Consider the following 138,276-nt stretch of genomic DNA (forward strand, 5'->3'; position numbering starts at 1 on the left):
CAAAAACATGTTTTTCACTAAGGCTTGCTACATGCCAAATTTCAGCTCTCTACGATGTCGGAAACCTACCGTTTGAATCAAGCTTAAATGCCTAGGCAATCGTTGATTTTTACCATAAATGGCCATAATAAAAAACTGTCCTTCTTAAGATCTAAAAGGATTTAGATTAAAAGTGACCCAATTTTTGAACACTACTCATCAAGAGCTATTATAACTTGTCATACTTTAAAGACCATTCTAACTTTAATTTTTCTTTGAAATTCGATGACGTCGTAGGCTGTCACGTGATAATTTTTTTATAAAGAAAAATAACAACTTCTTTGGAAAATCATATGCAGGTTGTTGATGAACACAAAAATTGTCTTATTATAATCAATATGCTTGTCAAAAAAACAAGAAAATTGATTGGGTGGGTGATAGCGGCTGACGTTTGAAAAATTGAGAAAGTGACCTTTATTGGACCGACATTCAATATCTCAACCAAACTTCTACCACCAAAAGACCCTACAAGAGAGTTTTCAACATTTGGGACTTGGACGGTGGTGAAAAAAGGTCTCCTGTAAAGCGGCATACACCTTACCTCTTTTCGCCTGAGTACCCCACCCTGACCAATAAGAGGGAGTAGCCCTCACACATTGTTATCTAAACTTCCTATCAACGAACACTTGACCGTTCCGCCTATAGGGCATTATTCAAAGAATCAATGACAATAAAAGTATTGAAGAGATCAGTTCTAGAAAAGCTAGAAAGCGTATTACTTTCTTTCAAGTCAATTAAATTGATAAATACCTAATTTGTTATCTCTCTAATATAATGTTTTATAAACTTTAAAGTAATATTATATATATTTTAAATACTATATAAATAAAATGAATGCACTTGTGGGTTTTTTATACAAAAAATCTAACAACTAAAAAAATGTATTGATATTAAAGAATCTAGGGAGCGAAACGTAAAAATCTACGTAAGGGCCGTCCACATAATACGTACGCACTAAAATGTCAAAAATCGAGTACCCCTCCCCCCTGTACGCAAGCATACGCAAATGCCAGTACCCCCTTTGGTAAGTACATCTTTTTTTATAAGCATAACGCTTATAAGCATACGAAGGCTCAGATTTGCAGAATTCCTAAGCATAGCATGAGCATATATGTCAGCCTGAAATAATTTTCAAGTTTTCATTTTTTATCTGTTTAAAAAGGTTTGGTAGAGGTCAAGTAAAAAAAAAAGACGTTCCACGGCTAGCTACATTCCACTACTTCCAAAATCTGAACAAAATTTCTGAAATTGCACTAAAACTTGGCTCGAGGTGAATTATAAGCATAATTCATAAGCATATAATAAGCATAAGCTATGCCTGGATGCTTTGAAAGCTTAAGCGTACACGAGCCTGACCAAGGGGCATACACTTGCTTATAAAAAAAAGCAAGTGATACTTTTATGAACCTACCTGGTTATGCATTTAACATATTTATGGTAGTTGATATCTACGTGACGTGACCATTAAACAATCATTCAGAACACAAATAGTGACGATCTATTTTTAATAAGTCGTTTGTTTCTTATTAAAAAAACGTTTAGAAACCAAAATTTCATGCTCTTGAAATATTCTTTCATATTCAAGACTTCGTGAGCAAAAAAAAAATCTATCTCATTAAAAAATTGAGTAATTCGGCTAAGAACATTGATGTATGCTTATTAATAGTGATTCTTATAGATAAAGATGCGTTTTTTGAGCCGAAAAATTCTTTCTTTACAAAAATCTGCTTCAGCCATCTTTTACCCGTTTTTTAGCCGTTTTTTTTGCCCAAATTTGCCCAATAACATTTTTATTTGAAAATCGGACTCCGTCACATTCGAAGGTTTATAGTTATATGCATCTTTGTGCAAAATATCATAAAGAATTTAAAAGCCAATCTCGAGAAAAGCTAATACCTAAGTAATTGATAATGTGCTTGTAAAAAATATCTAATTTGGCCAGTTTTTCTATAAGAATACGCTAAGCAACTAAAATTTCCTGTCTTAAACACACATATTCTTCAAAAGTAAGCCCTCATGAGCAAAAAAAACATCTATCTCATAAAAAAATTGAGTAATTTGACTAAGAACATTGATGTATGCTTATTAATAGTAATTCTTATAGATAAACATGCGTTTTTTTGAGCCAACAATTCTTTTTTGCAAAATTCTGCATGAGCCATCTTTTACCTATGATGGTACCCTACTTTCATGCAAAAAATAAAAAAAACCCGTTTTTTAGCCGTTTTTTGGCCCAAATTTGCCCAAAATTTTTTTTTTTCGAAAATCGGGCTCCGTCACATTTTGGCTACCACCATTTTACACCTTTGTACCAAAAATCAAAAGATTCCTATGATTCAATCCTGAGAAAAGTTGGTAACAGACGAACGAACGGACGGACGAACAAACACAGGTTAATTTATAGGACCTCCACCGGGGTAGGTCCAAAAACATGTACGTACTTTTTCATTCACCACCCCCCCCTCGGTTGAAGAAATTTCGAATTCAAATCGTCTGGTTCGGACCTTTGTTTCATACATGAAACTTAATTTTTTTCAAGAGACTTTTTCTTTTCTTTCATGCGTATACCAAGCGTAAAAGTCGACAAAAAAACCCAGCGAAAAAGGGCTATGAAAATTTTTTTTCTGCGTACGTACATTTTCCTTTGACCCCTCCCCTCCCCCTGTACACAAGCATACGCTTTTGAGAAGACTCCCCCTCTCCCCCTTAGTGCGTACGTACTATGTGGACGGCCCCTAACCTTAATAAATGAATTTTTAAGTCGAATAAGCATCGGCAAATAATAACGTAGCTCAGAATAGACCAAAATAGTTTTGATTTTTATATGCAAACTACCTATGGCCTAACATGTTTGTACTGAAATAATTTGGTTTTGGTGTGTAAAGCTTCAAGAATTTAGAGGAAAGCTGAATATGACATATAACATTTATAGTAACTGGCTAGTTTTTGAGCAGTTTTGCTTTAGATCAATTAAATTCCTAGGCTACGGACACACGTTTAGTGTCACAAACATTCCTTAATCTCGCTACTATGTAATTTGATCATCCCAAAAGTTCAGAAATTCGATACAGCAATGGCGTAAGTATCCAAGTGATGGCACCAAATTGCCACGCTTTGGCATAGTAATACCGCCCTGTTTCAGTAGCTAAAGTGACGCCCAGTAAAGCAGAATAGAAAAAGGCATACGGATATACTTGGTGTTGCTTCAAAGGAACTTCTCGCTGTTCACCGGGGAACGTCCCACCAGATTGAAGGTTGTAAAAATGGTCCAGCAGCCTATGGTATAGAAAGATATCAAAACAAATTCTTTTTTTATTTGAAGAGTTCCAGTTACAGATCTTTAGTAAACTTACGCATGATTTTAAATGATTTGCATTTGGAAACTTTTTAAAATAACAGTTTATACCTGTCTTTTTCCTTGAAGGTATCATAGAGCCATTTTTTCCTTTGTTCCGCACTCTGAAAGAAAAACGAGAAAAATGATTTACATTTTTTTTGGGATATAATCTCAAGTCCATTTTGCTTTCGAATTTGATAACGTTGATGAAAGACAGATTAAACAAATTGATTTTGACTAGAAGTATAATTAGAATTAAATAAAACTTTAAGATTTTAAAATTTTCTAAGCACACTTACTCCGTCTATTTGTTTTGCTGGTATTCTTCGAAAATGCATGTGAACTTCCCTCCCAAAAATTGACACAAACTCTAAGATATTAAACCAATGAACAGTTACATACAGAATAATTTAAGAATTGATAAAGATTACAAAGGGCGAGATTTTATGCCCGCAACCTCGAAATTTCATCAAAGTTAAAATATTTCGTTCTTGAAACGCTAATTTCACTGAAACTTAATTTGACTCAGGTAAGTGAGTCAAGTTTGAGCCTTAAAACTGTTTCGAAAGCTTGTAATATTTTGATTTCAAAAAATTCAAACATAAAATGTATTTTAACGGCAAAAATTGCCAGAAAAAACGGAATCCTTGAGTCTCCTTAGCTTAGTCTTTTTGCAAGAAACAGACCCATTTTAAAAGATTTTCAGCAAAAGCCCCACATAAGGGAAAATTGGAGCCTTTAAAAACATGCGAAGTCTATTTTTCTACGAATAAAAATATTGAATCATATCTATTTACCATTTAATAGGGAGTTTTATTTGGTTTTCAAAATAAATGTAGGGTCGTGCAGCAAAAGGGATTGCTGAGCCGAGCATTATTGATATTTTACCTAGCAAACTAGGTCCAAGTTGTTTCGACTTCAAAGGTAACCATGGGATTTTAAAAGCGATTGTTAAATCGTACACTGCGTCCAAGTCCCCCAAGTACTCGAGTGATAACTTAAACAGAAAAAAATGAATCATAAAACAGTTTTTCTGCATTAATAAGAATTGTTAAAAAGATATACATCTGCATTAAAAGTTTTGAGAAATCTCGAAATACTAAAGACAAGTACAACAAATCTTTGCAGTGGCAGAAGTAGTTTATATATAATTTAAAAGGAAACCCTTTTTGTACAGTGATACAATTTCAACTTACCTCAAAGGCTTTAGTTCTAGGAAATAGTACATTTTGAAATGGTTCATAACCTGAAAGAAATGTTGTAACAAATTACTTTGTATAGATTTCTATACAAGGATCAAGATGTCCTGAAGATATTTTGAAATATTGTTGAAAATGGTTTCTTTTTTAATCAATAAAACCCTTACCTGCAGCTAGTGCAGCTTGTTCGCTCTTTTCAATCAAAGCTTTCTTCTTTGAAGTATATCGAGTACCCTCAGGAAATATCACAATCCAATACTAAAAGACAAAGGACCAAAGATTACGATCGTAGAGTTTGAGATGCCAAAAGTCCAACAAATCTCATGTTTAATTCAAACCATCAATAGTTATTTTTCAAAGCCCTTGGACCTCATATAGAACTATTTTTATTAAATTTTCAGCATATTTACCCCTCTTACTCTGTCATCATGGAATCGTATCCATCTCCTTTAATGAGAAAAATAAAGAAAAGTTAATGATTCCATGCAGTTCCAAATTTCTTTTGCTAAAGATCTTACTTGGAATTGACTAAAATTCGACAAACCTTCTCAGCTCTGTGTCTTGTTTTCCATCACGTCGAACAAATATGCAACCGTGCTAAAGGAAATAGACGTAACTCAATAACATAAAAGAATTTTTTTCAAGAAGAATGAAGATGTGGCCTGGAGAGGTATAGATAGATCTTGCTTAGAAAACTAGAATATGTCATTAAAAAGAAAGAATATCAAACTTAGCAACTAAAAGTTATAAGAATAATTTTACTGTAGGGAACAAATTCTTAAGATAAAAACATACCTGCATGAAATAAGGACCAAAGAAAGGTAAATATTTCAGCAGTTCTTTCATTACATATCTGATTTGACCAATTGAGTTCTGACGAATACCAACAAAATTTGCCAAAGACCAATCAACTAAAATTCAAAAGAAAAATAGAAAAGACTTATTAAGCCTTGAACTAATCTATACAAACCTTCTTTTTATACAAAAAATTGATTTAAAAAAAATAGTACTTATTTTTGTTAAACTGTATTCCCTTATAGAGTAAAGTGAAAATATTAAGCATATTTTCAAAATTCTGAATCAAATTACTTGCAGATTGATGGTTGCAGATATATAAAACATTCTCAGTAGTGTCTGTAGGAAGATCTTCGCCATAAAAGTATACCTGCAAAAGAAATTGAATGTGTTGAACGGTGAAAAAGAATGCGGCTATTATATTTTGATTTTCCCCGACAATATTACAAAAGAAATTGAATTATTACTTACATTAAACACTTACTTTAGCTGTTATGATATACCTTATTACACAAATATTACTAGTCATTTTATTAACACGAATTGAAAAATTTTGTGTTAATAAAAACCCCCTTAATTAAAACCAGCCGCTGTCTCCTTAAAAACGCAGAAAAATTTGTGTTAATTTCAGATTGTGTCATATTCAAGGCCGTTAAATACTTTCCTAGTAATATTTGTGTAATAAGGTAAATAATTTCTATCAAGGGAGATTCATTCTTCATTTTGACATCAAAGATATAGGGTTAATAATAATGTAATGTATTCTCTACTTAAAATTAAATAAAAACAATAATAGTTTGAACTTATTCAACAATCATCTTCAATTCAAATTTCTTTTTTCATTCAGGATTTTGAAACTCTTTCACCAATATTGTATCTCTTGGTTTTATTTAGTTTTGAAAACTTGAAAATTTAGTCTTGTTTTGAATCTTTGAAATCTACTTACCTTTGTTCCAGTGTAGGTCTCAAAAAAGTAAGTTACTAATGATTGATAACTGTGATACATCATGTGATCAATCTTCTCATAAGTGTCTTGTGGTAAAGCAAATTTCATCAGTCGTAGGCATGTGCTACTGATGTAATAGTGGGGTGTGACACCAAATATGACAAAAGGTGGTAGAAGAGATCTTGCAGATGCAAGTGGCATTAGAAGTGTAGTCATTTTTCCTTTCTTATAATTTTTAGACAATTATATTGTTCAATCTGAAATTATAAATGAAATTGCACTATGAGTGAAGGTAGAGAGTCTAGATATATCTTTTTTTGAAAAAAGAAGACATTGAATTGGGCTCTGTTGGGCTTTACCAGAAAAAATTTGAATATTGGGGGGGGTATGAGGATACAACGATTTTCAGCAATTTACCCCCGGACACTGCAGGACAAAGTGACTTTTGGCCCCCCGGACAACGGGTTTTACCCCCCCCCCCCGGACAAGCATCAGTTGACCCCCCGGACAACCCAAATTACCCCTGGACAGAGCAAATTTACCGCCCAAATTTTGATGATTTTTCGCTACCCCCGGACAATATATCCTCCATACCCCATGTACGGACATTTTCTGGAAGAGCCCTTTGTTTTATTTTTGTAAATAGCTTGGAAAAAATTGAAAAAGGTGGTAGGATCCATTTTCAAAGAGTCTCTGGAAATGGAGAAACAAAAAGTTACAAGTAAAGGAAAAACTACTAGTGGAGGCCACTACTGTATGTCTTCCAGTGTGCAGCAGCTTATGCGAAGGGATTTTATGATTTAATATTACTCCTTAAATGTATAAGATCTAAATTTGAGAGGTGAGGCCGGGTGTGACCACCCATTGCCATGGAAACTGACGTCATTGGTCAGGGGTCGGTAGTAAAATCTCAGAAATAATGACGTTTACTACGATGGTGGTGTGAAGAAAAATCGAAAAAAAATTTTACTACCCAGGGTAGTTAAATACTAAAATGGGTGGTATCTATGTGTTAAATGTTGAACAAATTTTACTACCTGGGTAGTTAAACCTTGGAAAATTAGCAAATTTTTAGCTATTTTTTGTAATTCTTTTAATTTTCTGGATGACTTTTCTGAAAAAATCTGAAAATTTTTATAATTTGAAAAAATTCTCTGCTGGAAAGTTGTTTGCTGCAAACAAAAAATTCTCGAAATTTTTTGTCAATATAAAAAGGCTTTAATTCTAAGGGAAAAACATTAATTTTTGCACTACGTGAAAAATGTGTCACAGAAATAATCATTTTTTAGCTTTTTTTGCAAAATCAGTCCGAAAAGCAACCAAAAAATAGGTGGTCTCCATGACAAATTGTCCCAAAAGCTTTTACTACCAGGGTAGTAAAATACCTCTTCCAAGAGTCTGGGTGGTGGTATGTAAAAATACGTAAAAATCCTTTTACTACTCATATTTATGTCTGAGATTTTACTACCGACCCCCCCCCTGCATTGGTTACAATGGTAACCAAAGTAAAATGTCACCAAAATTGAAAAATTTTTATTCCATTTGAAAGAGCATGAAAAACTAATAAAGAAAAAGGTCACAACCTATATTTGAAAATGAATATATCAGGAAATATCAAGGAAATAAGGCAACAACTTTTAAAAATTCGTTAAAAAAAGTATATTGGCCAAAATTGGTATTTTGAATTTTTGCCTGTCGAAGTTTGGAGCTTGGGGTATGTCCAGCCAGCACATTACAGGCAAAATTTAAAGATATCAATTTTGGCTATAATAGACTTCTTAAAAAGGATTTTCAGACTTTTTTGTAATAAAATTTTATGTTTACTGGAAGGTTTTCTTTCCAAAAAACCAAAATATGTTTGAATTTATTTTTCGATGACGTCATCGTTTACAGTCGATGTTTGTTTATCTTTGTCGACCAGCACTATATGTAGCCGTTATAAGCCTTTGTAGGCTAACCACGAATGAAAACTACTGCAATTGCAGTATACCGCAATTGAGGGATTTCCCTGACTGGAAGTGACTTGTCGCGTGCGTTTGGTTTGGGAACGAAACGCAAACGCAAACACGAACTACCGATGTCTAAACTTTTTCTTTTCTTTTTTTTCTGAAGGACAAAAGGTATAGAAAGCTTTACTGAAGGAGGGATAAGGCTGGGACTATCTATTTAAAAGATATGGACAAAAATAGGCACTTTTTTGGTTGATAATTATAATATTATACTTAGAAACTTTAATTCTCTTACCCCGTCTCGCCCCCCCCTGATATGAGCAAGGTAACCATGTTGGCCACCCCTACTGAAAATTTCAGATCAAAACAAACAAGAAATTAATTCCTGTAACTCAATGAAGATTGGAAAAAGCTGGTTTTTGACTGTTTCTGATCCTAAAGTGCTATATTTTGGTAAAAGCTATGCAATTTATGTTTGGATTTCTAGAAAGCTTACCCATTCATTGTCAATATATTTTTTATTTGAAAGTAATTGCTTCATGGAATAAAAAGATATAGTCAAATCTTGTAGGGTCATTTTTCAAAAAATTTTTACCAAAATCGATTTTCCTATTTCGCCATTTTACCCTACGCAAACGCAAGTGGCGACACCATCGAAACAAAAAATATTATGAAAAAGCGAAGGAGCTGGTTTTTGCCTACGCAGGTAGGATAAGTTGTCAACCAGCTATAAAACAAGCTAGATGCTGAATGGACCTACCTGATGATGAAAGTTAGATAGCAATGCGAGGAGAAAAAAATCAGTCAGAAAATATATCGTTTAGCGAAAATGCATAACGCAATAAATTCATCATTGATTGTTGATGGGGGGAGAGGGAAGGGTTGTAGGGAAAAATTAATAGAAAGTTCTGGTCGCAAAAATCAGTTTTATTGACAATTGAATCATGCTTGATGGTGAGCATTGTTATCAATAATGTTTTTGTGTGAAGAACATAGAAATACAAGGAAGGCATATAATGAAAATCTGCAAAGACGGCGATTTCCGGCATTTTCAACCGGAAAAAATTTTTTCCCAAAAATCGAACTCGGCCATGTTTTGAGCATTGCAAATACGCATCTTTCTGCAAAAAATCAGAAAAAACTAAAGATGAAAATTCGAGAAAATGTAAAAAAAAACGGTTTTCCGGCATATTTCTGGCATTTTCGGCCGGGAAAAAATATTTTTCAAAAATTGGGCTCCGTCACATTTTAGGTATTGTCATTTTGCATCAGTGTGCAAAATTTCATGAAAAAATATAAAGTACAGCTCGAGAAATTCAAGAAATACCGTTTTTCCGTCCGGCGAAATAGCTGTTCCGGCGATTTTTAGAAAGTTTCCGGCTTCAAAAATCACTTTTATTGACAATTAAACTATGCTTGATGGTGGGAATTGCTATCAATAATGTTTTTGTGTGAAAAAAAAAAAAAACGAATATAAGGAAAAAGTCCGATGAAAATCTGCAAAAACGGCAATTTCCGGGATATTTCCGGCATTTTTCAGCCGGAATAGAATTTTTCTCAAAAATCGGACTAGGCCATGTTTTAGACATTGTTAATACGCATCTTTGTGCAAAAAATCAGAAAAAACTAATGATGAAATCTCGAGAAAATGCCAAAAAAACCGGTTTTTCCGGCATTTTCCGGCATTTTCGGCCGGAAAAGTACGTTAATTGAAAATCAGGCTCTGTCATATTTTAGGTATTGCCATTTTGCATCAGTGTGCAAAATTTCATGAAAAAAAAATAAAATTACAGCTCGAGAAATTCAAGAAATACCGTTTTTTTTTTTCCGGCGAAAATAGGCTGTTCCGACGATCTTTAGAAAGTTCCGGCTTCAAAAATCACTTTTATTGACAATTAAACCATGCTTGATGGTGGGCATTGCTACAAATAATGTTTTTGTGTGAAAAAACAACGAAATATAAGGAAAAAGTCCAATGAAAATCTGCAAAAACGGCGATTTCCGGGATATTTCCGGCATTTTCAGCCGGAATAGAATTTTTCTCAAAAATCGGACTAATCCATGTTTTAGGCATTGCTAATACGCATCTTTGTGCAAAAAATCAGAAAAAACTAATGATGAAATCTCGGGAAAATGCCAAAAAACCGGTTTTTCCGGCATATTTCCGGCATTTTCGGCCGGAAATGAATTTTTTTCGAAAATCGGGCTCCGTCACATTTTGGGCATTACTATTTTGCATCTTTGTGCCAAAAATTAGGAAAAACTAATGAGCCAATCCCGAGAAAAGCTAGTAACGAACGGACGAACGGACGAACAGAGGTTAATTTATAGGACCTACAGCCCACCGGGGTAGGTCCAAAAATTAGATTTCCCAAGGAGCAGTTGATGATATGAAAAAAATAATTTTTTAGCAAGTAAGAAGAAGCTTTCAGCTTTCTTTTGATTACTGGCTGAGTTAGAGATTTTCAATGATTCCCTGAGAAAATCTGGATTTAAATCTTTAATTTGTTGTACCTTGGCGGTCACAGGAGAGGTAAAAGAGAGCCAGGGATATAAAGAAAGAGAAACTACAGTAGTCTACTTCATGATGTAAAAAACAGTTGTCACACTAGGAAATCGAGCTTTCAGAAAAAACAACATCCAGTTACTAGTCTGGGGTTGAGACAAATAATGAAAGATTTACTGTTGTTAATTTTGTACACAATTGTTAACTTTTGTTAAAAATCTCTTTGCGTTAGGAAAATTCATTGTGACATCACTTTTTCAAAAGAAGATGAACAATGCGTGGACATCATTTCTCTCATTTTTTATTTCTGACGTCAGAAATTATAACAATTTTTTATCTCTTTTCGCTTGTTTTTTTCGCCTTATTACCCTATTTTTCCTGGACAAAGCGCTAAAAATCAATCGAAGCTGAAGGAAACGGTTAACAAATACAATAATGACCGGTTATTTCGGGCTGTACTGAAAATAATATTGCCCTTGGTCAAGTAACAACCTCGCAAGCTCGGTCGTTACTTGACCTCGGGCAATATTTCTCAGTACAGCCCTCACTAACCGGTCATTATTGTATTAAGGGAAAACTCTGTATTTGTAAGGGAAAACTCTGTATTTGTAAGGGAAAACTCTGTATTTGTAAGGGAAAACTCTGTATTTGTAAGGGAAAACTCTGTATATTTTGTAAGGGAAAACTCTGTATATTTTGTAAGGGAAGACTCTGTATATTTTGTAAGGGAAAACTCTGTATTTGTAAGGGAAAACTCTGTATTTGTAAGGGAAAACTCTGTATATTTGTAAGGGAAAACTCTGTATATTTTGTAAGGGAAAACTCTGTATTTGTTAGGGAAAACTCTGTATTTGTTGGGGAAAACTCTGTATTTGTAAGGGAAAACTCTGTATTTGTAAGGGAAAACTCTGTATTTGTAAGGGAAAACTCTGTATTTGTAAGGGAAAACTCTGTATTTTAAAACGTCCCTGTTTAGAAAACCAACTTTTCTTTTTTAGAATATACCTTACAATCTTTCATATTTATAGAAACTAGACGTGTGAAAAGGAATTTCGGCATGACTGATCCTTTTGTTTCGATAATAACATCAAAGCGGGAATTAATTTTCTTCTCATTTCTTTCCTTCCTTTTTCTTTCTTATCAGTTCACGCTTTCCCTCACTACTTCCAAAGCGTGATTAGCTCAAGCGGTTAGATCGTCTGTCTCATATGCATGGGGCTCCGAATTCGATTCCAATGGATGTTCAATTTTTCAATTCTTCAATTTTCTTTTTTTAATTCTCCTTCTGTTATAATGAAGGTCAATCAAACAAGTAGCTAGTGTAGATGCCGTTCAGGTCGAGATAGGGGCAAAATAGGTAGCGAACAACATAAAAGTTAACACGAAGCCAAAGGTTTTCTTGAACGCATCTTCACGATAGAAAATGGCTAAAAACGAATAAAATAACACATTTAGCTAACGAAATATAAATACAGTACAAGTCAAAATATAAAGATACATCAGTTAGATTACAAAGACAATGAAAAGATATAACATATAAAAGAAGAAATAGAAACTTACTAAAAACACTGTGGCTGAACATACACGTACACGTCAACAGATACTTTCAACAGACACTCCCAATTCCAACACGCAGATTTATAACACATCACAACAACTCATACAACAAGTAGACGATCCTCAAGGGACGAACACATAACTATACACACAATACAACACTATATAATACAATACACAACTCCCTAGACACATAATATAAGCAATACACATGGGACTAATACAAATTATATAGTAATCGTTTACAGTTTCACTACGAAAGTCCTATTAAACAATAAATCTAAGTACAAAGGAATCGATGAAAACAAACGTAAAACTAAAAGACAAATTAGCTGCATTTTGGCAGTTACAGCTAGCATATATATTACCTTTTTTATTCTTCTTGTGTTTCTCTGTACAATTAAGAGTGCTCAATACATAAATAGAGCTTGATACATAAAGATTAAGAAACATTGTATTTCTTCTCAATACTTAAAGTTCCTTGCTTACGCATTCATCAGTTGATTAGAAATAACTATCGAAACAAAATTCTACGTTTATTTAAAAAATTCAATACAGCGTCTTCATATAAAAAAATTGATGTCAATCATTAGAATCGAAGTTTTCAAGTAAGGCTTTGTTTATGTGCCGGGATTTTGAGATAAGTTCAGATCTAGAGTTCAGTAAATTGTCTTTACACAAAGAGATTTCAAATTTTTCGTTCAAACAAAGATCACATTTCAGGCTACTTCTGTTGAACGGTTTGCACTTTCTTACAATTCGCCACGTAACTTTAGGGTTGGTCTGGTTACGAGAATGCCGCCAAAATTTGTTCGAGAGCTCAGTTTTATTTTTGTATTTGGCATGGTTGAACGATTTCTTGTGGTTCGCATATCGCTTTTTAAAGGTTGTTTCTGCGAGACCGATGTAAATTTTTGGTGGTAAAACTTTAGCTTATCGCTAATGAGCTGGAAATGATAGCTAAAAACAAAATTCACCACTAGAAAGCTGAAATCCTCAGCTTTCAGATGGTGTATATATAGCTCAATAGCGACAGCCATTTGTTTCCATGTGGGTCGAGAATTTTCCTGTGCGTGGTCAGCACTAAGTCGTGTTTTCACCTTGACGTCGAAAAACATCAATATCTTTGGAAAGAAAATAGATACCTGGATGCAGTTTTTTTTACTTGTTTCCCTGATAATTCCTGATTGATTTAAAAAAAAGAATGAACAGATTTGGATGATTTAAAGGTAAGTACTAATGCATTGAAGTTCATTTTTGTAAATTCTTCCTCGTTCCGCGCAAAAAATCCCGACGAGTGCGCACCCTACCATCAGTGTAGCTGGAACCTCGATATTCCAGGATTAGAAAAAGCTATACCTGTTATCTTTTTTCTTTAAAGAATCAACAAACCATCAACATCGATAAATTACACACATTTACTCAGAAACTTTTAAAATTATCTGCCATTATGACTTTCTTGAAGCCGTTTCAAAATGAACCAATCGGGTTATGTATCGGAATTCCTATGGGAGTTCTTTTCTGAAATTTGTAAAATAGCTAAGTGGGCAAAAAAACTTTTCACGGGGGTTTGAGGAACAACAGAGTTAATAATATTAAATATACTATTTGTATCTCTCAGAAAATAAACACTTACAAAACGACATCGTTTATCATTTGGAATACCCCCGTATTTGGACCATTCTATTGTTGGCGCAAAATAGGGCGGAAACTAAGTAGCACCCTCAGTGCAAGATTGCCGCCTCATCTTTATTCGCCCGCGCGAGAATGCGAGCTAATCATTTTTTTCTCGCGCACTCAAGGGGAAAAGGAAAGTGATCGATATTCTTTGAAGGAAAAACGTCAGAAACAAACCCAAAGACCAAATAATGTATTTTTTTGTTGAGAATCGATCCTGTGAAGATGAAAAAATTTCTGCTTTGCGTTTTTTCGGAACGCTGAAAAACTCTAAAACTTCGATCTTCCTTTAAGGTAAAGAGGTTGCGAGATTTGGGTTAGCAAGGCAAAAATTGCTAAAAAGCTGGTAAAATCGTAATCCTCAAAAATCGAAGTTCCAGCCTCACTGACCATTGGAATCAAACTCGGAGCCCCATGCATATGAGACAGGACGATCTAACCGCTTGAGCTAACCACGCTTTAAAAGTAAGGAGAGAAAGGGTGAACTGATAAGAAAGAAAAAGGCGAGAAAGAAACGAGAAGAATATTAATTCCCGCTTTGATCAGTCAGGCACATCCTGGCAAATGAACGGGGTCACAAGTGTTCGACGTAAGACAAATTGCGTATTACGAACAGCCTCTAAATTGCCGAGTACAGGAGAAAAAAAATCGAAATTCAAAATGGCGGTCAAGCCCACGCTGATAACTATCAAAAATCTTCGTTTTTCAATCAGCTATTGCAGCTCAATAAATCAATGAAATAATTGGAAATAAAAAGTAAGCAAACCTTGAACCTTTCATGAATCCAAGTAAATAAAAGTATTCATCTGAAGTGAAGATTACATTTTAAAATAAAACGATTTCCAAACCATCCTAAAATCAGTGTCTGCCAACTAAAAATTTTTCTACGGGGTCACTGGCAAGGAGTTACGACTTCAGACTTTAGATTCCAATTCTTGTATAGGCTGCAACTACACTGCCAAATGATCTGTATTACAAATACTTCCAAATGGGTCCATAAGTTAAGAAAATGAGATTATCATCTAGCTTGGGGGTTTTGTTTTTAAAAACAAACTTCAAAATAAAATTGTTAATGAACTTGTTACTTAAAATATCACTTACTTACATAATTTATTTATGATATAACACCTCTTTCTTAAATAAATGGCCTCTTAAAGTCTTTTATGTTTGCCGCAAGAAGGGAGAAAAATTTAATTTGACCCCCGGTTTTTTCTCTCTTTTTCTAGCCATTTCCCGCATGTTAGTGTAGACACAACTTTAATCCGGGGAAATGAAGCGTTTTCATTGGTCTAAAATCACGGATGGTCACGTGACCAGAATTTTTATCCAGGGAAATGCCGTGGCCGCAATGTTTTGCTTTAGTGAGATTGACCATTTTGTTGTTTAGATTTGAGCGGGCAAAATTTCTGTACAAACCAAAATATGGCTTCGTTGGAATACCGGTTGAAACACTTGTGGGGTATTTTTCACTTGTGATTGGTGGCAAATGCAAGGGGTCGAAAACAAAAGTGATGTAATAGCGCTGAATACCCCACGCAATTGAACCGGGTTTGAAATATTTTGCTTCATTTTGAAGAACTGCATAGATGAAAAAAATAAAATTGCTACTTCCCAAAGCTGGAGACCAAAACAAATTATCTTTCAAGATTATGGCGCCCTTTTGGATCTATTGTTATGGCCATCTAAAATGGTGGAAAGAGTTGCGGAAAGACAGGGGCGCCCGCTAGCTTCGAGGGTGGTAACGCCAAAACGCCCAATATGATCTTCCAACATAAAGCGAGTTAATTACCGCGCGAGTTACGTCATACACTCCACCGCAGCGCACAAAGAACGGTGTTTTAGTGAATATCAATAATTATAAGAATATCTTATGTGCTTAAATTCAGTAAACATTGAGTGCTTAGTTGAGTATTAAAAAGATAAGAAGATAAAAAATGCGCTGGATAATTTTCATTGTAACAGTTTGGTCAATCATTGCTGAAAGTTTGAAAAAAAATTTCCGACGCAAAAAAAAACTTCAGCCAATTAAAGGCACAGTGTGCTTATATTTACTATGTCTAGGCTAAAAAAAGTGCGAAAAGACACGAACGTCATTTTTTAATGAGTGTTGTTATGATTTTATACATCGCGGTCGCGTACAGGAACTCGCCAAATGTTCCTAACTGAAGGTATATTCTAAAAAAGAAAAGTTGGTTTTCTAAACAGGGACGTTTAAGGAACCTGCCGACGCACCGGACTGTCCGGTGTATTTGTCCGGTGGCAAAAAGTATCCTTTCATTACACATACAAAGAATTTTGGACGCCGGACATTTATGAAACAAAAAATTAAGAAACACCGGACGCACCGGACTGGTCATGTCCGGTGTTTTGATTGTCCGGTGGGAAAAAATATTCTTTTCTGACACCGGACATCCGACTTCCTTAAGTCCAGTGTAGAAATTGTCCAGTGGTAAAAAAAATTCTCATTTTACACCGGACTTTCGTGTGTCTGGTGTTCGTTAAGTCCGGTGCGCCGGAAGGGTCCTGGACGTTAAAAGTAAAGTAAATGAAACAAATCAAAAAAGCTCATTCCTTGTCTATTCTATGGCTACATGAAAAAGAAAAATTGTAATATACTTCCAAATAGAAAGGTTCTCTTGTGCTTTAAAGTTTAATCTGTCATTGATGGTGTTTTTTAAAGTACTGTCATATCCATGATTCCACATTCCATCAAACATTGGCCATTCAACTGGTTGGCAGACGATATCATACTCCAGGATGCAAGTGAAATTTTTCAATCCGCGGACCTAGACGGGGGTTCGGTTATTATCAGTTAGGGTTAGGGTTGGAGCTCGAGAGTCACAATATAAGGCCGAAGGCCTTCTTAGGGGCATTCGTACCCTGTGACTTAACTGAGGATCCCGTAGGGATCCTTGTAGGGGCACCGGTAGGGTTGGGAGCTTTCTTAATTAAGGTCTGTAAATTACACGCTATAAGTATTTGTGAATGACAACTTTCCGCCGTGTCTCGTTGGCGTAAGCGGTTAGGCGTTGGGTTTGTGAACCAAGGTTGCTTGCATTTGGTGGTTCGAGCCGGGGTCGGAGACCTGTTTCACCGGTACGGGCAAATTTCAGAAAAATACTTAGAAAACAGTTAGAAACACTTGAGAAAGACAGAAAATCAGGATAGTAGATAGGAAAGTAGAAAATAGGGGGAAAATAATAGACCATGCATCCTGGAGTATGATATCGTTTGCCAACCCATTCAACTGCAGGTCAAAATCACACTCTTGCAGCATGGTTTGTTTATTTTTCCGTGGTCATTTTGTCTAGTAATATCTATAATAAATTTATTCCAAAATATGTCTAAGTAAAAGTGACCACTTACTTAATGTTCCACAAACGATTTGATTTTCTTAAACCCAAAATAAAACACTATGGAGCTAATATTTGTACTTTTTTTCTATCTATATTACCTCCGTAGTATTATTATTTATAATATTTCCATGGTTCCCTCTTTATTTACGTGGTATGAACAAAGTACGGTCTCATTAAGCTACGTCTAAAGTTCACGTATCGAACCTTGGCTAGATCAAGAAACGTTACTCGATTAAAAGACGTTGTCCATTTGAAGGACCGAATTAAAACCAGTCAAAACACTTCAACTCCCAAGACCACTAACTGACCAACCAACAAGAGAACACAGACCAAGAGCAGCCGCCGGCAAATATTTTTGAAATATCTGTTCTTTTTTTCCAGGAGAGTAGATTTTATGGATAAATCTAGGAGAGACTTTTCTTCAGAACACCCAGGTAAAATCCAGGGGTCGCCTTAAAGACATCTGTTCTTAAAATCCAGGAGTACATTTTAAGGAAAAACACATTTTCCAGATTTTCCAGCGGACAATCTGTTCAAAAAATCCAGGAGCTAAATTGTGAAAAACACAACCAGATGCCAGATTTTTCCAGGGAACTTCATAATTTTCTTAAAAGCTCTCATTTTCTAGGAGCATTTTAATTTTCTTAGAGAATAGCTGTTATAGTTTTCCAGGAGCATTATATTTCTAGAGAACAGATAAATTTTCTCCAGGAGTCCCATTTTTCCCCAGAACAGATGATATAATATCCAGGAGAGCCCAGGATACAGAACAGATAGTTTTTTCCAGGAGAAAGGGACCTCAAGAACAGATATTTCATACTTCCTAGCCGGTGGCTGCTCTTGACAGACTAAAGAAGAGAAAACAGACTAAAATGTTTCTTCCCAGAGTTTATTAGCTAGTCCATCCATGATTCTCCTTCTCATTTCAGGTAGTATACATTTGCCTGCTGGTATATCATGCACAATTTTGAGATTCTTTTTTTATGGCTAGCGCTACACAGCTGCTACCGTTCCGTTGGCTACCGTGGTGAAGCTGAAGGCGAAGGGGGCAGGGGCCATCGACAAACAAAAATCCTTTTTTTAATGGCCTCAGACTGTTAAGACTCTGACAGTCTGACCCCTCCCCCTTCTTCTTGTTCTTAACGGCCAAAAAATTCTTGAAAAAAAAAAACTACCGTGAAGTTACTTACTTCGTGATACTTCGTTATTGATTATGTACTTTATGGTACTCATCCAATTCGTTGAATCCGATGATTGACCATTACTGTTGTACTGTTAGAGTCAGCTCTCCTGAAGTTGAAATAATTAGGAAGCAGCGGTTCGTCTGGCAGTGTACTGAGGAATTGGTCAAGATGCTGTTTAAATGTTTGTTTGGTACAGTTTGTGAGGTTTCTAAGGGATTTTGGCAGAGCATTGAAGAGACTTGGTCCTTCTTGTGAGAGACAACCTCTCCAGATATTTTTATGTTTGACATTTATAGCTTTCAAATTGCATTTTCTACCCAGTCTCTGATTTGTGTAAGAATGTACGCCGCCTGCCTCGTCATTGTAGTTGAAATTGGGGGCAATGTCTTCTAGTATGCACCACGTGTAAATGATTCTGTACCTGTCTCTTCTTCTTTCAAGACTGTAGATTTTCAGCTGGTTCAATTTTTCCCAATAGTTTAAGTGGCTCAACGAGGGGATACCGTTCAGGAATGATTTTTGTAGCAGCTCTAGTTCTTGAATGAGACATCTCTTTGATGGAGACCATACCGTAAGTTGGTCTAATGTCGACATCCGTCTTCTAATTCCGACACCCTTCTTTAGAGATAGGAACAATAGAAACTGAGGAAGGTCGGAATCGCTGATTGACTTTGATTAGCGCGCTGAGAGGAAAAATCTTTAGCCTATCAGTGATTTCAACCTTTTTCTTATTTCTATCTATAAAGAAGGATGTCGGAATTAGAAGACGGATGTCGACATTAGACCAACTTACGGTAGTTGAGAGCAGTAGTCAAGGTGTGGAATGGCAAGTGACTTCCAAAGGGTTAACATGACATCTTTGTCCCTTGTCTTGAAAGTACGAAATATCCAAGAGCTGATAGATTTTACTTTGTTGATTTGGTTTTTGATGTGTTGATTGTAGCTCATATCTACATCTAGAGTAACTCCAAGGTCTTTGACTTGGCTTTTTGTTTCAATTTGATCTCGAGTATCAGAATAATATACTGAATAGGGTTTCAGCTCTTCATTTTTTCCATATTGCATATGTTCGAATTTGAGTCCATTCAGTTGCATATTATTGATCTCTGACCATTTGTATACTGAGTTGAGATCGTTTTGGAGAAGTTGGACATCATTTTGACTGGCCAGTGCTTTCATCAGCCTGGTGTCATCTGCAAATGAAGACAGGACAGTGTTGTATATATCTTCATCAATATCCTGTATCATTACAAGAAACAGAAGGGGACCTAGCACAGAACCCTGAGGCACCCCGGATATGATATCTGCATTTTTGGATAGCGTTGTGTTGACAGAGACTCTCTGTGTTCTCCCTGTAAGAAATGACTTTATCCAGGATAGAAGTTTTCCACAAATGCCATTTCTTTCAAGTTTCTGTAGCAGTATCGAGTGATCAACACGGTCAAATGCTTTACTGAAATCAAGATAGATGACATCTACATTGTAGCCATTTTCAATATAGCGAAGTTGTGTAGGTAACTTGTGCATCAGTCAGTCTAAACTCAGTCAGGACGTCCTTTCACTTTATCGATATTAGGCAAACGGCAGTGTGCGCTAAATTATTTTGGTTTTACTTTGGATTTCAAGCAAAGGTCTTAGCAAATGTCTGCAACAGGCAGTTAGTCACACTAGCGTCCCACCAAAATCAGTCAGGCACATCCTGGCAAATGAACGGGGTATTTTTCACTTGCGATTGGTGGCAAATGCAAGGGGTCGAAAACAAAAGTGATGTAATACCGTGAGATTGGGTAACTTGCATCAGTGGAGGCTAACATGCATAGCCCTCAAATGAAAGACTTGGCTGGTCATTAAAATGAAAAGTTAAATCAAAACAAAATGGTAGAGTAGAGCTGCGAGCGGAGCTGCGTAGTTGTATTTTAATGACCAGACAGGTCATTCATTAGAGGGCTATGCATGTTAGCCTCCGCTGATGCAAGTTACCCAATCTCACGGTAGCAACTGAATACCCCACGCGATTGAACCGGGTTGGAAATATTTTGCTTCATTTCAAAGAACTGTATAGATGAAATTTTTTTTCCACGGGTCAATTTTGTCTTTGTTTGAAGATTGAAGAAACTTTTAACGAAAAAATAAAGTTCCCAGTTTTCTTCCTTTTTTCCCATTTTCAGTTTGAAGTTCATTTTTATTCATTTTCACGCTTTTAGCCTGAGCATCCTATCTCATTTACACTGGGTGACAAATATCCCATGCAAATGCTCACCCCGTTCATTTGCCAGGATGTGCCTGGCTGAAAATGTGTATCAAAGATTAATGCTGCAAAAGCGCTATATCTATACTCTCAAGCAAAAAAAAGCGCCGCAAAACTTTTAAAAGGATTCATGAAAAAATGGGATATGCTTTTAAATGAAACTAACATTCTCAAAAACTATGAGAATTTGCCTAAAATTTGAGCCATAGATGAAAAAATTTGAGCCAAGCCAACCTTGAGAACTAATTTGAAGATCAACTTCCCAAGAAAAAAATCTACGGGGGAGGTTGAACCCGTACCTAGATCCGCACACTGCCGGATAGGCTATTTCCCGGAAATTTTGCCGGACCTCAAACACTACTGACCCATTTTACATGTGCGGAATTGTTCTTACTTTAGCGAGCGTATAAACAAGGCCTTAAAAATCAATGCGCTGTCTCGGGAATTGAATGACAAATTTTGGTTGGTTGATTTTGGCTGCTGCACGTTTTATTTTGTTTCAAACTTTCAAGTTTTAATCAATTGTCTTGTGAACTTGATTCAGGTAACTCTCATTCTTGTTGTTGCAAATACATCCTGTACTCTCCGGTGCCTAATAAACGTACATGTACGTTTATTTTTTTTGTGTCAAATTTCCCGCCTGTACGCACCTTATTAGGAACTGTACGTTTATTCATTCTGAAGAATTTTCCCGCCTGTACGTTTATTCCCTCCTGTACGTTTATTTATTTTCACCCAATATCGCCCAATTCATACTGGAAAAATTGGTTATTGTTTGTTCAAGTAAGATATGCGGAAAGGCCGTTAATTACACTCGAACGTATTGTGGGAGATTTCAAGTGTTACACGAGTAAATTCGAACGTTTTGCTTATTTAGTACTTGTCATTGATCTATAAGAGATATACTTATACTTAAGTCAGTCGTTTCGACCTGGATGTTCTACTTTTGAAAAATTGGTAGATTATTCCCTGTACGTTTATTTTAGCATGTACGTTTATTCATTTTAGCTCTGATTGCTCGCCTGTACGTTTATTTCAGCCTGTACGTTTATTTCAGCCTGTACGTTTATTAATTCCAATTTTATTCTCTCCCCTGTACGTTTATTTTGGTCTGTACGTTTATTAGGCACCCGAGAGTAGATGACTGATGTTGTTTTTTCTGAAAGCTTGATTTCCTAGTGTGACTAACTGACAGGGCGCGCGTAAATAGCAACAGGGCTAGGTAGAAAAATCTAAACATAGAATTAAAAAAAAAAAACAATTATCGTATAGAGCACTAAAAAATGCCCCCTTTCTATGTTTAGTTTGTTCTACCTTGGATTATAACTGAAAATACCTTCAAATAACCTTTGTCTGCTATCAGCCCGCGTGGTAATCTTTGCCTGTTCCAATTCTTAGATAATGAATAAGAGAGGTGCGCCTAGCTAAGCCGTGCCCGCGGGCGATAAATTTATGTTTACTTCTCTTGTAATATTTTAGTGGTATTTATCCAATGAAAAGGATGTTGACAAAATATACACGCGCTGACAAAATATGCACGGCATTGATTATGACATCATTAAATATGTCATTGTTGATTCAACGCCTGTTGAAGAAAATAATTTGTAAATAGTTCTTTTTATCGTAAAATTTAAAAATACAAACAAAAAAATCTTGAATCAAATTTAATATTTGTTTCCTATCTAGATTATATTAGCGTTAGAATACGGTAAATTTTCACGAAAAATATTTCGCGATGACGGTACGCCCAATCGCGCCCACGGGAAAGTTCCAATTTTTAATTGTGGGGAAATCGGGGAAACTGTTTCACCACGTGGATAAAAAACGTACGGAATGAAACCTGACAGAAGGTTTTCAACCAGATTTATTCAGATAAAGCTATAAGAGGTTCATTACTTGTGGATTTGAAAACCTACATAAGCAAAAACGAAAGTTGTTGGGAAGGAAAGAGTAAACGTAAGACAGAAGGTTTGGTTGTGTTGATCAGGTATGTTTTTATTCTATCCGAACTAATATTAAAAAAGACCAAGGAGGCCCTGACTGAAACTTAAACTCCTATATCAGAGATTAGAAACTAGGCTAGTCTTACCTCTTTTATCTTTTCCGTTACAACAATACAATGCTGACAAATTGACACAGCACATGTGTATCTACATGTACATTGACAAGTAATCCCTGAGAGAAATTTTTATAGAAATCTGCAACAAAAAGGAGTGGTCTCTTCTACTGATTGCTTCCCAGCGATCCTTCGCAGCTGTTTTAGCAAATTTCTTCCAATGAGGTTGCTGCATTTTAAACAGCACTTCTAAAATCTCACCCTTCATTTGTTTCAATCCGCAATCCGTGGCTTAGGTTTTTTCTTATTTTTAATTTACTGAAGAAAGCGGGAATTTGATGTGAGAGTTAGATTATCAACGAAAGTGCCGTAAAAAATCATTGAATAAAAGAAGAACTTAAAATCTTAAATATTTTCATTTTGAAGAATAGGTGCAAAAAAGTGAAACATAGAAAAGTTTCATTTTTCATTGCATTAATCGAAATGGGAGATTTGGAAAATTTTCTATGTTTAGTTTTTTGCACAAACCCCTGTAACTATTGGCAAGCACCCCGTTGCTAAGACGTTGGCTTAGAATCTAAAATGAAACCACTCAAAACAAAGGAAAATCGGCCCGTACGCGAAATCCCGTAATCTTGATATACGAGTTTAAGTCTATACTGTCAGTGGAGGCTAACATGCATAGCCCTCAAATGAATGACCTGTCTGGTCCTTAAAATACAAAGTTAAATCAAAACAAAAATAGTACAATAGAGCTATGAGCGGAGCTGCGTAGTTCATTTGTTTTGAAATTTTGCTGCTTTGATTGGTCATTCATTTGAGGGCTATGCATGTTAGCCTCCACTGACGCAAGTTACCCAACTTCACGGTATTATATACCCTAACTTTGGTCTAATGTCGACATCCCTCCTCTAATCCCTACACCCTTTTTATCAGCTGAAATTGAAAGAAAGTTTGAAACTGTTTTTCTTTGCTTAGTGGTCAGGGAAGAATAATCGTTTTTCAATTAGTGATTCAAGCTTTCATGTTATTCCTGACTCTAAAGAAGGGTGTCGGGATTAAACGAGGGATGTCGATATTAGACCAACTTACGGTACAGCCTAAATTTACCTTTCCCCTACATGTTCTTTCGCGTTCTTTTTCTTCGCTGACATTTGAGCCATTCCAGAATTTGTCTGTAACAGGGGGACGGATGACACAGGATTTCTGAGGGCAAAAGTTTTACCAAAATGCAAAATTTCCATGGCAAAAGAAGATGTATGAATTTCCAAGGCAATTGAATTAAAAATGGTAAAAAAGAGTGAAATTTCCGACACATTTTGCAAAAGTACATGGATTTTTATCGGAATTTCCGACCACCACTGGAAAAATAAATTGTTTCTGAGGCTAGAAAAAATTTTAAAATGTACCTCGTCCGACAGGGGTAACGAAAATTTTCTGGAATCGCACATTAAAATGCCCCCCCTTACGGCCTGAAGTCGTTAAAAAAAGGATTGTCGATTGTCGCTGGCCCCGAAGCTGGGTAACTTGCATCAGTCAGTTAGTGGAAGTTAGTGTGAAGCGTCTTAACGTCACATAGAACAAAAGAAAATAGCAAAAGAACAAAGGAATTACCCATAGCTACCATTTTACAACCATGGGGAATTGCGATTTAACGGAAATTGGAATCCTCATATTGAATAAAGCATCTTCTGGAAATTTCATTCTTCCCCATAAATAGACCAGCGGCCGAGGTAGTGAATTGTGTCACTTCGTAGGGCACCCCTTAGATCAGGGCAAATTTTTGATATTATGCTCCTAATAGGGTGTAGAATTGACAAAAAAAATTTGCCCTTCGAATCTCCTGCAGTTTTCAAGTGAATCGATTTTTAGTTAATCGATAGAACTTATCAAGGGTCCCCCCTTTACTAACGGTTTTTTCGAAGTCTTAAAATCAAATATCTGATGGTACCAACTGATTCAGCTTGAGAAGTAGATAAAGAAAATGGGGTTATTTTTTAAGTTTCGACCACCTGGTGCCGAGAAATGTCATTTTTAAGGCGAAAAATCGACGTTTTGGGCATTTTCCGATGACGTCAGCATTTTCCTAGAAGCATTTTCAGAAAAAATCATTCCCTTGGCTGGATAGCCCTGAATTAATAGTATCCAAAAATGGTATCGTTTGTTAACTTTCTATGTCTAAATCTCGAGATAATTCATTTTTAAGGTGGGTAAATATGCTGGAAAACTGCTGACTCAGCAAAAAATATCGATAATTTTCAATATTTAAACCAAAATATCTCGTGTTATGAAATTCCTTAAAGAAAGACACATTCTCCTATGAAGAGGCTTCAAAAAAATGACGTAAAAAAAGTTGTTGAAAAGTATGTCATTTTATCTTAACAATTTTGTAAATTACACGCTTTTTCTTTTATAAGAATAACTTCTATAAGAATATCAGGGTAAGATTTGGGATTTAAAACAATAGGCCTATTGTTTAGAACAATAGAAAAATAAGAATAATGCTCACCCTCAACCAAAGTACACTATTCTTATAAAAGAAAAAGCGTGTACGTCACAACCACAGAGCGCTGACTTTAAGTTTTATAACCTCTTCTCACTCGTTTGGTTTCCGTAATAAAAAGAAAGTCGGTATTGTGAACTTTGAACATGTTTAAAATCGAGGTACTTCCACTAACTGTCAGTGGAGGGAAACTTGCATAGCCATCAAATGACTGACCAATCAAAGCAGCAAAATTTCAAAACAAATGAACTACCAGCTCTGCTTGCAGCTCTACTCTACCATTTTTGTTTTGATTTAACTTTGTATTTTAATGACCAGCCAGGTCATTCATTTAAGGGCTATGTATGTTAGCCTCCGCTGATGCAAGTTACCCAATCTCACAGTAGCTAGCTAGTCAGCGAATGCAAAGAAAGGTTTACTGCCTGGTCTGAATTTACAAAAGCTTCCAGTGAGGAGTTTTAAACATCTGTTTCCCAGGTTTAGTCTTTCTGGAATATTCAATCTGAAGTTGGCCAAAGCAAAAGTTTAACAAATCTTATTCCTAGTGAAGTGAAGGTCTGTTTCTCCCCAAAAACCATAGTATAGTTTTAAATCTCAAAAACAGTCTTTTCTAGAAAATCTGATCTGTCTCTAACAATTTCAAGAGTTAAAATTTTGATCCGTCCTCTGAAGATTTTAAGAAATTGGATATTTGTTTCCCTCTCCTAGAATTATCTTTATCTTTTTTCCTGCAGTTGTTTTTGTGATATTGACAGATTGATGATATCTGCTTCCCCCCTAGTTTAGCAATTTATCTTTTTGGAAACAGGTCCTGTTTCCCAATTTATTATGTTATATGTCTCTTAAAAATACAGATCTGTATCCCATTGATGATGACTTGATCAGTCTGAAACAGATGGTTGTTATGAAATTGTACTTCCTAAAAATTCTAGGACCCTCCCGGCGCTCCGGAAACGTCCGGAGCAAAAAGTGCCGTTTTTTTGTTCTCCGGAACACCAGAAGATTTCAGAGCACTTCCATTGTTCCGGAGCACGATTTTCGGCAATTGGTCTGCTCCGGAACGTTCTGCTGCATTTTTGGAGCAAGATATTCGCGATATATAACAAACCTTATAACAGTGTGCAAGAATTCTGCCGTTTTACAATCAATGTAATGATATTTGACACAAAAGGTAATTCCCTCAAAATTTATTAACCCCTCCCAAATCGCAAAATCCAACAAAAGAAAGTGGAAATACTGAAATCATAACTCTCACCCAAGCTTTAAAATTCTTAAAAACATTAAAATACCCACCAAAAATCTGTTTAAGATCACTGTGGAATAGCTCTTATGATTGTTTTGACTTAAATTTTAAATTGAAGAATGAATTTTACTAGTCATTTACTGACCCTTAAAAGACCGTCCAAAGACCGGTATTTAAAATCGCTTGGGAGTCACGTTTTTAAAAATGTACCTTTTTGTTGCCGAATTTTGGACCCTTCAACTAAAATGATAAGCACCTCCTAAATGAATACCAAGAATAAATTTTTGCACTTTAGGGAGTTTTATGTTTTCTAATTCAGATGTCCTTTTTAAGAGCCAACCAAGTTAAAAACAAGCTTAGAATTGGACCTAAATAAGGTTTTTGAAATTAAAATCAGTCCTAGAACTCACCATTTCAAAAAATTTTGGAACAATTAAAACACATTAGGCTAATAGCTTTTATATTAAAATTTTTAATACCTTTGAAATGCATTACACAGTACATTTTTTTCAGAATTCAGAAAATTGAAAAAATTATTCAAAAATAGAATGGCATACAGATTTAAGGTCTCCAAATACAAGAATGCTAATGCCCAAATGCCAAAGAAAGAGGTCAGTATCATTTTTCACTTTTCTTTCTGTTTGAGCATTTATTGATCCTAAACAAATGAAATTGTTATCTATATCCTTACACATAGACTATTTTCTTGATTTCAATTCTTTGCTTGTTTTAATACACTGTTTTATTTTGTTTTTGTTTTTCAATTTAGCAATGCATTTCAGAAATTCCAATTGGGCGAATCATGTCTTCTTGTGGCAACTTTGTGACATGTAGTGCAAAGCATATTGCTTTCAATATTGAGTCAGGGGGTATTTTAAAATTTTGTAAAAATTGTAAATTTTCAAACTGTTTAGTGCTTGCAATGCTAGAAGTTCTCAAGTGGATTTGAGTGTTAAAAATCTAAAGTCTTAAATGACACAGCTCCTTCTCAATATCAGCCTTTCTGATTCAAGATTTATTTTTCTGTACTCAAGCAATGTGATTAGAATTAATCTTTCCTTCTGCAATAATTACAATACTATTTGAAATCAGTCAGTGTAATTAATTCGACAAAAGCAAAAACACTAAAAAAAGTTCTTTATTGTTTTACAGGCGGTGGATGTGCTGGTGTGCTTCCATTGAATTATGCGGGTCGCAGAAACACTAAAGTTCCTACTATATTTGCACATGGAGGTACACTATTATTAATGATTGTGGAAATGATATGGAATAAGACTAAACTTTGAGCTCTCTCAAGTTTCCTCTGTGGTATTTATCTTGCAAGTTTTCATTATGTACTTCTCCGTGAAATTGAATCCTCCCAGTTGAAATAATTGTTGCAATCGGTGGCCTATTTTATGAAAAGCTGTTGCCTTGCATGGAAGAAATTGCCTGAATTTTTCATCAACTTTTTGTTGATTTTACCCCCTTTCACCTGCTAACCCTAAATACCTAAATACTGAAAAAACTACCAAAATATTGAAAAAATATATATTTAATAAAGTATCGATAAAATAAAGGCCTTCCTTAATCTGTTGTCATACCTTGATCTCCTCCCTCCAGGCTTTCATAAAGACTTTCAGATATTGTGATACTCTCTGTGATTTGATATTGGAGGTAGTAGAAAAGAGATTTTTCAAAAATTGTTTTAGAATCTTTTGATCAAAATAAAGTAAAAATTAAAGTAATTCACAAAATTTTAGGTTTAGCTTTCCACTGAACTATTCTGGAGCAATCTCTTTTACTATCTACAATATCAAATCAAAGAGAGTAACTTATTTTTTGGCACATCGGTATCTTCATAAAAAAAAACTACATATTTTAGCTTTACTATGTTGGCCATAGATAATTTGAGATGGCAGCAGTGCTGTCAGACGTGTGCTTGCTGTTGGATTTTATTTTGTTATTTCTTGTTTTGGTTTGCAATTCCTGCACAAAGACTATCAGGAAGAATCAAGCTTCAGAGTTTTGTTTTACTTGTGGAAATGTTTCTCATCTGAAATGTTTAAATGAAAGATTTGTTGAAAATGAAGAGAGACATTTTTGTTTGGATTGCTCTCCAGCTGAGCCAAAGTTTGTCTTAAATGCTCTGGATCCTACAGTATCGGGATTTTTGAACAAGAGAGGCTTCAAAATTCTACATCAAAATGTCAATGGGATATTTGAAAAATTTTAATCTATCAAAAATTTTATGTTAGGTGACTTTAATTGCAACTATAAAGTCCCTGGAGATCATGTTGACTTGAAAGCTCTCATCAAAACATACGGTTACAGTCAATTAATAAAAGGATATACACGAATAACAAAAGACAGTCGAACATGCATTGATCTTTGTTTCACTACAAATAAAACTAATGTTGCTGACACATTGAACTACAAAAATTCGCTCAGTGATCACAATTTAATTGGTATAATCCGAAAAATGAACTGTAAACGGTATCTTTCGCAAACCATCAAAGCTCGCGATTACTCCAAGTACAATAAGAAGGACCTGAAAAACGAAATTCGTAATTTACCTTTGGAGAACTGCTTAATAACGACCGATTTTAACCAAGGTTGGAATCTGTTTAAACACTATATCTCATCAACTCTTAACAAAAACTGTCCAATTAAAGAAAAACGTACTCGTGGAAAACCTGACCCATGGCTTACTCAAGAAATCCGTCAACTTCAGGATGCTCGTGATTACCACCAAAAACAACACAAACGCACTAACTCTCAGCTCCATTGGGATCGCTATAAAAACCTTTGTAATACCGTAAATAACAAAATCCGCTCTGCAAAACCTAACCATATCAGATCTGTCTTTAGAGAAACTTGCAACCAACCTAAAGATTTTTGGACCCAAATCAAAAAATGCTACCCTAAGGATAATGGAAGTATACAAAAATCTTTTAAGATCAATGGCAAGCTTACGTCTGACACAACATCGATAGCGAATACATTTTGTTCTTTCTTTGCTAAAGTTGGATCTAGTCTCATGACATCTCCAATAATAAACTTTACTTGGAAAGTGTTTAACCAACGTAAATACCTGCATAATGTGAACAATACAAACTCAGCTTTTACGTTCAGCCCAGTTTGCACGCACGATACGTTAAAAATTCTCCTTGCAACCAAGGCATCAAAAGCAACTGGTCCTGACCAGATACCTGCAAGGATAATCAGAGACATTGCGCATGAAATAGCGGCACCTCTCACATTCCTGGTTAATCGAAGCCTCCAAATGGGAATTTTTCCAACCACCGAGAAAATTGCAAAAATCAATCCTGTATACAAAAGTGGGGAACACTCTGACGTAGATAACTATCGACCGATTTCAGTGTTGAACATTCTTTCAAAAGTTGTCGAGCGTATTGCGTATAACCAACTAACAAACTACCTTGAAACGAACAATTTCTTAAACGAGAATCAATTTGGATTTCGTTATAAACGATCTACACATCATGCCGTGACAAAGTTTACCGATCACATCAGGGAAAACATGGACAAATCGAAATTCACTGGAGCCCTTTTCATGGACTTACGCAAGGCTTTTGATACTGTTAATCACAGCTGTCTTCTCAGTAAACTCCCATACTACGGTATTACTGGTAAGGAAGTAAATTGGTTTGCAAGCTATTTATTTCATCGTAGCCAAGTTGTTTCAATTGATGGAGTAACATCGAAATCTGAATTTGTTACCCACGGTGTACCTCAAGGATCTATCTTCGGTCCGTTACTCTTTGTTATTCTGATTAATGATCTTCCATTACAATCGTTGAACTGCCAAGTTTTAATGTATGCGGACGATACAGTAATTTATTTCTCACATAAATCCATCTCTGAGATTGAGAAGTGCATAAATGCTGATGCCCATCGAATAAATCTTTGGATGAACGAAAACTGTTTAATCCTCAATCCTAAGAAGGGCAAAACGGAGTTCATAATTTTTGCTTCACAAGTACGTGACCAAACCGCCAACATAGTGATAAACAACAACGCTATCAACCAGCCTGATCTTTATGAATACCTTGTAGTTAAACTCGACTCGCATCTCAATCTAAACACTCATCTGCAAACCATGTACAAATGTATCAGTTCCCGTCTAAACATGCTCAGGAAGATATGTCATCAAATCTCACCAACTGTTGCTGAAACTATATTCAACTCGATGATCCAACCACTCATATTCTACTGTTATCCAGTTTTCAGTTGTATGAGCAATACTTGGATAGATAAATTTGAATCGTTCTACACTAGAGCAAAATTTATTGTCAACAGCCGTAAGGGATGGCCGACATTCCGTACACGTCTACAAAGGAATATTGCTCTTGATGTTTTCAAAGAAATTAATTCTGGCAATGAAAAGTATTCATTCATTTCACATGATGGTATAAAAACTCGAAACAAACGAATGCTTCGTCTACCTAGGATAAAATTAGAGGCAGGTAGGAAAACCACCTACTACCAGGGAGCCTCAATATTCAATAAGCTTACTACTGACATTCGTGAGCAAAAAAGTATAGTTTTATTTAAAAATATGGTCAATAAATTTAATTTGATAAGTAAAATCTTTATAATAGTTTTCTTAGATACACTTTTTGAACCTCTCGCAACCCAAAATTCAATCAATTTTAAGCCTATTAATCTTGCGTCTTACATACTAATCTTGAGTTACCACGAGGTTCGATATATTTCTATTTTTACCTATAGTTTATAATATATAAAACATTTAGAATTTCATTGCTATATTAGACTCAATAATCCTTGTCTAATCTCGATCACAAATACCCAGTCTCAAATCTGAGTTTGTTTTTTAGCTTTTTCGTCTTTGTTTTAGCCCCTTGACTTATCTCTTTTTGTTTCTTTCGTTTTTCACACAGGTCTCTCATTGATAACAGTATCTATTATACTTGTATATAATTAATTTGTATATATTGTATATTTACTGACGCAGACTAACCTGTATAAATATGAATAATAATAATGAACAAGAAAATAAAAAGTATCAAATTTATACAATAGATGATCTAAGGGAGGGCCTGGAAGTCTTTAGATATGCTTTGCCTTGCAAGAAATAACTTCTCCTAAGATTCCTTTAGTAGACTTTGCCAATCCTTATAAATGAATAAATTATGAAATACTCATGTTTCACTAGGTATTACAGTTTCTCAATTGCTTTGTTTTTATAGAATTTCTGAACGATATGTGTTTTAGTCCTTATGATGATGACCTTTTGGTGACTTGCTCATATGATGGGAATGTTAGTAAAATGTTATTATCATAAAGATTTACTGTATGTTGTACTATGATCATAAAACTATTCTTCAATTAGCTCCTTTTGAATTGTAGGATGTATTTAAAAGCATACAAAATACCATACAAAAGTGGGCAGTGTTGACAAAATTTCAAAAATAATCTACCAATGCAAGATAAAAAAAACGTTAGTAATGGCTGTACTGGGTATGTTGCCTGAGGCTCAGCTCGTTACTGGCACAAGGATTCATTTTTAGTACCACTTTGAAACAATCACACATAATTGTATCCATCATTGATTTTTGTTAGCCTCAGTTGATTTATTTAAGCTTAATTGTGAGAAAGATATTAAAATTATTGACATTAGAAAAGAAAGTATTTCTTATTATGAAATTATCCTTGTTTTACTTGCAGGTCAAACTATGGGATATACCAGATGATTTGGAAGATATTCATGACCAACCTTTATCTGTGATTACTCCTGATGAAACTACCGTGAGAAATAGCCTTTGTTTTGTCAGTACACTAACATGTTAACTTTTATAAGGCGTTCAAAATATAGCCGGGAGATAAAAATGTCCTTGGGTGAAGAAGAACTGGAGAAAAGAAGAAGAATTAACATAGACCAGCATAGACTAAGAATATCTTGGACATAAAAGGTTAATTAGCAAAGGGGTTGTATTGGATACCTGTGTACTTACCCAATAGTTGTTGATTATTTTTTACCCAACCAAATCTAATGGTTTATTTTTAATTTCAGAAAAAATTGGAGATGATCAATTTTCATCCTCTTGCAGATGAGGTTAGTTGTATTCAATTTCATTTTCAAATTTCATTTAGTATTTTAAGTACTTCGTTATTTAACTACAACTGTGTGCTTACAAAAAATTACATCTACATACACATAACTGAAGTAATCGATATGATATATAACAACAGTATGTGGTAATAATTTTTGATTTTCTAATTGCACCTTTCTTTTTGTCTAGGTTTTGGCATGTTCAGCCTTTGATGCAATACATTTTCTTGATTTAAACAGTGGAGAAACTCAAACCTGTAAGCCTTGATATTTCCTTTTCTCTTAGTGTTAAAAACTTTTTATGCCCTAAATAAAAGGAAAATGAAATTGTTGTTGATTATTTTGGCTTTTCTATTTTCTATAGCAATCAAAAGCAACCTCATCTACAGTAAGGCATACCTTTTGGATGATCTTTCCAAAAAAGCACATCTTTTGAAATTGTAAAAAGCTGAAAAACATCACATCAGAATTGCTTTTCAAAATGTTTGAATTTTATTTTAACCTACAGGTGTTGAAAATGGAACACAGTCACTCTTTCAAAGTATGAGTTGGAGGTGGGATGGAAAAGTTATGGTTGCAAGCTCAAAGGTAAAATACGTTTGAATAGAATACTTTAAAGGAGAAGTTTCTTGTCTTTTTATTTACAATAGAATAGTATTTCTTTTATTTCGCTATCAAACATTATTTTATACATTTTTAGGATTGCATAAATCGAATTATAGATCCCAGAGCTGGTAATGTCACAAGTGTGAGTTTATTTTTGTATTATGTACCTCTTTACAAGTAACAAATTTATGATACAACAATAAAGAAACTAAACAAATTTTACCAAAATGCATTTGTCCCTTTATTGTCAAACATACTGCTGATTAAACTGTAAAAACTCGCTGGAAACAGTTGAATGGAACTATTTAATTAAAATGAACCTTGTGTTTTAGTCATTCCCTGGTACACAAGGAAACAAAGACTCAAGATTGGTTTGGCTTGGCAATACTGACTACATACTCGGTAGTGGATTTGATAAGGTGTGTTGTATTTATTGATTTGTTAACTTTAAGCCAGAGTCTAAACATACCTGTCAATTCAACTATCATGTAAGTTGACTTGACTGAGTTTAAGTTTACTTCAGCAATTTTGATATCAACTTTCATAACACGAAACAGTTTATGTTGTAAGTGTTTGTGTCAAGGGGTGACTTTTTTATCATCATTTTATGGGTTCTTCATTTTAGATGCGAAATCGAATGGTTGTTATATATGATATTAGAAATCCATCTTCATTCGTTGACGACCATGAAGCAACCAGTGGGTCTGGGTAAGCATCTACCCGTTTCATTAGTGATAGCCTTTGCTCGTTAACCAAATGATACCAAAATTTCTGGTACCAAAAAATAAGTCATCAAATGGGAACAAAACTAGAATTTAAACTAAAATGTTTGTTTCTGTTTTTGTTTTACAGTGTGTTGATGCCCTTTCATGATATTGATACGAACATGGTATTCTTAGCTGGAAAGGTAAAGCTTTTATTATATTTTCCCTGTATCAGTATTTTCTGTGCTTTCGAGCTATAAGGTATTTGCTTCCTGACTCAAGGCTAATACAATTATTATGATGTTGTCTTATGTTTGATTTTAAGTTAATCGTAAGTTATACCTTCCCATCATTTTTCAGGGTGACCAAAACATACAATTGTACGAATTTGACAATGCAAAGTTACAATTTTGTAAGTTTGCATGATTAGATTCTTTTTTTCCAATATTTAAAATGTTCTTAAAATCGCATAAATTAATAAATTACCTTTGAGAAAAGATACAAATAAAAAGTTACCTCGTGGGAAAGAAAATTTAACTTAATAATGTAAATTCAAAAATGAAGGTTCAAAATTAAGAATGGACCTGGTTTCACTATTTAACTTTTATTTACTATTATTTTTAATTGTTTTTTAAGTCTCAACTGCATCTCTTCAACAACAAACATTTGGAATGGGTTTGGCACCAAAGAGGAGTCTCAATGTCATGCAAGGAGAAGTCAATAAAGTTTACCAACTTTCTAAGAACACAATAACACCAATCCCTTATATTGTACCCAGAAAGGTTAGTATATGGTGAAGATCAGAGATCTGACCTCTCAAGGAAAAGAAGCGTTGAAAGTACTAAAAAAATAAAAATGAAACATAAAAAGAGACCAATGTTTTTATGATATTTGTTTTATTTATACAGAACTTTTCAGGTCTCTATAAGTTTTATATTGGCACATTTTAAGTTAGTTTAGTAAATTTTGAACCATTCTTATACATTTTTTGAAAAAAAATGGATTTATTTTTATTTTCCAGTCATATCGAGATTTCCACGCAGACCTGTTTCCAGATACTGTTTATTCTGGTCGAGCATCGATGGATGCAGTAGAATGGTTCGGCGGACAGAGCAAAGAGGTAAACATTTTCAGCATGAAAATGATGTAATCTGTGTTTAGCTTCTCTAATAATCAAGAATCAATATTTCTAATTAGACTTGATAAATGATAAGCAAGGTCTACAAGAAGTTTTCAGAAGATCTATCTACTTTAGAACTTCATTATTCGAATTAATCTAATCATATTGATCATTACTGCTTTTCGTGTACACTCGTTGCCGATTCAAGAAAATACCCATCCTAACAAATTTTACTTGTGTTTTTTTTTCAGGGAATTACAATGAGTTTGAACCCACAAAGTTCGTCACAAAAAGTAATATCAAGTGGATTGAAGACCAGAAAATTGTCAGTCAGAACAGACGGCCAGGTCAAAAGCACAACACAAGCACCACAAGTAGAAGCTTCACCAAAGCCATCACCAGCAAATATTGAAGAAACTGAAACAAAAGAGATTGCTCAACAACCTAGCGAAGCACCATCAGAAACGACAAAAGATGCACCTAAGAAGAAGTTCAAAGGGCTGAAAGGTTTAAAGAAAGCAAAGACGAAAGGTAAATAATTATGTTTCTCAATCAATTCTTCATATAATATTATCTTCACTTTTATCAGAATCACCTTTAATTTATACATTCTCAATCTACCAAATTATAAATTGATTTAAGTATAACGTTTAGGAAGAATTTAGTTTGTTGAATTTTACTGGAATTTGCTTCCTTTTTATCCCGTTTTTAGGGCCACATGTCTTCTAAATTAGTTTGTAAGGCATGTTTTTAAACATGATTGATTTTGCTCATAGAAAAGACTGTTGAAGAAAAAACAGAGGTCATTGAGAAGCCAAAACCTAGTACCGGTGGCTTCAAAGCAGCTTATCAATCAAAATATAAACATCTTCTCGGCAAACTGATGCATAAAGACAACAATATCGAGAACATTACAAAATTAGCAGAGAATTTACCTTCTGAAAGTGATGCTTTTCAAGGGAGCAATGATTATTTGGTTTATCCTATAAGTGGTGTTGGTGGAAGGTTAAATGTTGTACAGGTATTGCTGAAAATGATATAGATTTTTTTTAAATCATCTTCGAAATACACCCATCAATAGTTTTTATTTCTACAGCAGAGACGGTTAGTGAGCCCCCCCCCTCACCTTTCAAGTCTCGCAATCACGCAAAAAAATTCCAAATCACATTATTACACGAGTTAAATTTTCTTTCTATCACGATGGCGTTGACCACATTGGTTCCTCCGATCCCGCACTTTAAAATCTTAAATCACGAAATCACGAACTTGAAAAAACACCAATCACGCCATCACAAAAACCGCTGGGGGTGGGGGCTCGTTAGTTGTTCAATTAGATAGATCCTAGAAACCACTTTTTATAACGTCCTTAATTTTTTCGGGTCAGAATTTTAAATCTTTCCAAATTGTTTAATTAATCATCCACCCTTAAAAGACAAGATACATGAAGTCTTGGTGTGCACCGACCCTCCCTTACACATTATTAATTACAGGTCATCGTTATAAAGCTGACTAGCGAGAAGAAGGGCCGGATTCCTTTCTTTCTTTATTGTATCACCTTAAAGGAAGAAATTTGGCGGGAATTTAATTTGAGGGATGGCCGAAAAAGTTTTTTGTGAGGGAATTTAATTTGGCGGGTGGCTGCAAAAGTTTAAATTTGGTGGTTAAAGGATATTTTTGGCCAAATATCGTTATTGAATGACCAAAAACCGTTTTTAAGGCCTGAAATAGCACGAATTTTGGGAATGCGTGAAATAAATTAAATTTGGCGGATGGCGCAAAAAATAAATTTTGGCGGGAACTTAATTTGGCGGATTTTAGCTAAACCAGCCAAATCCGCCAATTTTTCTTTCTGCCAAAATTTCTTTCTTTAAAGGTATTTGCTATACATTTTCGAGTTAAGAAACAAATATTTTATAAGATCTATATTCTTGTTTCGTAGCTTTCGAAACCTGGTCGTCTGCCTGAGTCCGATTATCCGGTTATTCAAAACGGATGTGGTATTGCTGATTTTGCTATGGATCCTTTCGATAACCAAAATATCGCTGTCGGTGGGTAAAAAAAACTTCATTCAAGGGAAGATTATAAAATCTCAACTTGAGATAATAGTTTTGGATAGCTAGTTCAAATATAGAGCTTTTTTCTGCCATTGATTTTCAAGTCTCGTTAGAATATTTTGCATAAAATGCATTAATGTTTTAAAAAGTGATCCGGGCCATTGCCTAATTTACTTTGACATCAGCAGTTACGCATCAGCAGTTTTCCATATCTGGTCGATTCCTTGGTCTCTTCATTTGATAGAAAAATCCCGCCGAAACTTTCCTTGTAGGATTTGTCTTACAGTTTCGGTAATTCTTCATTCTCTATTACCCTCACCAAATAAGAAAAAAAGTCAGGTTCATTAGTAGCGGTTTTCTTGGAAGAATTCCATTCTTATAATTATTTTTTCTTTAAAAAAAAGTCGTGTTCTCTATACGTTATTTTATTTAGGTTGTGATGATTGGAAAATCCGGCTGTGGAGAATTCCAAAAAACGGCTTATCAGAAACACTAACTGAGCCAACACAAACGTTAGTTGGTATGTGAAAATAATGTTTTATTTCTTGTCTAAATTACAGCTTTCTATAAATCGATTGCTCACGCGGGACACAAATTTGTTCACGTTATAGAGATACTCTATAGACTTCATAGGCGGTTTTAGACCCTGTCGAACTTATCAAATGAAGAGATTTATAATTGTAATTTCATTGTTTTTTAACGAGTGTTGCACTCCTTCGCATGTTTCCGAAGTACTTCCTCTATTGTCTTGAATCAGCCAGATACTATATCATTTTCAATGTAACAGATAAGCTCAAGTCGTTGCAATCCTTAGGCGCTTTGTTGAATTTAAACTTTTTGTGTATCAATCCCTTATACAGTAGTGGTCATCATAGATGATTTTCAACTAAACTGGTCCCACTTCTAATTTTCTTGCTCTTCACCACATCTTGATTTCTTTGCAATTCTTTCCATTGTAAAGAATCGTTCTCAATTTCTTTCAAGGACATAAACAAAGAGTGACAATCGTTCGCTACCATCCGACAGCATCAAACATTTTAGTTTCTGCTTCAATGGATAACACAGTTCGTGTATGGGACCTCAGTGATTTCTCAGAGATTGGAGCACTAGAAGGACATACCAATCAGGTCTATTTTCCTTTCACTTCATATTTTTCTTTCGAGTCTCTGAAGCTCTTAAAATTTTTTTAGATTATCGATTTTGCGTTTGGTATCATTAATTATCAGCCTATGAGTTGTTTTGAGTATTCGAGGTAAGTATGTAAGTATGCCATTGGTAGTCTAGCAATCTAGACGACTAATTCAAACATAGTAGAAATAAAGCAAAAAGTAATGGAGGGAACAATTTTATACAAACTAAATCTCGTAACAATAATCGTATATAACACCTATACTACTGTATTACACGCATTATAAACGACTCCAGTCTAGCTTTTAGGTGTTATTGCTATGAAAGGGGGAAATGTGCCTTCTTGTTCTCATCTTTATAAATTTTATATAACTGTTTTCTCTTTAGATTTTATGTTTAGCGTGGCATCCTGATGGAAAGTACATGGCGACATTTTGTAAAGATAAGAAGATTCGAGTTTACAATCCGGTTGACGATGTTGAAGTTTTAAGGGTAATTAGAAATGTATAGTCGTTCACTCAAGGTGTCTACAGGACCTTGAAAATGAACTCTCCAACCTTGGAAACCGTGAATTATAGAAATTTTCTGCAAACGAGACCCTGAAAGCTTTGAAATCTTTTTGAAAACCATGAAAAAGCATTATCAATGGGTTCTTGTTTTGATTGTATTTTTTGTATTTGTTGTGTTTGTTCTTGTTATGGCTGTGGTTGATTTTACTTTAAGTATTGAAAAACCATTTTTTGCATTTTTATGAGGTGATTTATAATAATTCTAAACCTTTCATATACAGTAAGGTGATTTATATCCAGGCTTTCGTAGTGCTTGGTTAAGCGTATAATAGGTATAATGTTATATTTGGGTCTTTTTGAGTTAACACTAAAATGGTGACGAGGGGGGGGGGAGTGACTAAAGCTTGGTAATCACGTATTTAAAAAAATGGCGTTTAATAGTAGTCGCGTGTGTTTAATCTTAAACGCGTGCGTCTATTGTTAAACGTCACTTTTTTAAATACCTTATCGGGGAAAACTTCGTCGGGGAAAAGTGACGAAATTTTGGCCAAGTGACGAATATTTTTCCCCGACGAAAATTTTCCCCAGCTTTAATGCGTTTACCAACTACCAGCAAGTGATGAATATTTTTCCCCGACGAAAATTTTCCCCGACGAAGTTTTCCCCGATAAGGTACATGAGTACCAATCTTAAAGGTTTATTTTTTAGGAAGGGGAAGGACCAGACGTGCTTCGTGGTGGAAGAATTTGTTGGTGTGGACCAAACAACAACTGGCTTGCTATTTCTACATCTACTGGGTAAGTATAGTGATGGTCTTCTTATTTAGACGTGACCAATTCTTTGTCCTGATCCACTCGATCTATGACGTACTAATCCAACCATTGGGTAAATTATTTAAGCATGAATTGTTCTAGTTAGCACTTCTATAGCTACCAGGTTTCATTGTTCAAAAATTCCCAATGGATTTTCTGAAATAGATTTTATCATAAAATGGAAATGAAATTTACTGCATTTCTATGCAGGTCAAATCGGTTCTTACATCTATACGACAGTCACACTATGGAACAATTAGGTGAAATCGAAGTAGACGAGTCTCCCTCAGTTCTTTCACTTTATTATGATGAATCTTCCTCAGTGTTGTTTGCGACTGGAAAGGTATGTATAAAAACTCCTAAACATTCGCTCTCCTCTCACCAAAACCTCACTATTATCCGACCGGCGTACAGTAAACTCCCTGACTGCTCAAAGCATTAAGCTTGTTTGACTTTTATCTTTAGCTCGTCTCTATTAACTCGAACCTATCTACGGATTGAAAGCAAGTTCCGTATATACCCTGCAAGTAGCTAATTTCCATGTAGAATAAAATTATAAGGAATCGTATCAGTTGATAACTGCCAAGAACTTCTTGGCTCTATTTTTCATTAGTTTTTGAAAGGTTTAAAAATATTGTACTTTCTGTACTGCATGCCAAAGTAGAATACGTTTCCAAAAATATACTATAAATCGAAAGTCAAAGTTTGCCAACTTATATTCCCGTTATATCCTGTCCCTGTCTAATTACCTAAAGTACATCTGTCTAAGATGATTAATTACTTTCCGCTAATGAGATCATCATAATTATTTATTTTGACATCGTGAAAAAGAACTTGGAAGGCTTTTTGGAATGTTGATTGCTTCATACTGAATCCAAAGCAACACGTACATGACATAGATTTTCACCCCACTTATCTCATTACGTCAGAGTCTAAACTAAACAAGGGTTGATTACTTTATTAGTCAAGAAATCAGGTCTTTCATATCGTAGTAATATTCTGGATACAATCAACATAAGGCTGGTTCTAGAAGTAAAGTCAATATTTTGTGAAGGATAAATCTTTTTTGATTTCGGGTTATCGCCTAGACAGTTGTCTTATTGCAAATAAAGACGGTAAAAACTCCCTTTACTCCCTGCGATTTTTGTATACCAATACTTGGTAATAGTGAAATTATATTCCCGATGGTTAAATCAACCCTTGTAGCAAAATATGTTAATGATCGCTATAATATATATCCAGACCCTGACCATCGCGTGGCGACGTTTTTATTATTTAATAGTTTTGAATAGGATAATTTCTCTGGCAGGCTTGCATCCGAAATTGTAGTGAGGATATCACGTCACTAAAAAGCCCTTTCAAAGGAGTCATAGTTCGGACCCCCCCCCCCCTTTCTTAACTGGGGATGACACCTTTCGAAAAAATGAAGAAAATTTCTGATCCCCCACTAGAAATTTTCATGAAAAAGGGGGGATAGCAAGGAAGGGGGGATAGTTTGAGAAGGGAGGCTTACATATATATAGTAGATTATTTTCAATCACTGTTATGAAATTTGGTCTTCGTGAAAGTTTTCTGTTAGAGTAGTCTGAGTCAAAAAGAAAAGAGAAATTTATTATTTCGCTTTCTCTCTCTAAAAATAGCTATTTTTTTCCAAAATTCTTGGAATCCCCCCCCCCTTCTTGGGGGATGTGCACTATGGGAGTTTTGTACGAAAATAGAAAAGTGACGTCGAATGGAATGCAATGCTCCGCCGCTGAGGAAGGTCCCGAATCGTAAATTTGAGACTTGGGGTTTATATGAAAATCCCAATGAGACAAGAATTGGCTCTCTAAAAGTATTTTCGGGTATACATCCATGTAATGTTTTCTGGTATTACATTTCTTTTACAAGATCTGATTCGTTTAAAGATTAGATGTTTGGTAGTACCAGTTGAGGTATATAATTTTGTGGTTTGCACATATCGATACAGTGAATTACAAAATAATTTAACTTCTTACGAGTCTCACCCCATTATTTGATGAGGTCGGACTCATTTTCGTTTTACTCAACTTGGTTTTAACTATACGTAAGTTAAATCTCGCTAGTTGAAACTCGAACGGGGGAAGTACAATTTGTTCGAATTACAGAGGGATTCGAATTATAAAAAATATTTTAGGACGGTTTTACCCTATATGAGAACTTAGCATTACTTCAAATAATAAAAATATACCAATAATAGAAGTTCGAGTTAGCGAGACTTCGCTGTATTTCAACACGATTTACTTGAACTTTCGTTCAAAGTAATTGCCAAAAGACGCATCGTTACCTTGAACTTTTTATAATCACTCAACTAATTATCGTTACCGCAACGCATCGAAGAAAGTAGTCTTGCGTTGACCTTTTACTCTGTGCTCGTGATTGTGAAATCTCCAAGTACTTTTGAAGTCTTTTGTTCCTTTGTTGTTGTTTGTATGTGTGGGTACCCAAATTACTTTGCTTATGTTTATTATACTCGGATATACTTTCCTGTAAGATTAATTGACTTGTGTTATCACTGAGGCAAGGAGTGCTCTGATTGCTAATGCTCCACACAAGAAGTCAACATAACACTTAAACTCCTTACGATCTTTATCCAGATTGAGCTTTGCTCGTTTATTTTGAAAGCTTGTTTTTTTGGTTGGTGTATATTGTAGGAAAGAGGACCGCTCGATGATAAACTCGTTTCAAAACTCGATACGATAACAATCATGAAGAACGCTTTTTTGAACAGTCAACGATTGGAGTTTGCTTTATCCATCTTCGGTTTCCTATGCAACTCCTTACAAATCACACATCTGATATCCAAACGGAAGAGAACCTTATTCCAAACGTACCTGTTAAGTTTATCCATGGCAGATATACTAACTTGTGTATTTTCATTCATTTCGACTTGGTTCTCCTTCCAGAGGGACAGAAGAAATGGTGAACTCTTAAAGTATCTTATGTGTGGATATAACATCTCTGTGTTCCTTTCCACCGCTCACATCTGCTTGATTGCTTTTGACAGATTTTTAACAGTATCTAATCCGTTAAGACATAAACTTTTACTAAAGAAACGGTCAGTTGTGCGTTGCATGCATATTATATTATGGTTTTGTGTACCCGTTCTGGTTACAGGTGTGACGCTTTGTCAAGAACATTTGTCGGAAGTAGAATCGAGAACAACAATGACTGCTTTAGAATATTGTTTTATCTCCGCCAGTGTTATTACCTCCTTAATATGCGTATACGTGTATGGTTCTATCTCCATTAAAATGAACAGTCAAAACCGTGCTAACTCTTGGAGAGATAATCGACGAATACACCAAGTTAAGAGAATATACACTCTGTGTTTTTTAACAACAATCGTTTTCATTGGCTGCACGTTACCGCCATGTTTTGGGCGGATTTTACATTGTGTGAAAAGTAGACGATTTAATTTCTTCTTGACTTTGAACGCTGGTTTGAACTCTTTCATTTATTTCTTTTATACTAAAGTCACTAATATATTTTGCTGCTGTAATGCAAGAATATTGTTTGAACCTAAGGTTAAACGAGAAAAAGATACAATAAGAAAATAATTCGTAAACTTTTGTAGTTTACTTTCTTCAATTTAACATCTCCGATATCTGGACTTAGAGGCTCCGTATTGTCCTAAAATTGTTCTTATAAAAATGCAGTGAAAATAGGAAAGTCACTTCGCCAGACCTTGAAATGTTTTGTAATATTAAATTTAAAGATGATATACCCAACAGGCCAACGTCAACGTCTGGCAATCGTCACCTGATTCTTAACTTCGAAGCTAACATCGCCTACTTTTCTTCACTATTTAAAGTGTAGTTTTCAACGTGAACGAAGCCTCTTTTTCTAATTTTTCAAACAGTGAAAATCTTTATCCAGTAGCACTAGGAATGTCTTCCCAAGAAGACAGTTTTTTTGACAATATTCATCTTTTACCCAAATGTATAACGCCAAAAGAAACCCATCTGGTCTATTATGGTCCTTCAACCTTTCACTTAAAACATTAAAATACCAAATGAATAACATTTTTGACTTTCAGAGCCTTTAACCCTACCTTTTTCTCTCTAATTATTAGAAGCTGCTAATTTGCCTTATAAACAAGACTGCCGCTAAATGTAAATCCTACATGCTATAGTAGACGGGGACGTTTTATATTTTGAATATGTGTAACCATTGATTTGGCCTTTGACCAGCTTTGACCCTCCCCGATTTGTCTCTCAATCTATAGTGACTTTTTATATTCTTTACATTCCACTTGAACTGGGGAAGATTTTCTAAAAAAGCGATGCATTGTTGGATTGTTTCGGGGTTATTACAATAGAATTCCCTCGAGGAATTCCTAAGAGATTTCTTTTGTAATACCCCCGAAACAATCCCACATATGCATCGCTTTTTTAGAAAAATCAAAAACTGCGATAAGATCTATTGGCTTGTGGAATTTCAAATTCGATTCTTTGACATGGTGACAATCAGCTTGAAAATATTGATATTGATATTTCCTAATAAGAACTAAGTGTGCTTTTAAAATTTCAGAGTATTTGTCTCGGCTGATAGCTTTGTCGGCTGCTTTTACGAATGAACTCCTTTTCAGGATCAGAGACTTACATTCTAAAAAGGCCCATACCATTAAGCGCGTGGTTCAGAAGAAAGAAAAAAAAGCATTTCGCGGGAATTAATTTGGATTTGCCCTATTTTCAATTTTTGTGATGAAAAAAGGCCAAGTTTGTAATTCGCGGGTTCTAATTTTCGCGGTTTTACCGAAAATTAGAAATTAGTTCCCGCGAAAATTAGTCCCCTTAATGTATAATTTTGAAATATATTTCTGAAATCTTCTCTGCAGGGAGACCGTACAATTCATTCATTCGAGATCAGTGAAGTCGAACCTAAAATACATCATCTATCGATCATCAAAGCTTCAGGTCTTCTGCAGGTAAGTATAAAGCTCTTTACGTTTTTATTGGTCTCTAAACTCAATGCTTTTAACTTTCCTAAATGAAGCGTTCTTTTGTTTTGGGCTGGGTTTGGAATCAATTTGCCAAGAGAGATTTCAGTTCATTTTCCTGACTACTTTTTTGTAGATGCATTTTAAAGATTTTTTGCTTCATCGACCAGGTTGTTTTTCGATACTTTTATAATGTATATTTATTATAGGGGATTTCTTTGTATCAGAAGAACCTGCTCGGCATAAAAAACATTGAAATAGCAAGGATTGTTTGTTTGAAGAAAACTAACATTGAATTGGTGTCCGTCACTATACCGAGAGTTAAGGTTTGATTTGCCAAAAATTCTCCCTGTTATTCATTATACAGAGTCCAGTTCCAGTTTGGCACTGTAACTGTTAGGCATGTTCAGTACTGTTCATCTGAAATTAGTTCCCAATTATTTCTGGAAAGATTTTTCCAGCTTTTTTTATTTGATTGTAGAATTACAGTTAACCTCTCGCTAACTAAAGAGTATTACATGGGTCTCCCGTGATGGGAACTGGTGATTTGTTAGAATTGTATATAATGATAGAAGTCCGAATTAGAAAGAGTTTACTGTGTAACTCGAAAAACAGCTGGAAAGAAAGTGCGTGAAAAAAGCTTTTCAAAATACAACGAAGTCAAGCATGTCCTATTTTGCTTCAGCTGAACTTGTACAAATACTCTAATTTCTACGAAAAAATGTTTAGCCTGAGTTCTTTCAAGATGATTTGTTCCCTGATGCACAAGTGACCTGGGAACCAGCAATGACTGGCGAACAATGGTTAGATGGGAATACAACACAACCAACGAAAATCTCACTCCAACCTAAAGGGATGAAAAAATGTAAGATGATCTTTTGTGATTCGTCAGTGATCCATTCATTCTATTTTAAATTCGGTTCATTTTGAAAACTTTCTTTTGATTAACAGAAATCATCTTCAGGTTGAGAGATTGTACGTAGAGACGAATCTAAAAAGCGAGAATGAATAATGTTACCAACAGAGTGATTAAAACCTATGGTTTCTATTCTGCTAATGGGAACATTTCATTCTTGCATTTCATCACACTCCATTGTTATTTTATCATGATTTAGTAAGTGAGGCACAAAAGAAGCACCCAAAGCAGCCAAGTATTCTAGTCAACAGATTCTGTCAGCCAAGAGTGACGAAGAAAAGAAAGCAGAGGTACAATTTTACTTTGGTCATTCTTTAATATTTAAAACAACTTTTCTTGGTCAATCTTTGACAGTTTGTGTCTAAGCTTTTCCAAAATGACCTATGTGTTATATTAAAAAGTTTTATTTTTACATAAGTGTTCCCGTTTCATATCAGACACATATTTCATATCAGAACAGTGTCTACCTTTTGTTACATTATGTTTTTCTTTTCCTTTTTCTGACCAATCTTGCTCCACATACGTGTCAACCCAATGTGAAAAAGCTTGTGAATTAAAAATTGATGAGTAAGCAAACGATACCACTCTTATTTAAAAACAAAACCTTTAAAACCATGAGCCGATTTTGTATTCATTAGTATTATCTTTCTAAAATGTTTTTGAACATTTGATATTTAGACCACTTTGGTGTCTTGGGACAAGTTTTCTCTACCCGGGACCATTTAAAAATGGTTTTATACTTTTAAACGGTACGGTATTGCTACTAAGATATTAAGGCTCAAATTGATGGATAGTTATTTCTAATCCAAAAGATTGGGTTGATCAATGAGATATTATCGGATGGTCTTAAGAGTTAATCGAGTCGACGATAGCTATCAATCTGATCTGATGATCCATCTGACTTAAAATATCATCGATCAAAATATTATTCTTCCATTCATCGGATTTGTATGGTATTTTCGAGTTTTTAATCCTAAGCTAAGAAGCAAATAACCTAGCAAGTAGATATGGTAACCAATCCTGAATTAATTGCCTCTCGATTAACTCATCTGAAAATTGTCAAAACTGCACTGAGCATACCAAGGCCGAATTCTGATCTAAGTAATTTACAAGGAGTTTCCACATCAAATGGTCTTGAATGGCTATTCAGAATTTGCTTTTGCTTCAACACTTAAAAATGAACTTTTAGTTTATCTAAAAATACTTAGAACTGCTTTGCTTTTGCTTTAAAATTTATACTTTCGTTTCCTTGCGATTCCTTTGCTTTGGATAATCACCCCGCTCAAAAGCTCATTTAGTATTCACTCGAGATTATATTACTGAACCATGGCCTTTAGATTAGAGTGAATACGTGTCATACGTGGAGTAGTCAGAATCAACTCGGAAATTGACTATTACTAAGCCCATCATGTTTCTTTGGTTACGACATAGTTTTCAGTTATCCTTCCTATAGTAAAGTAACGTCATTCTCTGTAATAAAAAAGTCTCTGTGCAAACCAATTCATTGCATATATGATGTGCTGTGCTTAAGTGTAAACAACTCTTGATCAATAGAATTTTTTAAGTGTTGATTCTACGTCTGAAGGTATCTTGCATTATAAGCCTGTTATGTTTTTCAAATGAAAAGATTGATTAGAGTCAATTAAGTATGATGTGGGAAAGATTCCACGCATATATTACCTATTACCCTTTCTTAAAAAAACTTATTCTGGTATCTAATGCGTAAGATAAATCAAAGATCTATTTTCTATTATCCGTCACTTGACAAAAGAAAATCAGTTTTTTTTTTGATTTCTACCCAGCGTGACCTGTTTATTGATTAATCCTACCAAAACTAGTATGTCGATTCTACACGAACATTTTATCATAGACATGTCTAGGAATGGAGTGGAAAGACATTTTATGTATTGCCAACGTGTAATTTTTCACGGATTGATTTGAACTGCGTGCTGCTTTTATGCTGTTTGTCGTTCACTTCTTGATACATGGTCCTTTTTTTTCTGGTCAATTTTGTAATGCTAAGGAATTCGCTAGTCCATCTCACTTTGGTGTCAAACTTTTTTTAAGATATGAGGATTTTCTACTGTTCAAACAGAAAAATGGTCGAACCAAACCTGTTAAGCTTGAGTGGTTCAGATTTTATGTTTTATGTTTTATGTTCTTTGAATTAAAGCTTATTTTAAAGCTATTCAAAATTTGTGATTGGAGAACCGTTAGAATTCAAATCCTATTGGATATTCTTTTCCAGTAAGACTAATCAGATTAAATAGCGGTTCGTTTGATTTCATTTTTTAGCCATTCATTCTCCTACTAGGAGTTTCATAATTTTTACATAAATAAGGTAAAAATTATTTCAACAATCCTTGGCTACATCATATCTGAAAAAAGTCTGGGGTTGTTTATTGTGTAAAATTCTTCAGTTAGGCTGGTTAATATTTAAGTCCTATAAACGAAGACGCACTACTCTTGAGAAACAGTCATACTGTATGATATTAGGCCAGTTATCTACTAGTTTTGTACCTGTGTCGTAAGCCAGTGTTTGTTGGTCAAATTCCTTTTAGAAAAGGTTTTCACTCTCACTCATTACCTACATTTAGAAATTATGAGAAACTCATGGGATTGATTCTTAGTCTAAGAATTATTTATGTGTACGTGTGTGATGATTCGGTAATAACATCCAGTTCTAATTTTCTAAACTTCTGTTTGGAATAGTTTTCTTTTCTTTCTCTACACAGTGATATTTGGCAGATGTCTTGAGTTAAATTTTCCTGGCATGTTCCTGTTACATTCTTATAGATTGGAAATGGAAACTTTTCCTGGTCTGATTTCTCTCAGGTTATGTGTTTTTGAAAACAGTCTCTGTATGATTCACTTTTTATCAGACTTTTCGTTTTCGTGTTTCTTATCGTGTGTCGAATCTCGAATAAATGGCTTTTTAGTAGAACAACACGAGACTCGATTTGGTTAAAAACCGAAGAACAAACCCGGGGGGGGGAGAAATTTCAGCAAATCTAGGAAAAATTGCAAATTTTGGCTCGAAAATCTTGATTTTTTTGTTCTAAAAGAGTTTAAAATTTGAAAAAATGCACTGTAAGGGTATGAAGGGTGCGATTCTAAAAGCCATTTTTTCGCCGCACATACCGTCAGTTGGTAAACCCTGCCCCCCCCCCCCCCCGGAGAACAAATTAAGAACAACCCTAGTCTTTTGAAACAAACAAGCAACATTAAGTGACCAAGTTAAGCATTATGTGAACCTTTCAAGAACTCTGAGTCTGGAAACCAGATAAAATTAAGAATTAATTGGTTCTTATAAAGGGCGTGTAGTTTTTGAACAATCTCGTGTTGAAAGTTTCGACTATTGATAGTCTTAGTCTTAAGCCTAGAACTCACTTATGTAAAAAATTGCGCCTAAGTGCGTTTATCAGTTTAGGCGCACTTAAACGTCGATTTGAATTAAAGGCCCGTTTCCATCTATCGCGCGAGCGTGCACGCTAGGCCAAAATTTCCTAAAAAATTTTCTTGTACACAAAATGTGTACGCACTTGTACTATACGCGTTTGTGCTCTTTTCTAACTTCCTTGTTTCTACGCTGAAAATTTTTAACTTTTTTGAGCGTACAGGAGCGCACATCTCAATCGATAATCTTTCAAGCAATCAAGAAAGAGAAAAACTGCTGAGTAAACAAAAAAATAGAAACATACATATTGTGTTAGAGTCCACCTCTTTATTGATGGATATCAAACATTGATTGCGCGGAGTGTGCGGCCAAATCTATTTAAGATTTTCGGCCCAGCGTGCACGCTCGCGCGATCGATGGAAACAGACCTGCTCGCGCGATAGATGGAAACAAACTTAAACGCGATTTTTTGCACAAGTGAGTACCAAGCTTTATAGACCGATTTTGAAAAATCATGTTGTGTCTCGGTGTGGTATGTATTATATTTTGCTTATTCGCAATAAACTTTTTTCTGAGGGTCTTTGATTTATCAGCCTATATGATGAATTCTTTTTCATATAAGTTTCCATAGGGGATATGAAGTCTTTAATAACCTCAACTAAATAGTGTTAGGACTTAATTTTCAAGATAAAAACTTTCAATTAATCAGCCCTTTTAAAATTTACTTTCTTGTGATTCTTTAGAAAATTCTATTACACCGAAAGGAAAACAGTGAGGCTTTATTCACATATGTTTTAGTCATTTAAGGCCTCAATTTTTGTTTGGTTACACAATTCCTATTTATCTCAATTAGGTCGTGTCTTTTACTATCTTTAGCTCTATATGCCTACGCACACCAGAGATTTTCCATTAGGCCCGATTTTTAACTTTCTTCTTGAACGGCCTCATTGGGCCACATGGTGTGTAGATATATCTAGAGGACATTATTATTTATACCACATTGTTTTGGTCACTAAAGAGATTGAAATAAAAAAAAAGTACGTAGCTAAAGTAAGGTGAAGTGAACAGATTTTTACAATTTTCAAAATCGAATTTTATCATTGTTTCTATCTTTCTATCTTGCTTTCACTTTCCCCCAGAGTTTTATAAAACACAAAAATATCAATTTCAAAAATCGTTAAAATACGATTATCTAGTTAACGTAAATTGGTAAAACAAGCTTCAAAGTTACCTGAGACTTTTTCAAGTTTGATTTCTGGATGATGATAGATCTATAAATAGTTAAAGGCGATAAGTTTAATGTTAGTTTTTGTTTTTCAGTTTTATAAATTTTTCGATTTAGAAGAATTACAGAGGTGGAAACAATTTATTAAACTTCTCCTTGATTCCTTATAGGTAGGGTTTCCAGGTGCAATAATTATCACTTCACTTCACGAAAAAATGAAACATCTTTTAATTTAAATCCATCACGTTTTTCAAAATTCAATTAGTTTCCATTTATTTGCCCCCTAATTTTTCGCGTTTCATATAGAGAATTTTTACTTGCTGTTCTGTAGAAAATAGAAAATCTCAAAACAAATGCTTTTTTCAATTTTTTCACCCTGTGATGAAAAAACTTTTGGTCCCTTTTTATTCTATATATTTTCAAAATTACATTATAGATATCATGTATAGTGTAGTTTCCGTGCTCAGGCTGAGGAGGTTTTCTTCTTTCGTTTTCAGGCCCATATAGCGTTATCACTTTTCATCTATCTTTGTATCGAATTCAGATCTGTATCTCTAAGATCACCTGCCGTGGTTTTTTTGTGATTTAGAAAGCTTTATTTATCCTTAAGCTTTATCCTATACCCTTCGGGGGAAATTCGGTTGTGCCATATTTTTCAATACATAGCATGATTTCAAACAAACGCTCACTCAAACCATGGTGTGTTTTTGAATGGGTGAGGAAATCGTCTGAAATCGTCTGATAAAAGCAAGGTTAAGTAAAGCGCCAAAGAAGGAACAAATTAACCGGGTATTTCATATTTTTAGATTATAACTTCCATGCGTCACGTTAGTTATACCTTTTTACTAAATCTCAGGAACACTAGTAATAATTTGGCATTTCCAGTTTCAATTTCAATTTACTATGGCTTGTATTCAAGTTTTCGTCGTGTTTAAACTTCCTTTTACAATTTTTGGACCTACCGGGAGGTCCTTTAATTTGACCGTTGTCCGTTCGTCTGTTACAAGCTTTTCTCGGGATTGGCTCATTAGTTTTTTTTAATTTTTTGCACAATGATACAAAATGGCAATGCCTGAAAAGTGACGGAGCCCGATTTTTGAAAAAAAATTTTGGGGGGCAAATTTGGGCCAAAAACTACCTAAAAATAAGGTTTTTTGGACTTTGTGCAAAATTGCTTCATTAGTTTTTCCTGATTTTTGGCAGAAAGATAGAGTGCAAGGTACCCTAAAATGTGGCTAAAGTAATTTTTCTCGGAAAATTTTTTTTCGTCGTCAAATACGGATTTTAGCAAATTTGGGCCAAAAACTACCTAAAAATAAGGTTTTTTGGACTTGGTGCAAAATTGCTTCATTAGTTTTTCCTGATTTTTGGCAGAAAGATAGAGTGCAAGGTACCCTAAAATGTGGCTGAAGTAATTTTTCTCGGAAAATTTTTTTTCGTCGTCAAATACGGATTTTCGCTTTTTTTGGGGAAATTCCCTTTTACCATTTTCCTGTTAGCAGCTTTTCTCGGGATTGGCTCATTAGTTTTTTTTAATTTTTTGCACAATGATACAAAATAGCAATGCCTGAAAAGTGACGGAGCCCGATTTTGAAAAAAAAATTTGGGGGGCAAATTTGGGCCAAAAACTACCTAAAAATAAGGTTTTTTGGACTTTGTGCAAAATTGCTTCATCAGTTTTTCCTGATTTTTGGCAGAAAGATAGAGTGCAAGGCACCCTAAAATGTGGCTGAAGTAATTTTTCTCGGAAATTTTTTTTTCGTCGTCAAATACGGATTTTCGCTTTTTTGGGGAAATTCCCTTTTACCATTTTCCTGTTAGCAGCTTTTCTCGGGATTGGCTCATTAGTTTTTTTTTTATTTTTTGCACAATGATACAAAATAGCAATGTCTGAAAAGTGACGGAGCCCGATTTTTGAAAAAAATTTTTGGGGGGCAAATTTGGGCCAAAAACTACCTAAAAATAAGGTTTTTTGGACTTTGTGCAAAATTGCTTCATTAGTTTTTCCTGATTTTTGGCAGAAAGATAGAGTGCAAGGCATCCTAAAATGTGGCTGAAGTAATTTTTTTCGGAAAATTTTTTTTCGTCGTCAAATACGGATTTTCGCAAATTTGGGCCAAAAACTACCTAAAAACAAGTTCTTTTTTTGGACTTGGTGCAAAATTGCTTCATTAGTTTTTCCTGATTTTTGGCAGAAAGATGGAGTGCAGGGTACCCTAAAATTTGGCTTAAGTGTAATTTTTCTCGGAAAATTTTTTTTCGTCGTAAAATACGAATTTTCTTTTTGGGGGGAAATTCTGTTTTACCATTTTCCTGTTAGCAGCTTTTTTTTTCATTTTTTGCACAATGATACAAAATAGCAATGCCTATAAGTGACGGAGCCCGATTTTGAAAAAAAAATTTGGGGTAAATTTGGGCCAAAAACTACCTAAAAATAAGGTTTTTTGGACTTCGTGCAAAATTGCTTCATTAGTTTTTCCTGATTTTTGTCAGAAAGATAGAGTGCTAGGTACCTTAAAATGTGGCTGAAGTAATTTTTCTAAGGAAAATTTTTTTTTGTCATAAAATTTTCAAAAAAAGACGACCAAGTTACACAATGATAAAAGAAAATAAATCAGACGTTTTTGCATTGTTCTAAAACTTATTGTGTTTGCTCAATACCAATAGTAAAATATGTAGAATACCTACTTTTATCTGATATTGATCAAGGTAGGTCCATTCAGCATGTTGCTTGTTGTTCATCAATTTCCAGGTCATTTAGGTATTTTGAAAGGAGTTTTACTCAAACGGGATAGCAATAATTAGAGTATTTTCTTCGTTTTTCACTTTTCGTGTTTACTTATTCCTGTATATGAATGTTTTCATCGGTTTGAAGCTTTCACTCAAAACTTTCCCCTTTTATTTTTGCACTACCGCAATAATCTTTCTCGAAATAGAAATTTGATGACCTTCACAGTGTCTTGGGATATATTTTCGAAGAAATTCTCGAAAACTTACAACACAGTAAAAACCAGAGAAATTTGAACATTGATAAATTCGGTATACTAACAGATTTTAACCATGATTAAATGTTCAAGGCGACTAAAAAAGTAATCGACTTTAATTCTGTGTTATGATTTTTCTTTATTTTAACGTTATCCTTAATCAAAATAACAAACTATATATTCTCATAGAATCAATGAAAATAATCGAAAAACACTATCAATATAACCATGACTGAACCTTAGGAAAGTCTTCAAAGATGGTTGGTTCTTACACGTGGTTACTTGTGTTTATCGTAATGTTGGTTTTTCAACCAACAAATGCACAGCAATGTACTGGACCTTCGACTATCAATAACGAGCAAGGGAACTACACACTGATTGGTATGTATCCAGCTTACATCAGTAACAAAAAGACCAGTGGTAACGGATTCATGTATATGGAAACTGTACGTTACGTTTTAGACAAATTCAACAAGAACTCAACTTTCAAGGTTGGATATCGTTTTTATGATACTTGTGGTGAATCAAATAGTCATGTCTCTGTTGAAATCGGATCTGACATTTTATTGAATTCTCCATCAAGTTTCGACAAGAATTCTTCACACCAATGTAATTGCAACGATACTGGGAATCTAGATTACGTCATCGGTGTTGTCGGCCCGGCGTCGTCGACCGTGTCGGAACTCACTGCTAATATACTGTTACCTTCCGGAATGCCAATCATCAGTTACTCCTCAACAAGCGTTAAGCTAAACGATAAAGAATTATTTCCTTATTTCATGCGAACTATAGCAGCTGATGATTATCAAAGTCGTGTTATATTCGACTTGGTAAATAAATTCGGTTGGAAATACGTCTCATTAGTGGCCTCTGATAACGTGTACGGTCGTAGTGGAACCGCTGAACTTGTAGACCTTTTCAAAGCTAACGGTATTTGTCTAGCTGTCCATAAATTCTTCGCAGTACCATACAATAATGATGAGATCAAGCAAATTGCGCACGAACTTCAGAATGCGGAAAAAGCGGGGGTCATTATCGTGTGGGCGGTAACGTCGCCGTCCCGTATTCTCATGAACGCGGCACGAGATGTCGGACTTTTCAACAAGACGTGGATATTCACTGAAGGCGTTGGCGCTTCGAATACGTTTTCTTACAGAGATCCGAGAGTTGTACAAGGAGCCTTCAGTATCGTACCTTATTCAGGCAACGACGAAGCTTTTGAAAAGCATTTCTTTAATTTACGATACCCAAGCGATAATTCAACCTATGTAGGGAAAACGTGGCTTAGGTCCTTTCTAGAGCGTTACAATATCGTTGATGAAACCATAGAAGCAAGGCGTGCCATTTTCCAGACACATAAAATTGGTCTAGCACGGAATAGTGTGGAAGCATATTTGACAGCTTTGAAATTGTACATCAAAGATCACCAGAACAGATACGTTGGATCCTTCCCGAAAATCAATCGTACCTTATTTTTCAAAGAATATCTACGGAAAGTCAAATTTCATTCGCTTAATGGGGATTTAGTTGAATTTAATGAATTCGGCACCATTAAAAACCAACGGTATAAAATTTTGAACATACAGTACAACAACAGTCAAGTTACCTACGCTTTAGCTGGTTATTGGAGTCACGGTTATCTCACTATAAGTGAATCCAAACTCAAATGGCCGAACGATAAGAAGACAGTCGCTAAATGCTCAGAAGATTGTTTACCAGGACATTACCCACTGCATTCAAATCAAATATGTTGTTGGAAATGTGTTCCTTGTCAAGGGAATTACCACAAACCAAACATTGGTCAAGAAATGTGTAAACTCTGTCCAATGAATTCAATCCCGAACGATAATAAAACACAATGTATTGCTTACGTGATACGCAAAACACCTTACGATCAAAGCGTAAATATCATTATATACGCATTAACAGTTATCACAAGTTTATGTATCTTATTCACTATTGTCGTTTTTGTCTATTTCCGTAACGAGAAAATCATCAAAGCTTCGAATTTTCCTTTATCCATCACACAGCTGGTTGCGCAACTCCTGGTGACTTTGTGTAGTTTCTTACTAACTATTGAAATCTCGTTAGTCACATGTGCCGTGTACCATTATTTGACCAGCTTTTTCACGATAATGGTTTTGGCTGTTATACTCATCAAAACTGAATTATTGTTACGGATTTTCAGTAAAAGACGACGTTTGAGTCAGAAAGAAATTTTAACTGAAATGCGACGGCAGGTTAAGATCTTAGTCTTTGTGCTAACAACTTACATCATATTACACGGACTCCTATGGGATCTTTTCCCAATAACAGTAGCTGAAGATTTACACCGGGACATTCATACTTTAGTCCGGACGTGCGATTACACGGTACAAACCATGACAAGTGCGTTATGTGTATTCTTACTATCAATGGTATGTAGTGTACAAGTTTTCCGAAATCGTAAACTACCGAGTCTTTACAACGAAGGGAAAGTGATCATGTACGCTGCTTTTGTGCTCGATATCGGCCTCATAGTCATACTTATGGTCACACTAATTGTGAAAAAGGAGAATAGATCTATAGTAGTTTTCTATTCAGTATATGCGTCCAATACTTGGATATTTGTTGCCATTTTCAGCGGAAAAGTGTACCGCTTGTTAGCTCCTTGTATCAAGAAAGCGCGACATCCGAAACAAGCGATTAGTGACTCGAAAACATCTTTCTGTATATATGACCGAAGTGCGTCGGTAAGGACGAATATGTCAAGTATTTCGTCACCTAGAGATAATGCTTCTCCAACCTCCCCGGTGATGGAAATGAAAGATGGAAAGTTGGAACTTCGACAAGTGTAAGACAATTTACACGGCATCTAACCGTACATTATTTAAACTTCTATTTTTATTGGAATTTTCATTTTAATCACAGACACCGTATTTTAATATTTTATATGCGTTTTTATTCATTAATAAACATTGCATAACATTCATCTTGATTCTATAAGGAATAAAACTCTCGGATAAGAACAATTTTTGTCATCTTGTCATCCACTTCTCCTCGAAAGCCTTTAAAAGTTTAAAAATCTTTTGTCTATCCTCCGTTGGAGTATTTCCCGTACATGGGGTAAAAGGGAAAGAAAGGGTGAATTTGACTTATAACTTATAACGGTAAAAACAATATGCGAAGTTGGTCAGATCTCGTGTACTCTTTTATCCCCATAATATCGCTAATTATTAAGTGACTCCTCCCTGTCTGAAAAAGTTCGAAAAAGAATCTCCCAGGGGTCCTTAGTGCTTGTCTCTTTGTATGACTTTGAATGTGAAATGTAAAGCTGGTTCTACAAAATTAAGCTCTTTCCTCATTCTCGAAATTCCTCTTTTCGTATAGACTTCAAAGATTGTGAAATTTTCGGCCTTAGGATTTCACTGTTTTCTGTTTGATTACTTTAATCTAATTGTTACGAATTTCACGTAATTAGTTGAGATCCATTTTCAAGAAAAATGAAGAATGAATGAAATACGAATTATAGATTTTCATCGACCTTCTTTGTGGCAAAAAAACTTTCCCCTATCAAAAATAAAGTTGTTATTGGACCTTTCATTACTGCAATATTCCACGTATAGTATGTCCAACACCTCGCAAGGGACACAAAGCTCGGTAGAACCCTACATCGATCAGAATTTAGGGTTTCGAAAACGAACCCTTACCGTGTACAGAAAAATTAGACAAAATTAACGCTTGCTGTTTTTTCAAAATTACCTGTCCGTTATAAATGGTTGGATTTTGGAAATATCAAATCAAATAGCATTTTTTGGGGGTTTTAATTTTTCTCATCACCAAACCATTTTTTCCCAAATTTCTGGGTCAAAAAGTAAGAGTCACTTTTAAAACTGCTCGTTGGGGCCCATCTTCTTAAACACCACGCCATCTGTCAGTCACATACCCGAAGGGCTAGATTTCGTGCTTTAAGCTATCGCACGCAAAACAAAAGTGAATATCGCAAGAAATATAGTTTCTATTGTTTTCGAAAATCTGTGAAGCTTCTGATTGGTAAAGCGCTGAAATTATTTTGTAATGTCACGTGACCTAGGTAGGATTTCCTACCTAACCACGGCACACTTTTCAGCAAGAGCACGACATATAGCCCTTCGGGCTTTATAAATCTGTGACCTTGATTGGAAGTGATCTTACCATTTCTGATATTGTTCTTCGCCTGTAGAGAAATCGTAAGTCGTAAATTTTGGCTTGAAAATTGAAATTAAACCTGACGAAGGCAGTTTTTTGTGCGCCGCTCGCCAGTACTAGATGTATACGTATTTTTCCCAGCACCATGATTCGAAATCGCGTGCTTGGTTTATATAGACTATGCTGATAATCCAGTCAACCAAAACTATTATTTTCTCTCGAATCCCTGCTCCGGCCGACCAATTACTTATTGTATTGTTTCAATCGTACTTACAACATTATCCCTGTTTTTCTTTCTTACGTAGTTGATCAATGCAATGGTTGGTAAATTGGGCCTCGACGATCGTTTAGAGCAAGATGATTTTGAAGGAGTCGACGAAGATGAATGGGTAACTACTACATATTTTTTGGACCTACCCCGGTGGGGTGGAGGTCCTATAAATTAACCTGTGTTCGTTCGTTCGTCCGTCCGTTCGTCTGTTACCAACTTTTCTCAGAATTGAATCATAGGAATCTTTTGATTTTTGGTACAAAGGTGCAAAATGGTGGTGGCCAAAATGTGACGGAGCCCGATTTTCGAAAAAAAAATTTTTGCGTAAATTTGGGCCAAAAAACGGCTAAAAAACGGGTTTTTTGGACTTGTGAAAAATTGGATCATTAATTTTTTCTGATTTTTTGCGTGAAAGTAGGGTACCATCATAGGTAAAAGATGAATATGAAATTTTGGTTTCTTAACGTTTTTTTATAAGAAACAAACGACTAATTTTAATAGATCGTCACTCTTCGAATTCTAAATGAGTTTTAAGGCTCAAAATGTTCTTAGAACGGTTGCAATTTTCAGCATTTTGTGAGTATTTCGGTCGAATTTTCTAAGAAATTGCATGTTCTAGAGTCTGCAAAGTCTTTAAATGTTAGAATGTTCTTAGTTTTTTGGTCTTCAAACCTTATGCTCCTATTCCTATATATTTGTTGTCATATATAAAAAACGTGTATGACATGAATTTTTCACTAAATTTCTCGATTTATAGGACGACTGAACGCTTGTCAATAGCAAATGGGAAGTAATTGCACTGTTCATGTTTTCGAAGAGAAAGGGGAGGTAATGTCATATGTCTCGAGTATTGAAAAATGTCGCGTTCTCAGGTTACTGTTAAATATCCTACTTCTCAACGATTGATGGGTTTTTAACATGAAGTACAGTGGTTCTCGTTTTTCATGATTTTTTACATTTGAACGAGAAAGTGTATTATTATCAAATACTTGTTTTACCTTAACAACCTTTTATTCGTTGCAAAATTTCTACTGTTTTAAATTATTCGTTTGATTTTTATATCTTTATAATAACACGAATTCAAGAATTATTGCTTTCTAAAATTCTCAGAGGAGAGATTCTTAAAGTACACTATTAGTTAATTAAACCAACCTTCGATTTGCTTGATTTAGGAATCTTCTTTTCAAGGTATCATAGGTATTTTTCAATTATTAGAAAAATGAATGTTTTAAATTAATATTTTATTGTAGTTTTTATGTAGATATATATCTTAAATTACCAATGACCTAATTATGATAATTTTCACACACCCTATTCATCATGCATTGTAATATTTTTTCATTGTCTAAATTCTATAATACGAGACTGTTCATCTACCTTTTCCAGATCATCTAAAAAGAACGACAAATAACTATTAAAAAGCGACAAAAAGAACGACAAATTTTTAAAGAACGACAAATTTCATACTTCGCCGTTCACAACTCCGACCGAAAGTGACTGTACCACCCCTAGAGATTCATTCCTCTTTGATTGTCACGGGAATTAACTGCATGTGGTTGAAAAGAACGGCAAATTACGCATGCGTATTAGTCTCTATTTGGGTGAGCTGGAAACATTACATGAACTAACTCATACACTTTGTTCATCAGAACAAGCTAAATTTTGAGTATCTTTTTTCTTGATACTCACTTCAAATTGTTCTAATGAAATGTTCGTGTTTTCGTGAGATCACTAATTTGTTTAAAATTCGGCTATTTGAGAGAGGATCTAGGTCGTTTTGAATTAATCCTGTTTCAGCATTTTCGTTTTTCTCATGAAATTAGTCTATTTTTAGTATAGTCATTATAGTCATTTTTTGTACCTTTTTTAAACTGGATTTCTAAAGTACCTTTTCATCATTGTATTCTTGAAAGCTTTCAATATAGACATCTCTACTTATTAAAGCTAAATTTTTAAAGCCTAATTTTTACCAAATTTCAAATTTCTTATGTTTTAAATTAAAATCGACCTGTAATTTTTAAAATGAATTTAAAAAAAGCAATTATAATTACGATAATTTTTGAAAAAAAATACGTTTTGGATGCTTTTTAGCACCTTTTCTTGCTATCTCTCACTTTCTCTTTCATAGATTTATTTAAGTTTTTTAAGGGGAAAGACCTAAATTTACTCGTGTTTCGGGTACACTCGTTTGGAACAAAAGATTGATTTAAGACAAAGAACTGTTGAAATGACAGGGTAAGCAGAGTTTGAATTAGCGAACGCTTCTTTACCCTGAGTGCTAGTTTAGTAAAAATAGTCAGGATTTATACTTTATCTCCTTACTTAATTTTCAGTGAAAAAACGAAAAAAAAATACAAAAGAAATAGCAATCAAACAAATATGTCAAAGAAAAGAGAAAACTCAGTATGCTACACTGCTGGTAAGATGTTTGGGTTTTTCGGACTTGGTTTTGTTGTGATTGTGAGAATCATTGTAAAACTGGAAATACAATATATCGAGCCGTTCTAGTATTTGCAGAGTAATGGTTTTCCAGATTTGAATGTGTGTTGGCCCTGACCACCTAATCAACGTCAATTCCAATGGTTGTCCGGTGTTTTTTTTACCCAAAATTTATTTTTTGCGTCATCCACCAACTTGGATTTCCTTCATCCAAAAAACTTTTTTTTGTCATCCGCCACATTGAGTTCCCGCCAAAATTCCTTAAGGTACTCTCCATACACTATAACAGCCTGTAATCGTAATGATAGAAGCCCATTCAAAACCCTATTGTTTCATAACCTTTCACATGTATTTTTGTAGGTAGACCACCATGGTACAACTCACATGGACAGATGACCAACGCCTTCCTCATTGGTATGCCTCACTATAACTGACTATCAACTATTTGAAATATTTAAATAGAATTGAGATTTTGCACATCATGCGAACAATAATTATCTCTCAATTTTTTTGAAAATATAAGTACTGAAAGCATCACTCTTAAACCTGGTAAGGGCCCCGGTAAAGGGTAATCCAACAACGGTTGTTAAAGGTTTTTATATTGAGTCTTTCTGTCAATCCTAGGCATATGTGGTGGCAGTGCTTCAGGCAAAACTACTGTAGCGAAGAAGATTATCGAAGAGCTTGGTGTGCCCTGGGTCGTCATCATTTCCTTAGATTCTTTTTATAAGGTATTTTTTAGTTGGTCCAAATTGATATCGCTTTTCTATATAATCGTTCACTGTCTTTCAGCAAAAGTTTCTAGTCCTCAAATTCTCGTTTTGAAAAAAATCAAAAATATTTGTACCTTTCCAAATTGAAAACCTATTGTTTTCAAGCAGAGATTAAGGTTTACTAAGATTGGGGAGGAAATCTTTCGGAAAGAAGCTCATTTTAATGTTTTTACTACGTACCTCTACTGTACCTCTTGAGAAACGATTCTATTTTGCATGCAGGTGTTGACACCAGAGCAACACGAGCAAGCCGAACGAGCAGAATACAATTTTGATCATGCTGATGCATTTGATTGGGCCCTTGCATGTAAAACTTTACGAAAATTAAAAGAAGGCAAAAATGCCAAGGTAAATTGTACGAAAATCCTTTTTGTTCTGTTGCATTATTTTTAAAATGTTCATCTTTTAGTATTTTAAAATGTTCATCCTTTAGTATTTTAAAATGTTCATCCTTTAGAAAAAGTTTTTTTCATTGTTACGAGAAAATGATACTACAGTCAACTCACTCTAATTCGAATATTTCTGTAGTTCGAACAAAAACATTTGCCCCCTCAGCTGGAAAGTATTGTAAAATACTCTCGATGAATCAAATCCTTGAAATCAAATAAAGTTCTTCTTAGTCCCTTAAAGGTCGAATTAGAGAGAGGCAACTGTGAAGGGAACCTTTGCGTTAATCGGAGAGTTATGTTTAAGGTTTTTTCATACTATTTCTTTCAGATTCCTATCTACGATTTTTCAACACACAGTCGCTTGGAAAAAGAGGTAAACAATCAAAGTTAAATTGAAGAAAATGAGCAAAGTGCTCAAAGGCTACAAACTGTTACTGATTCAGTGTTTTATCGGATACAGAATAGAGTACAATTTACTGAAATTATTTGAAAAACATACGAAAAACCCATATCATTGGCATCATTTCTCACTTTCACCGTTTTCATTTAGAAAACAGTATATGGTGCCAACGTGGTAATATTCGAAGGGATTATGACATTTGCTGATCCTGAACTCCTCAAGGTATTTTGATATAGTATTGGTTTCATCACATCTTCCAATCTAATTCTATATCATCCTTCACTCAAGAGGAATATTTTCTTACAATAGTCACTCTTGCTAACCGCCACAGAATTGTATACTGATACTAGTTGGTTTTATTTTTTTGTTCGTTATTTTGCAACTTGTTTCTTTTGCTTTATCGGTACCCATCCCGGGGACGGGGGTACTAGGGTTGGCAGATGAGGGGTATATGCGGACGGGACCCTTAGAGAGACTGATTTTTGCTGAAAAGGTGACCCTTAGAGAGACTTTTTTGAAAACTTTTTTCTTCGATTTTTGAAAAAAGTGGTACCCTTAGAGAGACATTTTTACAATTTTTCTACTTGAAATCAAGAAAAATTCCTAAAATCACGAATTTTCCGATTCTTAGAGAGACTAATTTAAAACTTTCTGATTTTTCCGACCCTTAAAGAGACTTTAAAAGATGAAAAAACCGACAATTGCCGTCCTCACATACCCAGCACCCATTTTTGCACAAGTGACCCCCCCCTGGGCAACCCATTGTACTATAGACGTGGTTCTTAAAAAGCACACTTTCGTTTAGCTGTTTGACATCAAAGTCTTTGTGGATACAGATTCTGATATACGACTGGCGAGGAGGTTAGTTTGTTCAATCTTCAATGGACCAAGATTTTAATTGCCACAGTGGTCAGGAAAAAGCTACTCCCCTGAAATAAGTATTCCCCAGTGTATATATCCTAGGATATTGTTACCTTCTATAGGGGAAAAGAACTCTCTTCAGATACGATGCTCGTAATTCAATTTTCCATGAAGTTTGTATTTGGTAACGGTTTGACGTTGACCAATCAACTTTGAATCTTAATGGAGTTTCAGTATTCTTCTTTCTATACTTGACATACCATTTCTAGTAAAATCTAAGGAAGTACATAGTTTAGGTATAAACTTATTTCTTTTTTTATGATTTTTGTTGGCGAAAACGTTTAGAACATCCCAGACTTAGTCAAAAATTGCAAGAAAATGAATCGGCGAATCAGAAACTTCTCTATTGTTTATTAACCGTATTAATTATTCGTAAAATGTCCCTTTAAAAATGGCGCCTTTTGCATAAACAAAGATGGCGATTCGACAAAAAAACCGCGATAAAAAAGCTCAATTTCAAGCGTTTTAGAGCTGTTTTCTTCCTAAAAATACAGCCCTACAGCAATGTTTTTAATCTGAAAGTTTATATCGCTACTTTGACCGCAATCTTTGCTATGTTTTTATTTTTCTTTGCATTTTACAGAACGTAGAATCTCTTAGAATCCAGAGTAGCAGTGTGAGTGTCCAGGGTGTCGATTTGTTAGGTTTTTTACATGTTTTTGAAGAGAAAGAGAACGCGAGAGATCAATCTCTCGCTATTAGATTTACATAAACCATTCGTAAGGTAATTGGCCAACAATGGAAAGAGCAAACAAACCATTAGCTCAGAGAGAGGAGAAGACACTCTCCGTTCTCTCTCTATCCTTTTTAAAGTTTGAAGGAAAGCTCACAATTTAAAGACTCTCCGATGAAGCGTTTGGCAGACCTTTTATATCAACTAAACAGAAGTAGAAAAAATATCTCACTCTCTCAATCACGAACTGAAAGGTTTGCAAGGATATCAAAGAAGAGAGCTCGAAAGGGGGCTTTGTTGGGTTTGTTATCAATCAACATGATTCTGCGAAATATTAATGATAGCATACTTCTTTATTTCAAAGCAACTGATCATACCAATTACTCTCATGAATTGATCAAGCTTTTCTACCAAATTAAGCTAGGTAATAAAAATGATGCATTTCGACTTATATCGGGCTGTTTCATCAATACCCATGGACTCATCGGTCGAAACATAACTTATGATTTTTATTTTGAGCATTTTAGTGGATATTTAAGTTTTTAAGATCATTACGAGGACATTTGAATGAAAAGAACTACAAGGATTGCAAAAGCTTTAAATAACACACAGGCAATTGTGAATAGCTTTGAGAAAGGTCTACTACTTATTGAATCAAGGATTTGATTTGAATGTTTTGATTTTGATATGTTTTACCGTGGTTACTCTTACTAAGATAAAAAAGCCGCGGCTAAATCAGATAATTGCGCATAATTGTTTAGTGAGTGAGTTCGCGGCTCCGATAATTATTACAAATATTTCACAACTTTTTTCGACCAATCAGGCTCAACTCGCTATATTATAGCGAGCAGAACGGTGGGATGTTCTAAACGTTTTCGCCAACAAAAATCATAAAAAAAGAAATAAGTTTATACCTAAACTAGGAAGTACACTTTTTATTGGAAATATGTTATCCTTTGTAGAAGAGTACAAATTTCATAGAGAAAAGGAACCAGGAGTATTTATTTTCTGGTAAGTCAGTACCCTAGAAGAGAGTTACACCAGCCCTTAATGCGCCACGAGCCAAAAAATAACGCCAATGAACGCCGGCGAAAAAAAGACCGATAAGGTTGTCCAATAGATATATCCTTACTTAACAATGCCCACCCTGACTCTTTTTTGAACCCCCTTGTATCTATTACATTTGAAATTTTGATATCATAGACGATGAAGTATTGAAAATTAATTGGTACATAATGAAAATTTTATTCTTTGAAGGTTGCGAAGAGATATATCTGAACGTGGACGTGACATAACAAGTGTACTCAAACAATATGATAAATTCGTTAAACCTGTAAGCATCGTTCTATTCTACGATATTTTCCGTAAAATACCATTTTAATCTGCCTTTTTATAATAATTACTTTGTGTATGATCGTTGTCAATGGGCCATTCCATTTTATATCCATACAGGGGTTGGACGAACATTTCCAGAGTGTAATCCAAAAAAATTTCCAAGGGGTCTTTTTTGAATTTTCCAAGGGGGTAAAAAGTTATTCTAAAATTTCCACGGGGTAAAAGACTGATTTCAGTTCGTCCTCTTTAAGGTATAAAAAGTATCTTTCCAAGGGTGGGTACTTTTGCAAATTTCGCCATTTTCCAGGGGGTATTGACACGTTTTCAATAATTTCTTTTTGACTTGAAAAGGGTCGTCGACTCCCCTGTATGGTTTTTTAATGGAACAGCCCAATGACACAAAAGAAATGTTCTCTACAACTATGGTTTTTATTAATGTTCTTTAGATGTTCGAAAAGTTCATCGCACCTTCTATGAAAGATGCTGATATCGTCGTACCATGGGGTAAGAATAAAAGACTGTTACTTTGGCTGAACATATAAGTTTGAAAGCAAGCTTTACTTAATTTTTCCCATACTAAATTTACCTTGGATCGCTTAGGGGAAAAGTCAAAAGCAGCAACTTATCGAAATTCTGTCCTTAGAGATGCAATTACTTTTCTGAGCTTAGTGGATCTTTTTACTGACTTATTATAAACTTAATTTGTGAATTTCGTTTTTGATTCTTGAAGTCCCTCCCACCACAAATTTTGACCTCTTTGTTATTATAGAGGGGACGAACAATGTAGCTATCGATCTGATTGTCAAACATATATCCAACCAACTTGAAAAGGTAGGATTGAATAATTATCCGTATTTCTATATTTCGTCAGAGGATGAGCAGCACTCTATTACTTACTACACACCACTATGTTATCCATGGCTGTCATGGTTTAATCATTTTAACTTATTACAAATAAAGAATCGTTCAAATCATAAACAATCGTAGAAAAATAGTTTAAAGCCGTTAAAGGCTGCTGTGGAAAAATTCATGTTGTTTTAAGGGCTCTGACCATAGTCAAAAAATTGGTTTTTGGTACTTGAGCATAAAAGTTATGTTTCAGGTTCCTTTACACTTTTAACAAAGAATTGCCTTTACAAATTGCTTTTTGATCAAATCCCATAAAAGTAATTAAGAATTTAATTGCAAACATGACGTTATGAACTTTAAAAAGACGTTAATAATATGTTGCATCACCCTCTTTTATAAAAAGTTTTAATGGGTAATTAACCTTTTTGTTTCAAAAAATTTTCAAACTGTCCGCAAAGAATTGAACTGATTTAAATTTTTCGGAAAAATTTTCTAAATTGATGCATCAAAAGTAATAGCTGTTTTTCTATAAACAATTGAGATGAAAAATAGGTCAAAAAGCACTTTTTTCAAGATTTTGAGACAAGTAAGCTTTTAGAAAAATTTTCCGAAAATATGTTTTTAGTTCGGTAAAGAATGCACCATCTACTACAAAAAAGAGCCCTTAAGTGTTAGTCAGACACTAGCGTACCCCGAATAAAAGTCTTCACGTCTTCATGACCATTCCGCTCATCAAGAAAACAAGCACGATCAGATATTTGTGCCCATATTTCAAACGTCTGAAATGTTGCTATCCGGAAATTCAATTGCTTTCATTTAATGGATAGACTTTCTTCTTTTTAGCGTGGTTTCAACTTTCGATCAGAGCTTATTTCAAATCATGTGGGAGAACCTTTACCAGCAAACTTACACGAAGTTGAAAATACTCCACAAGTTCGTGGCTTACAAGCTATCATACGGTAAAAGGCTTGTATTGATTCTTGATTGAACTTAATGTGTTTTTAGGTATATGAAGATGTTTTGTTTTCAAAACGCGATATTTTGTGCTCTCTCACGGAGGTACACTCTAAAATTCTAATTTCTAATTTGAAGTAGGCTAAACGAGACTTAATACAAGAAAATAGGTACAACGAAAACAGCTTCGTAAAAATAGTGCAGATGTTCCAAATATTTGGATTCATTCTAACCCCTTCCTTGTAAGGGGATCATGACGCGATCCTTATATATTTAGGGCTGGCGGTCGCTTTTAACGTTATTTAATGTTTACTATTATATATTCATCTTGTGCATGTAGCGTCTTTTTTTTCCAACTGCAGAGACATCAATGCCGACAGAGACGATTTCGTATTTTACTCAAAGCGTTTAATGAGAATTTTGATGGAGAAAACAATGTCTTTATTGCCCTTCGAGGTGACTTAATTTCCTGTACAGAGTGTTTTTTCCAAAGTCTATATGGACAAAAAGCGTCTTATTTTTGACGGTCGCCAAATTAATTTTGGGTTAAATCTTGGTTTAATCTGGCACTTTATGTTTTCCCGGCACGCTAAAGCTCTGAAGGTCAGGAAAACGCTCCATCTGGAAGGTTTGGATTACGGAATAACGCTTGCCCGCCTCACGGACACTGAACCCTAGTCCTCGTTTTCGGGGATCGGGGGTTTAACCGAAACATTTTCAGACTTACTGACAAGGTCAGTTGAACACGACTTGGGGTGCAGTGCATGAATGGCAGTCTTTTATTCCTCGCTGATGGGAAATTGGCCCGATCGATTAGAGCTTTAGTATGGGCGGGTCCCAATCTGCCATCGGAAAATAAGATAAATCTTTGTCATTTTTGCCAGGATGCTTGTTATATATTTTTCTTTGGATTGATTTGCTAGTTTTGGGTTCAGTTGTTAAACTTTTTCTTTTGGAAAGGTAGTTTTTGGCCTTCATTAACAGCTCTGTATTGCTTTCTTCATGTTAATTTAAGGTTCTTTTTGTAAAAAAGTCTTAACAGGCTACTTAGGATTCATTAATTATTTCCTTTTTCTTTAAGCCATGTGAAGTAGATACACCAAGTGAAAGGAGATATACTGGAATGCGTTTCGGTGGAGATGTAAGTTCCACTCATGATTTTAGCGTTTGTTTCTAGATACTCTGCGAATATAGGTTCGAATTGTCTTTAAACAGACACGATATCTACAGAAATTTCAAAATACATCGCCCAGTTGATTAAAATTTTATATCTAAAGACACGGAAATCCGTCTATTTGAGATTTAAAACTATTGCTCGATCACTAGTATTAATGTCCTGATGATAAACATTGGATATCGTAACCTCCGTACAGATCCAGCTAAGTTGATTGCATCACCGTTTTGATGGGCATTTTCTGTAATAAATAGTGCTTGGTGATGTAGTATTTGCATGATGATATTCTAGGTGGTTCGTAAATTACTTTATGTATAAAGATCTAATTCTTCTCATAGATTTGCGGAGTGTCCATCTTACGAGCTGGGGAGGCTTTAGAAGAAGCCTTGGTGTCAGTTTGTAAAGATGTAAAGATAGGGAAGATTCTCATTCAAACCAATAAAAATACTACCGAACCGGAGGTATATTGATTCTGAAAATCTTTCTCGTACTGTTGGTCTTCTCATAGATTATTTTAAGCGCGACGGCTGCCCGTTTTGAAATCGTTACCATGTTGATCCCATCCCTTGTCTTCAAGTGTTACTTTTATACACCCCCTGTGTCACAGACCCGTTGGGACACCCGCCTGCTGGGTAAATTTTGCTAAAATTTCATCCCCGACAGTCCTACTAGCAAATTGACTTTGACTTCATATTAAAGGTTATATTGCTTTCTATGAATTCTCAAAAACTATTCCGAAATTGCGAAGGTCTACTCGAGATATTTCAGGTTCGGGGTGATTGATACTGTTTGATAACTTTGCAACTTATCTTCTTACCTATCATGACATTTTATTCACGAGAAATTTTCATATATTGATTTTATATCTTGTCACAATTCACCTTAGTTGCATTATCTACGTTTACCACGCAACATGTCGAAATATCAAGTCATTCTGATGGATGCGACCGTAGCTACTGGGGCAGCAGGTACAAACTCTTTGGATATTCCGTTCCATGGTTTTGCTTAGACAATTTTTACCGATATGATCGTTTGATCCTCATCCTGCGCCGCGGCAAATTTTTTTTCCGTAGACGGGCGGAAATATCTTTAATGGTCGGAAATATCCAAAACTCTGAAAATTTGGAAATTTAATGGTCGGAAATATCCCGCACTTTTAAAAATGCTTCATCCAGCAAAAAAATGTAAACAAAGATGGTAGCAAAGGTGGTGTGGTGTGGCCAACTTGTGAGTGTGCCAGACAAGAGTAGTTTTTTATTTTAAGTTTTTGGGACAATGACTGAGGACTATTCTGTTTCTTAGTTCTTTATACAGTATTTTACACAAGACGTAGACAGCTTTTTAGGGAGAGAGAGTGGTGTTGACCTTTTTATTCAAACACGACTCTTCTTTCTTTCTTGTCTTTTTTATATCCTTTCCTCCTCTAGCCCCTACTGCTCTCAAATCACCCTAAAGCTAGTCCCAACCCTACCTGGACACCCTCCCATTCTAGACCTTACCCCGGTGGATCGATCTGAAAACGACCATACGTTCGGCGGAAAATTTGGCTTCCAAAATCGAACCCTTACAGTGCATCCAGCTGGCAGTGCATGCAGAGAAAATTTTGCCAAAAAATAACCCTTACAGTGGGGGCTAGAGGAGGAAAGGATATAAAAAAGACAAGAAAGAACGAAGAGTCGTGTTTGAATAAAAAGGTCAATACCACTTTCTCTCCCTAAAAAGCTTGTCTGGCACACAAAACACCACCTTTGCTACTCTTGTCTCCCGAGTAGACGTCCCCCCCCCGCTAAATGTTAAATGAAAAAAAATCCATCCCCCGCTCTTATTAAGACCCCCCCCCCGCTAATTAAATTTGAATAATTTAATATTTTATCACAGTGTAGATAGACCTTAAACTTGTTAAAATCTTCCTTTTTGTTAGTATTGGTTCTTATTTTACGTGTTCAATTGTTAAAGTTTCTTTTTTAATTTCGCCTAGCGGAAGTATTACGATAGCCTTTCGCGGCGGCGGTGTAATAAAAAAATTAGAAAACGAAAGTACTCGATACGGTGGACAAACTCACTAAATTTAATTTACAGATTACACGCTCGTATAACCAGGGACGATTTTCGCGGGTTTTCTTTTAATTACGTCATATATCTTTGTGTCTTTAGCTTCACAGTTTGGATTTTTTCTTTATTTTCTTATAAGCATATACTTTATAAGAATCAAATCAATAACTCTTGATAGACGGTGATATACCCTTCGGTAATTAGTTCTTACAAAGTAAACCAGGAATGGGGCGCAATATAAGCATATTTATTTTTCTTATAAGCATATACTTTATAAGAATCAAATCAATAACTCTTGATAGACGGTGATATACCCTTCGGTAATTAGTTCTTACAAAGTAAACAAGGAATGGCGCGCAATATAAGCATATTTATTTTTCTTATAATAATATACTTTATAAGAATCAAATCAATAACTCTCGATAGAAAGTGATATAGCCTTCGGTAATTAGTTCTCACAAAGTAAACAAGAGATGGCGCGCAATATAAGCATATTTATTTTTTATAATAAATACTTTATAAGAATCAATCAATAACTCTCGATAGAAAGTGATATAGCCTTCGGTAATTAGTTCTCACTAAGTAAACAAGAGATGGCGCGCAATATAAGCATATTTATTTCTCTTATAATAATATACTTTATAAGAATCAAATCAATAACTCTCGATAGAAAGTGATATAGCCTTCCGGTAATTAGTTCTTACAAAGTAAACAAGAGATGGCGGCCAATATAAGCATATTTATTTTTCTTATAATAATATACTTAATAAGAATCAAATCAATAACTCTTGATAGACGGTGATATACCCTTCGGTAATTAGTTCTTACGAAGTAAACAAGGAATGGCGCGCAATATAAGCATATTTATTTTTCTTATAAGCATATACTTTCTATGAATCAAATCAATAACTCTTGATAGACGGTGATATACTTTAATGGGATAAATTTTCGCGGGGATTGATTTTATCCCATCAAAGTGGCCTTCGGTAATTAGTTCTTACAAAGTAATCAAGGGATGTCGTGCAATATCAACATATTTACCTTATCGGGGAAAACTTCGTTGGGGAAAAATATTCGTCACTTGCTGGTAGTTGGTAAACACATTAAGGGCCGGGGAAAATCTTCGTCGGGGAAGAATATTCGTCACTTGGCAAAAATTTCGTCACTTTTCCCGACGAAGTTTTCCCTGATAAGGTATTTTTCTTATAAGCATATATACTCTATAAGAATCAAATTAGTAACTCTTTATAGATGGTGATGATATATGCCCTTCAGTTATTAGCTCTTAAGAATTAAACAACCATTGTTCGTAAATTGATCTTATCTTTTTAGCGATTTTGAGCCTAGTTGTTCATATAAAATTGTTTCATCAAGGCTCGATGTAAAGTAGATTTCAGATTAGCTTCCATCTCTACTTCTTGTTTTTCCCATGCAGTTTAAACTTTAGGCGAAATTTTCGACTTCAAGTCGTCTTGTTTGTTGTTGAAATTGATATCAGTTTAAAAAAATTCTGTCTTCAAATTACCCCCCTCCTCTTATTCCATCCCCCTTCCATCGAATGATATTTCCGACCATTTCGCTATGATATTTCCGACCATTAAAGATATTTCCGCCCGTCTACGGAAAAAAAATTTGCCAGAGCAACACGAGCAAGCCGAACGAGCAGAATACAATTTTGATCATGCTGATGCGTTTGATTGGGCCCTTGCATGTAAAACATTACGAAAATTAAAAGAAGGCAAAAATGCAAAGGTAAATTTTGTACAAAAATCCTTTTTGTTCTGTTGCATTATTTTTAAAATGTTCATCTTTTGGTATCTTAAAATGTTCATCCTTTAGTACTTTAAAATGTTCATCCTTTAGAAGAAGTTTTTTTATTATTACGAGAAAATGATACTGCAGTCAACTCACTCTAATTCTAATATTTCTGTAGTTCGAACAAAAACATTGGCCCCTCAGCTGGAAAGTATTGTAAGTACTCTCGATGATTCAAATCCTCGAAATCAAATAAAGGTCTTCTTAGTCCCTTAAAGATCGAATTAGAGAGAGGCAACTGTGAAGGGAACCTTTGCGTTAATCGAAGAGTTATGTTTAAGGTTTTTTCATACTATTTCTTTCAGATTCCTATCTACGATTTTTCAACACACAGTCGCTTGGAAAAAGAGGTAAACAATCAAAGTTAAATTGAAGAAAATGAGCAAAGTGCTCAAAGGCTACAGGTTGTTACTGATTCAGTGTTTTATCGGATACAGAATAGAGTACAATTTACTGAAATTATTTGAAAAACATACGAAAAACCCATATCATTGGCATCATTTCTCACTTTCACCGTTTTCATTTAGAAAACAGTATATGGCGCCAACGTGGTAATATTCGAAGGGATTATGACATTTGCTGATCCTGAACTCCTCAAGGTATTTTGATATAGTATTGGTTTCATCACATCTTCCAATCTAATTCTATATCATCCTTCACTCAAGAAGAATATTTTCTTACAATAGTCACTCTTGCTAACCGCCACAGAATTGTATGCTGATACTAGTTGGTTTTATTCTTTTGTTCGTTATTTTGCAACTTGTTTCTTTTGCTTTATCGGTACCCATCCCGGGGACGGGGGTACTAGGGTTGGCAGATAAGGGGTATATGCGGACGGGACCTCCAAAAACCGACCCTTAGAGAGACTGATTTTTGCTGAAAAGGTGACCCTTAGAGAGACTTTTTTGAAAATTTTTTTCTTCGATTTTTGAATTGGGGTCCGCACATACCCAGCACCCATTTTTGCACAAGTAACCCCCCCCCCCCTGGGCAACCCATTGTACTATAGACGTGGTTCTTAAAAAGCACACTTTCGTTTAGCTGTTTGACATCAAAGTCTTTGTGGATACAGATTCTGATATACGACTGGCGAGGAGGTTAGTTTGTTCAATCTTCAATGGACCAATATTTTAATTGCCACAGTGGTCAGAAAAAAGCTACTCCCCTGAAATAAGTATTCCCCAGTGTATATATAGGATATTATTACCTTCTATAGGGGAAAAGAACTCTCTTCAGATACGATGCTGGTAATTCAATTTTCCATGAAGTTTGTATTTGGTAACGGTTTGACGTTGACCAATCAACTTTGAATCTTAATGGAGTTTCAGTATTCTTCTTTCTATACTTGACATACCATTTCTAGTAAAATCTAAGGAAGTACACTTTTTATTGGAAATAAGTTATCCTTTGTAGAAGAGTACAAATTTCATAGAGAAAAGGAACCAGGAGTATTTATTTTCTGGTAAGTCAGTACCCTAGAAGAGAGTTACACCAGCCCTTAATGCGCCACGAGCCAAAAAATAACGCCAATGAACGCCGGCGAAAAAAAGACCGATAAGGTAGTCCAATAGATATATCCTTACTTAACAATACCCACCCTGACTCTTTTTTGAACCCCCTTGTATCTATTACATTTGAAATTTTGATATCATAGACGATGAAGTATTGAAAATTAATTGGTACATAATGAATATTTTATTCTTTGAAGGTTGCGAAGAGATATATCTGAACGTGGACGTGACATAACAAGTGTACTCAAACAATATGATAAATTCGTTAAACCTGTAAGTATCGTTCTATTCTACGATATTTTCCGTAAAATACCATTTTAATCTGCCTTTTTTATAATAATTACTTTGTGTATGATTGTTGTCAATGGGCCATTCCATTTTATATCCATACAGGGGTTGGACGAACATTTCCAGAGTGTAATCCAAAAAAATTTCCAGGGGTCTTTTTGTATTTTTCCAAGGGGTTAAAAAGTTATTCTAAAATTTCCACGGGGTAAAAGACTGATTTCAGTTCGTCCTCTTTAAGGTATAAAAAGTATCTTTCCAAGGGTGGGTACTTTTGCAAATTTCGCCATTTTCCAGGGGGTATTGACACGTTTTCAATAATTTCTTTTTGACTTGAAAAGGGTCGTCGACTCCCCTGTATGGTTTTTTAATGGAACAGCCCAATGACACAAAAGAAATGCTCTCTACAACTATGGTTTTTATTAATGTTCTTTAGATGTTCGAAAAGTTCATCGCACCTTCTATGAAAGATGCTGATATCGTCGTACCATGGGGTAAGAATAAAAGACTGTTACTTTGGCTGAACATATAAGTTTGAAAGCAAGCTTTACTTAAGTTTTTCCCATACTAAATTTACCTTGGATCGCTTAGGGGAAAAGTCAAAAGCAGCAACTTATCGAAATTCTGTCCTTAGAGATGCAATTACTTTTCTGAGCTTAGTCGATCTTTTTACTGACTTATTATAAACTTAATTTGTGAATTTCGTTTTTGATTCTTGAAGTCCCTCCCACCACAAATTTTGACCTCTTTGTTCTTATAGAGGGGACGAACAATGTAGCTATCGATCTGATTGTCAAACATATATCCAACCAACTTGAAAAGGTAGGATTGAATAATTATCCGTATTTCTATATTTCGTCAGAGGATGAGCAGCACTCTATTACTTACTACACACCACTATGTTATCCATGGCTGTCATGGTTTAATCATTTTAACTTATTACAAATAAAGAATCGTTCAAATCATAAACAATCGTAGAAAAATAGTAAAGCCGTTAAAGGCTGCTGTGGAAAAATTCATGTTGTTTTAAGGGCTCTGACCATAGTCAAAAAATTGGTTTTGGTACTTGAGCATAAAAGTTATGTTTCAGGTTCCTTTACACTTTTAACAAAGAATTGCCTTTACAAATTGCTTTTTGATCAAATCCCATAAAAGTAATTAAGAATTTAATTGCAAACATGACGTTGTGAACTTTAAAAAGACGTTAATAATATGTTGCATCACCCTCTTTTATAAAAAGTTTTAATGGGTAATTAACCTTTTTGTTTCAAAAAATTTTCAAGCTGTCCGCAAAGAATTGAACTGATTTAAATTTTTCGGAAAAATTTTCTAAATTGATGCATCAAAAGTAATAGCTGTTTTTCTATAAACAATTGAGATGAAAAATAGGTCACAAAGCACTTTTTTCAAGATTTTGAGACAAGTAAGCTTTTAGAAAAATTTTCCGAAAATATGTTTTTAGTTCGGTAAAGAATGCACCATCTACCACAAAAAAGAGCCCTTAAGTGTTAGTCAGACACTAGCGTACCCCGAATAAAAGTCTTCACGTCTTCATGACCATTCCGTTCATCAAGAAAACAAGCACGATCAGATATTTGTGCCCATATTTCAAACGCCTGAAATGATGCTATCCGGAAATTCAATTGCTTTCATTTAATGGATAGACTTTCTTCTTTTTAGCGTGGTTTCAACTTTCGATCAGAGCTTATTTCAAATCATGTGGGAGAACCTTTACCAGCAAACTTACACGAAGTTGAAAATACTCCACAAGTTCGTGGCTTACAAGCTATCATACGGTAAAAGGCTTGTATTGATTCTTGATTGAACTTAATGTTTTGTTTTCAAAACGCGATATTTTGTGCTCTCTCACGGAGGTACACTCTAAAATTCTAATTTCTAATTTGAAGTAGGCTAACCGAGACTTAATACAAGAAAATAGGTACAACGAAAACAGCTTCGTAGAAATAGTGCAGATGTTCCAAATATTTGGATTCATTCTAACCCCTTCCTTGTAAGGGGATCATGACGCGATCCTTATATATTTAGGGCTGGCGGTCGCTTTTAACGTTATTTAATGTTTACTATTATATATTCATCTTGTGCATGTAGCGTCTTTTTTTTCCAACTGCAGAGACATCAATGCCGACAGAGACGATTTCGTATTTTACTCAAAGCGTTTAATGAGAATTTTGATGGAGAAAACAATGTCTTTATTGCCCTTCGAGGTGACTTAATTTCCTGTACAGAGTGTTTTTTCCAAAGTCTATATGGACAAAAAGCGTCTTATTTTTGACGGTCGCCAAATTAATTTTGGGTTAAATCTTGGTTTAATCTGGCACTTTATGTAAAAATTGTTTTCCCGGCACGCTAAAGCTCTGAAGGTCAGGAAAACGCTCCATCTGGAAGGTTTGGATTACGGAATAACGCTTGCCCGCCTCACGGACACTGAACCCTAGTCCTCGTTTTCGGGGATTGGGGGTCTAACCGAAACATTTTCAGACTTACTGACAAGGTCAGTTGAACACGACTTGGGGTGCAGTGCATGAATGGCAGTCTTTTATTCTTCGCTGATGGGAAATTGGCCCGATCGATTAGAGCTTTAGTATGGGCGGGTCCCAATCTGCCATCGGAAAATAAGATAAATCTTTGTCATTTTTGCCAGGATGCTTGTTATATATTTTTCTTTCGATTGATTTGCTAGTTTTGGGTTCAGTTGTTAAACTTTTTTTTTTGGAAAGGTAGTTTTTGGCTTTCATTAACACAGGGTTCCCAGCGGTCAGGGAAAACCTGGAAAACCTGGAAAAAGTAGCTTTTTTGGAAAAAGTCAGGGAAAACCTGGAAAAGTCAGGGAAAATTTAGAAAAAGTAGTGAAAGTCAGGGAAAAGTCAGGGAACTTTTTTTGGAATAGTCAGGGAAAGTCAGGGAATTCCAAAATCAGTCAACTCCAAGTAAGTAAGTATTGGTGTATTGTAAGCTCTGTGATATTTACTTAGTCCACAGTTCTGACAGTTTTGTTTTACTTATCTCTTCATTAGTTTCTTTTATTTCGTTTTAGTGGTAGAAAAATGACCCGGGGGGGCACTCAAGGTAAATGACCTACCAGACGTTCAGACCTTAAGGGTAGGTTTTTCATAGTTCAGGAAGGGTAAGGGTAGGAAATTACAAAACTGCACTGAACTGGACTGTAAGGGTAGGAAATTGTGATAAAAGGCCAATTTTTTGGTAAAATTGGCACAAAATTGGTCAATTTTGGAGGAAAAATTACACATTTTCTTGGAAAATTGCAAAAATTTTCGCCGGGCGAGAAATTTTTAAAAAGTGCACTGTAAGGGTATGATTTTTCATGGAAATTCACTGCACTCTAAGGGTCCGATTTTAGAAGCCAAATTTTGAAGAAAATCTTTTTAGAAGAAGGAAAGAGGAAAGTTTTCATTCAAATGATAGCACGTTCATCTTTACATACATACGACGGTACCCCTTTTGTATCCTGGTTTTAGTGGGGTTTTTGTAGACTCGCTTTTTAAAAAAAATATGTATTGAAATTGTGTTAAGTTTTATTTTTTTTATCTCAATATGGTGTTTTTCAAAATACTGTTGGGGCGAACGGTCAGGGAAAAAGGCCCAATATTCTGCTCTGGTCAGGGAAAAAGGCACCTTGGTCAATCTAAAAGTCATGGAAAAAGGTCTTTTTTTTGGAAAAAGTCAGGGAAAAATATTTCTCTTAAGTGCTGGGAACCCTGTAACAGCTCTGTATTGCTTTCTTCATGTTAATTTAAGGTTCTTTTTGTAAAAAAGTCTGAACAGGCTACTTAGGATTCATTAATTATTTCCTTTTTATTTAAGCCATGTGAAGTAGATACACCAAGTGAAAGGAGATATACTGGAATGCGTTTCGGTGGAGATGTAAGTTCCACTCATAATTTTAGCGTTTGTTTCTAGATACCCTGCGAATATAGGTTCGAATTGTCTTTAAAAAGACACGATATCTACAGAAATTTCAAAATACATCGCCCAGTTGATCAAAATTTTATATCTAAAGACACGGAAATCCGTCTATTTGAGATTTAAAACTATTGCTCGATCACTAGTATTAATGTCCTGATGATAAACATTGGATATCGTAACCTCCGTACAGATCCAGCTAAGTTGATTGCATCACCGTTTTGATGGGCATTTTCTGTAATAAATAGTGCTTGGTGATGTAGTATTTGCATGATGATATTCTAGGTGGTTCGTAAACTACTTTATGTATAAAGATCTAATTCTTCTCATAGATTTGCGGAGTGTCCATCTTACGAGCTGGGGAGGCTTTAGAAGAAGCCTTGGTGTCAGTTTGTAAAGATGTAAAGATAGGGAAGATTCTCATTCAAACCAATAAAAATACTACCGAACCGGAGGTATATTGATTCTGAAAATCTTTCTCGTACTGTTGGTCTTCTCATAGATTATTTTAAGCGCGACGGCTGCCCGTTTTGAAATCGTTACCATGTTGATTCCATCCCTTGTCTTCAAGTGTTACTTTTATACACCCCCTGTGTCACAGACCCGTTGGGACACCCGCCTACTGGTTAAATTTTGCTAAAATTTCATCCCCGACAGTCCTACTAGCAAATTGACTTTGACTTCATCCCCATTTGGAAATGAGTAAACTTTTTATTTACTCCTCTGGGAATTTATTATAGCAATATTTTGAAAAAAGGCAATCATTGCTTGTGACAAAGGTTATATTGCTTTCTATGAATTCTCAAAAACTTTTCCGAAATTGCGAAGGTCTACTCGAGATACTTCAGGTTCGGGGTGATTGACACTGTTTGATAACTTTGCAACTTATCTTCTTACCTATCGTGACATTTTATTCACGAGAAATTTTTATATATTGATTTTATATCTTGTCATAATTCACCTTAGTTGCATTATCTACGTTTACCACGCAACATGTCGAAATATCAAGTCATTCTGATGGATGCGACCGTAGCTACTGGGGCAGCAGGTACAAACTCTTTGGATATTCCGTTCCATGGTTTTGCTTAGACAATTTTTACCAATATGATCGTTTGATCCTCATCCTGCGCCGCGCGAGGAAATATTTTGAGAAATTATATTGCTAATTCTGCTTTGTCAGCATAAAAGGTGCGTCTCCTATATCATGATAAATTATGTTTTTAAAAAGTTTGTTTGAAGTTTATGGTAAATGTTTTACCTTTATCTTAAACAATATGGTGATAAGTGCATAAATGAATTAATTCGAATTTCTTATCATTTTCTTTCAGCGCTGATGGCAATACGAATCTTGTTGGTAAGAGCTTTTCCACCTTTAATTCAGCTAAGAACTCAATCCATGTTTTAACAAAGCGTTCAGTAGCGTTAGCCAAAAATTGCGTCTGCATAAGTTCAAAAGTCTTTTCTTAAGGAGATCATTTTGTGCCATTTATTTTTAGACTGAATTCCAACTGTCACAAACCCCCAGTCTGGATTTTGATACAGGGCTGTAGTGCAAGAAGACATTTTTACGTAGCATTCTTATAGACAAAATAGATATTTTTGCCTCTGTATGCGCGATGAAAGATGAAAATGGGTTTAAATTACTTTGTGTACATATTTCATTTTCCTATTTGTTCTTCTAACCGATAGGACCATGATGTAAAAGAAGAGAATATCACGTTTGTTTCTTTGATCATGGCGCGACCTGGTGTATATACTATCGCTTCTGCTTTCCCTAAAGTGCGCATCGTCACTGCATCTGTTGACCCTGACACCAACGAAAAGTTTCATATTATACCTGGGATTGGTAAGTCTGCATGTTTGCTGAGCTTTGAAGCCTCTCCTCCCTATAGAATCTACCCATATCCCCGGTCGGATCTTAAATTTAAGCGAATCTTTACAGTTTCTACTTATGAGGGTGGACATTTCAGGTTCCTTGATAATAATGAGTCCTTTATAATGCATTCATCTCATTTCATATTATAGGAAACTTTGGGAACAGATTTTTCGGCACAGAAATCGAATAAACGAATAACTGAATGAACGAGTGTGGTTTTTGAGCTTGAGTTTTTATTTCTTTACAAAACTTCTTTGTATTTTCTAATTTATAGAAACATTTTTTATTTTTTTATAATAAATATTATTAGGTAACATAATACCACTATAATTGGTGAAAGACGATACAGTGTGTAATGATGAATGATGTAATGAATCATATCGTGTTTGCTTCCTTATATTTTTTGTACCTCAAGTCACAAGACCGTAGAACTACCAAAATTCCCATGTTTTTGCTAAATCTTTCGGTCACATTCGGATCTTTTATCCTCCCAAATCAATAAACAATAAGGTTAAGGGGAACTTTGGTGGTGAAACTGTACGAAGAAGCTGATGAGATGTGTTTCTTTACAAAATATAATGTTATCTAGAAAAACCCTTTTATTTAAGAACTTAATGGTTTGTTTTTGTTTTCTAAATTTTTATGTGCATAATGATAAATTGATCAAAAATTCCTAAATAATAACATAAATATGAAAGTTCCAGAAGTACAGCGACTCAAAATTGTTTATCAACAAAATTCAGACATATCAATCCAGTTTAACCATTTCATGAACTCAAAGAACGAAATTTTTCCATTGTGGTCTACGTCTAATGCGTTTAAAGCAGAATCCAAATAAGCTGGTTGACCACCCACTTCAGCGTGTAACTTTGCAAACTCGTCTCGATCAAGGGAACCACTCTGATCCACATCCTTTGCCCTGAACATTTCAACGGCTTTGTACATCAAATTGAATCGATAAGAGTCTACGTTCTTTAATCTTTCACCACTTGTTAACCATGATTTGAATTCATCGAAAGATAAACTACCACTGGCATCCTTGTCCAAAAGAAGTGTATATGTTTCAGCTTGTTCATCACTCAAACCCAAATCATTTCTCAAAAGTTCGGGGATTTCTTTCATGCTTAGCTGTCCACTGTTGTCTTTGTCATACTTTTGAAATAAACTTTTCAATACGATATCGGGAGTGTTCTCATCAAAGTAAGATGACATTTTGATCAAATCCAAGACTTGACTTCCACACTAACCGAAACACTCTTCCCTCGCTCTCTCTTATAACACAGACGAATAAAGTTGTTTGTTATTATAAACTCGACTTTTCAAATTATAAACCAATTGCTCCATAAGGCTCTATCTACACTTGCACGTTTAATCTAGATTGTCGAGTAGGTGATTTGGTAGGCGCAAGGTGTACTCGAAGCTCTATTGTAAAATGTAATCTATTTTAGATCGATTTAATGGAGTTTGTTATAAGAACTTACTATACACTCGGATATGACCAGGGGGTACTAGGCTTGCACCAGGGCTTGCAGGTTGCAGGGCTTGCACCAAGGGGATGTCATCGAGCTGTACCGTGAAATTTCGGCTGAAGTCCATTAAATGTTTTATAAGAAGAACAAACACATAAAGCTTCGGATGGCCACAAACTATCAAAGAAAAAGTTATAACAACATTTTGAGTCTTTGAGGACTCTAAAACCTAAGTTCTTAGGAAAATGGACAAAATACCCACCCAAAATTTATGAAAATATCAAAACATTTTAGGGCTTAAAATTCAAAAAGTAAGGACATCCGAATGTTTCAAAAATGTTGGATGTTCTTATGAAAGAAACTTTTGCGCGATCATACAGGAGTTTCTCGAGGGGAGCTTGGAATTTCTCGAAAAATAAATTCATAACGTGGCATAAACGAGCATAGGGAGGTTCCTAAAAATCCTTTCTTACTTAATGAAGTGACGAAGTGATGTTTTTTAGCTGGTGTATATATTCGGCGATTCCTTTTTAGCCGCGCGTTATTGAGGAAACTCGCAACGCAACACCCTCGTGGTTGACGAGATTTTCCCGGCAGTTTCGCAGTTCCGTAGGTGTACCACTTTAATCCGGTCAACTGTGTATGTTAATTTTACTGACTTACGAGTGAAAGATATTTTTATGAATTTAGGATTCATTGGTAGATTATAGTTTCTGGTTTAAAACAAATTTTTTTTGTATTTTTCGAGAATTTGTGTCTAATGCTATGTTTTTAAAATATCTTTTGAATTATCAACAAAACAATCGAGTCTGTAATTAAAACTTATTTCATTTTTCGACTTGATAGCCTAATTCGATTACCCTCGGCTCAACTATTTTTAGTTTGGAAGGCCGAGACACTTTGATCCTCCTTCCCCGTGACTTTTCGCCGGGACTTGTTGTGACTTTGGGATTCAGATTTTGAAAGTTTATGTCCAACTGAAGTTGTTGTGATACTTATATGATTTATGAAAAATATTACCTTGAGAGACCTTGGTAAGGAATGATGTATACTTGGAAGTGCTTTTGATGGTCTTCCATCTAGGTGAACAATCTAATGTCCGCCTGCCGATTATTGATTTGATGTTTGATTGATTTGGATGCAGCATTTGTTGTTGCACCTAGAACAGAAGGTTCATCCGGAACAGAAACAAGGAACTTGTCTAGCTTCTTTATGAATTCTAGCACAGGGCATCCACTTAAATTCCTCAATTCTTTAGGGAGGGAGTTGAACAAGATTGGCCCACGGGTTGATAAGAAATTCAGATTGACTGTAGGGCAACTGATGTTCCTGTGATTCGGGCTTTCACAAAGCACAATCTTCCAAGTCTGGGTTGGAAAACAGGTCGTAACCCATCTGACTGGTTGATATTAGGCACAAGGTTTTCAAGGATCTTCCACGTGTAGATGATCATGTATCTTTCACGTCTTCTTTCTAGCGAATAAAGCTTGAATGCCTTCAATCTTGACCTGTATGATTTTTCGGGGTGAATGATTTTTCAAAGGAAGCTCCACTGGACCATTTCAAGACTTTGTATATCACATTTTAGCCATGGGTTCCAGAGTTGAGAACAATATTCGAGTTTTGGAAGAACATGAGATTTCCAGAGAGTGAGCATTGGTGTAGCTGCTCTTGTTCTGAAAGTTCTCAGGATCCAGGATGAGGTTTTACGAGCATTGATAACAACATTGTTGATGTGGTGTTTGAATTTACAATCATTGGACATCAGTACTCCAAGGTCTTTGACATATTCATATTCTTTGATTTCAATGTTGCTACTGCTTGTGTAGTGTGTTTCAGCTTTAACTTCAGTGTTTGGGCCATATCTCAGCAGCTCAAACTCAAACTTGACAGCATTATAAATGCATGTTATTATCATACAGTTACATCAATATGCCTTCTTACCTGTCTTTAAAAATATAAATAAAAGTAATCACGGAAAAGGACGCGAAAAAAAAAGACATAAGTGTGAGAACAGAGTAATCAAACTCGTTAGAAATAATACCATTAGAAGTCATAAAAAATCAACCTGAATAAATGCAATCGCAATTCCAGAGAACTTCATAATTCCCCAAACAACATTACATTACTATATGTCAAACTCCCATCACATAAATTTTACAATTACGTCAGAGTAGACTACGCTCGCCACCGAAGAGGTTTATTTGGAAAGGGTAATTATATTTTATTGTTCGCTTCTTTTTTAAAGATTCGCCGGGTTGGAAAAGTATGAATTTTTTTGTACATATTTTACCTACCCCAAATATTTAGGAGGCTGAGTTTTAAACGAATCGTCAAGTTGAAACGAACGATAAATGTATCAAGGTCTGTTTTATTTACCCCCCTGGTGACTTAACAAAAGAGACTTAACTCGATGTTACAATCCAATTATTGAAAGTTTGTCTCAGCCTTTTTATAATGAGCGAGACATACGTTCTCTGATTACGCAATTTTTATATTGACATTTTCGAGGCATTTTGATGTAACTGTCATAGACTGAATTTAGGTCTCCTTGAAGTTTTTGTGTATCCTCGTCGATTTCTATGCCTTTGATGAGTCTTGTGTCATCTGCAAAGCTTCTTGTCGAAGAGTGTTGGAATTTTTCATCAATGTCCCCCATTAAGATGAGGAAAATCAATGGTCCCAAAACACTCCCTTGTGGGACGCCTGATATGACAGGTGTTGGGTTAGATGGAGTCCCATCCACTAGTACGGTTTGATAGCGATTGGTTAAAAACGATTGTAACCATTTCAAGATTTTTCCACCAATACCAAGATTTTGAACTTTGGTAAGAGCGAGGTTTAAGTCCACTTTGTCAAATGCTTTGGAGAAATCAAGGTAGACAACATCTGCATTCTTGCCTTGCTCGAGTAGAGATAGAATCTCATCGTAGTGTGACAAAAGTTGACGGAGGCATGATCTGCCAGAGCGAAATCCATGTTGATTTGCATTGAATAAATCGTTCTCTTCAATAAAGTGTGTCATATGCTTTCGAAGAATCTTTTCGAAAATCTTTATTAGGTGTGAGGTGAGAGCGACTGGGCGATATCTTTCGGGTTGAGTTCGATTTCCTCCTTTGTGGATAGGTACAATGAGAGATTTCTTTAGAGTTTCAGGGGTCTTTCCAGTATCAAGGCATTTTCTCCAAAGGATGAGAAGAAGTCTTGATAGTGATTTTTTGCAGTGTTTTAGAAAAATTGCAGGGAAGCCATCTGGTCCAGCAGCAGAAGTATTATCAAGTTCATCTATCATATCTTCAAAGTCCTTTCTTGTTAGTGGGATATCTCCCATCTCCCAGTGGTTGGTCAGTTGTTGAAGGGGGAGGATGTTTGGGTGTGCTGAAGACTGAGCTGTATTGTTTGGAGAGAATATCTGCCATCTTTTTTGGATCACTGATAAGGTTTTCTCCATCAGTTAGCGGTCCAATTTTGTTTTTGACTTTTGCAAATTGTTTTGCATATGAGTAGAAGTATTTTGGGTTTTTCTTGATTGCTTTTATTGCTCTATCTTCCTCAAAGATAAATGTTTATAAGCTTTTTGAAGTCTTACTTCAATTGAAATTAGCTCTTTTGTGAGTTTATTACGTCTTGAAGGCAAAGTGGTATGAATTAAGAGCTTGTTTATCCTGCGTCTTCTTCGCGTCAAGTTAGTTCTAAGTCTTTGAGAAGGGTCATAACTTTTTTGCTTTACTCTTCTTAGTGGAACATGTAGATTTTGTGCAATTTGAAAGGTGATTTTGTAGAAGCTTTCTAACATGTCATTTGGAGTTTTCTTTCTGAACTCCATATCCCAGTCATAATTTTCTAAACTGGCATCAAGATCTGACCAGCAAACAGCGTCACTAAAGAAGTTCAAAGAGTCGAAGAGTGAAAGCTTAGGTTGACTGTGGGATGGCTCGGTAGTAGCATTTGGTTGATATAAGGTAGCCATTTCAATTAACGAGTGATGAGAAATGCTATTTAGAGTCGTAAGAATATTGTGGGAGAGAATCAAACTGTCATTATTGGTAAGTACAAGATCCAAGGTGTTCCCATCCTTATGGGTTGGTTTGGTAATGTATTGGTTCATATGTAGATCTTGAAGGAATTGATCCAGAAACTCTATCATTTTAGGTTCTTCAGGATACGATGCTTGTTTTGGGATACACAAGGGCCATGCTATGTGGGGTAAATTGAAATCTCCACCAATAATCACATCTGTTGTGGGACTGCCAATGTCCAGAGTCTTGAAATTCATTCAGTCTTGAAGGGTATCCATTCGCTGAATTATCTGGTTGGCGGTAAACAGTTGCGATGACAAGATTTTCAGATTTCGAATGCAGAGCAAGGATTTCAACAACTCCGTTGGAGAATTCCACAACTTTTTCAAAAGTGTACTTGTATGTACTTTATGGTACTCATCCAATTCATTGAATCCGATGATTGACCATTACTGTTGTACTGTTAGAGTCAGCTCTCCTGAAGTTACTGAGGAATTGGTCAAGATGCTGTTTAAAAGTTTGTTTGGTTTGTGAGGTTTCTAAGGGATTTTGGAAGAGCATTGAAGAGCATTGGTCCTTCTTGTGAGAGACAATCCCTCCAGATATTTTTATGTTTGACATTTATAGCTTTCAAATTGCATTTTCTACCCAGTCTCTGATTTGTGTAGGAATGCACGCCGCCTGCCTCGTCATTGTAGTTGAAATTAGGGGTAATGTCTTCTAGTATGCACCACGTGTCATGATTCTGTACCTGTCTCTTCTTCTTTCAAGACTGTAGATTTTCAGTTGGTTCAATTTTTCCCAATAGTTTAAGTGGCTCAACGAGGGGATCCCGTTCAGGAATGATTTTTGTAGCAGCTCTAGTTCTTGAATGAGACATCTCTTTGATGGAGACCATAGTTGAGAGCAGTAGTCAAGGTGTGGAATGGCAAGTGACTTCCAAAGGGTTAACATGACATCAGTCAGTGTCCCTTGTCTTGAAAGTACGAAATATCCAAGAGCTGATAGATTTCACTTTGTTGATTTGGTTTTTGATGTGTTGATTGTAGCTCATATCTACATCTAGAGTAACTCCAAGGTCTTTGACTTGGATTTTTGTTTCAATTTGATCTTGAGTATCGGAATAATAAACTAAATAGGTTTTCAGCTCTTCATTTTTTCCATATTGCATATGTTCGAATTTGAGTCCATTCAGTTGCATATGATATCTGCATTTTTGGATATCGTTGTGTTGACAGAGACTCTCTGTGTTCTCCCTGTAAGAAATGACTTTATCCAGGATAGAAGTTTTCCACAAATGCCATTTCTTTCAAGTTTCTGTAGCAGTATCAAGTGATCAACACGGTCAAATGCTTTACTGAAATCAAGATAGATGACATCTACATTGTAGCCATTTTCAATATATAGTGGATTAGACGTTCAGTGTGAGCAAGCAGCTGGCTTAAGCAGGATCTTCCTGACCTAAATCCATGTTGGTTGCTGTTGTAGAGGTTGTTTCTTTCCAGATGATCTTGCAAATTTTTTCTTACTATCTTTTCAAAAACTTTAGTGACGTGTGATGTAAGAGCGACAGGGCGATAGTTTTCAGCCAATCCTTGATTTCCTTTTTTCAAAATAGGGGTGATGTAACTTGTTTTCAGTATCTTTGGAGTGAATCCTTTGTCAAGAATGTTCTGCCATATCAATCTGAGTGGTTTTGCAAGCTGTGATTTGTTTTTGAGTAGAAATATAGCTGGAAAGCCATCTGGGCCAGCAGCTGAGTTTGAAGAGAGGGTTTGTATCTCTCTAATAAAGTCGTCCTCTGTGAGGTCAAAATAATCAAGTTTCTCCGTAACTTGCGAAGGATTGAGATCAGGATTTTCATATTGTGATTTTGGTGGTGTGAATTAATACAGATTTATATTGATCTTGGACTTATATTAGCCATCTGAAGGTTATTATCTGTTAGCTTATTTGTGACGGGATCTAATAATGGTCCCACTTTAGGTTTGGTTTTAGAAAATCTTTTTGCGTAAGAGTAGAAGAATTTGGGGTTCACTTTGATTTTGGAGATTGCATCTAGCTCTTGGTTGTACCTTTCATTCAATTATAGATATATAGATAGTCCCAAGTTAGAGCAGTTGACGGGATGAAATAATATACTCCTATATCAGGATTAGAAACTAGGCTAGTCTTACCGTCTTACCTCTTTTATCTTTTCCTTTACAACAATACAATGCTGACAAGTTGACACAACACATGTGTACATGTCAGTGCTGCAAATAGGGAAACTTCAGTTGGCCGGTAATTTTTTGAGCAGGGGTTCTGGCGGAACCATCTTTGTAGTCTGTTAAATACAGATTGACTCATTGGATTATTAGATTGGCTAAACACCTATTTCAATTTAATAACTGTTCCTCTTTTAATTAGAATCGCTATTAAGTATTTATCTAAGCCTCTAATCTTCAAATTTTAACCGGACAAAATAAAAAACTGAGCTTCAGAATGGCCGGTAAAAACTGCAAAATGACTGGTAATTGCCGGTCACCGGCCATTATTTGCAGCACTGACATGTAGCCAATCAGAATTTGTTAGCGAGCGGTGTTCATCCAATCAGATTCGCGTAACACAAAAGCAAAAGTGAAAGTAAAGGCGAAAATACATTTATTTTTTCTATGTGATTTGCATATATGTGTCATCACAAGCGATTTGAAGTACAAATAAAACGGAACGTTCTTGAGGCGTTCCTGAACGTTCCATAGCGTTCCTAATTAATATTGACTCAATAAGAACGTTCGAGAACGTTCAGGAACGCTTCCGAACGTTTTAAGACATCCTTAAACTAATAAAAGAGAAAAACCAGGAACATTTGTTCTCTAGTGTTACGTTCATTTTGCTGGAACATTCCATTTTATTTGTATTTAAAGCTGCTTGTGATGACACATATTAGAACAGAAAGAAACGCCAATTTGTCAAAGATTTGTTTAAAACCACCTTATTTTTTGTTGAATATCCCCTAAATTTATCGAAAAAATACACATTTCAACATTAATCTTAAAGTCTCTTTTATTGTTAAGTATCCCCGGGGTTAACACATCGAAAGGAAAATAAGCCGACGGAACCACCCTCATAGTTTAATCGCGGGATTGAAAAAACCTGGAGAAAACCTTTTCCATACCATATAATGTAGCTGAGAAATTTTAAAACACGGCATTTAAAGTGAAACAAGATGGCAGAGAAGTTGTAATTGGAGGTTTTTGTAATTAGGCAGCATGACAAAAGTTTCGTATATTTTAGCATACATAACAAAGACAAACTCAGGAGGTAAGGTAAATTGCGTTTTTGACTGCTTTTAACCATTTTTCTAATATAGAATAATTTCAAACTTGACTTCACTGATATTCCTTGGTTAGAAAAAGCTATACCTGTTTTCTTTTCTCTTTACAAAATCAACAAGCCATCAACATCAACAAATTCCACACTATTCCTCACCAGAAACTTTTAAATTATCTGCCATTATGACTTTCTTAAAGCCGTTCCAAAATTAACCAATTGGGTAAGGTATCGGAAACTCCTATGTGAGTTTTATTCTGAGATTTGTAAAAAAGCTAAGTCAGCAAAAAAACTTTTCCGGGGGGTTTGAGAAAAAACACAACTGCCATCATTTGCTTTTTATTTAGCCATACATTTAAATTTGGGCTCAAAAATACTTAAATAAATAAGCTAATAATATTCAATAAATTATATTGTATCTCTCAGAAATAAAACACTTATAAAATAAGATCATCATATCATTTGTAACACCCCCGTATTTGGACCATTCTGTCGTGGGCACAAAATAAGCAGAAACTAAGTAGCGTCCTTTTGTATGAAATATATACATTAAATTTTCTTAGTTCAAATACAAAAAGTCACTTTTGCATTTGTGAAAAATAAGAATAAAGAAATGATGAATTAATACAACATTCATAAACACCCTCTTTCTTTCAATGTCGTCTAATTTCCGATGATTTCCAACCCTATTAATAATATCCTACCAATCATCTTAAAATTAATTAAATTGTCCATTGACTTAAAAAGTATTTGAGAACTATGAATTTATAATATTTACAAAAAAACAAAAAGTTTAAAATCCTTAGTTAGTGAAATATTTCAATTTATTGCCAACCCAAAAAAATATCAGCGTTTTGATTGGTCGAGAGCATCGAGATATTTGCGATATTTAATATTTCTCTAGTCTGGAAATATGACCGCGTTGACTAGCTAGATATTGACAAGTTTTGGTTGGCAAAGTTTTCGTTTGAGTTTAATAAGGTGATTCAATAGTTTTTTTTCCTGTGAATCAACAATTTCTTTATGCAGAATTTTTTCAGACATTGTGACAAAGATAAGGTTTCATTTATTGGCCTAAGATCTAAGGCCAAGGGTTTTTTTAAGCATTATAAGTGGCAGGCCATTTCCGTATGGAGTAAAATAGATCTTTGAGCTGGAAATTTTATTTTTGTTTTTTTGGCTGCAAGAATTGTATGAGTTTTTGCCTTTGCTATAGAATCAAAAAAATTATTTATTCCTAATTTTGAGGGTTTTTAAGTGGTTTTGTTATTTTTGTTTTTAAAGTTAAGAATTAAAAGAAAAGGCTTTTATAATCTTTAAACACAAACGTCCGGTTGTTGCTTCATATTTTCGTTTATTCAGTAATCTTATACTATGGTTACACATTGATCAAACTAGCGGCTTTATCATATCAAAGTTTCAGGCGTGTGATGGATTGCACTCCTAAACCTTGGATTTACAGGTGCATGATAGGAGTGATATGTAACACTTTTAGTACTTGAAATTTTCTTAATAAAGGAGTGTGATTAATTGTATTCCAAACTTTGGTGGTGAAATTTTGATTTGTTGAGTGATTAATTGTACTCCCCAGGAATTTTATATATTGGACTTGGTACAAGGTAACCAAATGAGATCATATTGAACTTTTTTGGACATCAATAAAATTTTGTGTGAATTTTAGATCTGTTTGTTCTCAGTAAAATTCCTTGAGCCAACCACAATACAAATTCCTCAACATACTAGTACCAATCAAGCATGCAGCGAAAATTTTGTGAGCTGTCTCATTCCATTATAATCTCAGGTTTATCATCTTCTATTTTACCTGTGGAAATTTCTACAAGTAACACTTGTATGCAGGGGGGGGTTGGTACTAAAATCCAAGACATATATGAGTACCACAAGGTTTTTTGACAATTTTTGACATACCCCCACCTAATTTTTGAAAAAGGAATTTTAGTACACATGTAATAAAATTTATTTTGGAATTTGGTTCGAAGAATGCGGGTCTTTGGACTTTCAACAAAATGCCAACTCTGGTTATTTAAGCTGTCAATGAACCTGATCTATCTCTATCTATTCTAGATAAAGACTCATAAACAGTCAAGACACTTTTGCTCTGCTTCTACTTTTATATTGTAAGTTATTTTTTCACCTCTAATTTACAGCTTGCAATTTCTTTTCTATCCAGTTATCCACGGTTCTTTACAAAAAAACAAAGCATTCAACTTCAAAAGCATTTTTTATTCCATAGTATATGAAAGCAGAACAATTAAATTGAAACATGGGTGTTTCACAGCCCCAGAGGAACCTTTTTCCTCAGTTGAGATAAAATTTCCTATTGAAATGCTAATGGGGATTGAAATTCTATTGTTCCAAGGTTAAAAACCCAGTGGGGATATGGTTTTGGAGTGCAATTTTTAAACATGGAATTTTGAGGTGGAAGAAATCAAAGTCAATTTCCCAGTGGGGCTGAAATTCAAGGGTATTTTACCACCGGGGACAAAATTTTTGCTTAATTTTTGACACAGGGACGTATTTAAATCTTATATAGAGTTTTTATTTTTTCATTTTGCCTAAAATGCTCAGTCAATAGTTAAATTTCCTAAAATTTGGTGGTTTTTAGTACTCATGTACTAAAATGTTTCTTAAATTTCTTGAAGACCCCACCTAATTTGGGATTTTAGTACACATGGTACTAAAATGCTTTTAGGCTTTTTTGTAATACCACCACGTCACTAAAGGTCATGATGTCTGAAATTTTAATACCGACCCCCCCCCTGTTGTATGTAGATCTTGAAGATAAAAGTAGTTCAGCTTCCTCAAAAGAAATTAGGAGAAAACTTGAAGGGTGAATGATAATTTTTTTATTTTTTCTACTAGTGAAGAAAATAAGACTTTAGTCAAATGGAATAAAATTTAAAACCAAAGATGCCAACCCAACTTCCACCTAAAGAAAATACTCTCTTCAAGCGGATTTTGGTAAGGAAATGTTTTCTTTAAAATCTTAATGACAAATCCATTGTAACGTTCAACAAAACTAATTTTTGCAGAGATATGATATTTTTATGATGGTATGTGTGATTTGTAGAGGTGTTTTTTTCGAGAAATTTAATCTTGCGGCTGATACCTACATCTTGTCAATATTCTACAATCTTCCTAAGATTAAGATCTACAGATTTTTGTTAAAAATATATTTTTTGCAGAGCTAGTTTTTGAAGAAGATACCTAAAGCTGTGAAAATTAGCTCAAACAAAAAATCCATTTTTAAGATAATGCAAAAACAATTTTATGTTAATAATTCTCTTTTCTTTTGAATTTAGAAATGTTATGAACAAAAGCAATATAAAAATGGACTTAAATTCTGCAAGCAGATCCTTTCCAATCCCAAATTTTCAGAGCATGGAGGTAAGCTACATAATCCAGTTTACCAAAATTCATATCGTTCTATAGAGTTCCAGGTTCTTGTAGAAATATAAGGTCCCAGCAGGTCCCAGCACTGTCATAAAACCCTCTTACCCTTCTAATTGTTTTTTGTCTTTAAGAATTCACTGAGATTGATACTCACAATATTAAGGCTTTTTCTTCTAGTGGATTTTTCTGTTTTCAGAAACTTTGGCCATGAAAGGCCTGACACTGAATTACCTTGGTAAGAAAGATGAGGCTTATGATTATGTTAAGCGTGGACTGAAAAATGATTTGCGTAGTCATGTGTGTTGGCATGTGTATGGGTTGCTTCAACGTGCTGACCACAAATATGATGAAGCCATCAAATGCTATCGTAATGCATTGAAATGGGATAAAGACAATTTACAGATTTTGAGAGATTTATCACTTTTACAAGTACAAATGAGAGACCTTGAAGGATTCAGGGTAAGTTGAATCCTTCTAAACAAATCAATTTCAATCATAGCTCCTGCTCTCCCCTACCCTGGGGCTATATCTAAAATTTTCAATAGGTTCAGGTGTACCCTTCGCCTCTGGAGATACCAAAATACCTATTATTGGATCCTGGGGGTGAGCAGATCTTCTACAAATGGTAGCAAGAATTAGAAAAGCTAGCTGTGTTATTTACTATGTCTTTATTTAAAACCAATTTAAGCCTTGATACCATCTTCTCTGATATCCTTGGAAAATATATCAGGGAGTCAACCATTTATTTCAGTTTATTGACAAAAGTACCAAAATGTCTGTCTACTACTGGAACCACTTATCAATCTTATATTTGTAGGGGTTACCTAGATTTTAGGATGGACCTGAAAGCTGTATGCACCTTAGTAGGCACTATGTATTTTGCGCTTTGCATCATTAAAAAAATACAAGTCTTTTCAAATGAAGATAACGCATGGCACAGGTATTTTTGAGGAACGACTCTCCTTGGGATTAAATCTCCAGAGGTAATAATCTAGAGGGTAGCAATTGTTAATGTTGAGGGGCATTCAAATTATGTTAAAACCTCGCTCCTCCATCGCTTTCACTTTCAGGATACAAGGTATCAGCTACTGAAAGTTCGACCAGCTCAAAGACAGTCTTGGATTGGTTATTCAATATCTTATTATTTACTTGGTCAATATGATATGGCTTTTACTGTCATGGAAGAATTCAGGAAGACACTTTTTCAAGATAACCAGGTATCATGTTGTCATTACTTTTAAAACAATACATTTATTAGAAAGTAATACATTCATACATGTCTTTGAGTCTTACCATGCAAAAGACTTGTGTTTAGGACGATCATATAACAGTAACAAAGCATTTTTGCTTTCTTGCCCTCTTATTCAAGAATTTTTCAAATTTAAAAGTTGTTTTTTTACTTGTTTTTCTTGCTTCAAATGTTTTTGTTGTACTCTTTTAGCCTAAAGTTGACATTGAACATACAGAAATGCTGTTGTACCAGAACTTAATTTTACGAAACCAAAACAAAGATCAAGAATCGATTGATCACTTTGACAAATATGAAAGTGTGATGACTGACAAACTCAAAGTACAAGAAATCAAAGGTAATTTTATACTTAGGTTTCAAGCTTTTGAATATTCCTAAAATTCCGTATTTCTCAGGATCACCACACCTAGAGTGAATGATTAGTTTAACTAAAATAATACTGTTGTCAGGCTTCAACTTATAATGTTCTGCTGTGAAATTCATCTTTTCATTTTTACTTCAGCTTTACAATTTCTGAAATTGAACAAGAACGACGAAGCAGAGTCAATATACCGAGAACTGATCAAACGAAATCCTGAAAACAACGCCTATTATGAAGGTGTCGAAAAGTGCATGAAAGCACAAGGAAGATGTATGTTACATAAATTTTTCTTTTGAAAATTCATTGAAAATTACAAGACTTTACATTGCAAAGAATTATCTTGGTTTAGTCTGAAGAATTATTTTGTTTTACATAGTGCTTTCTTTTTAGTGAATGATGCCTCCAGGATGGAGATTTATACAATATATCGAAAGAAATACCCTAAAAGTGAAACACCTAAACGTTTACCACTGAACTTTATCAAAGGTATCGTGTTATCTCTAACTTATGTCTGCATCATTTATTCCAACGAAACTTGTTAAAAAAGAAAAAGTATACTAAGTTGGTTTTGCTAAACAAAATGGGTTGTTTTGCCTTCCTTTTTGATAAAGATTTTAAGTCATACAGAACTGGTTTGGCCTCAATCAAAAGTTTTGGAGTCCAATAAAAACCTCTTTCATTCATAGGTGACTTGTTCCGTAGTCTGGTTGACGAGTATCTGCGTGTTGCACTAAAGAAAGGTGTTCCACCCCTATTCACCAGCTTACGATCTTTATATCAAGATAAAGAAAAGGTAAGAACAGAACTGCCTATTTACAGTGTGTAATAGTGCGATGACATATCTTGACAGTATATAAACTTGACGAAGAAATTCGTGTAACAGAATTGAAAATCTTTGGTATGCTTATAAACTCACCGGAATCTTGTAATACATAATTCATATGTTCGACTCTGGCTCATTAAACTTGAACTGGAAGTCTAATTTGTTTGAATTATTTTCTTTTGTGTAGAGACTATTCGACGGAGACCGATTGTTAATCAGAATTCTAATATTTGAAGGATTCGCGCAATGGAAGTTATAATGTTGTTGATTTTGAATTTCAGGCTAAAATAGTTGAAGACCTTGTTCTTGGGTACTCCTCGGCTCTTGAATCGGATCAAAAGTTTGATAAAAAAGGTAAGTAAGGTTCTGTAGGCTCTCCATTAAAAAACTCGAGACATTAAATAATTATTTTCAACGACAATCATGAATTAAGAGAAGAGAAGTGAGAAGTGAACCCTCCGAATCATCCGGAATGGGCCCTATACCTACCCTAGGATAGGAAAATTACCACCCTTACCAGACACTGCTAATCCTGCGCTCTCGACACGACAGAGTTATCGGTGTATAGACAATTAGATTATCGCATGGTCAGTTTAAAGGTTTCAGTAAAGCATTTATCAAAATGTACATAAAGTCTTAATGCTCAATCTTATTTCATCTCAGACGATGTTACTCAAGATCCAACAGTCTTACTATGGACAAACTTCTACTTAGCACAACATTTTGACCATTTTCGAAACATTGACAAAGCCTTAGAGTACATCAACCTTGTACTTGATCACACGCCAACGCTGATTGAAGGTTATATGGTGAAAGCTAAGATCTACAAACACGCCGGTTGCAATCAAGAAGCTGCTAAATGGATGGACGAAGGGAGGAGTCTGGACACCGCAGACCGTTATGTGAACTCTAAATGCGCCAAATATCTACTACGTTGCAATGAAGTGAAGAAAGCTATTGAAACTTGTGGTTTGTTCACTAAGGTTTGTATCAACTTTTTTAACATTTAATATTTTGAGATAATCGTGATTTAAGTTTAAACTAAAGCTATAAGCATAATAGTATGTAAATATCAACGAAAATACACTTTTGACTTTCACTAACACTCAAACAATCACCAGCTGCAAATACCCTTCAGCAGACAGCCATCGATTGACTGTTTTAACGCCACTCGAGTTTCTTTTTAGCAAATAATGAAATTCCGAGATTTCTTGACGTATTTGGAATTGATTTTAATTTAGGAGGGTATTTTGCCTGATGATGACTTGGACTCGATGCAATGTATGTGGTTCGGTATCGAATGTGCGTCTGCCCATCAACGTAAAGGAGAAATTGGTGAAGCTCTTCGTAAATGTCACCAGATCGAGCGCAATTTTTCTGAAATTGTAGAAGATCAGTTTGATTTCCACACATACTGCATGAGAAAAGTGACACTTTGTGCCTATATCCGATTGTTACAGCTTGAGGATGTGATCAGGAGTCACGCTTTCTACTTTAAAGCTGCCAAGCTTGCCATCGAGGTAAACACTTAATTTGAAAAATCTTTGCCTTAATAACCCAATCTATGATTTTCTTACACTGTATTTTTAATTTACTTTTTGAATTTTTTGTTTACCTTGTTCAATCATTTGATTTAAAAAGCAATCAATCTTCAAAAATTCCTTTACTTCAGTGCTACTTAGCACTTCACGACAAGCCATCTCTCTCAATGGACGACGCAGACCAGATGAACAAAGAGCAAATGTCCGAAAAAGAATTCAAGAAATTGAAAAGTAAACAAAGGAGAGCTCAGAAGAAACAACAACTTGAAGAAGAAAAGAAAGGTTGCTCAGCATTTTCTTTCTTTGGTTATTTTTCTGACCTTCATAAGCCAGTTTAGCCTGTTTTGCAACGATTTTTCTAACGCGAGCTTATAAACTTAGGCCAAGCTTAAAATAAATTGTCTTGTAAGCACTCAAAATAGCTTTTTATACAGTTGAATAAACATTAAACCTCTTTATCAGGTTTTCTTATTCAGCGAGGTTAAGAACTGGGTGATCCACTAATTAATTACCTTCAATTCTCTCAGCTGTCGAAGCCAAAGAGACCAAAGAACCTGAAAACAAGAAAGAAGAAGGCAAGCCAAAGATCTACCCAAAAGAACTCGTGAAATGCACTAAACCATTAGATGAAGCAATCAAATTTCTCGTACCACTTCAAACATTAGCGAAGGAAAGGATCGAAACCCACCTGATGGCATTCGAGATTTACTACCGCAAAGGGAAACCGTTGCTAATGTTGCAATCTATCAAACGTGCTTTCAACTGTAACCCTACCGATCCTCGACTTCACGAATGTATCGTACGCTTTTTGTTGAGAGGTACATATACAAATTATTTTTCGTCATAGTGAGGTCTGCGATATAATTTTCCTTTGAGTCTGTCCAGCGTTTTTTCTTGGAATTACAGGCTAACTTAGCTTTTTAACAATGAAGTATAAGCCCGAAGAGGTAGAAGTGAATCTTTAATCTTTCTCAGGCAAGAAAAAGTGAAGCCTCAGAATAAACGCCGTATTTTTGACGACAGCTTGAATTTAATGTTTTTTTTATTTTCGAGTGGTATATTTTTTGAAATCTTTTGGAAAAATTTACTTTCAATCTGGAATTTGTATAAAAACCACACGGGTCGCTCAAGGCCACGTAACTTAAGAAGAATTTAGTGGCTTCAAATCCTGCCTATGAGATTTGCTTCTAGTCCTTCGGGTTTATACTTCATTGACTTTTAATATTGTAGAAACTGGCTTGATACTATTTCAAAATAAAATCATTTCGCCAAATTCTTTTTTTTCGTTCTATTTAAACATCATCTTTGCTATGGAACAAGTAAAATCGGTTAAAAAATTTGATTAGATTTATTGAAAAAACTAAGAACAATCAATAAGCTACTGTTATGTTTTATTTTTGTAAGTCATAATTTAGGCCTACTTCCTTTCATTTAGTACGGAGCGAGCGCGATAACTACAACGCAACTGTGAACACTGTCCTCGACCGAGAGATAAAACAAATCGTCAAAGAAGATGACTTACAATCATACACTAACCAATTCCTCGACCGTAACCGAAACTCTTTCCTTGCTCGAGTTGCAGGTAACCAATTTATCTGGATTAGGTGCTGTTATGAATATTTTCTAGTAAAGGATGTTGCGCCAAGGGTAATATCCCTTCACTGGTAAACTAGCAGTTAGGTTGCTTTTTATTTTCTTCTATTTCAATCAAAATTAAAGAAGAGCAGAATGCCCTCCTATTTTTCGTTGAAAATGAGTGGGTATACTACGCCATCTGGCGAATTTACCATCTGACCCTCTTTAACTTCACAATTATCAAGAAAAGCCAAAAATGTAAACTCAACAGCAATCTTTTCTTTTTTTAGTGAGCAAAAGTTTGTACAACATTGACAAGAAGTACAAATCGAACGCCTTAGCATTACTCGATCTAGAGGGCGACTATGAAGATCTCACACTTCAGGTATGCTAACATTTCAAACACCAATTAACTCTAGATCATTTGCATTTGAATATAAAATCATGCTCGTCGAGATTTGAATCATTCCATATAGTATTTTGTAATGGTTTTTCGCTTTTAGTCAGGGATTCGTTTAAATTATGAAATTATTCACATAACAGACACGCGAATATCCACTTTATTCATATCACAAAAGGTCGAAACAGTCACGGGAAAAGTTTGACTCGTCTAGAATGCTTCAACGCGGCCACTAATGACCAGTTGAAGCATTTTTAGCCAGAATAAAATCCACTTACCGGAGACTGTATATTTTACTCGGATATCTGCTGGACCCTTTTACGATTAGATGAAAGCATTGTTAGTGTTATAGTTAATATTTACGCAATACGATAAAAGTACTTCACTTCATATAGGAATGCATCAATGTATACAAAGGCTTCCAAAACGGTGATTTCGGAGCCACGTCAGATGACATCGAAAGTTATCGAGTAAAATGCGCGAAACGTTTTAAGTACGCTGATCTCTTCAAATTGGCGGAACGTAACGGTATTACGGATGAAACGACGTCTGATGCTCAAGATACGAAACCTCCGATGCAAGAAATTGCAAGCACGATGACACAAGCGAATGGTTGAAAGTTCTTATGGAATGAGTCATTTTTTCTGACTTTGTGCATTATCAATTTCGTTGCGATGCAGTGGTTTTCTCGAACCTCCACTTGGCGATTTTCTTGTGGCTTTCAAAAAGAACATAAGAATGTCATCTGAATAATGGCTTCAATATGGTAGATATTTTGTATGAATGAATCAGAACAATAACTCAATAATCCCATATTCTAACCCATGAAACTGTGATGGTTAAAAGCGTTAAAGAACATGAAAAAAGACAGATTTTTAAGTTTAAATTTTAAAGAAATTTTACATTTTCTATCTGTCAGGCTAATAACAGTTTCCTTACCTTCTTTTTTGAGAAATCTTGGAAATGTTCTTTCACAATTAAGATAGAAATGAATAAAATTGAAAAGTGTACGCGTTTTCAAGTCACAAAAACTGATATTGTCAAGACTCGATCAATCGAAAGCTCTGAGATTTTCTTACCTTTTTTATTTCTCTTTTTTTCAAAGTAGTTCTTTTTCTTTCTCTCATTATTATTTAAAAGTCCCTTGTCCAGCTGAAGCCACACTGCTTCGAAAAAAAATTTAGAGCTTAAGTCGCTGGAAATAGTCCTCTGGTTCTTTAAGAGTACGATTCTTTCATTATTCAGGTTTATTAGATGAAGAATAGACTCTCTTTAGTTCGAATCCTTTTCTTATCTGGAAAATTTATTGGTCTTTGAAGAATGATTCACAGAGATTGTATGTCTGTCAATATTTGCAAGAATAAGGATTTCTAGCAAATGAAAAAGGAACTTCTCGATCGAAATCTTTCTCTTGACACTTTGTACAATCCTGTATAGAACTTGTTGCAGGGTTTAACCAAGCTCCTTGGTTTAACCTTGCAAAAAGTGTTAGCAGCAATGTGTGTATTTCAACCTTGAAATGTATAAGGTAGAAGATTTATTGAATTTTGTAGAATGTCTTTTTTGAAAATCCAATTATTAGAGAGAAAATAGTCCAGCTAAAAGAATTAAATACAAAACTCACTTTTTGTCATTGTGTCACGAATTCTTTGTTTTAATATTTCTCACGCAATATTTCTGTACCTGACCATAAATAAAACAGTTTCATTATATCAAATGCATCAAACTTTTTTGAATATCCCACGGGGGAAGTGATTACGCAAAAAAGAATAGTCAAGGTGAAGTAGAAATTTTGTGGATTTGCGACCCTATCATTTTCTTTGAAACAAAAATTCTAGTCGACTAAAAAATTAAAAAGAAAGATTTCTCTAGGGTTACTAACAAGGAAGCCTAGGTTTTCGACTTTTCGTGGCTGCTGGGACCGGGGGGGGGGGTGGTAGGCTGCGCGAATCCCCAGAATTTATTTTGTTATACCTTATCGGGGAAAACTTCGTCGGGGAAAAGTGACGAAATTTTGGACAAGTGACGAATATTTTCCCCGACGAAGTTTTCCCCGTTTAAAGGTAGGGGATGCGTATCGTGTATGAAATTCTCGTCCGAGAGTTACCTCAAATTTGTGGTAACCAAAATTTGCATAAATTTACATAATTTCGTCACATCCAATCAAAGAAAGAAAAAAATTAAGTCATTGTGCTGTTGTTTTCATAATTATCAATTTTCATTCATTGAACAAAGAAAAAAAGAAGTCATTGTATTGCTATGACGCATAATCAAAAAAGAAAAAAGAAAAGATGGGGGGACAGAAATATTTTAGACGATACGCATCCCCTATATCAAATCATATCAGAGGGGATGCGTGCAGCCTAGGGGGGGGGGCTTGAACCTAGGTTAAACCTAGGTCCGGGGACTTGCCATTGGTCATCAGGGGCCCTTTTTTAGGCTCTGAAGATATCTGACAGGGTCCCAAATTTACTAATTTCCAAAATATGTATCTGAAAGGGTCGACTTTTACCCTGAGTATCAGAGGTTAAGTTTTCAAAGAAAATAGTAACCTCTGAAGACAAATAATAGAAATTTTATCGCACATGTGTCAATCTAATCACTGTAGAAAAAATCAAAGATGAAGAGCAAACATTACCATATTAATGTCTAGCAGACTGTATCAGTATGCAGTTTACTATTTACGAATTCCCCAGAAACATCCAAGTGTAGTTGAAATGAGTTTATTTCGAAAGAAATCTTTTACATGATCCCCAAATGTATAACAGTAATTACTAAACTTTTAATTATGGAAATGTCACTTTAATTGAATCGAAATAATAGACAGACTTTATGTTATGATTCTCTATCACTGACTCCTTTTACAAAGCATTGATGACTTTTTTTAAGTTGTATTTTCAACGACGGGAATAAAAATATCGACTATGACGCTCATCCAAGATCTTGGATGATCGTCATGGTTACTTTTGTCTTCGCTGATTGCGCGATGAATAGAATCTCGATTCGTCGGCACAGCTTTTCACGGTAGTCGACTTTTGGTAATCTTTGAAATTTTATAGGGCGGAAATTAGAAAATTTATAATTTATTGATTTTTCTTTCTAACAATCTCTCAGATTTACAAAATATTCATATATATCTGACGGGGTCCATTTTTCAAACTCTAGCGGCACGTCCCCGTCGGCCGTCAAAGGTCAGTGCGTCAAAGGTCAGTGCTCCGTCCCCCCGCGGGCTGCAGACCACCGCCACCGGAAAGTACGCCCGACAAGATATCAATAATTGTGTCATCTTCAGGTAATTTCAGAATAGTCGGCCTTAGCAAAGACGTACACTGTTGGTCATTTATGTTATATTTCAATAATATGTACATTATCTCACTAACCATACTCGACGTGAGAACGGTAATGGTGTTTTTAAAGACGTAGTTTGGTAGTGTGGTCAAGTTGAACCCGAGGCGACCAGGAGAACAGGCGAAGAATTTCAGTAAAGTTTTCAGCACTTCAAACTGTCAACAAAAAGAGTTTTTCACAGCACTGGCAAAGCAAAACAGTTCTCAAAGAAGTGGGTATATTTTTATAAACTAGTAGCCTACCTGAGATGAGCATATTTTTCAGTGTTTGGTGAAAACAGGACCATAGACCTTTTCGCCTTTCCATCTGCCATATTAGTGAGGTTAAGTATACCGGGATAATCACGACGACAGAAAAGGTCTACCGTGAGAAAGGGTAACTTGCATCAGTGGAGGCTAACATGCATAGCCCTCAAATGAAAGACCCGGCTGGTCATTAAAATACGAAAATAAATCAAAACAAAAATGGTAGAGAAGAGCTGCGAGCGGAGCTGCGTATGTGTATTTTAATGACCGGCCAGGTCATTCATTTGAGGGCTATGCATGTTAGCCTCCACTGATGCAAGTTACCCCTTTTCACGGTATACCAAGACTATTATTAAGACTTATTAAGAAGAGAGAAAGATATGATGAACAGGGTGAAGGTGGGTGAAGTTTTTGTGGGAAAGCGTATAATATAGACCAATTTGACAAATCCAGTTAGGGACTATCTTCAAGCAAACCTGAAGCAAGTTTCCTTGCTCCTAACTGACAAAAATTTCATCCACAAGACAAAAAAACTATCTATACCAGTCAGGACCTCTTTGGTCTTTTTTAACATTAGTTCGGATAGAATAAAAACATACCTGATCAACACAACCAAACCTTCTGTCTTGCGTTTACTCTTTCCATCCCAACAACTTTCGTTTTTGTTTATGTAGGTTTTAAAATCCACAAGTAATGAACCTCTTATATCTTTATCTGAATAAATCTGGTTGAAAACCTTCTGTTAGGTTTCATTCCGTACGTTTTTTATCCGCGTGGCTGGTGAACCGGCAGTCGAGGATTATGCCCTTAATAAGAGAATACCCAAGTTAGAGGATTACCTTATTTAGGAGATTTTCAGTCTCTTATTTAAGAGAATGTTACCTAAACTAGGAGAATTCTGCACGTTTGACAAATTTACGTAATTTTTTTCATAATGAAGAAACACCCTCGACCTTCAAAACGCGTTTTTTCTCAAACTCCCTTATTTAGGAGAGACAAGAGCGACTCACTTTCTGTCTGACCTGCGTTTTGACCGCGCTTAAACGCGTTTCTTAAATATGGCCTGATCTATATTATTACTTTTCACGAAATTCTCATGATGTAGATCGGCCTTTAGATTGATAGGCCTTAACGAAGAAAGAAAAGTCTCCTAGTTAGGAGAAAGAAATCTCCTACTTAAGAGACCTTCTCTTAAATAGAGTATATCTCTTATTTAGGGCATAATCCTCGACTGACCGGTTTCCCCGATTTCCCGATAATTAAAAATTGGAACTTTCCCGTGGGCGCGATTGGGCATATCGCCATGGCGAAATATTTTTTGTGAAAATTTAGCGTATTCTAACGCTAATATAATCTAGATAGGAAACAAATATTAAATTTGATCTTTTTTTGTTCGTATTTCTAAATTTCAAGATAAAAAGAACTATCTACGAATTATTTTCTTTAACGGGCGTTGAATCGCCATTGACATATTTAATGATGTCATAATCAACGCCGTGCATATTTTGTCAACATCCTTTTTTCATTGGATAAATACCACTAAAATAAAATAACAAACTAAACATAGAAAGGGGGTATTTTTTTTGAATTCTATGTTTAGATGTACGCGCGCCCTGTTGCTAAGACCTTTGCTTGAAATCGAAAGCAAAACCAAGATTATTTAGCGCACACTGCCGTTTGCGTAATATCGATAAAGTGAAATGAGGTCCTGACTGATCTATACTATGGTGCCATTGTGGGCATGGCAGGTGTTTGACTTAGAAATGCTTGCTGGTGTCCAGTGTCCGATAGACCAGACGGTACTAATCGATGAATTCGATTATCGAAATAAGTGATAATGATCGAAGTAATCGAACTACCACTTATCGATTAACAATCGAATGTCGAGTACCAAAATTTCAAAAAAATTTTAAGTATTCAATGACTTTCTTAACAACCCTTCCAAGACTCGCGGTCGAGTACTTTTATTGTTATTGATTACTTTCGATAACTTTGACAACTTCGATAACCAATTGATTATACTTTGATAACCAATTACCGTCAACCTGCTCTAACTTGGGACGATTGGTCAAAACATGGGACTGGTTGATATCTGGCCTGTATTTTCACTTACTGTTAAATCTCTTTGACAAAAAATTTGTTTTGATACTTCCACCAAGTTTATCAACCACACTTTCTGTCATAAACATGTCACAATAACTTTCACTGATAGCGCGCCCTTTTTAACTTTTTGTTTTCATTCAAAATGAGCAGACGTCGATTGAAGAATTAGAGAACGTCCGTGCCTAACCGCCTATCGCCCAATGCGATTAACAAATAATGAGTGTGTAACTTACCACGCGAGTGACGTCAAACGCTCCATCGTTTTACCACTAATTTGTTCTTCTTCGTTCCAGACACTCGCTTGTGTTCTACCACAGATTTTTTTCATTTTTTGATTTAAAAGCCTACTCAGTGCGAAAGACAAATCGTGTATTTTTTAATTTGCAGTTCATTAACTCAAATCAAATAACTTTGGAGGTTTGGTGAAATGGTGGACGAATTGCCGTCCCATGTCTTGTCAGATAGTCCCAAGTTAGAGCAGTTGACGGTACCGTAACTTGGTCTAATTTCGACACCCCTCCTCTTAATAGATCTTTTTGTCTTTCCAGGCTTTATCATTTGAAAACTCTGGGCGTGTGGTCAATCACACTCCTAAAACCTTAATTTTTGTTATTTAGACGTGTGATAAGGAGTGCTATGTACAACTTTTAGTAGTGGAATCTAAATTTATGGGGTGTGATTGATCGCACTCCTTAGGGATTTTAGATGTGTGCGGAGGTGTGCGCGTGCTATCGCACGCCTTAAATGATACAGCCTATCCATCCGCCATCTTGAGCTGTATGCAAAAATAGAAGAGGAACAAAAAAGCTGTGGTTGGATTTAGTTGGAAAATATGAAAGATTAAACAAATATTAAAATACAACAAAGCATCTTATAAATAAATATTATAATCATTAGAACAATAAAAGATGGAATTTCTTAATCCAAAAAGAAATATTTACAGATCAACAAAAGCCTTTTAGAAATTTGTTCTTAAAGACATTGCATATTCTGTTTTCATGCCATTAAAATTTCCACCAAGACGGAGTACACACATCAAACTTTCAAAACATGCAAACTGAAAGCAGTAATTATGACGTCACACATTCAGCGGGTTCAGATCAATGTTTTGATTTGATCGTTTGGCGGTTCTATTTCCAGGAGAATAATTTAACGTCAGCCAAAAAAGGATTATTTTTGTACACGTGCGCGGGTGATTTTTCAGCTTGAGTTTATGTCTAATTTTATGGTTTTTTGAGGTGCTTGTTCTAAGAGATGAGCGAATTTGATTATTTCTAGTTTTCAAAAGAAGCAAATTTAATCTTTCTTCTACAAGATTACACTTTAATATAATGCCAATTATGCATGTAAGTTTTATATTAATACTTTCTGTTTGCATATGTTTTGCATACTTTCTAAGGGAATTTCACCAAGGCAGTTCGGCCACCATAATTTTTGCATACAATTCAATATGGCAGATGGAAAGGCGAAAAGGTCTATTTCAACACCCTTTTCTCAGCTAAAATTTATTGAAAGGTTGAAACAGTTCCTGTCTGTAAAGAAAGGTGTCGGAATTAAATGAGGGGTGTCGATATTAGACCAACTTACGGTACTATGATATATCTTTAAGGAAAGCCAAAAAAGAAGGTGGTTTTTGCGCATGAATCCCATGTTTTAATTGGCTGAAATAAACTTGCTTTCAGATTATTTTGACGCGCTGCTACTGGAAACATATTTGATAATCGAAGGCTGGAAGATATACTCAATACAATCAAAGGTATTCAATATGATAGAAGGTAATCGAAAAGTAATCGAAATGATTGAACAAATCGAAAATGGTAGAAGAAAATGCCATAATCTGGAGTCGAGTGAGTATTTGATCACTGATAAAATCGATAGGCGGTCACTGACCACCTTCGATTATTATCGATCATTATTGATTACTTCAATCACAATCGAACGTTCAATTAGTACTGGGATAGAGGAAATAAGTTTTTACCAATGACGCAATGTCTAAACTTTTCACTATATCTAAAAAATTAGTAAAACCTTTTAAGATCTGTCAGTTACCGTAACTTGGTCTAATGTCGACATCCCTCATTCATCTAATTATTTAGTTCCGACACCTCTTTTATCAGCTGAAATTGAAAGGTCTAAGCTATTTTTCTTTGATTTAGTGTCAGAAGGGGGAAATATCCTGTGATTCAAACTTTTTGTATTTATTCCTGTCTCTAAAGAATGGTGTCAGAATTAGACAAGGGATGTTGATATAGTTGTTTGGAGAACATGACGGCCTATTGAATAACTAATTAGGGATCCTTTCTATTGGGCCGATAAGGGGGTGGGGGTCCAACTACATACCGATAAAAAAAAAGTTATTGGGACGAAAATCTTTTCAGCCAATTTCTTTCTGATTTCGTTCACAAACTCCACTGAATTCATACAGTTTCACTTGCTTTCACCTTCGCGCACAAAAAATTTGCAACTAAAGAGCCAGTTTTTTTAAGAGCGGGCAGGTCCAATAGTTTGAAACTTACATTTTTTTCATTTTTGGATCTGTTGTTAAGTACAATGAACTGAGTAAAATCCCAAAATATTTTGGTCTGAAAATCCATAATGGCGGATTTATGCCAATTTGAAGTTTTTGATATTTTTGGGGATTGCACTTAAAAAGTTTTTTGATATAGAACCATGCTTCCTCAAATCCAAATGAGGAATTGGTTTTTGGTGATTCTGAAACTATGGCCAGTAAACTATACAATTTTCACAAAAAAATCAAAATTTTCAAAATGGTAGCTTGAGTTATGACGTCACAAAAACACTACAAATTTGATTTTAGGGGTATTTTAGAGCCATCTGACCTGTCCCAGGGGAGTTTGTTACTGCTCAAAATAATAATTTCTGGTAGTTCAGTCCCTGGTCTATCCATTTGAAGTGATTGCAATAAAAAATTCCGGCCCTACTGGCCCCTAGAGGCCCGAAAAGCCAATAAGGTCTCAAAAAAGTACCAACTTTAGCCCAATTTTCCTAGAAATCCCAACATTGTCTGACCTCCAACTCTTCTGTTCCTGAATAACAACCGCCTGGTCTCTTAGGATCAAAAGAGAAACCTATGTGATCTCCTACCATTAATTTTTTATCTGGACCATCTCAAGGCAATGTCGCCTAAGAAAAAGTTAATTTTTCTGAGGAAAAAGTGGAAAAATTACATTATTGGCCGTAAAATCTTCATCTTTTATCTAAAAAGGCTGAAATTTTAAGGGGTAGTCATAATTGATGGCTTATACCCAAAAATGAAAAAAAAACTTGAAAAAGGTTAGTTATTTGAGGTTAATTTGACAATTTATAGACTCTTGTTAACCTCCAAATAGAGAGACCCTTATTGAATAATCGGGGAAAAAATTGTTAGGGAGTCATCAAAAAGGCTTCAAATATCAAGCTTGTCTAAAAAAGGCTAGAGATTTCCCACAAGAAAGGTGGAATTAATGAGGTTAAAAAAATAGTAACAAGTAACCTCACATCCTTAACCATATCTTCTGCTAGCATGTGTATTAAGTTATAGGACGAAAATAAAATGATACTAGAAGCTTAGATCGATAGGGTTTTCATGAAATTGACAATCTTTGCTCTAACTTAGGGTTAAAAATTGAGGTTAAAATTAAAACTCTATGTTAAGGAATGTGACTAATTTGCTTCTCTAATTGATCTAAATAGTTTTATTAAAGCTAAAGGAACAAAATAACTTTTTAAAAGCTTTCATAAGGTAATTAAGCCAAAAACAAAATAAAATAGACCAGAAAGGTTCTTAAAATGAGGTTAAATAACCTGAAAAAGTAGGATGTTTTGACTCATTTCAAATAAGCAAAACCTTCATTTCTGGCTAAAAATGCTATACACAGGTTAAAATAGAAAACAAAAAATTGAAACAAACGAATGGAAGAAAGGGTTAGCTATTTGAGGTTAACACTTATTGAAATCAACTGAGCTAGAAATACTATTCATCTAAGGTTTAACTTCGAAGCCTAGTTGAGATGCAACCTAAGAATCTAAAGAAATTTCATATATTAACAGATATTAACCTCATTTTTTCTACCTTACCTTGTTCCTCAACCATTGAATAATGGATCCCACTATTTTTATCACACAACTTTCCCTTTCTATGCAGGCTATCTGAAAGCTTAAAATCAACCCCTTTCTCAGGTACTTGTGTCTCCTGGTGTCTCTCAAATTAATATACCAGTTAACCTCACTTTTTATACCAAAATATAATTTTTCATTTAGTTGTTTTTGATAATAGGCTACTGTTTGTCTGATATCCAAAATTAGACTGAAATATCATTGTCAAACTCACAAATTGGATGTTTTTCTGAAATAACCTCAAATTTTACACCCTACTTGAAATATTAACCTCGTTTTCCCAGCCTTACTTTGTTGCCCAATCATTAAATAGTAAAACCCAATAATTTATTTTGCTTTAACCTCACATTTCATACCCATTTTAGCCTATCTTTAAAGGACCATTACGTTAACCTCAGAGCCAGTTAACCTCATATTCTTAACCCTACTTTGACCAATAATATCTCCTTAAATTCAACACTTAACCTCTATAATGTATATATCATTGTGATCCTGAATAAATTTTTAGTTAGTATGTAAAGTAGCAAATAAAAATAAGTTAACCTCATTTATTTATCCTTTGTTAAAGTCAAAAAAGTTCTTTTGAAAAAGTTAGGCGATTTTTGGGGGTTTTGACTTGAGATTGTCCATCTTCAATTATCATTGCTTGAAAAATGACTAAAATTTGGGATATTTTGGCCCATTGGCAAACTTCAAAGGGGTCTAGGTCACTGAATTTGTTATAATATAAAGTCTATGATGAATCTTTTATATAAAAACAATGTTTGAAATCATTGTCATTCGAAAGATTCGAAAATGTTGCAATCAAAATCAAAACAAAAAGTTCCATTTGTGACTTTGGCAGTTTGGCTTTTGAAAAGAACACATTGAGCTTTTCAAAAAATAAAACCTTTAATTATTACTCTCATTCTTAAAAATAAAACCTGAGAATGAAGGAAAGTTGTAAAATTAATTAAATTGAGATTCGATTGGAAAGAGGTATGTATGTAGAGAATACATATCTTCATAGAGAAATGGAATGCTTTGTTTGCTTCAGTTTTCGCTGTAGACTTTCCTGCCTTCAAAATTCAGTTTTCGAAGGTAGCCTTTATTTATCCAAACTTTATTCTTATCAAATGGTGATGCAATTTTGTATATCAAAAACTCCCAAGGAGGACCAGTAAGTTTTTATTTAATTTGGAGATGAAAAATGGCAAAAAAAGACTGACCTAGAGAGAACTGTCGGCCATTTGTAAGAAAAAGGGATTTCTTTTTCGAAGTTTTTCTTCCAGTAAGACTATTTACAGTAATATTTGAAAATTAAGCTGCTAGTTTGAAAATCAAACCCAGCTCGATGGTTAATTTACTTTGTAGATCAATGTAAAATATGTTTTGGATTTGTAAATGCTTTGAGTTCTTTATAAAATTAAAAACTAATACTCATGCCAAAATTTCCTATGTGCTTTACGTCAAAATCTAGATTTTAGAAAAGTTACACAAAACTTTTATCATGCCATCTCTTCTCGCTCGAAAATCACCACATTCCTCAAAAGGAAACCCCATAACATTATACATATTTGGAAAGCCCTTTGATTGTACTTTTCGAATGTTTTGTCACTCTAATTATTCTATATGGCTAAAAGCGGGTTTTCCCTTGACTTGTAAACAAACATTGAAGCTTTTGACGTAAAACATGCAACATTTTCAAAACGAAAAATCTGTAGAATGTTGACCTTAAAGTATATTGTTATTATACATTTTTGAATAGCCCTAAGCCTGAACTTTCGGAAACGATTGTCACTATTAAAAGATAAAACTGCCATGATTCACTGTAAACCTTGGAACACGATAGAATTTCAGATTTTTGTTAAAAAAGTCAGTGAAGTTCAGAGGCTGTAGTAGTACACAAATATTTGGTGTTAAGAGTCCAAATAAAAACCAAATGGTAGACAAATTATTGTATTTTTCAGAAATATATACATTTCATAATTAAAAGTGATTATAAACACCTAAAAAAGTGATATTACAGTGGGTTAAATCGTTAAATACGACCCGAGCGCCATTTCTGACGTGATTTCGAACGTTTTACCCCCGTCTTTTTTACGTTTATGATTCGAACGTCAAAATTAGGAAACCCCATTCGGCGCGATGAGCTCAAATCTGTGATGGACGGGACATCCCGTTCATCACGCATATGCCTCTCTTCCTAAAACTCGATTTTAAATTTGGCTTTCTAAATTCTTGCCAAATTTATGTAAAAATGTTACTCTATAATGGAATTGTATATGATTTGAAAATTACAAGCCATTTTCTTGAACCAAACTTTAGTTATAACTGCAAATGTGTGACGGACAGGACACAATTTTGTTATTGTCCACGCTAAAAAGCTCTTAACAGAGTGACCCAATTTAATTTAATCGCAATCAAACTCATCGAACAAAATCTAAGATTAATCAAATGTAATTGACAATCAATCGAACCAATCAAACATAGTCAACTATCAATCAAACCAATCTAACCTTACTCGAACGCAATCAAACACAATCGAATATTACCCAGGAATTGGCTGTTCGATTGAGATTCATCTACATTCGACAATCAAATTGCAATCATTCTATCGCGTACGATTACGTTCGATTGCGATTTTTTTTCAAAGTTGTTCAATTGACACCGTCTGGACATTTTCAAAAGCTGTGAAATTACCTGAATTTTGAGCCATTACAGTAATGAAAAAATTTGAACCGAGCCGACCTTGAAAAGAAATTTGAAGAACAACTTCCCAAGAAAAAAAGATCTACGGGGGAGACAGAACCCACTTAGATCTGCTCACAACCTGAAAGACCGGACCCCAAACAAGGACCCATTTACATGTGGGCAATTATCTTTACTTTAGTGTATAAGCTAGGCTTAACAAATCGAAGCACAGTCTCGGGAATTGAATGACAAAATTTGGTTGGTTGATTTTGGCTGCTGCACGTTCAGTCATTTTGTCCCATTTCAAGTTTTCAAGTTAATTAAATGTCTTGGGATCTTGAACTTAATTCAAGTAACTCTCATCCTGTAGATGACTGATATTGTTTTTTCTGAAAGCTGGATTTCCTAGAGTGACTAACTGTCTGTAAAATACTCTCTTCTCCTAAGCAGTTCTAGATAAACCCTGAAAAAACTCTGATCTTGGAGGTCCTTTAAAATTAACATATGCTTGTTCGTTCGTTTGTCTGTTACCAGCTTTTCTCGGCATTGGCCTATTAGTTTCTTGCATACTGATGCAAAAGCACAGTACCCAAAAAGTGATGCAGTCTGATTTTCAAAAAAAAAATTTTTTGGGCAAATTTGGGTCAAAAAGTGCCTAAGTGTAAAGTGTCATGTTTTTTTTAGGAAAATTTCTTTTCCCTGTAAAAATAATTTTTCCTTAAAATATTTGGGGAAATTTCCTGTTATCCTTTTTAGGGAAAATGATCATTTCTTACGATAACCGTGGTGTTTTTTTCTAATTTTTTGCTCAATGATGTAAAATCTTTTTTTTTTAATCTGATGGAGTCTGGTTTTCAAAAAAAAAAATTTTTTTGCCTAAAAATGGTTTTTTTTTGGATTTAGTGTGAAATTGCTTCATTTGTTTTTTTCCTGATTTTTTACACAGTGATTCAAAATAGTTATCCTTAAAATGTAAGACTTTCAAAAAAGAAATTAGGCAAATTTTGGATTTGTGGAGTTGCTTCATTAGATTTTATCTTTAAAGAGATAGAGTTATCTTTACAGGATTTTGTTTATGCCCAAAACTTAGCATGGTTTGCTTTCCAAAAAAACATTTTATATTGGGCTCCTTAAAACATCGAAAAGCCAGTGTGAAACAAGTACATGTTTTCAAGCTTACGCATCTCTATGCTATGCTGTTATCGTTCTTTTTTCCTTCAAACATTTTCATTTTCATTAAACATGTTTCAGGTAGGCCCATTCGGCATATCTCTTATTTTTCAAAAATCCTGTTTTTTATTTATCATCACACGTAGCCCTCGAATTTATAAAACTTCAGGATCGACAGCTTGGCAATTTTCTATTGTCTTTTTAATATTTTTGGTCAACATTACTGATCACACTTGCGAGCGTCAACCTCCCTACAGTTTAGTAAAACTCATGTGTTTTCATTCAAAAAGGACCATTAAGAGACCAAAGAGAAAAGCCATATGCTGGCAAAAATGATTGTTCCCCAGTCTTTGGGGTTTTTTAAACACAGAATTTAGTTACAAACTTTATGAGCTTTCCAGATGATGTATAAAATGAAGACCCCCTGGATTGGCAAAAAATTAAGAAATAGAAGAAAAACAAAAAAATTACCCCCTGGAAAATATTTGAATTGTTTCATTTTTTCAAATCAAAAAAGTGCAATTGTTTCAAAAGTAACAACCAATCAAATGAAACTTAAGCGCTTTATCCAATCAGAAAGAATTCTTTAACAATCTAATTCTCACATCAAATTCTGGCTTTCATCTAAGAACTGAAGGTGAAGACAAGACAAGATAAGAATATTGAATCAAATAGAGATGGCATTAATAGGGTGACATTATAAAATGGCCTGTTGTATATACAAGGTACCAAAAAGCCATAAAAACTATGAAGCAAAATCCAAAATCTTAGCTCAATTCTCTTAATAAATCAGAATGAGCTGGAAATCTTTCCAAAAATTAGAAAATCGGGGAAACCTTTTTTCGAAAATCAGGAAATAAGTAGGGGGAAACTTTTCTCAAAAATCGAACATGCATGAGAAATCAAATAGTGAGAGACAAAGTGGAATAAACCAGCCGAGGCTGGAAGGTCAGCCAAAAGAGCTAAGAGGGTTAGAGGGTCAAAGGGGTGAAAGGGATAATTTTGATGAGATGCGAGCAAATGTTAGATCAGCGTTCGATACAATGGCAATTAGCTGCCGGTTGAAAAGTCCAAAAAATTCGCTCGTTTGGGATGTTAGTTAGTCTACATAGTGTAATTAAACTTTTTGTTCATTTTAGTCAGTTATAATACATTTTTTCTGTTGGGTGTAGACAATATCCATATCTGACCAAAGTGTTATACTACAAATAAATAAGAAAATTGCCAAAAAGTCAAACCCAAAATAAAGATACATGCCATAATTTTAGTGCAGAACCATTATTAGTATTCATTACATAGAAACTGTACTTTTTTGTTTACTTGATAAAACTCCAATAACACTTTGTCGTAACTCTCTGCAGCTTCTTCTAAAAATTGTAACTGACTGCCATTAAGCTACAAACTTTTCGTTATGGCTGTGCAAGTTGTGACAAGAGTGGCCATTTTGTGTAACTTGATGGTATATATAATTCTCGTTAAAAAATCTAGAAACCATTTCTCGTAACTTTCCGCAGTCCGCTTTCTGCAAGTCCGATAAAAGATATGTAAAAACTGTTGTCGCCATTCATCCCATATCAACCATTTAGTTAAAGCCAAAAACGTGCGCTCCGAACTGCGTGAAAAATAATTTGATCAATTTCAACAAAAACTGTATATAATATATCAATATAATTGATCAAACTCCAAAGACCATTTGTCATAATTTTGAAAGACCAATAATAGGAGATGTGATCGTCATCATTTGGTTACCGTCATCTGACCGACCCTGATTTATGGTCAGCAGGTAGAGTCTGTAAGTCTGAAAGCTTTTCCGCTGCTTTGCTGGATTCCCACTGTCAACCTCTGCACGCTCTGTGTTTACAAGTTTTCAAATCGAAGTAGCGAGCTGCGTGCTAATGGAGAGTAAACCAAAAACTAGTTTATCCACGGTTGACGGTTTCTCAATTTTTTAATTCGGACCAATCCACGCGGATTCCCTTTCAACAAGATATAGCTGCTTCTTTAACCTTTTTAAAGTAGAAATGATGGGAACCAAACAATTTTTTGTGATCCGCCTTATATAATATGATTGAAGCCACAACCTTTCCGATACACAGGACATTTCGGTGCAGTTTGTCAGGTGCGCAAATATATGGATAAATCACTGGACAAAAGTCCGGTGTAGTGTCTGGTGTACTTTGTTTCCGAGAGAAAAATGTACCGTCAACTGCTCCAACTTGGGACTATCTTACGCAACATGGGATGGTCATTCCACCACAATTTCACCGAACCTCCAAAGTCATTTGCATTGAGTTTAATGAACCGGGTATTAAAAAATACACAATTTCTCTTTCGCACCAAATAGGCTTTTAAATCGAAATACGAAAAAAATCCATAGTTGAACACGCGCGAATGTGGTCTATTTGACAGGCAGCTGAGGTCACAAAAAAATTGGACGGGGTGCGAACAATCCCAAACCACTTTTAATTGAAAATATACAACCTAAATATCTAGAAACCATCAACGGGAATGCTTATTACCTCATAGGGCGGTTAGGCGGCGGGCATTCTCTAATTCTCCATTCGGCGTCCGGTCATTTTAAATGAAAACAAAAGTTAAAAAGGGCGTGCTATCAGTGAAAGTTATCGTGACATGTTCTGACAGAAAGTATGATTGATAAACTTGGTGGAATAATCAAAACAAATTTGTTGTCAAAGAGATTTAACAGTAAGTGAAAATACAGGCCAGATATCAACAAGTCCCATGTTGCGTACACTCGTCCCAAGTTGGAGCAGTTGACGGTACTAGACAGTCCAGTGTAGTCGGGTGTGCACTTTTGAAAATTTAATGAAGAAATCACCAGACAAAAAATAACGCCGTAATGTCCGATGTATCGGCGGGGTCGTCTGAAGCCAAACATGTCCAAGTCAAAAAAAAACACGATTGCATCCAGTCCTTATCAAATTTAGACAGTAGCTCTATGTACTTTTGTACATTTTATCAAATTCCAATAACATTATAACACCATCAATCCCCCCTCTAGAGGCAAACAAGAAAAGTATGTTTTTATTGCAAAAACTAATGTAATAAAAAGCAACAATAAAAAGTATCAGAAAATTCAACATAAACAAAAACTTAAGCAAACGGATTTAAACCTTCATAAGATGTAGAAAAAGAATCCCCTTGATGAAAATCATGTGTATGATTTGCCAAGTTAAAAAAATAAATGACAGAAATTGAAGCTTGCAACAGATTCACACTGGAAATACTTTGGAACAACACTTTATCGACTTATCGCTTGAGCCGCCATCTTGAAACACCACATTATGATCTGTAAAAACAACACACGCTAAAAGTTAACCTGATCAGAAGAAAGTTTAGAAATCAAAGTGAGATCGGGAAATCGGAATTTTTTTTTTGCCGTCTAATGATGGAAGAAAATTTTGACTATTTGAATGCTCACCAATGCTGACCAATTATATGAGTCTCACCCTCATTTGGAAATGCATGAGTCTTACACTCACTGCTTGAGAAATGGCACCTCTGTGTGTTTTGATTTAGCTATATATTAATTTTGTCTCTCTTGAAAATCAGAATTGATAGACCTTTTGACAATTCCATCCATTTTCTTGGATTAATAGTAAAAATACAGGTACAACATCATTTTGTGAGTTTCATTTTTAAGTGTAAAAGTTCAATCTATTTGTCCTTGAATACAAGAAGAATTAAGAATTCTTAAGATTTATTTCATTTTGTAGATTTTGAAACGTTTTCTTTTTTTGTTCTTTTAAATTAGGTTTGGAAAATATTATGTTGCCGCAAATATAAAACTACTGACTGTGATTAATAACACTAATTGAACCAAATTATTAACTGATTTTCACTGAGTGTTTCAATTGTAGCAGATTACATATCAATGAAAGTTAATTCACTACTCTCTTCCTTTCTAGAAAATAAAAAAGGAGGGCCCATTGAAAAGAGGAGATTGACTTCATATTTTTGTGTATGATTCTCTTTCAAGATGATTTTAAATAGATTTGCACCATTCAAATTCATTATCATATCATCCATCTTTCAATTTACAGATAATTGTATAAGGTATGGATGTTACAAAAAATAATTTCAAAGAGGCATATTGTATGTTGGAAAAGTCTCTGCCCAATGCTGACTTTGTATCAATAGATGCTGAATTTTCAGGTCTAAGTACAATCAAAGGACCTCGTTACAGCTATAACACACTTGAAGAGAATTATTTGAAGACTAAAAAAGGCTCAGAACATTTTCTTATACTGCAGTATGGAATTTGTCTTTTTACTTGGAATGAAGAAAATAACAGATACACCGCTTTCCCATTCACCTTCAATGTCTACCCCAGACCCTATAAACGCTACTTTAATGATGTAATGTTTATGGTTCAAAGCTCTTGTTTAGACTTTTTATCTCAAAATAATTTTGACTTCAATAAATTGTTTTATGAAGCTATATCATTTGTCCATCCGTCCACTGAGAAAAAAGTGAAAGATAAGTATGACAATGCAACTAAGATCATCAACAAGAAAGATAGCAGAGCCTCTGCTAATGAAGAAAAATCAGCCATCCAGGCAGTACCAAAAGAAGAAAGCAAAGTGTTTATTCCTAAAGATAAAAGAGAATTTATGGGGAAAATTATAACAATGGTTGAAGAGTTTGTTGTAGATTGTGCTAAGTCATCCCTTGATCTTCCAACTTGCAACCCTTTTGAGAGGAAGCTGATCTATGAAATTTTAGAAGAAAGATATCCCATGGGTCTGTTTTTGCAAAGTGAAATGAATGAAAAGAAAGAAATGTATGTCAGAGTTGTGAAGATTACTGAAAGAGGGAAATCCATGAAGTTCCAAGAAGATTTGCTACAAGAAAGTGAATTCTATAATCAAACCAATGCATTCAATTTGGTAATGAAACTGTTGGTTCAAGCACAAAAGCCAATTATAGGGCACAATATGTATCTAGATATGTTTTACACTTGTGCAAACTTTCTTGCATCGCCACCTGACTGTCTCAGCGAGTATAAACTGTTACTGAATGGGCTTTTTCCTGTCATTTATGATACTAAAGTTATTTCGAGTACAAATCCTCTATCAGGTATGTTGACCAAGGGAACAGGATTGAAGAACTTAACTGAAAGCATTGGAGTTGATTTGGTCCCTTGTGAGCTTGATTTTGATGAATATGTTGGCGACAAAATCAACACAGAAGTTTCTTACCATGATGCTGGTTTTGATGCACTGTCTACTGGAAAATGTTTCATCAGTCTCATCAAATCACTCATGCTTCATTTTGATAAAGGTGATGGACGTATTCAAATGGATGGAAATCTCCTTAAACCGTTTCAAAATAGAATCTTTGTTATGGGTATTAATGATATTAATTATGTGACTGTTCACAAAGAAGATCAGATGCCGTCAAGAAGGGGTATCTATTTAGTTACATTCCCTGCAGAATGGAAAGAGACTGATTTGCACAATCTGTTCTCACCTATCTGCAAAATCTTTGCAAATATTGTCTGGGTTAATGATACCTCAGCTTATGTATCTCTACAAGATAAAACCAAGCATGAACAAGTCATTGAACAGTATGTAAAAAATAAAAAACATTCAAACATTTTCCAGATCATACCTTTCCCAGAACAAAACAATGGAACTGAGGATGATACAAATGAGACAGCTGCCCCCGAAACATCATCAACTAAACGAAAACTGATATCTTACCAAGAAAGTGACCCTGAAGATGGAGAGATTTCAAGTGATGAAGAAGGAGATTCCAAAAGTCCAAAGGATTCGAATTTGACGAAAAAGTCCGAACAAGATGTCAAAGAACCTAAAGCTAAAAAACAAGCTATGTTTAATGTCTCAGAGGACTGGTAAAGTCTGGCAGACTTTTGATAAAGAGGGTTTTTACATGAATCTCATAACTCTATAAATATGTGAGAATTATTAGTATTTTTGTTTACTCTATTGTCTTGTAATTAGAAAAGTTATAGCTAATCAACATTCAGTCATTTAACCTTAATGCAGCTTGTTGTTAAAAGAGTGAATTATTTCAACCAATTGATCAAACTTTTGAAAAATTCGCATATGGTTCACTTATTTTCTAGTGGGTAGAATAATTTTTTGGATAGAGGAAGTCAAGGAAGGATTTTTCAGTTTTTGTGGTTGTAAGATTTCCCTTCACTGTCTCTTTATAATAAGATTAACTTTCATGTTTTTCTTTTGTTTTGACTTATGCTGGTCTTTTTTTTGAATCTATTCTTGCACTAGATCTTTTGTTTCCTATTAAGAGTTCATATTTTCATTTATATGTAATGTTTTAACCATAGTATATCTTTTTCCATACTTTCTTACCAATACTCTCTGTAATATTTTTATCAGTATCATTTTATTCTCCATTTTAAAGCTAGACTTGGTTCAAATTTCAACATATTGCTTTGCTGAATTTTTAGTAAAGAAAGAGATAAAGAAATAGTGTTATAATACTGTTCTTTTTATGTGTGTTTCATCCTTACTCAGGCCTGTTGTTTCTCTAGCTGAGCTGTTTGCAGCAGTGTTTATTGAGGTCAACCCACTCCAATTTAAGATAACATGATTAATACATTAATAGTTTTTCCTATAAGAAAAAATATCAGCCTTTTTAAAAAGTATAAATCGTTTTAATACATCTGATTTCGATTAACCTTTTTTTGTATAAAATCCTTTCTATTGAATTTTGATTTTGTCTTATTTTTGTTGTTAAATAGAGTCTGGGTTGTTCCCCTGGTCATGTCCAAGACTGTTTGTTCTAGACCTTACACTAAATATTTAAAACAATGTTTATTTTCCTGTATTGTTTCTCAAAGTGCTTTTTAAAAAGCTTTTATCCTCTAAATTGGTTCGTATGAGATTTCTCAAGTTGTGTTTATATACATATTTTGAAGAATTTTTTTTTTTGAACTTATGTTTTGTCTTACTGAACCTTTTAAAGAGAATCCCTTAATAACAGCTCCTCAAGTTTTGGTGTTTAATTTTTTTGAATAACTTTTTATCAACTATCTACTTTTTATTAATCTACAGGAGGAGAGAAAAAAGATAAAGTATAAAAACACATTCAATAAATGAAAAAAAAAATATCTATGAGAACTTTAACACTTGAGATTTTTTGGAGTAAGCAAAGATGACCTCTTCAACAGCTACATGTCAATTCCTCCAAATTGGAGATTGTATCTCCCTTTACGCAGAAGGTGGAGTTTCTGGGTTTTTAAGTACTCTTGGGTAAGTTTTATCATTGTTGTTATCTGCTAGCTATGGCTATTCTTCTGAAATCAATATATATCATAATAGTCTGTAAAATCCTTTCAACACCCCCCATGTGATAAACATTTTTGTGTATGATTGATGCTTTGCTGTTGCATAATATCAATGGGGTGAAAAAGTGCCATTTTTCAGCTACCTCAATTCAAAAACAATTTATGAATCATGCTATGGAAATCAGTTTCTTGTTTATCTTTTTTACAGATTGGTCGATGATCGTGTTGTGGTGGAGCCAGATGCTGGTAATCTGAAGAATCCACCCAACAAATTCAGAGGTACATTGTACATATTTGTTATTATAACCACACAGGCAAGTAAGATAGGAGTCGAACATAGGGTCTACTTTCACCTAGCTTGGTTATCCATGAATTGAGCCGAACCTTTTAAAAGGGCGTTAGTCCTTTTTTTGTACAGATGCCATCATACCTAATTGTATAGCTCCTTACCGTTAAAAATAAACAAAACAAATACAAGAACAAGACAGGGAGAGGAAATTTAACTCAGCAAGAACAGACCAAAACTCTGGATTATGCATTTGAAACATTACCTTTTGTTTTGTTTTTTCAGATTGTCTCTTCAAAGTCTGTCCTATGAACCGATACTCTGCACAAAATCAGTTTTGGAAGTCAGCAAAGCCAACCTTGTCCAGCACAAGCGATACTGTGTTATTGAAAAAGCTACATGTAAGAGTTTTTTTATCACCAAAGTTTGATGTATCTTTGATGAATCTTTTGAATATGGATTGACTTTACTTGGCGTTTTCCATACTCTGACAATTTTTGAATGCTTTAGTAAAGAAGGGTATTAAATTGGTTCTGTTTGGTTTTATTTGTAAGCTAATTGCCTGATCAAAATTTGTCGAGTATCAATCGTCATTTTTCTTTATTTCTAAAGCATGCAGCTGAACTGGAAAAGAAGCAAAATGAAGAGGAGAACAGGAAATCGATTGGAGAAATTGTAAAGTATGGCGGAACTATACAGGTATTGCCAAATTTTGAGCTTAGTTTCAGTCAAAAATAATTTATTTCTACCCGATCTTATAGCAACCTCCGTATCCCCAGGCCCTGTTTCTAATAACCTGGTTTTCATACTAAATCCTGGTCAAATCCTGGTCAAATTCTGGTTTAAGAGTTGAAGTTGAACCACAAGCAAGGATAGAAAATGTTTTTGTAACAGCCAAACTAACATTCATAAAATCTTGGTGGAGCTAAATCAAAATGTTTGTAAAAATTACAATATTTATTTTTTTCCATTTTTCTTGATAGCTTCTTCATCCAAAAAGTAATAAATATCTGACCGTAAACAAAAGACTTCCTGCTCTCTTGGAAAAGAATGCTATGCGAGTCTCTCTGGACAACGAGGGAAATGAGGTGAGTAATAAAGTACAGTGTATGATTATCCTACTGTTTAACTGTGGAAAGATCTTTGAATCTCTATTCATCATAAAGACCTATATTGACCTAGATGAGAAACCTGACTTTTATATTAGAAATTCAACTTTCTGATTGGATCGATGGAAAGCAGACAGTTCCAATCTCTCCTTAAAAAATACTAAGAAAATCGCATTGGCCTGGAAACAAGGTACTGCATTGACTTTATTAGACGGTCAACTTGTCGACTTACGCCACCAATTAATAGGGCAGGCGGAAAATCAAAAGTCTAAAGTAAACCTAAAGCTTTCAGATAATGAATCAGGTGGTTTTTCATGTGTCAACATGATCTTGGATAGCCTTAAACAAGTCATTTTTATTTATATTCATAATCCAATCAAGACTAGCTATTATCATTATAATCTTTCATATCCAGGGATCTTGGTTCTTCATCTCACCATATTACAAATTACGTTCAAGTGGTGATAATGTAAGTTGGAACAATATTTCTTCCAAAATACTTCATCAGTTATTGCTTATTAAACAAATGCTGTGCTATTTTAGTGGCTACTTTAGGCCCTTTTGTAATTAAGTTCTGGTCATTGCAGTATCTATGGAAATATGAAACCATATTAACCATATCATTTCTCCTTATTTACAGGTTGTCATTGGGGACAAAGTGATATTGAATCCAGTCAGTGCTGCACAACCTTTACATGCCAGTAAATTTGAGCTACCTGATAAGCCTGGATCTAGAGAGGTTTGTTTGGTTCTTTTATTACATTTGGAAAGTATTGCGAAAGGTAATTCCGTTGTGTCTTTTCCTAGTACTCCTGTTCTCGATCAAAGCTTTTCACGAGTCAAAAAAACATTCCGCTTCTTGGAAAGTCATTAATGAGATATCTGGACATAAGGACTACCCTTCCATTCAACTAAAGGGAGGTTCTGCAGAGAAAAGGAGGACAAACTGGCTAAAATATTTTAAAGACTTGCTCGGAAATGTACCAACAGGTAATGTAAACGCACTACCACTTCATCAAGTCTTTGAAAATCTAAACATTCCAACTAATACTTTTACCTTAGATGAGTTGAAGAAAACTGTAAAACTTTTTTCTAGTAATAAATCTTCTGGCTTAGACAACATTCCAACTATTTTATGGAAAGATCCTACTTTTTTGACACTTCTCCTCGAATTCTGTAACCACATCTTCGAATACCATTCTCCTCCATCAGCTTGGCTCACAGGGGGTATCATCCCTGTGCCAAAGAAAGGTGATCTCACCCTTGCTTCAAACTATAGGGGTATCACATTAATGCCAATCGCTTCAAAAATCTATAACAAACTGATCCTAAATCGTATTGTCCCATATCTTGATCCTTTGTTGCGAAAAAATCAAAATGGTTTCAGGAAAGGTAGAGGTACTCTTTCGCAAATACTTTCAATTCGGCGTATCATTGAGGAAATGCGTAAATTAGACAAAGAAGTTATTCTCTGTTTCGTTGATTTTGAAAAGGCTTTTGATTCTATTAACAGAGAAAAAATGTTTGAAATCTTAAACTCTATGACATTCCTGACAAAATTATTCTTGCCATCAGGGCGCTCTACACCTCTACCAAGGCAAAAGTTATCTCTCCTGACGGGGACACTGAAATGTTTGACATCCATGCTGGTGTTCTTCAAGGAGACACCCTTGCACCCTTTCTTTTTATTCTAGTTTTAGACTACGTTCTTCGTATTTCTGTTGATCCTTTAAACTACAAGGGCATCCAACTTACAGCCCAACAAAGTAGAAGAAATCCCTCCACTTTTCTCACCGATCTAGACTTTGCCGATGATCTCGCCCTTGTCTCTGAGACCATTCAGTTCGCAGAAAACCTTCTCCACTCTCTCGAGAATGCTGCTAGTCAGGTCAGCCTTTTTTGTAACGAGGGAAAAACTGAATTTCTGTGCACTTCTGACTCTGTCCGTACTTTGAAGTCGCTAAACAGTGTCAATGTCAAAAGAGTAAATGATTTTAAATACCTTGGCTCCCACATTAATGATTCCGAACAAGACTTTAATATTAGAAAATCTCTCGCGTGGAGGGCCTGCAACAAACTAAACAAAATTTGGAAGTCTAATCTAGATAATAAGATTAAGGTACAAACCTTCAAAACCTTAATCGAACCTATTCTCCTTTATGGGTCGGGGACCTGGACAATGACGAGAGCCATGGAAAAAAGTATAGACGGGTGTTACACAAACCTCCTCAAAAAGGTTCAAAATTTAAACTGGGCGACCCATCCGAACCTCAATCAAATATACAATAATCTACCACGCATCTCGCGTATACTCACCAATAGAAGACTTCAGTTCGCAGGCCACTGTTTTCGAGCAAAAGAAGAAATAATATCCAGACTTCTTTTCTGGTCACCAACGGGTCTAGTAAGATTAAGGAAGTTAACCTTCCTGGATACTCTGAAGAGGGAAACAGGTCTCGAGATTGAGGAAATAAAGACAGTCATGCAAGATCGGGTATTGTGGAAGGAAGGCTACGCAAATTTTCCGACGTAAGTCGAAAGATGACGATGTTCCTAATTCTTTTCAAATCGCACCTTCTTTCGTTGCGAAATTAGTATCATCACCACCAAGAGCTCGCCATTAAGTCCAGACGCAAGTACAATACAGCTCATAGACCTCAATTTTGTTAGTTCCTATCGCAGATATCTTATATGAAAAACTATGGGGAGTTATTTCGTCACTAGTTGAAGCAAAGTAATGTGCTATCTTTAATAGGTAGACCACAGCTTCCTGTCGGCAATTTAATCGATCAAGACCGTTCTCTAGGCTCCTTGCTTCGCACCGAGCAGGTTGTTTGAACAATTTGCCGGTACACTGTGACCTACTTTCAGCCAAGCTGGTGGATCATTTTGCATCACCTGTCGTTGTTTGGGAAATACAGAGTAGCTCTAATTAGTGTTTTATATAACATATTTGTGGTTCTCACGGGGAATAAGACCATTGTATCATTCTCTTTTGGCTCTTTATTGTAGGCCCTTGACTTGTCGAGTAAACAGATATCTAACTTCCTTTTTTGTAGATCAATTCTATCAATTGTAACACTTGTTGGAAAATCAACTTATTCTTGGACCATTTGGAAAATGATCCCGATGTTTTAAAAGGGGTATGTTTTTAGGGTTTTTTTTATACAGAATTATTGAAGGCACTGTAATTACATATGGTATCCAAAATGAAAGGAGGTGATACCGATCGACAAAAATATTAGATTCTTCCTTGATTGTTCATCCGAATTGAATAAGCTTTACAACAATAGAGTTTTAATGTAAAACAGTAAAACAAGAGGTGGGTTAATTTTATTTTAAAAAAACTTCCATTTATTCGACGCATATAGGGCGATGTTGTACGACTGTTTCATGCGGAGCAAGAAAAGTTTCTTACTCACGATGATTACCAGAAGAAATCACATGTCTTTTTACGTACAACTGCAAGAGCAAGTGCTACATCAGCCACAAGTTCCAAAGCATTATGGGTTGTCGAGGTATGTAGCAACAATACATCTTGTCACATAACTTACATAAAGTTCTGTTCTAAAGAATACAGAGTTTCTTCTTTTCCTTTTGAAATTTGTCAAAATATATATCGAGAAAAAGTTTTCACTGGAAAGTTAAGCAGTTATTTAGTCAAGACGATTTTTAGTTTCCCCTACAAACTAGACTATAATTCAAATTTAAATAATACTAATTTCAAACCTGCAGGTAGTTCAACACGATCCTTGCTTGAGTGGTGCAGCTCGTTGGAATAGTTTATTTCGTTTCAAACATTTGGCTACTGGAAGATATCTTGCCGCAGAGGTAAATTTTGTATTTCCACATTCGCATTTTATAAATCTCTTTATGTCTCAAAATTATAGTTTCTTGGAAAATTTTGTACTTTTTTCGCGTTTTTGTCATATTGAAATATAATTCTTTCTCTATATGAAAAGCGGCTGATCTCAATCTCATACATAGACCATAGTAAAATTTTAGATTTTAAGGTACTGATTTTGGGATTGAACCTTTATTCATGTGAGCGACACCTTAGATCTTTCTCAGCTTAACTTATTTTTAAGTCTACTTGACAATGATTAACAATATTTGACGAGTGATTTTCCAAAATTGTACGGTATTCTTGTCTCTCTGCAGACACTTGTTTCGTCCTTCCTAGGACTTCCTAGGTAAGCCACCAAAGTGCTTAAAACACTTAATGTTTAGCTTCGCATGATTGTTTGTTGCGAGTGGAGACGCAGACGCTTCTCAAGAGATCCTATTGAGTGCTCAAAGGACTGAAACATACGGCATTCTAAGTACTGGATATGTTTCATGAAACATGCAAAAAGTTTTACTTTCCCTCTATTCAGGTTGACGAATCACAGCACAAAGATTCCAACCGTCTGAAACTTCGTGGAACTGGACAAGTCTACCATTTGACATGTGTTTCCAACCCGAACGATTTGGCGACCATCTTTGAATTGGATCCCACTTCAGCACAACGGGTTGATGACATGGTTCCCAAGTATAAATTCTATAATCATTTACGGGAGCAAAATATCCTTTAATAAGTGCGGCGACGCTATGCGATGTTTTCTCTCACTTAAGGAAATGAAACAAACAAAGAATATCTCAAACATCTATTTCTGATAAGGGCTGCATCTCACATTGTCATATTTCCAGATTTAATCTCATAGTATCGCGCGTTTTCATATGGTTTTGTTAAGTTTGCAATACTAATTTAAGATTCCTTGTGTTACATGAGTCACTGAACAACTTGTCGCACGAATACTTGTTTGTCACTAGGTCTTCTTACACACGATTGAAACATTTGTGCACTGGAACATGGGTCCACTCCACTTCAATACCTATTGACGTTTCCGAAGACAGGCCTGTCATGCATAAGGTTTGTGTTTTTATAGGACAAACACAATTATTAGACCATATTGTTAGACCATATTGTTAGCTCTGATTCGGTCTGATATATATTTGATATAAATAAAGTATGAAATATCTTTAATATTATCCTGCTATTTTAAAGTTTTTGACGACTGACCAGAACCGACGTCAAAGGTTAAACAACAAATTAAAATGTTCCTGTCTTTTAACATCCACAGGTTGGTTCCGCACAAATCAAAGAAGATAAGGAAGCTTTCGCCATTATTCAAGTGCAGGCTGACGAAGTACGAGATCTCGATTTTGTTAGCGATGCCAGTAAAGCACTCAGTATTTTCTGTCAAAAGATGGAAGAAGGAATCATCTCTCAGATCGAACGACGAGCTTTGACTCAATTGTTAGCTGATCTCAACTTGTTTGTGTTAAAGAAAGATATGACAATGACCAAACAAGATGTCTTGTCCATCTCTGTCGATGAGACTGATAGGGAAAGACAGAAGCTCATTCGAGAACAGAACATCTTGAAAAAGGTATGGTAATGTTAGAGTGATGCTCCGATCGTTCTTCAATCTTTGAAATAGCATCATTCATAAAGTGTTAATTTTTTGATTTCTTGATTTTATTTAATGATGATTTTTGCGTTCCAGTGGATCTAGGATGATTTTATTTCCAATGTTTTTTTACCTGAATTTATTTTTGTTTATTTTACAGTTTGATTGCATTGTCGAGTGTATTTGGTAAGAGTTTTTAGTAAGGTAGCATGGAGTTCTAAAAACAGTTTTGCGTTTTTTATTTGTTAGAAAATTCTTTTAGAAAGCTTTAACGTGAGTATTTTAAAGTAATTCATAAGAGGAGATTTTGACGAGATTTTCAGTTTTTATTGTTTTTAGTTTTTAGAGTTTTAAGATTACTGATTTAAAGTTAATTAAATGGGACAACTGTTTTACTGCTCATATTCACTCCATTCTTAGATTTTCCAACTTCTTCGAGCTCCGTTCCTAGATAAAGGTGAAGGTGGACCTTTATTGAAAATCGATGAAATCGGCGAGCAAAGGAATGCACCTATACGTCACATACTTCGACTTTCTTATCGCTTGCTTCGAAATTCCACTCGTGACTATAGGAAGAATCAAGAATACGTGGCCAAGCAGTTCGGCTTCATGCAATCTCAGATTGGGTATGACTTGTTGGCCGAAGAAACAATTACTGACTTGGTTCACAATAACCGAAAGTTGCTTGAGAAACATATCACGGCTAAAGAGATTGATACATTCGTTCTCTTGGTACGAAAAAGAAAGGACTGTAGGTACGTTAGACCGAAGCCCTTTATAATACGTGTAATACAGGTGTTATATGCCAATGCAACAACTTTTACGGGATTATCTTGGTTTGTAAATACTATATAAAACATCCTTCAGCTTTCCTTACCACACCCTACCTTCTCTTAAACCTAGTCGCCTAACATCGTAGACTATCGGTAAGAGTATTTATGTTGTTTAACCAAGCAAAGCTAGTAATAAAAGATATGCCTCAAGTATAATTGAGTTTAAATAATATAAGCAGGCTTTTCTAGTCTAGCCTGTACCAGACTACCACCACCGCTATCATTTGCATATGAACAAATAAAACATTTAGTTTGTGGTTTGGGTACTATTTTCCTTTTTTAACATAATGGGATCTATGTTATTTTTTTTAGATTTTTGGACTATCTATCAGACTTGTGCGTGTCAAACAATACTGCCATCCCAGCAATGCAAGAATTGATTTGCAAAGCTGTTTTGAACGCCAACAATTCAGATTTACTGATCGAGACCAGGATGCACCACGGGGAAGTGCACTTGTTTTGGGATGGAGGGACACAAATGAAACCTCAACGGTTGCTAGCACGCGATGCGAAAATTGGACAACGAGAAGATATCAATCTGCTGAATTATTATAAGTATGCATTCAATGCTTTCAATGCAAAGGTTTTTCAGGAAAAATTGTTCTAGTATTTTAAGATAAAGGGGGGGGGTTAGGCTCAGTGCTCGTTTTTCTGAGGTTAATTACGAAGTTTCGTAATTAGTTAGTTTTAGTAAGAAGGATTATTGAAAAAATAAGGGATTCAATGATAGGTCCACAGAGCCTAGTCTGTTAACGATTTTGGACTAGTTTTGACCTTTTCACTCTGTTAACACTATTATACAATTGAATATCAAAAACTCTCCCATATAATTTTAGAACCTTTTTTAACATTAGCCAGTAGAATATTTTGCACAGTCCAGATTCTGTTTTTTCGAGACAATGTTCAAATGAAGCCGTCTTTGTTACCAAAGAAACTCTAAAAAAACTTATCTTAACTAGGTCAGGTCAAAGTCAAAAGAACATCCGACGTTTGTGAGATGATCATCTAATATCGTGTAAGGTGTTTTGCTTTTTTTTCCGTCTAGGTATCAACTACATCTGTTTGCGCAAATGTGTTTGGATCGACAATATTTGGCAATCAATACCATCAGTAAACAACTAGACATCGAATTGATGATCAGGTATATTGGTCTGTTCTTCCCCTTTTCCCCTGAATCTTCGAACGCGAGCGATGAGTCAATAAAGTTACATCTGCATGTTTAAATTTACTACTTTTTCAACATTTTGAACATCAGCGTCTTCTCTTAGGTACATCCCCCTTTCAGGAATTCGTTTTTTCTTGGAAAACAACATGAGGCACCTGTAGTAGATTTTAACTGAGCGGTATATTCGGGGTCATACGTCAACCAAGATTAGAGACGGCTGATTGGAGCCAAAAATGAGCGTGATTTAATTTAATTCTTAAAGAATGGCCGGAACCTAACACACCGAACGCCTAAAATATTAAGAGAGGGATGAAGTATGCTAGTAGGAAATTTAAGGGAATGCAAATATAGCTTATACATGCAATCATTTCTCTTTAACCTCCGATAATTCGAAAGATGACTACGCCTCTTTTGCGAATTATTGACAAATACGTATTAAACTTTTTCCTTTAATCTTTGTCTCTAATGATGTATCAACTAAGCCTTGAACGTTTGTGCTTTAGATGCATAGCAGACGAAGGATTACCGTGCTCTTTACGAGCGGCTTTTTGTCGCTTAATGGTACACATGCATATTGATCGTGATCCACAAGAGAAAGTGTCACCTGTTCGTTATGCAAGGTTGTGGTCCAAAATCCCTACCAGAAATACGGTCGAAGAGTAAGTAATTCTATGTTCATCGTGTTTTACGGCTGACACCATAAAGAGCCACGTGCCATCGAATCCATCCAAAAGCTCTTTAGTGGCTTCTAGGCAAGTAAAGATTTGAAAGCTTTAAACTTAAATATTAACTAGACGTTTTTTCTTTTTCGTCTAATGCTTACTAGACGAACTTTGAAAAACTCTTGACGAATATATAGAATTTGCAGCTCAGAAAAATCTAGTACTATTTGACGTGCTTTTGCTTTAATCAAGGTACGATAATCACTTACGTGAGGAACAAGGTGACGGGAAAACATCCAAAGTAACTGTCTCTCAATTCAAACCTACCATGAATTTCGTGGAAAATTATCTCCATAATATCGCTGTTTCGCATGGCATGGGATTCATGGATCCTGACCAAAATAAGCTCACTTACGAGGTGATAATGTTTTTTTTTGGCTAACTCATATTGTGCAAGTAACTGTACGAAAATTAGTGTATACAGTTGTGATACATATTTTTTTTAAAGTAATAGTCATAGTAAAAAGTTTTTTTTATAAAACATAGACAAAGATGATACACATTCTGAGAGAACCAGTTTTATGGAGGGAGTGAAAATGAATAAGGACATTTTTTTCTGATTTCGTGAGTTCTCGTTAGGGTCACAAAACACAAAAATGACAAAGTCAGCCGTTGGCTAGAGGCCCGTCCGTCAGATTGTTTGGGCTGATTTGAGTGAAGAAGAGGTTAATAACTATATTTAATCTGAATGGCAAATCCACTATATATATACTTCCTATCTATAAGAAACTTTTTTCGCTAGAGGATGAGCAGAAGCCTAATCTTTATTTTATTTAATTCAAAGGTTGTACAAGTGGCGTACCATTTGATTCACTTTGGTTTCTATGGTTTCAAAGATTTGTTGCGACTTACCAAAATGTTACTGGTCATCTTGGATAGCGAAGAAGGCAAAAGTTACTCTATGAACCGTAAGATTATCATTTTTCATCGAAAAATAATCTCAAAAATGTTGTCTCTCATAAGGGAACTATAAGAAGGGGAGGAGCTTATTGGTAGGAAGCTTTACTCATATTGGTATCATCAGTTTTTGTAAATCCTAATTTTCTTGCTAGGTCAAACTTGGTTGCTTGAAACTTCTTATTAGTTTATTAGTCTCTGAGAAAATTTTCAACACGCTGTTCCCCCTGTAAATTTTATTTTAAAAAAATAATTTGGTCAAACTTTTCTACTTTTCTGTCGTAAAACTTATTCATATTGCCAACTTTACCGTATTTTCGTTCGCACAAACATTTTAGGTAACACTTTTCACAAACTAGACTTACACTAAATTACATATTACTGACGTTTAAGCTAGCATAACATTTTAAAATAACATATTTTACCCAGATACATTTTATTCCCTTTAAATACGTCGATCAATAAAACACACAGACATAAAACAATCACCAACTTTATAGGTGGACATCATGACTGAATCACAAATTTCAATTTTGTATCTTTACACACAAAAAGGTCTTAATCTGTTTCTCTTTACTTACAGCCTACTTTTAATGACCTTTTCAATAAGAATAATGACACATACACTAGACTGGACGCGTACATATGCACATACACTGTTCACTATTTTCAGCAGCTTGTGATCTTACTTCACATGCTTCAGTGACGGACACTTTACATGCAGTGGGTAGTGCTTTGACTCATGTCGCCTTAGGAATGGAAGCTGAATCTTGGCAAGCACCAACAAATCAACAAAAACAAACAGGTAAACTAAATGATACCTTTGAAGCTGAACTTTTCCGTCACAAGTCAAATTTTCCGTATTCTTACCCGTCACTGTAAATACATAATTCATGGTTCGTTTTTCTTCCAAAGAAATAACTATTGTTTTTTAAATATATTTCAAATAACCAAAAGTAGCCGAATAGCAGCATAAGTAAGTCTTGAAGCTGTAAATTTAGGGGCGATTCTAAGGCTCCCTTTTTGATAACTTCGCTTGCCGACTTTGTTTTCCTGTGAAATAATGGGCTATTCCAGAAAAAATTTGTACCCTCTTTGTTGAGGAGGTCTTTTTCGGGAAAGGTGACACCCTGGACCTTTTTACAAATTTTCAAGACTCCCCTGGATTTTTTTACAAATTTCTTAGACTACCCTGAATTTTACTTCCTCAACATATAGTTCTGCAGTTCCCTAGATTTTTACCTCGTTTTACTGATCACCCTGGATTTTTGACCTCGTTTTACTGACCAACGTGGATATTTTTCCTCTGAAAACCCAACCACCCTGGATTTTTCCTCCTCAACATATGGTAACTACCCTGAATTTTTACATTCAAAAAACCGGACTACCCTGGATTTATCCTCCTCAACATATGGTAACCACCCTGGATTTTTACACTCAAAAAAGTATATATTTTCGATACCACCCTGGACGTCACACCTCCTGAACATAGTGGGTACAGACTATTTCTGGAATAGCCCAATAGATTCCTATTTTCGATAGATATGTTGCTTTAGGAACAGCTGCTCCTCGGCCTTTATCGCTGTATATCGTCGTCTATGATGTGCAAATTTGATGATGCACAAATGCGATCTATTTAACTTGATTCCAGTTTGAACAGCTCAGCAATCCAATTAATCTTCCTAAACTTTATATCCAGCCCTTGTCACTATGTAGTAGATCAATAACTAAAGGACCACTAGAGTCAGGCCAAAGTAACCAGAAGTTCTTCCTGAAATCCTTCCTTTTTATAGAATTCTTAATGGATTTTAAAGTATTGATCTAAGCAAACCCCCCAGGGGGGGCACTCATATTATCTGGCCTACGTCATGTGCCGCGCTTAAGGGTGGGGGTTTTCAGCATCCCAAAGTGCACTGTAAGGGTGTGTTTCAAAATAATTGATTAAAAGAAAGGTTTTTACTTTTCGTTTGTTTGAAAAAGTTTCTATTGTCTGATAATTATAGCTGCCAAGAATATTTTTCTCAGTTTTTCTTTAAAACAGAAAAATTTCCCAAGCTTTTTTTTCACGCAGGCTTACAGCTGAGAAACATTGTGCACTATAAGGGTTGGGTAAATCAATAGAAAATGCACTGAAAGGGTACCTTTTCAGCCATATTGAACTGTAAGGGTACGATTTTGAAAAGCAGATTTTGCCCGGCACATACCGGCGTTTCGAAATCGCATGCCCTCGGACAAAACTTCTAAGTTTGGGGCAAATCTAAGAATTCACTTTTTCTTGCTTGAGAAAGGTTGAAGATTCCTCTCTTGCTACTTCGGGTTAACAAACTTAATGGGTATGATACTTAACTTTTCCATTTAATGTGTTCATATAAAAGGCATGTAAAACAAAAGCCATACAGTATGTGGCCCCAAAACGTCTATCCAAATTGAAATCTTTCTAGTGAATTCAGAAAATTAGAACGTTAAATGTTTTTCTTGTGAATTAAGCTTCAACATACCTAGTTTCTTTCCCAGAAAATAATTTTCTTCAAATAAAGGTTTTTGTATGATTTTTTTCGATTTTTTTTTCAGTCAAAGTTGAGTCACATTTTTCTAATGGCCCCCAAAACGGAGGTTTAGTTTTTTCGAAATATCTTAATCAAAAAGCATAGAACCGACATTAAATTACTATCAATAGGTATGAAGGCAATGCTTTACGACTTAAAAAAAGTCATAAAAGTTACTCTTCTCTTTATCTTCATACAAATGGTTGTCAAAACCAGGTTAGTGGCCCCCAAAACGTCCATTCAATTAAATTGAAATTGTTAAAAACCCATCACTTAAACATGTTTCGAATTAATGACACGATAAAATGATTATTACCAAAATAATTAATACCAAAACAATAAGTGTTTCAGGCGTGGCTGAGTGCAAAATCCCGTGCAAAATACTAGCAGTCTCTAATGTTAATTTTATTGTGAAATATTTTGAATTTTCTGAAAAACTTTGAATTACCGAATTGGTATGTTGGTATATGTGTATACTTTCCATAGTTACCCAGTTTTTAGGGGTTAATTTCCAATCTTGTTTGACTTTTGACGGTTTTAGTCCAAAAAAAGGATTTTTTTCCAATTTTTGAAAAAAAAGAAAGAAAATTAGCCATGTTAAATATGACATTTTGATATTTTTCTTTTTTCGGACTCAAGAGAAATGTGTTAGGATTGAATCTAAAGCTTTCCCAGGTACAAAAATGGCTCATTAAGGTGAAACTTTGACAATTCGATCCAAAAACAGTTTTGTTCAGCTCAGAGTGCCATAAATAAAGTATCACGTATGAAATTTGGATATAGAGAAAGTTCTATGTAACGTTAGTTCTATGTAACGTTAGTTCTATGTAACGTTAGTTCTATGTAACGTTAGTTCTATGTAACGTTAGTTCTATGTAACGTTAGTTCAACACGAAACGGTTACACGGCTGGTGCTACGTGTCTTTTTGCTAAATCAAGTTTTTAAAACTGAACCAAAAGAGTAATCAGAGCTAAGAAGCGAGTGAAAAAAAAACAGAAGGGATCACTTTTTAGCAGAGTTTCAAAACGTTCCGCTTTCGTTTTTCTACCTCATTCATGAAGTGTTTTTAAAAACGAGGCATTGTGGGTACTTTTCTTTCAAACTGAGCTACTATGTATGTAGTTCTACCTATTAGAAGACCTCGAAATGTTAGATTTTCGTTGAAACCTACACAAATTTAAATTTTGGAAAAAATATAGAAACTCTAAAGCGACTCTAGACCAAAAAGGTACCCTAAAGGTTGTGAATTACCGAACCATAGGATTTGCTGAGAATTCAGCCATGAGAAAGAAACCTCCTTTATCTTCTTTCTATTTCAATTCAGTGAGTTTCGAAGTTCTCCCTACCATGGTTGGAGTTGGGAAGCAATCATCTACTCCATCTGACACCCCTGGAGGTTCCGGTTTAACGGTCATGAATACAAAGCTAAAGGTGATCGAGATTTTGGAGTATATTATGGACGTGAGGTTGGATTACCGCATGTCTTCATTGTTGACCATTTTCAAGAAAGATTTCAATGAGAATGGTGCCAGTGATTCTCTTGATGGTGACGGTGGAGGTATATCTTTCGTTTATTGTATCGTCTTAAACCTAGCTTTAGAATGATTCTAAGTCAATTGTCAATCGGTTGATTGCCCCAGTACAATTACCCCAGTACAATTACCCCAGCCCCCGCCAAGAAATAAGATTTGAAGCGAATCAAACTTCAGAAAAGAATTTTAGTCTAGTCTCAAAAAATATTCATTTATTTTCGACAAAGTTTCGACAACATTTTGCATAATTTTAGAATTTTAGATTGCGTGGAAACCGCTTTTTCTTGTTACCAATCGTTTTTGGTCTAAAATCATTGTATAATCAAGTTCCCTGTTATAATATAATGTTGAGCAATTCGGATTATTGTTTTTTTTTTGGCGGAGGATGAATTGTTCCAGGGGGTAATCGTCCAGGGGGTGGGCGACTGTCCTATCACGCTCTAAAATATTAGCTTTTTTTCTCGATTATATCTTGTGAGACATTTTTGCAAGTACTCTTGATGCAGAAAAAACTCATAACAGCTGGAAATCTAAGGTACTGAGAAGGAAATTTGAACGACTGTATAAGCCATTATCATCAACATGAAAAATATGAGCCATCTGATTGGCTAAAAACGCGTACATAAATGCTGTATTTCATATTGTACCGTACAAATACAAGACCGCGTTCAAAAAAGAGGTCTGGTAAGCGAGATATCATATTTCGTACAACTTTATGATTAGGTTTTCTCTCCTCTTTTGCTCGTACAATATAGAATATATTTTTGGACCTACCTCCGGGTACCCCGGTGGAGGTCCTTTAAATTAACCCATGTCCGTTCGTTCGTTCGTTCGTCCGTTCGTTCGTTCGTCTGTTGCCAGCTTTTCTCGGGATTGGCTCATTAGTTTTTTCTGATTTTTTGCACAATGATGCAAAATGGCGATGCCCAAAATGTGACGGAGCCCGATTTTCGGAAAAAAAAATTTTCCGGCCGAAAATGCCGGAAATATCCCGGAAAAACTGGTTTTTTGGCACTTTCTCGAGATTTTATCATTAGTTTTCTCTGATTTTTTGCTCAAAGATGCGTATTAACAATGCACAAAACATGGCTGAGTCCGATTTTTGAGAAAAAAATTTTTCCGGCCGAAAATGCCGGAAATATGCCGGAAATCGCCGTTTTTCTGGATTTTCATTGGACTTTTTCCTTATAACTGGTTGTTCTTTCATTCAAAAACATTATTAATAGCAATGCCCACCATCAAGCATGTTTCAATTTTCAATAAGATTGATTTTTGAAGCCGGAACTATTTAAAAATCGCCGGAACAACCTATTTTCGCCGGAAAGACAGTATTTCTTGAATTTCTCGAGCTGTACTTTATATTTTTTTATGAAATTTTGCACACTGATGCAAAATGACAATACCTAAAATGTGAGGGGGCCCGATTTTCGAAAAACATTTTTTCCGGCCGAAAATGCCGGAAATATGCCGGAAAAACCGGTTTTTTTGACATTATCTGGAATTTTCATCCTTATTTTTCTCTGATTTTTTGCAGAATGATGTGTATTCGCAATGCTCAAAACATGACCGAGTTCGATTTTTGAGAAAATGTTTTTTCCGGCCAAAAAAGCCGGAAATTTTCGTTTTTGCAGATTTTCATTGGATTTTTTCGTTTCATGTCTTTGTTTTTTTTTCAAACAAAAACATCATTTATAAGAATGTCCACGATTAAGCATGGTTCAATTTTCAATGAAACTGATTTTGGTACAGGAACTTTCTAAAAATCGCTAGAACAGCCGAGAATCGCCGGATTCCATGAATTTCTCGAGTTGTTCTCGTATTATTCTGCATTTTCATACTATTGTTCTCATTTTTCAATTGTCTTATTACATCAATCTTCAGGTAGGTCCATTCAGCATGTAGCTTGTTCTCGTTCAGATTTTTCTATATTTTCCTCGCCTAAAGGCCCCTAAAGGATCGGATATGACGAAAAATCTGAACTCGAAAAGTATATCCCATATTGTACTCTGTACCGTGTGATATAGTTATCACGTATTAGACATTTATCAAAACGAGTTATTTAAAAATATCTTTTTAGGTGTCGATCTTGATCACATTAGTGCGGAAGCTGAAAAAATGTTCGAAACATCAATGTAAGTTCACTTTACATCTTTTCTCGGAAATTATATAATTATTATATGAAATATTATATAATTGTTATATAAAATATTATATAATTATTATATAAAATCGCAGGTAATGATTTCCGATACCTTAAAATTTTTATATTTAGTGACGGTTACATTGATTTGGACCTGGATAACCAAGGAGGGAAGATGTTTCTTCGTGTCTTACTCAACCTTTCAATGGCTGAATACAAACCCTTGGTATCGGGTGTCCTCAAACTTCTCTTCCGCCACTTCAGCCAAAGGAAAGAAGTCCTTCAAGCTTTCAAACAGGTCAGTTTGTCGTTCATCTTCAAATCTGAGCCAAAAATATTGCCAAAAATATTTTAACTTTTTTAGATTTCCACGTGAAATTAGGGTTAAACTTCTCCTATTACCTGCTCTTTATTTTACCATCCCCTATATACTGACACCTGAACAATGGAAAAAGCCCAATCAATTTTTGAATACCCTATTACTTCGAATTTCTTGGATTTTAGGAGGGACGTTTATTCGAAGGGGGGGCTGTTTAAAAGAAGGAGGGCTGTTTAAAAAAAGGGTGCGTTTATTAAATATTTTATAAACAAGGTCACTTTGGTAATGTGAATTCGAACTTTATTTTGGCTTTTCATTATTATTTGAGTACAAATATGTCAATTTAGGGATCTAGAAATGGGTCAAAACCAGTTCGAATACAAAAAGAAGACAATTATTGTTGAATATCTAAGTTTTTCTTCATACTTAACTTCTTGCTACCTGTTTCAAATTAACGCCCCTCCTATGAGAAGGCGTTTAATCGAAGGGGGCTTTTGTTTTTTGGGGGTGGCATTCATTAAAAATTTTTCCTTTAACGAGGAGGGGTGTTTATTCGAGGGGTGCATTTAAGAGAAGGGGGCGTTTATTCGAAGTAATACGGTATTCAAAAATGACCGAATGGAAAAGACGTATTTAAATACAGGGGCTAAAAAACTTATTTTGGGTATGAGAATGCATGTCTTTGATTTGTTAATGGCGCCTCTATTATTTTTTTATAGGTCCAACTACTTGTGTCCAACGAAGATGTTCAAAATTACCAACAAATCAAAAAAGATTTGGATGAATTGCGTTTAAAAGTTGAGAAATCTGAACTATGGGTTTACACAGGCCGTAGTTCATCTCCTATTCCTGCTCTACGTTCGTTACGGAAACGCCAAAGTAAGCTCCCTGAAAACGTTCAAGAAGTTTCGGATGACGTCAAAAAGGAGATTCGAATGTCGGAATCATCCTCCAATCAGGTCAGTGTTTGATTAGCAGTTGATCATGTTTCTTGCAGTATCCGTGGTTTATTTTAATAGAGGTCTGTGATTCGTAATAATGATTTTTCTGATGCCCGAGCTTTACAGCGCTCTGATCCGAAAGATAAACCCCAAATCTCAACTACAGTTTGAAGCGAGTTTACTTTTTACATCGATTTCAAGAACACACCAAAATACTCACTTTGATGAATTCCTTTTCTTTGATATTTAAAATTAGAGGACTTGTGGAGTAGTAATTTTTTGATAGTATGGAATAGATGTGTATGTCTTGAGGTATAAGCCTAGCTGATCAAGTTTAAGCTCCAAGTTTAATAACCCCGATAATGTCACTGTTCCTTGATTTGAATTTGATTGAAAACCCTATGTGCTTCTAAACGTTTACGAAACCAAAACCAATGTATATAATATATAATATAATATAACCGATAGGTTTCCCTTTCTTCACTGAACCAAACCCTTAGTAACTTGTTGGACCTACCTGGAGATCCTATAAATTAACCTGTGTTCGTTCGTCCGTTCGTCTGTTACCAACTGTTCTCGGGATAGAATGATAGAAATCTTTTGATTTTTGGTTCAAAGGTGCAAAATAGTGGTTATTTTTGAGTAAATTTCAGCCAAAAATGGCTAAAAATAGGATTTTTGGATACACAGGACACAGGACTTTTTTTCGGGACAATGCTTTCATTATAATTTCCAAATTATTTTCTCAAAAATGTTTAATTTTATTGTCAGGTAGGTAAAAAAGAAAGTATAGCTTGTTTCGTAGTAAATCGCATTAAAAGGTATTCTTGGTATGTAATAATGTGATAAAGTTTTTCCTTTCCGTTAAAGTATGTTTTGCAAGTTGCGGTTCCTGGTAGGTAGGTAGGTCGTTTCCTTACCTACCTTTGCCATGTATTGTTTCTGTGGGATTGTTAGCAAGATATTGGTATATCTAAATTACTAGTCTAGTCCAAACAACGTCTTTTATATTTGATTTTCTGATTTTCTTGAAATCAACTTTTGTAAATTACGAAATTAAAGGGAATAAAATTTGACCTTTTCCCTGCTAGTGTCCGGTTAAACAGGGTATAAACCATTTTAGAATAACTGACTTTTTTATCGTGTAGTCAAGAAAAACACATCATCTTTCTATGAATATTTCGGCCAACTGGCCTTTTCAACATAAAAATGGATTTATTTGACAAGGTTTATATACTAATTCTATATACACAAGGGAAAAAATTATAGGTCTATTGACAATTAAAAAGTTCAGCTGAGAATAAAAGTTAAAAAGGCGTTAAAATGACGGTGTAATGTACAATTGTAATTAACGAAAATAAATTAAGCTCTGGAGAATAAATAGGGTAATAAAAAAGCAGTTTATTCTCAAAAGTTAAATTCCCGCCTGACAAGAAGACGAAAAGAACTAAACAAAGAAAGGGTAAAAACCCTAGCAATAATCGATCATCACTTCCCTCTCATTCAAGCCCTGAGGCTCAAAGGTCTGGAGTTTGTTAATCCAGAAATCTTCGCGTACCTGAAGACTCTGTTCATTCTGGGATTGATCGATTAGTGTAAAATCCCAGTCCTCCATACCATTATGACCCTCCTGACAAAAATGAGAGTGAAATGACATTTGAGGCGCTGTTTCTCCTGAACTGCATTTCCGGAAACAAGATTTATAGTTGTTAAACCTGTTTCTAAATTTTACGGTGCTGCCTACATATTGTTTTTGACATCATGTTCAGAATCACAGTTCAAATGGCACCTGATTTCGTACTCCTCCGATGTTATTGAGCTCCTAAAAGATTTTGACTTTTTTTATGATGGTTATTTTTCTATTTGTATGTAGGATGACACTGCAAGCATCGTGGACAGTGGTTATGACAATAAGCAAAAACTGGTACGAAAGTCAACCTCCTTTTCTCCCCTCCAGGGTGATAACTCAACTCAAGGACCTCTTGAACGAAACCATGGAATTTATAGTCTTCATTTTAATTCAATTGTCTGACCTCAGCTTAACACTTAGACTTTATTATCTTCATCAAAAATGAAGTCTGAGTAGCGAAAAAATTCTAAAACTGTTGCAGTGACAGTTATCATAAATAGTTAGATCTGCACGTTTTTCATAAAATATTTTTTTTTTGCTTTCAGATGAGCAAATTGTCTGGCGAATCATTCGAACAAGAGAATGAACACAATCTCATGGAAGGGTTATCCAGCAAGAATTGGGAGAACTATAAAATCGTTCTAAAGGTAAGAATTTGAAATACACGCTTTTTTATAA

General features: G+C 35.0%; 7 protein-coding genes across 9 annotated transcripts in view; 6 read left to right on the forward strand and 1 right to left on the reverse strand.

Moving 5' to 3' along the window:
* Positions 1-3,651: 3,651 nt before the first annotated feature.
* Positions 3,652-6,592, reverse strand: LOC136808142 (1-acyl-sn-glycerol-3-phosphate acyltransferase epsilon-like). Its single transcript, XM_067064684.1, has 9 exons — positions 6,317-6,592; positions 5,665-5,740; positions 5,371-5,486; positions 5,120-5,172; positions 4,986-5,022; positions 4,743-4,833; positions 4,573-4,622; positions 4,265-4,373; positions 3,652-3,746 (listed from the first exon to the last, which is right to left on the reverse strand). Exons 1-9 carry the CDS (start codon positions 6,530-6,532, stop codon positions 3,652-3,654), a joined length of 843 nt encoding a protein of 280 aa, XP_066920785.1. The 5' UTR covers positions 6,533-6,592.
* A 20,506-nt stretch (positions 6,593-27,098) lies between these two features.
* Positions 27,099-58,692, forward strand: LOC136808143 (coronin-7-like). Its single transcript, XM_067064685.1, has 29 exons — positions 27,099-27,206; positions 27,365-27,464; positions 27,748-27,828; positions 31,809-31,879; positions 32,287-32,367; positions 32,633-32,674; positions 32,862-32,928; positions 33,180-33,259; positions 33,372-33,419; positions 33,610-33,696; positions 33,903-33,985; positions 34,130-34,184; positions 34,342-34,393; positions 34,618-34,763; positions 35,003-35,101; positions 35,353-35,632; positions 35,878-36,122; positions 37,041-37,149; positions 37,589-37,675; positions 38,140-38,282; positions 38,671-38,775; positions 39,501-39,589; positions 39,815-39,947; positions 44,463-44,552; positions 44,774-44,890; positions 45,294-45,429; positions 45,680-45,770; positions 57,559-57,642; positions 58,282-58,692. Exons 1-28 carry the CDS (start codon positions 27,144-27,146, stop codon positions 57,560-57,562), a joined length of 2,784 nt encoding a protein of 927 aa, XP_066920786.1. The 5' UTR covers positions 27,099-27,143; the 3' UTR covers positions 57,563-57,642; positions 58,282-58,692.
* Positions 58,693-59,857: 1,165 nt separating this feature from the next.
* LOC136808252 (uridine-cytidine kinase-like 1) lies at positions 59,858-68,461 on the forward strand. Its single transcript, XM_067064795.1, has 15 exons — positions 59,858-59,943; positions 60,324-60,377; positions 60,588-60,694; positions 60,959-61,084; positions 61,454-61,498; positions 61,676-61,747; positions 62,331-62,386; positions 64,377-64,452; positions 64,901-64,958; positions 65,224-65,285; positions 66,147-66,262; positions 66,620-66,713; positions 67,339-67,398; positions 67,770-67,892; positions 68,318-68,461. The coding sequence occupies exons 1-15, from the start codon at positions 59,904-59,906 to the stop codon at positions 68,438-68,440; spliced, it is 1,212 nt and encodes a 403-aa protein (XP_066920896.1). The 5' UTR covers positions 59,858-59,903; the 3' UTR covers positions 68,441-68,461.
* Positions 68,462-71,124: 2,663 nt separating this feature from the next.
* LOC136808253 (uridine-cytidine kinase-like 1) lies at positions 71,125-79,287 on the forward strand. Its single transcript, XM_067064796.1, has 15 exons — positions 71,125-71,235; positions 71,604-71,648; positions 71,826-71,897; positions 72,340-72,395; positions 73,007-73,082; positions 73,531-73,588; positions 73,855-73,916; positions 74,775-74,890; positions 75,226-75,319; positions 76,938-76,997; positions 77,369-77,491; positions 78,003-78,084; positions 78,365-78,390; positions 78,726-78,882; positions 79,062-79,287. Exons 3-15 carry the CDS (start codon positions 71,868-71,870, stop codon positions 79,100-79,102), a joined length of 981 nt encoding a protein of 326 aa, XP_066920897.1. The 5' UTR covers positions 71,125-71,235; positions 71,604-71,648; positions 71,826-71,867; the 3' UTR covers positions 79,103-79,287.
* An 11,297-nt stretch (positions 79,288-90,584) lies between these two features.
* Positions 90,585-97,958, forward strand: LOC136808258 (N-alpha-acetyltransferase 15, NatA auxiliary subunit-like). The gene is made up of 16 exons (XM_067064799.1): positions 90,585-90,691; positions 91,033-91,117; positions 91,320-91,582; positions 92,194-92,340; positions 92,565-92,709; positions 92,875-93,003; positions 93,124-93,219; positions 93,420-93,526; positions 93,838-93,910; positions 94,220-94,539; positions 94,798-95,076; positions 95,229-95,379; positions 95,625-95,915; positions 96,533-96,679; positions 96,963-97,057; positions 97,468-97,958. The coding sequence occupies exons 1-16, from the start codon at positions 90,641-90,643 to the stop codon at positions 97,687-97,689; spliced, it is 2,601 nt and encodes an 866-aa protein (XP_066920900.1). The 5' UTR covers positions 90,585-90,640; the 3' UTR covers positions 97,690-97,958.
* Positions 97,959-114,781: 16,823 nt separating this feature from the next.
* On the forward strand, positions 114,782-117,222 carry LOC136808259 (poly(A)-specific ribonuclease PARN-like). The gene has a single exon (XM_067064800.1). It carries the CDS (start codon positions 114,807-114,809, stop codon positions 116,607-116,609), a length of 1,803 nt encoding a protein of 600 aa, XP_066920901.1. The 5' UTR covers positions 114,782-114,806; the 3' UTR covers positions 116,610-117,222.
* A 567-nt stretch (positions 117,223-117,789) lies between these two features.
* LOC136808260 (inositol 1,4,5-trisphosphate-gated calcium channel ITPR1-like) overlaps positions 117,790-138,276 on the forward strand; it is a 64,520-nt gene continuing 44,033 nt past the window's right edge. The window contains exons 1-26 of one of the 3 annotated variants that reach the window (XM_067064803.1): positions 117,790-117,989; positions 118,233-118,303; positions 118,596-118,711; positions 118,923-119,009; positions 119,294-119,398; positions 119,835-119,888; positions 120,060-120,158; positions 122,479-122,562; positions 122,791-122,937; positions 123,155-123,250; positions 123,796-123,950; positions 124,232-124,331; positions 124,543-124,851; positions 125,293-125,627; positions 126,018-126,260; positions 126,751-126,846; positions 127,374-127,529; positions 127,785-127,950; positions 128,377-128,500; positions 129,166-129,294; positions 132,361-132,594; positions 134,646-134,700; positions 134,841-135,006; positions 135,747-135,986; positions 137,842-137,892; positions 138,144-138,245. In XM_067064803.1, the coding sequence (XP_066920904.1) occupies positions 117,892-117,989; positions 118,233-118,303; positions 118,596-118,711; positions 118,923-119,009; positions 119,294-119,398; positions 119,835-119,888; positions 120,060-120,158; positions 122,479-122,562; positions 122,791-122,937; positions 123,155-123,250; positions 123,796-123,950; positions 124,232-124,331; positions 124,543-124,851; positions 125,293-125,627; positions 126,018-126,260; positions 126,751-126,846; positions 127,374-127,529; positions 127,785-127,950; positions 128,377-128,500; positions 129,166-129,294; positions 132,361-132,594; positions 134,646-134,700; positions 134,841-135,006; positions 135,747-135,986; positions 137,842-137,892; positions 138,144-138,245 (3,618 nt within the window). In that variant the 5' untranslated portion in view covers positions 117,790-117,891. Of the gene's footprint in view, positions 117,990-118,232; positions 118,304-118,595; positions 118,712-118,922; positions 119,010-119,293; positions 119,399-119,834; positions 119,889-120,059; positions 120,159-122,478; positions 122,563-122,790; positions 122,938-123,154; positions 123,251-123,795; positions 123,951-124,231; positions 124,332-124,542; positions 124,852-125,292; positions 125,628-126,017; positions 126,261-126,750; positions 126,847-127,373; positions 127,530-127,784; positions 127,951-128,376; positions 128,501-129,162; positions 129,295-132,360; positions 132,595-134,645; positions 134,701-134,840; positions 135,007-135,746; positions 135,987-137,841; positions 137,893-138,143; positions 138,246-138,276 lie in introns of all 3 variants that reach the window. The other 2 variants (XM_067064802.1, XM_067064804.1) reach the window with 2 other exon arrangements.

This window comes from Clytia hemisphaerica, unplaced genomic scaffold, assembly GCF_902728285.1.
Source record: "Clytia hemisphaerica strain Z4C2 unplaced genomic scaffold, Clytia hemisphaerica genome assembly, whole genome shotgun sequence".
In the NCBI taxonomy this organism is placed as follows: domain Eukaryota; kingdom Metazoa; phylum Cnidaria; class Hydrozoa; order Leptothecata; family Clytiidae; genus Clytia; species Clytia hemisphaerica.

Coding starts and splice junctions, on each gene's coding strand:
- LOC136808142 (XM_067064684.1), bottom strand. CDS start 6,532: ATGACTACACTTCTAATGCCACTTGCATCTGCAAGATCTCTTCTACCA. Junction 4,834..4,985: donor ATGATGACAGAGTAAGAGGG/GTAAATATGCTG, acceptor TTTGTCTTTTAG/TATTGGATTGTGATATTTCC. Junction 3,747..4,264: donor ACTTGGACCTAGTTTGCTAG/GTAAAATATCAA, acceptor TTAATATCTTAG/AGTTTGTGTCAATTTTTGGG.
- LOC136808143 (XM_067064685.1), top strand. CDS start 27,144: ATGGCATACAGATTTAAGGTCTCCAAATACAAGAATGCTAATGCCCAA. Junction 34,764..35,002: donor CTTATATTGTACCCAGAAAG/GTTAGTATATGG, acceptor TTTATTTTCCAG/TCATATCGAGATTTCCACGC. Junction 39,590..39,814: donor GCTATTTCTACATCTACTGG/GTAAGTATAGTG, acceptor ATTTCTATGCAG/GTCAAATCGGTTCTTACATC.
- LOC136808252 (XM_067064795.1), top strand. CDS start 59,904: ATGTCAAAGAAAAGAGAAAACTCAGTATGCTACACTGCTG. Junction 61,085..61,453: donor AAGAAGGCAAAAATGCCAAG/GTAAATTGTACG, acceptor TATTTCTTTCAG/ATTCCTATCTACGATTTTTC. Junction 64,453..64,900: donor ATGATAAATTCGTTAAACCT/GTAAGCATCGTT, acceptor AATGTTCTTTAG/ATGTTCGAAAAGTTCATCGC.
- LOC136808253 (XM_067064796.1), top strand. CDS start 71,868: ATGACATTTGCTGATCCTGAACTCCTCAAG. Junction 72,396..73,006: donor GATATACGACTGGCGAGGAG/GTTAGTTTGTTC, acceptor TATTCTTTGAAG/GTTGCGAAGAGATATATCTG. Junction 78,883..79,061: donor TCATATTATACCTGGGATTG/GTAAGTCTGCAT, acceptor TTCATATTATAG/GAAACTTTGGGAACAGATTT.
- LOC136808258 (XM_067064799.1), top strand. CDS start 90,641: ATGCCAACCCAACTTCCACCTAAAGAAAATACTCTCTTCAAGCGGATT. Junction 90,692..91,032: donor CTCTCTTCAAGCGGATTTTG/GTAAGGAAATGT, acceptor TTTTGAATTTAG/AAATGTTATGAACAAAAGCA. Junction 93,527..93,837: donor TATATCAAGATAAAGAAAAG/GTAAGAACAGAA, acceptor TTTGAATTTCAG/GCTAAAATAGTTGAAGACCT.
- LOC136808259 (XM_067064800.1), top strand. CDS start 114,807: ATGGATGTTACAAAAAATAATTTCAAAGAGGCATATTGTATGTTGGAA.